This window comes from Gavia stellata, chromosome 7, assembly GCF_030936135.1.
Source record: "Gavia stellata isolate bGavSte3 chromosome 7, bGavSte3.hap2, whole genome shotgun sequence".
NCBI lineage: Eukaryota > Metazoa > Chordata > Aves > Gaviiformes > Gaviidae > Gavia > Gavia stellata.
Window position 1 is genome coordinate 41,391,426 of NC_082600.1, and position 144,179 is coordinate 41,535,604.

Genomic DNA, 144,179 nt, shown 5'->3' on the forward strand with positions numbered 1-144,179 from the left:
AGATCTAAATTTATTCTAGTCGTTGCTACTTACTGGTATACATAGGTATTTTGAAGGAATTCGATCAACTACAGCTGTCATATTTCATACTTTGTTTACTCAAAGATTTATTATTTTGCACCAACTTCTGGCATTTATTGCACTACATAGAGTATTTATTAACCTTTTACTTTCACAAAGGTTTGTGAAACCCGCAGCATCTGTGGGCTCTCCAGTCACGTCTTGTCTTTTTGTTTGGTATTTGTATGGCCTATCACAAAAGCAGCAAATGTAATCATTAACTTGTATAGGGCTAAACAGTTGCTTACAAATCAGGTTTTTTAATTATTACACAAAACTGCCCCTAGCAGTTTATTACAGACTAGCGTTTTTCTTTTTTCCTTCTTAATTTGGGGAGCTGTTTAATACATTTGCTTCTACCATTTTTTTTTTTCTTTTTTGAAAGTTACTTGGCACATTTTGCTTGGCACTAACTTATTTCATTATTTCTCTTGAAGCTGCTTTCCAGTCCATGATGAATGGAGGCAATATTGGAAAACAGATCGTCTCCGTTTCTAAGTAAAAGTTACTGCTTCGGGAAAAATAATTGGATTCTATCTCTAACCGTGAGCAAGTTTTTACTTATACTAATTTCCACTTTTTTAAATAAACCATGAAGTTGTTCTGTATGTACTGAAAGCAGAGATTCTGGGATGCTAAGGCAGAACATATGCTAATAAACTAAATAGAACTGGAAACAGGAATGCAGTAATTTTTACTAGAAATGAGTAATATGTTCTTTGACATGATTTTGGCAGTTGCCAGCTAGCATACTTGGAAATATTTCATGGGTATGGTTTGGAAGTTAGAACGTCCTATGAACCATTTCCAGTAAGCAATTTGTATGCAGCCACCTAGTTTTGGTCATTAAAGAATTTACTAGTGTAGATGTGCACCGTTCCCATCCTAGTTTGTTTCAGTGCCCAGGAACTTCTCTAGGAATTTTTAACTTACTAGTGGTGTAAGTTTACCCTGACAGTCAAATCAATCTGGCTAATCATTTTAGAATGTAACTGTTCTCATTTTTACAGATAATTGCAATGAAAAATTCTATTTCTGGAATTCAAGGTCTCTAATAATAAAGGTATTTCCATGTTGCACCTGGAACAAATTTCCACTGATCTGTCTTGTGCGTTTCTCTGTATTGTATCATTATGTCCCCTGTTTTCAGAGCACTTGAAATCTAATTTATTTACAATTCCATCTGCATGCAACCTGAGGCTTTCATCAGAGATAGATTCAGGTATAGGGTGAACCTCCTGCTTAACTGTTCATTTATTTACTCTTCTCAATCTTTGCATTCCAGACTTAAGTGGTTTTCTTTTTAGAATTCCTGTTCTAAAATCTACTGTATCTTACTTCTATGATAATCTCCCCTATTTCACTAGTTTTTCTGGTGTTTACACCTCTCCAGGGTGGCAGACAGAGGATCTCAAAACATGCTGCCTGATGACAGAAGGTAACTTTGCAGTCAGTTGACCTTCTGTTCCCTCAGTAACTTATCTTGGCTCAGAAGTTTTGGTCTAACAATGCTCTTTTACCATCTCAATGGGGAAACTTGAAAAAATGAGTCACCATTTCCAAGTTTGACTAGCATAACCCCAAGCCATATGAGACTAGTGAGATTAAGTATATGTCTTCAAAAGCAAGAAACAGAAAAGGGAACAGATAATTATCTTAAAGACATTAGAATTCCACTACTATGTACTTTAGAGACATTAATGCGTATTTATTTAGAGAACAGGATTGTTCATGACACATTCTGAGTTACAGGCAATTGGTTTTGGTTTTAATTTGTTTGCCTTTGGGAGAAGTGCTTCCGGCAGATCAGCTGAGCTGTCCAGACAATGGATTATCTAGATCTGGGTGAGTCACTACCTAGGCTCAAACTAAATGGAATCCAAGGACTAGGAAAGAAACACTATGCAAGAAATTTGGCATTATAAATAATTTTGCATTCTGTGGAAAGCAAGACAACGGGTATCAAAATTGCCTAATATGGTTGTGAGCAATATGAAAAACAGTCCTTTGATTTCCTAGTGCTGAAGCTAGCCCTGAAAGAAGGAAGCGTGCGGTGACGGATGCCATGAACTTTGAGGAAGAGAAAGACACCTGCAGTATAGCATTAGATGGTCTAAAATCTTCCAGTATGCATTTTTCCACTACAAAACTATTGACTGGCTCACTTTCAGCTAGATTGTCAATCCAACATCAGCATAACTAACTCAAGCAGCATTAACAACACTGGGATAGAAGCCAAAACTTTTATGCAGTAAAATCAGTATGATCATAGTTGGCAAATGAAGACAGAAAGCAACAGGTGAGTGAAATTCTATCAATTCCTGCATATTGACTGTTTATACATGGTAACTCACTTGTGAAAGCTAAGCAATGCAGGCTTGTAAGACTTGATAATTCATATGTGTATTAAAACGAGAGGCAGGAGGAAATAGACTGATCCTGAGCACTGCCTCTAGACTTGGATTCCTGTCATGTTAGCTGGATTTAATGGGGAGGGAGCTGATGGGAATACAACCTTTCCAAACAGTGGCTCTAATGAATATGCTGATGTGTCCTTTGTCCCCTTTCCTTTCTTCCCTCCCAAGTGCTCCACATGCCTATGCCTGATATGAATGTTCAGACTGAAACAGCATCACCATCACCCTATGCGTTTTTTACACAATTCTCGCAGTATTCTGCATTCAACTTCTGCCAGGCAACAGATTAGCCTTAATGCACTTTAACACACTTGATCTTTCTGAATAAATGTCCTCATCCTTACAGTTCATTCCTAAAGCAAATACCTAAATGCAAAAGAAAACAGCCCACTCCATATACATGACCAACCGTTAACACTAACAGTCCACACCCCTGCAGGGAAGCTGATCTTAACTTGAGGCTCCGTTGCTACTGCTCCTGAAAATTGTTATTGATGCAAAAGTATTTTTACAAATGAGAGTGTTAGTATTGCTGTTGCTGCTGAGTTGAAATAGTATCAGTTTTAATTAGGAACAGAAAGTCCTCCATTGAATTTGGGTTTTTTTTATGTGTCTAATTGTACATAAATGCATATGTCGCTTTTGGGGCATGGTGACACCATGGGGTTTTCCTATTTTCTTCCGCCCTTGAAGACTAACCTCTTCCTACACCCAACTTTCAATGTCCTGTAACTTCCATTTCCCTATACGCGGGGAATCTATCCTCCAATCCATCAATTTTGTTTCAGTTACAACAGCCTGTTTTGAGAAAAATGCCTTCTAATTCCAGCCTGCTTGGAAGGAAGTGTATCACAGGGTAGTACCCAAAGCAAGCTACTTAAATAAATACCTGTGTATTTCAAAAGAGACTTCAACTATGAACTGTGGTGAGTTTGTGTTGTATGAACCTAAGAAAGCAATCATAACAATAACCACTACTGAAAAGATGTTAAAATGTTTTCCTTTCATATGTTGTAGGTGAAGGCCTCAGTTTGACATATTTCTGTTTCCAGAGTTACATTTGCTTATCCCAAGTACAAAAATTTTGTAGTTTTGAACAATGTTTGCTGAAGAGCTACTCCAGAGGGAGCTCATCTCTGGCACTGTGAGTTGACACAACCTCCAGAAATGACAGTCCTCTAGGAAGTTATTTTTCACAACTGAAACAAAATATGATAAAATCATAAAATTCCCAGCACTGTTATTTATACAGCAATTGCTTAGTAATCCACAGAAGTCTTAAGCCTATTAAGAGCTGCTGATGTGAGGCGTGATCCAGAGTGAGATCATGCTGAGATACTGATTCTTTACTGTAATAAAGGCAGCTTGATTGCAGCAGCATTCCCGGAGCTAGGTAAGCTGTGAAGGGCAACATAGGTTCTATCAGCATTAGTCAAATGGCTTTTGGCAAAAAAGAAAAAAAAAAAAGATGGGACAGTCAAAGTAAACCTCATCCTGGTACCCCTGATGTTTAGGATTCTCACAGAAGCATTTTTTAACTTGTGAATCCTGGCTGATGCTACCTCTTAAGAATAAATAAAAGTCAAAGGGAGAAAATGCTTTAAACCAAGTGCCCACAGCTGTAAAAAATATTAATACATCTTTTTTTCACCTTGTCTTAATTTCTTAGTTATTGTAATAGTGTGACTCTTCAGCAGTCATATATTTTGCACTATAGGAGAGGTCTTATTGGACAAAGGGTGACAAATAACAAAAATCCAAGATGCTATGGATGTAGTAGATAGCCACTGGCTACACACAAGCACCAGCATTTGTCCTGTGAAGCTTGACCTTACAAAGATGGTGAGGGATAGTTCATAAGATCTTAAGCAAGGACAAGCATGAATTCAGAGTCGGAGTTGTGTGACCACAGTAAGGTACTAGAATTTCAGCTATACAGTCTTTATAAATAAGCATTTCTTGTTGCAAAGGTTAATAAACAGCATTGGGCAGAGAGACTTTTTTTTATTTTTCTTTGAGCCAATCTTCTGTTTGTATTTTGTAGTTTCTTGCACTCCCATTTCCATCCCTTTTCCCTTTGCACCTTGAACAGTTGCTGTTGGCTGTCCTGTATTTCATTTATTTTCTTTCCTTCTGCTTTCTTACCCTCCATTCCCCCCCACCCTTTTCCTTAATTTTTTTTTAGTTCATCATGTTTCTTGCCCTCCTTTTTGTTGGATTCTTCCTCGATAATCAGAAAAACGCTTTTTTTCATAGGAGCATCCATTAGTGGTTCAGTGCTAGGCCGTGTAGTTCAGTGTCAGGATTTTATGGAAAATGTCAGCAATACCATGAAAAGAGCTGGCCAGCCCAGGCATAAATGTGTCTTACTGGAGTTTATAGTAGCTGTTGTTACAAAAGTGGAGAGAGCGAAGGCAGATGCCTTTCAAATAGCTTCATCTCTTTATTCTGTATTTTAGTGCATTGATCATGGAAGAAGCAGATGCAGGATTACCTAGTCCTGTTGTTGTAACGTTGCTCTCCTGTATTGCTACGCTGCCTTTCTCTTTACTGGGTTCTCTTCACAGTGGGAAATGTTTATAGGATCCATAAATAGACTGCCAGGGGATAAAAGATCATAGGCAGACAGCATATCCTACAATAAGAAAGGGTAACAGCAGCTGGAATAAGCTCCAAACCAAGAAAATATTTTGTGAGACACAACTGGGAAGTCTTTAGGAAAAGCACAGAAAGAAGCAGAAATGCGTCAAAACTTTTTAGCCACAGGAACACAGAATTTTGCAACAGAAAGATACCTTGGGTAGCAAAATTCAGTTTTGCTATAGCACTCTGGGTCGAGTGGTAGTAAGAGGGTGGCTGAATAAGTCAGCAGTTTTGAAAGAAAACTGAAAGTATGAAGTAGCAAAGCAGTGTTTATGCAAGAATAGGGAGGTGCAATTTATGTTCATAGGACTGTCTGAGGGCACAGTGAGAGAAGGCAGTAATGGTTTATGGGGCTATGGGTCTACCCTCCTCTGCTCCACCCTCTTCTTGGACTGGATTCTGTATACCTCTGAGACCCTCAGTCCCTCCTCTGCTGCAAGAAGGAGCCTTCCTCACCCTGTCAGCCCCTACCTGCTTTCTTTTGCCTCCCAGGCTGGGGAACGTGGGAAGGGAAAGTCAAAGGCCAAGGACCAGGCTCTGATGGGGCGAAGTTAGGACAGGAGCCAGCACAGTTGGACTTTCTCCTGATTAAGGGGGCAGCTGGGGGAGGGCAGGATGCCGGCACGCTGGCTACTGGTGCTTTTCCTGCTGGGATGGAGCTGCCTTTCTGTCCCACTCCCTCAGAGCTATACCTACATCTCTCTCTCAGCAATAACAACCCCATTGGAAAGCTGCATGGGCAGCAAGGAGCGTTTCAAACTGGAACAGCCTGTTCTGTGTCCTTGGGCCAGGCAGCCTGAGTGAGCCTTCAGTGCCCTGCAGGCAGCTGTCTCTCTCCTCAGCCTCTGCCTAGGCCAGCTCCAGAAAGGGGTTCTTTCTCTTTGAACTTTTAGAACTGTTTTGGGGTGGGTTTTTTTTGTATTTTTATTTTTTCAGTGTGCTAGGAATAGTGGGAAAAGCACATGGAAAAAGCCTCTCTCCCCCCCATCCTTGCATGTTCCTCTGCACTGAATGCCACAATCTCTTGATTGGGATCACTGGATTGGACATGTCTTCACTGATGACAGTTATAGGAAATTATGCATGGCAATGGTATTCCCCTGGGAACTTCCCTTTGAAAGTTTTGCTCAGCCCTCAGAGCACTGAGGGTAATGCACGCAAAAGAACCTTCTTTTTCCTAGTTCATGATATGCATTTCACAGCATAATTCACCAATGAACACAAGAATTCCTTCATAAGCAAGCAGCATCATGAAAAATTACATGTGCTTTTTCTAAGAGACTTTAAAAAAAGAACAAAGGTTTTTGAAAAACATTCTCAGAATTTTTTTCTTTCCAAATAATAATTTCAAGTGTCCTTTTAGAGTCGTTTCAAATGAAAATTAAGTGTTTTAAAGGAGATCCTCCATGCAGATTAAAAAAAATGCAAACCAACAAACCCTGCAGAGTATTGTAATAGAAGCATTTATACTATGAAAGATTGATTTGTCACAGATCATACTAATGTCTGCCAGCAGTATGTAAAGTATTTCAGCAGTCTGGTGCCATGATCTCCTGTGCTCACTTCATGTAGCTCCTATTTGTCCTCCTAATGAACAGCTTGGAAAGGATACTCTTGACTTCAGAAGACCTCTGTACTCTCATGCTTACCCCAAAACAGCCATGCAGTACTATTTTAAAAAGAAAGAGAACTATATGCCAGAAGTAATGAATACCAAAGCCATTTGCTTCTGTTCAAGTAAAAAAGTAAATAAATTAAATCTTTTCATCCATAAACTGGAAAAACCTGTCACAAACCATGGAAGACTATGAGAAATCTTACGCTGATGCCGATTGATGTAACTGCTAAAATACATTACAGCACAATATTGTGTTATCTTCTCCGTAGAAATGCTGCCTTTCAGTGAGCAGAAGAGCTTAATTTTGAAAGAGGACCAAACCCAGGCAATTCATCAGGACAAGATAGGGCCTGTTACCACTGGAATGTCTCGCTTCAGTCCCTTATGTCGATTTGTGCCTTCTGGGCACCACAGGCCAACAGAGGAGCAAATGCAGTTTTCTTTATAGGGTGGCTTGCAGATTTATCATAATATCTGCCTAGTTGTCAAAGGTTTGTCCAGTTGGCACTAGTTCATTTAAGTGACTGGTGATGTGTTCTGGGAGATGGGCTGTATTTTATGAAAGCAATTTATTTTGTTTGAATTTTAAGGGATTGTGAACATCAACTGCCTTTCAGAGCAGTTACTCTTATTTGAGTCCTTGGAGCCAGGGATAGCACATCTACAAATAAAACATCTTTACTTGCCACACTAAGAATAGCATTGAGAGATTCTTAATAGAATTCCATCCATCTACCAAACGCATCTCATGGAGCCAAAAAGTAAATATTTGACAGACCGTAAGATTTTTAAGTCCACAGACATTTGATTACATTAAGATTTGATTACCTTACAATCAACTGCTACGACCACAACAAAAAAAAAAAAGCCTCACTTCAGAACAGGATCTTGTCACAGGGTATAGATATGAAGGATTTTATTGCCACTTCTTATGCTCCCTGATCACATAAAAGTAACCTAATTGCAAAATGTCAGTTTTATTATTAATTTTTCAGTAGTGTTTCTCACAAGTACATTGTGCCCTGCCTCTTTGATTTTCTAACAGCTTTGCAAAACAAATTTATGTAGCAAGAAATGACATTCTGTATTCTCTTAACAGTGTATTTAACTTACGCAAATGAGAGCTGTTACTCTCTTTTTCCTATTATCAATCATTGAGGAACAGGAATTAAGGAATAGGAAAACTGTCATCTTTTAGAAATAACGAAAAGTCTTAATTGTAATCAGTATTTTCTTCCAATTCGTTTTCCTGTATGCTTTACTACAGTCACTGCTGGTTTTTTTCTAAGGTGCCATAAGTAAGTTACCCCTCCTTTTTCTTGAGGAGCCATAAATAAGTTACTGTAAAATTACCTGAAGTATTTTAAATGTTCCACTCTCAGCACTCTTGTGAAGCAGACCAGTGTTCTCTTTACTACAGATAAAGGCACCTCAAGCACCAGACAGCCTCTTGGCTCTGGATCGTTACAGTCTTCATAAACGCAACTCCTGTCATTTTTAGACTGCGAAAAACTGAAAACAAAGAAGTGAGTTTTCCTAGGTCACTCTTAGGCACATTTGACTGAGGCCCAGAAATACAGCCCTGACCCCCTCACTTACAGACATGATAGGCATCAGACCACATGGTTCCTTTGGGCTCTCCTGTCCTGAGGACACTGTCTCCATCCTTTGCTTTAAAGCTGAACTCTGACTACAGCTGGGAATTCCAGCAACACTGATCATTCACTTTCCTTTCACTGGTCAAGCATGGGAAAATGAGCAACCTCAACAGTGGAAAACGTAACTACTTCCTCCCAGAGAGAGAGCACGTTAATTAGCCAGCACTCCCAGGACAAGACCAATAGGCCATGGCTCAGGTAAACATAAACACAAACACACATATACACACCTAACAGCCTAGGAACTGCTCCTATATAGCATTATGAACTAAAAAAGTGTATAAGCATAGGACTCTTACTGTGAAGGCCACCACAGCACCTTTGCAATAACCATTACTTCATAAAGACACCTGGTCTACTCTTGTAGTTAGTCTTGTAAAAATATATGTAAATCTTGAAATAAAAAGCAAAGTTACACACAAATCCTGGATCTCATTATCAAGATCTATGCTCATTTTCCCCAGCATTATAAAAATCAAGAATTTAATGAACTAAAAATATTTTTCCATTCACAGTAGTAATAAGCAAACATTTCCATTTGTGATCCATGCAGATATATCTATCTTTTCTATCACAAAACCCCCATTATAGAGATTCTTATACAGTTTACTGTATAAGTGAATAATGTATAACTGTATTATATAAGATGTATTATACAGTATATTGTATACGTATAATACAATAAAAGGATGTAATACATATTGTTATACATTTACTATTTAATACAGCTCTGTAGCAATGCAGGTGCAGCTTCAGATCTTACCACCTAATGGTTGGGCTGTATGGAATTCCACCATCACAAAACTATAGGATGTGCCTTGACAGTTTTTAAGTCAAAGAACTTTGAATACTTATATTGTACTTCAGGAGCTCTGACAGTTTTTCATTTCTACTATGTAAGTTCTGAGCTCAGATGATTTCAGTGTCCAGGTTTTATAAATCAGAGTGGAGGTCAGTGCCATCAGCCACGTTCTCATTGGGGAGAGGAAGAAAGCCAAGGTCCCGTAGGTTCGCTGCAGGAAGTAGCAGGAATAGACCTGCCAGGCCAGGAGGAGTGCCATTGCCAGGTGAACAAGCACAGTCACGAGGCATCGGACGTGACGGATGTGGGAACGGAAGCTGTGACCCTGGCATCGCTGCAACAGGCACCAGCACAGATAGGCCATTAATGGCATGTTGAAAAACAACATCTGGAAAGAAGAGCAGAGAAGAATGAGACGATGAGCAAGCGAAGTGTTCTGGGTAACATACATGAGGGCATAGAAAAATAAGAGCACATAAAACTGTCCCATTCTAAAGGCTGAGTACAATTCCCAGAGCTGGAATCTCAGGATGTGCTTCAAGACTCTGCAGCTGATAGAGCTGTGGCTGCCTGTGCCTCGGTCCCAGGCCAAGCATTCCTGCCCAGTGCCTTGCAGTGGGAGGCACTGACATGCATCTGACCTTTCTTGGAGCTGGTTCAGGGAGCTAGAATTGGCAAAATACTAGCACAGTAAAAAAGGAAGGTCTTTATGTCAGTTTAGCCCTCTGACGCAGCCCGCTGTGGTGTCAGACAAGTGTTAGCAGTAGCATAAGGGAGGGACCATAAAGGAGGCAACCCTAGCTTCATCTGGCTTAAATGCCAAGGAACTACACCCTCTCTTTCCGACTAATGGCATCTGGGAAAACCAGAGGGCAGGCAGGTCAGACTGCTGGGAAAACTGGACTCGTGTGTACTTGGAGAGTGACACCTACTGATCTGAAGTGTTCAGGGTGCAAGGGCTGCCCTGGCCATTCAGTTCCTTTTGCTTAATCACTGCAACCTGTGAGTGAGCTGAGGATAAAAAAAAAACTTGAGTAGTAAATTTGTAGAGATGGCCTCTAATCCAGACATCCAGGAAGTCCGAAGCAACATCAAATAGAGGAAAAGAGAAGTTTGAGAAAGTAATGCACAACCTCCTTCCTTTCTGCCCTTTAAATCTGCAGAAAGTTAAGAAAGAGCTGTTGTAGGCAGGCATGGCCACTAATCTTCTCTATCCTTCCAAGACTCCTTTCTTTATAAAACTATTAAAAAAAAAAAACCACAGAAAAAATTCCCAGAAGAAAGCAGTTTGTCAGCCTTAATTTTTATAAATATGTACCTGTAAAATCCCAACCACAAATGTTAGACTGCCCTCTAAGAAGGAGCCACCAACGAACACCCCAAAGGAAAAACAGGCCCCCACCTGGCCATCTATCAGTTCACCTACAAACCATGGTCCTGAAAGAGAGGAAACCAAACATACAGCACCATCAGAAAATACAATACAGACATGGCCCTTTTTCACATGGCCCTTTGTACTCCTGAGCACAAAGTGGTTAATTGGGGAAAACCACTTCTCTATTGCTTGTCTATAGTAATAAGCCTAATGTTTTCCTCTTCAACAAAGAGCAATCTGATGAACGTTCCTGATGTGAAAATATCATGGTACACCAATGAGTTGTGGCATGCAATGACTTTTAAGTTGGTTTCATCTCTGTGACAATTTTCAATGCCACATACAGCATTTTCCTTATGAGAGAAATGAAAAGATAGACCCTTTCAAATGCTGACCTCTTCCCAGAATTACAGTAAGACATATGAAAGACATGGTCATAAACAATTCCAGCTTGGCTCAGCTTAGAAGTAAAAATGGGCAGGCAACACTATGTTGTGCATACTACACTGACTGCAAAGAAAGTAGCTATTTTTGTAACATATTATGAGAGGAGAAATAAGCTAAAATTGTTAGCATCAGAGCCGAGACGTTTCTGTAACATGTCATGTGGAATGTACATGCCATATACTCATTTTACACCAAGGTACAACCAGATCTTACTCAAAGAATAAGTGAAAACCAAATTAAATTTAAAAATACTCCCTTTGCTTTCAGGGTAATTTCATAATTTAAGTGCTTAATTAATTCTAGGGCTTCTAAGTCAGGCTTTTACAAAAAAACCTTTAGTCTCTTTGGACATTAACTTTTCAAGCTCCACATAGATTCTGTAACTTAAGTAGATTATTCCCTGTTCTCCAAGAGGTTATAAGTCTCATTTTTCATCAGGATCTGATGTTTATTTTAAAAATACTGATATATGTCCTCCAGTACTCCAGGTTACTTACCCAGAATGGTGTATAAATTCAGAACGAGAATTGAGTAATAGAAGGTGTTTGTTTTACTGAAGACATGAAGGGAATACGAGGTCAGAGTAAGTAATCCTGGCTTTTCTAAACAGAGACAACATTTAAGAAAAATATACTTGATTCAGGTTGCGACACACACACACACACACACATATACACAAAAATATTGGTCTTTCTGAAACAAATCTGCACATTATTTACTCATTCTGTTAAATAAGAAATATAAAAATAGTATTTGGTATGGCTACAGATCAAATGCAAGGGAATGCATTTCTACTATTACTGTGATAACTGAAAGTAAGGAATCAAGAAATATAACAATCTATGTTAAAAACAGCAGAAGGAGCTGCCATTTTAAATGAGTACACTTACTGTATGTAAATAAAACTGAACGACCATTCTATACCCAGAAAATGAAGTTAGCTAGAATGAAAAACATGGAGAAAGTTCATATTAAATGAAAAGTAAGAGATTCAAAACAGTAACTGTGTAAACCCAAAAAGGCAGGTCAGCATGGACTAGATTAACTGGATTTTCTTTGATTAAATCTACTTGGTGAGATCTGATAGCAACTTGGATAAAATGAAGGCTAGGCATTAAAATGGCAGCATTCTGACAAGTGTGTGATGTTAGCAAAAAAAAGCAATATTCATTTTCTAACTGAAGCAGACAATTCATAGATTGAGATCAAGAGCACCTTCCTATAAAAGCTAGCTTTTAGAGTTTCCCCTATTACGTGGCTGCCCTTCTCACAAAGCGTCAATTCCCAAAGGGCAAGCTTGACCTTTGGAAATCAACAGCTCTAACAATTCTGTTCACTAATTTGTAAAACATTTGTCATGGTCTCCAGGGACCTAGCTGATCACAGAGTGCTAGCTCGTTTCATTTTTAGCTGCTCTGTTCCATAAAGACAACTGAAAAATCTATTCTTTTTCTATGTAAGCAGTTGCTGTAGTTACCTCAGGATGCTACGTGATTATGAGTATAAAGAAAGGGACATACACTGACATGAGAAGGAAGGGAGGTGGCTTCCAGAAAAATCTCATTAGTAAGGTGTGGTTCAAACAATTGTTTAAAGGATAAACACCATGAGCTTAACAGTATTAATTTTCATTTACCAGATTTATCACAAATTATCCAGTTCTGTCAGAATTGGTCTTAATATTATTTTGAGAAAGACCCAAGCCTGCTCACGTTCTGTGCAAAGATTAACAAAAATTATTTTTGTAGAAGGAAACCTGTTTCTCCACTCAGATGACAGAGAATTCTGTGCCAGGTGTAGTGAAACAAGCACACATACAGAACTAATCCAAAATAAAACATTCCTTTCCCTATGCATGGGATTCTTCAGTGAGAAAGTTAAAACGAAACCTTTAGACTTAAATTAATTGAATTTTTGTTTAAACAAAGGTACCTGATCAAGTTTTTAGTTTTTAATTTACTTTATTATGTGATATATTGGAGGGTTTCTGGGTCCCCTTAAAAGGAAAACAGCAGCTTCTGAGAACCGAATCAAACCCCGCAGTACTAGATGCAAAATGCATATGGTGATTAACAGCGCAATTACTTATAATACTGTTAGGATACAGATAAATAGTAAAAAAAGTTTAGGGAAAATTAGATCCTCTAAAAACCACAGACAAATAATGATTCATACCTTTGAGTACTGGCTTTTGGAGGTATCTGAAAATAACAAGCAAGGCGATCTGAATCAGCACAATCAGTCCAAAGAGCACACGAGCCTGAAAAGACAGTTTTAACTCTAAGGCAGCCCTGTAGTAGCTGCCTTTGAGCATGCCTCAGGGACATTGATGGAATGATACAAATATTTCTAACTGAAACACTGATGGTGTCATTGAACTGAAGAGTAAAAAGAAACTTCAGAGTTTCTAAGTTATTGGACTTGCATCTTACTGACTTGAATTCAGTTGCATGGCTGCAAGTGATAGACCTGAATCTTTCGAAAAAGGGGTTTGTAAAACACATGCATAGGAAGTGTATTTACACGTTTTCAATGTAAAACATTTTCTGAGTGTTGTACTGAATAGAACTGCAGCTCAAGACATGGGGGAGAATATCGGTTACTGATTAACAAAACTAATATAATAATTTCAAGCCAATTATGATACTATCTACAGTCATGTGGACTTTCCTGTGTTGTTCTACAAGTGCACCTAAACTATTACAACATGTGTTCTTTGCATGTACTGAGCTGTAACACTTCTGGATATGACCTGGAACTTACTGAAGTCAATGGGAATTTTGCCGTCCTCTTTGCTAGAGCCAGCTATAATGTCAGCAGCTGATGTGAGGCTTTTTCCAGCATTCTTGCCAGTACACATATTACAACAGATCACAGTGAAGTTTTCTTTGATTTAATGTTTCCTTTTTCTACTATCTCCAGTAGCTTCTTTTCCATTTCTTGCCTGCACAAAATGTGTGTATACCTATGCCCAAAAATGGACAATTGTGACCAAATCCAGGAAGTCAACTGTTTGCATGAACCATTGCTGCACATTCATGTTTGAAGTGTGCAACTTGAGAAAGGAAACTTGAAATATTTGTTGAATTCCAATGGAGTCATCTCTGGAAAAAGCAAAGTGCGTTCAAGTCTACAAGGAATTAGGAAAATGCCTCCTGCAGTCTCTGGGGAAACCAACACGGAATGACAGCTGTTCTGCTGAAAGTACTTACAAGAACGTAGTGGTCAGTGAGAAGAATAACAGATGGCCAAAAGCCAAATCTAAGAGAGAGGTTTTCTTCCATAGCAAATATATGACCCCGTGTGCCAATTCTTCCTGAAGCATCCTAGATTGATATAAAATAAGAGAGCAATTAGATACCAGTAGTGCACAAAATATCTAGTTAAAGTTGCTAATTATCATTACAGCTATTCTGGAAAGATCCAATTGACGCATGCAGGACTGGCATTCTGCTGTATTAAATACTTCTACTTACAAAGGATTACTTACTGTCAATTTTGTAGTTTCAAGTAAATTGGTGATTGTAAGATCATAATCTGAAAGTGCTATATATGAAGAAGATCCTGTCAGAGATTCAGCAACTTGTGGAAGATAGTGACTATTTATCGGCTACCACCACCACTTGTTTTCCAAAAGCTCAATTCTAGATAATAGCCCATCTTAAAATATTGTGAAGCTTTATTGTGCTGCTTTTCTAGCGTATTTGCTAGAAACTTATTGATAAACAATAACAGTGCTACATTTATTCAACAGTTTGATATTTCTGCATGTGTAACACTGACACCTTATCTTCCAGTACATAATAAATGGTTTATTTATAGTAAAGGATTCAGTATGTTAGTGTGATTACAATATTTGAGACAATATTTGAACAATCCTAGAAACAATGTACAGCAATTGAGTATTCTTATTTTCTCCAGGTACCTAACTCAAGTTAACGCTTCATCCTCCTCGCTTTCCCTAAACTATTCAGTTACTAGATGTAATAATGATTTATGACTGGAGGGGAAAGGAAATTAATCCTTTAAAAATCCCATTCAGTTATCTGATAACAAGCATGTATTTGCAATCAAAACTATTGCTATGCAGGCCTGTATAACCCTCTTCAAATGTTACTCAGTTCTATGCATGTTTTCATCATAGTTAAAAAAAAATCAAAAATGAACCCACTTATAAAATGCAGCTTTCCCAAGTAAAGCATCACAGAAAAAGGTAACAAGCGAGGAGGTAGAACACTGGCAGTACAGAAAGGCCATTAGAAAAAAAAGCAGTATCGCTTCTGTCCTGTGAAAAATAATGCCTAGCTGAGTTCCACCAAGCAGGACAAAGCTGGTTTTCCCATTACTATTGTGCAAATGTGCAGAACGTTAGAACAGTCTGATCAAGTTCTTCAAAGGCCGCTTGAAGGTACAAAAATAAAATATAGTACCAAGAACAGAAGCACTCACTGAAAAATGTTTTTTTCACCCAGTAACCTAATATCAGTTAAGTCTGATGTGCTGGGAAACAGAAACCGTGTTCACTGTCAGTCTGTAAGAGATCATGAAAAGAACTTCAAACAGATAATCAAAGACAGCATTCCAATCTTCCAGATCCAGTTCCTTTGCCTTCTGAACTAACATGATGCTACTTCCTATTTTCCTTGATCAAGCCCAATTATTTTTTTTCCAAGACAATCTTAAAAGTTAATTGTTGCCTGTTACTCAAAATAATTAATTTTTGACCAATTACTTGCTCTTCTGTCATGTCTTATTACATTTTTCACGAAAAATAAGAATCCTTTTGTCCAGATGCTTTATGAATATTTTAGTGCACAGCAGTCAGTGTTTTTTCATTTAATAAATCCTTTGGGTTTTGTAATCATACAAATATGACAGGAAGTCTCTTACCACATATTTTGTCCCTAGTTATGTGATGCAGAAGGGTGATGGAGCAGACAGGACAACATAAAAATTCAATACAAGGAATGCCAACAGGTACCTTACCTGGACAGTCACATCTATGTGATGAAACCCTTCACTGTAGTTTTGCGGGCTCCACCTCAGTACATAGAGAGGGCCAGACACCTGATGCGCGCTCCCCAAGTGAACTCCATCTATATAGACTTTGACGGAGATAATGACAGAAGGAGAGAAGGCCAGAATTCTAAGGAGTGAATAAACAGCAAAATAAACAGATTTGTTACAGGACTTGCAGATTTGTCATTACTTCCTGAGGAGAAGTCCCTAAAGATTATGCTACCTTGTATTGAAGAGTTCAAAAGACCTGGAAATTAAAACGGTGAGATATCTGTAGGCTAATGGTAACATGGTTGCTCTTTCCTACAGTTAAAAAGAGAAGTTCTGCATGGTATTGTGCAAAAGAATAGGATAGAAAACTGGGCTGTGGAACAGACAAAAAAGTGGCAGAGATCCTCAGGTCCTGGCAGAAATAATCTTAGAACACTTGCTGTCAAAACATTTGCTAACACAAGTGGGATGCATCCTCCTGCACACATACAGACATATAAATAAATACTTGTAGATGTCTTCATTAAAAATTTCTAGTCTCTCTCTCTAAAGTCCTTTGTTGTTTTTTATAACGAAGAAAGATCCCAACTATTAAAATATAGTTAAATATTGTGAAATCAAGAAATTACAGGGTACCTAATATGAGTGGAATAAAGAATTTTGACTAGTGGTTCATGAGCAGAACTGCTGTAGAGGAAGGATTTGGGATTGGTGATGAGAACTACAGGCCATTCTTCAAAGTTAAGATCTGCGAAGCTAAGGAGGTCATGATCAAATGCAAGGATCCGGTACCTATAATGAAAGGAAAAAAATTTTGATACGAACTACTGCATACACAGCTGATTCCCATGCTTCCCAAGTTCCTAAACAGAACTTGTTTGATTTATTTTCCATTTATTCTCTTCTGTAGCTGATCCTATATTAACCAACTCTGCTGTATTAACTGTACAGCTGGTTACCTCTGACCTGGTCCATTTTATTATAAATCACTGAAGCACCACTCAAAATTCCAAATATCAAGAACTATTGAATTTTGCACATGAATCAGATAGATGAACATTATGTTAAAGAAATAAAATATAATGTACATTACTACAGTGTCTGGGTAGGTGCTCTAGTTATGGACAAAGACCCCAGTGTGCTCTCTTCCGGTACGCATACAAGTATCTTTCTTAGGATTACTGCAGAATAAAAGCTAATATACTACTATACATTCCATGTAGCAGCGGACAGCTTTTGATATGCTGCTAAGGTAACATTTCTCAGGTAGACTATTTTTGTCTCTAAAATTCCAACAGCTGGTGCAGAGCATGGGTATTTTGAAGTAGTGATGCTGAATTTTATTACAATTTATTTGTCTACTTTGAATAATAAACACATACTAAATAGACATTTACAGGTCCTCTTTTTAAAAATTTCTAAATATCAAGAATGAATCAAAAGATTACTTAATTTATTAGCACACTGTTGGTATAGGGAAATAAAAATCCCAAACTTACACACAGAGACAGTTTTCAAAAGCATTAATAGTAATAACCAGTCAGGCAGATGTAATGCTTCTTTCAAATTCTCCAAACAGCATAAAAGGGAATCACAATACAACCAGGTAGGCTCCACATAATAATTTGCTCACATAGGGTTTACTTACTTCCTATTATCCATCCAGTCTCCCAGTTCGAGTTCCAGAGTACCGCCACGGTGTTGACTGTGCAAGACTGGCATCAGCCCACCCATTGTATGGAGATGTCCACATAAATAGGCTGTGGCAGAACTAATAAAAGAACATACGAATGGTGATTATTTGGGTGGGGAGGAAATACCGCTGCAGAAAACCTGAAAAGTGACAGACAAGTATGTGAAGAGAGGCAAGAAATGTATTTCAGACGGAAAACATACAGGAAAAAAAGAAAGATCTTACCTCATTAATGTTCGTATTCCTGGGGCTGGGGAGATGATTGTTGAGGTGGGAAAATGGCCAAACCAGATAGTATGATTGCTGTGCAGACTTTCTGTTGCCATCAAAGATAGCTCTTTCATTTGATTCTGAAAGGGGCAGGTGTTTGAAAGACAAACAAACAACCAGACAAAACTGTTTAACATTCAGGCTGTTTGGAAAGAATAGCAAAAGGAAAGCAGAAAGAAACTAATGAAGAATGCAATTTATCCTTTTTTTTTGTACAGAGAATACTTTCGATTGCTTCAGGGACTTGTGCATGAACAAACCGTACTACTAGATGTATCCCTAAAATCCGACGTTGGAAAAAGAAAGTGAAAAGAAGACACTCAACACCTGCCTTGTAACAGAACAGAGGAAAAGTGCACTATAAAGAAAGATTTTGGTAAACTGTATTTCTGTCATTTCTAGTGCTTATTTATATAGCCAAAGATGACACGCTTGAGTTGATTTTACAAATATCTTTACCTTACAATTATCATCCCCACTATCTCTTGAGTTGCTAGATGGCCTTTTATGGGCATGACAGACTATAGAAACTGTGCACCATATGCTTCAGTCATTTAACTGGATGAACTATGATGCTGAATGTTGAAATTATTACTCAGTCATTGCTGTTAAAATTAAGCAAAAGTAACACTTTACACAGCAGGTAAAGTATGTCTCCTTTACTCATTTGACTTCCAATATTAAATCAACCGCTTACTGTCCAGAGAGATTCCCAATACGAGCAAGATCTCAAAGCCTAACAGAGGCAGGAAAACTAAAACCGGAAAAGAACACAAATCTGCTCTTTCGCCATTTTGCAGATCATCTTTCAGGGTAACCCAGAGAACCACCAACATATTCTTTTCCCTCCTGCCTGAAAAGAAACGCTGAAGGGCATGAATAAAGGAAACAGAAATAAAGGTATATTAAAAAAGAATGGATTCAGTATACCGTTTTGGGTTAATGTAACAGGCTTATTAAGTGAAATTATATTTCCTTTGCCTTTATGAATTTGGGCTTTAAGAATATTTTTACCTAAGCTATGCAATCAAATCACTGATACAAATCTAATTTATTTTTCAAATTCCTGGCAGAGTTTTAATTCTTAAAAGTTACAGGTATCTAATTTTTAGGTTTGTGCAAAAATCTGCAAATGATGCTCTCTGGACTCCTGCTGCTGGGTAATTAGCAAGCAAATGCTTGACTTACTGCAGCCAAGACAGGAGCTCTAGGCTCAGCTGCATTTCTTAGCTCCTTGAGAGTTTGTCTGCAAATCTACTGCACCCACTATGGATTACAGTAAATAATGAGAACCATACTTGGCACTCCTACATCACCTTTCATCTAAGTATCACCAAGTGCTTTACAAACACTTAATTAAATGTTGAGCCTCCTTTAGACAAGATTAGAGGGAGAACATTTTACTTTTCATTGAGGCCGTTATCACAGGCAAAATATGACTGACATCTGTTTACCAGAACACAGTAACTCTCTGCCGACACTTCAGATGAGTACCTCAAGAACAACGGCATATCAACAAACTACAGAGAAAAATCAAAGGGAAGCAAAATGAACATTATCTAAGCTGATATGTGATATAAACATTGGGATTAATGTTATTCTTTCAAAACAACACCATGTAATTTTTATGGACTCAGAAGATCAGATCTCACTTTCATAAATGACACATTTCTTTATAGCATTATCTTTCACATTAATCCATTGGTAAGTGCAACTCTCATCTGTAATATTAATGAAAAAAAGCATCTAACAAAGCAAAAAAAGGAGTGAAATTAGAAAGTTTGGGGTTTGGTTTTTTAAACCTTTACAGCACCTAAGGAAATTATCACTCAAGTCTAGCTAAATGCTAACAAACTACTGACAGTATCCTTAAAATGTCTCATTTGACATTTTTGTACTGGATTATTTCTTAAGAGAGAAAACGCAAACTCTGTATGTTAAGTAACATATTAATTTTTCTAAATAAACATCCCACATGCATAATAACTTAAAAATGTAAAGACTCTTTTAGATGAAAACAAATCTTTCAGACAATTCTTCTTTATAAAAACAAACAAACAAACACACCCCCCGAACAAAACACTATATAAGTAAAACAGCCATCAAAATGGAATGCCAAGACTTATAAAATACCATGTTTAAAATCCCGAAGAAATTATAGGGTCTCTTAGGGCCTGGGCTGAGTGTGGCATCCACACAGATGAATGAATAGTTCCCAAAAGAGGTGGTGAGGATGTAATGGAAAGAGCCATCTTTACGCCAGGCAGAGTATTTCCTGCCAAAATAAAATGGAAATACTGCTGTTAGGAAAGCTTGCAGCAATGACAAAAATTACCTGCACAGTATAAATGCAAGATTTTTTGCATTCGATCTAGCTCCATCTTGTTACTGCAGTAAAGTCTCTTCTTAATAATCAATGGCATTGAAAAGTCTGTACTTCAAAGAAGATGCATTACATGGGTCATCTGTTAAGAGAAGCAGCAGGTTAGCACACAAACATTTTAAAAAAATGTTAGCATAAATACGCTTTCCCTGAGCAATGTGGTACTTTTTTTATGGATAAAGGATAGGCCAGCAGCATAAACAATGCAAAACAAATAGGCAAGACGACAGGACAGCATGATCTCACACCACTCTTAATTAAAGGAGATCTGCAAAGGAAAAAACAAAAAACAAAAAAACCCTGTCCTTCATTTATTGTTGGTATCCGAAAGAATTTTTCAAAAGGAATTTTTCCTTGCTTACCTAGAAATAACAGGGACATCAAGTCTTGTCTCCACTATTTTGTTAGAGATCTCTTAAATTACTCTTATGTAGAATGATCAGCTGTTGGCTAATGGAATATGATTTTGAACCAAAGAAATATTGAACCTTTTCAGTTATTTTCCAAAAGATCAAAAACAGAGACACTACACTACACCAAATCTTATAAATAGCAAAGAAGGCAGCATTTCCTCTTGCTTATTACTCTTTTTTGTTTTTTGACGTAGCAAATCTTACCGGTTCTCCTGTCACCTCCGGAATGTCATCAGAATTCTTCATTCAAAGAGTAAAAGGAGAGAGCAAAAAGGGTTGCTGCTTTTTTGCACATTACCTGATGTTAATCTTAAAATACTCTAAGAGAGAACTGTAACCAGGGAAGGACTTAAAAGACATGTCAACTAATTCCACCTTTTTTCTTTGCCCATGGTTTTATGCTAGTATTGGCTACAATAAATACATGTAATAATGAATATACACATTGCTTTCTCTCCTTCCATTGACAACAGATATTTTCAGGTTTTCTAACTTCTAAAATTGAAGTGCTTTTGATACTTTATGCTAAATGGGAATTGTACATACCCTCCACTGGCAAAGACAGATAACATTCCAACTAATGATACCTACTAAATTGCTCAATTAAGAATTAAATTCTGTAACTAAAATGATTATGAGTAGATCTGAGATTAACTAAAACTTACTGGGTTTAATGGGGGGGGAGATTTTTTGTTTTCCTTCAGGTTTTTGGGTTGGTTTTTTGTGTGTGTCTGTGTTTGGGGTTTTTGTTTTTTTAAACTCCCTGCATGATATGTGGAAGCTAAAACATCCCTGAGTTCAGATGATGAGTATAGTTTGAACACAGCCATCCAGAAACCAGTTCATATCACTATTCCTCCACCAATCAGAATAAACAATAAAATTGACGGAAAGGTTGACCTGAACAGAGTAAAAGCCAATAGATTAAAAACAAGTTTCAGATATAAATCAATACTTCCAATGCCATAAAGACCCTTTCACAATGTTTAATTTTTTTGAAGTTAATGTTACCTTTATGAACATCATGAACTTCAATAAGAAAACTGGAAGCTCAGTATCATAATCCTAAGATTTCTGCCTTTAGTTCCACTTAGAGTATACGTAACAGCTGAATCATCCTCTGCTCATGCTGTGGACATAAAATAGGAACCCATGTTTTTGTGTAAAAATATTATTGTATTTCAATACAACTGCTGCCTTCTTTAATTCTAATACATAATGAACACCAGAATGTGGTGTTGAAGAACTGTTTTCCCTAGCCTCTATTTTTATATCTGCAAGCTACAGTGCTCTAAAGTTGCAGCAAACGTTGAGTTATTTGTTCAGGATCACATAAAGGCAAGCAGACAGTGCCTTACTCTCACTCAGACAGAAAAAAAAGAGAGACATTGTCCTTTTCACTGCTCAACTTCGCAGGGGTAGGGGAGAAGAAAAGGCTTCCACAAGACTCCATTTCACTCCACCATCTCCTTTCTCTCTTCTTAGAGTGTGACGCATTTACTAAAAATTTTCTTAATCTTTGTATTTTATTAAAGCATCAGATTAATAGAATTGTCCCTGTAAAGAGAGTTCTGCCTTTAGTGATGCTTAATAGCTTTTAAGGACTCTTAGTGCCTTTCTTCAGTCTTAGATAGAAAGTATGATAAATCTCATTAAAGTTTCTTTATTTTGCTATGATGACAGACTATAATAAAGCAAAAACCATTATGAGAACACATTTGTTTAGCAAGACACTGTTAATTAATAAGCAAAGACTTTTTCACCTGACTCCAAATTTCACTCAGAAATTCTTAGGTTGGCTAAATTGCTTTGAAATTTCACCCTAATCCTTTCCAATCCCTTTTGCTATTAGTGCATCTTCAGTGTGGACTAGAGGCAGGTGATCCATACATCTTTCCAAACAGTAAGCTTGTCCAGGCCAAACAACAATCCAGGGATGATCCGGCAAATTCACTGCTGCTACATCCTCCCATGTGTGTCATTAGGACTTCTGATAGCAGCCTTAAACTAGAGTGGAAGACTGATACTAGATTGTCATGTAGCCATAACTGTGGCAAAAAGATATAGGGATGTGCGCTGCACTAGTGCATCCAAAAGCCTTGTTAGCACCCTACATTCATACCTTCATGGTAAATCCACATGTGAATTCCATGTTCTCCTGCAAATGCAGCTGCTGTAGGATCCTATCCCACAGAATTTATAGGAAAACGTAGCTGCTCCTGCTGGGCCACAGGGAACTGAAGCGAATTGAACTATCAGATGTTTAATCTGTGTTCTTACTGCAAAGTGGATGGCTTAAGAGCCTGAACTGAAGTAGAATTTAGACTTCCAAGTCCTCCTCCAGTTCCAAAGAGTCAAAGCTGAAAGCACCACCAAAATTATGAGACAAGGTTTTGTGTTCAGATGTGAAGGGCAGGAGAAACTGAGAAGTTAAAAATGAGTTACAACCGAGGCTACCTTTACAACGTACAAGCAAAAGAGCCAGCTGAAGAGGGTAAAGGTATCCTCACCTATCTTCACATTTAAATCTCAAGTGTGTTCCTCAAGAACATTTGTCCACCCGTCATCATCATCTGCCTTCTTGCTTCTCTACTTTTAATTTTCTAAAATGACTCAGATGTGAAGAAATGGCTCAGATAAAAGTTAGACCCATATGACATGAAAAGCCCTTCTGGGCATGCAGAAAGAACATTTAAAAAAGTGAAGTTTTCTCTTGCTTTCCTTTTTCATCTATTTTAAGGAGGAAAAGCATTCTTTGGGAACACTGGTTTTACATGACTGTTCTGAGGAAACTGAACACATAATGCACAGAACATTTCCTAGACACAGGCAGATTTACAATATATTCAATTACAAAACACAGAGGGATAAAAGATAAGAAGTCTGAGCAAAGAATTCTCTATTTTCTCAATCTGTTCTGCTCTACTAACTGGCAATGGAAAAGACAGAGGGAATAGCAAATGCGATCCTAGACTATAGGAAAGTCAGTGAAAAAGCATATATGTGATAACTGAAAACAGAATATTGTTTAGTGAGTTTGACTATAACGACATCTGTATGGTAAATAAAAGTACCTGTAATAATTCCGAACGCTATCCAGGTGTGGAATGTTGAATGAATCTGTAAGGGGGAGAAAAAGGAAATGAAGAAACTTTCAGATCAATTATTTCCTAATGTCGAGATAAAGCAGTCTCAGCAGGCACTGAAGAGCTATTTTTTTTAAAATGCGTAATTGACAAGCAGACTGTCTAACTGTGCAGAGAAGACATTATATACTTGATGCAGTTGACCTAGAAGTGGAAACAGCTTTCTCATTTAAGTTTCAATTCAAAGAAAATGTTGTTGTGGGAATGTAAATTGTAATTTAGTGGCTAAAAGCTAACCAAGTGTCTCCATTTTGGCCATAAAGCTTTTCAGCAGCTTTTTTGATTGGATGCATTCTCTATAAGTAAGACCTAACTCATCCAAGGAAACTAAAGTAGCAACAGCATCAGAGAATAGCATGTGTAAAACAGAGAGCAACTTAGGGAACTGGGGTCCACTTCTCCATTAAGGCTGGTAACAGAAGCCTGATAGGGAAATGGGAGTAAAATGTCATATACGGGCTGTATATGACAAAGCATGCACTTTTTTTTCCCCAGTGCTAGGCTTTCTAGTTTTGCCCTTCCTGTAACAGCTGGCTTATAGAGTCTACAAGGTTGTTAACTTGTGTTTGAATGCTTAGAATGTAGTGACAACTATGATGCGTATAAACTTCCATGAGTTCTTCCATTCAAAAGAAACCGAATTTCCTTTAATTGCTGAACATGTGATACTTTTTAACTTAAACCTGTGGGGGGAGATCTGTGAAAAGTAAATTGAAACCATTTCTTCAGTAGGGTAAGGTTACAATTTGCCCTTCCATTAAAAGATGGGTAAATAAACTAATGACCTGCAAACCAACATCTGAAGCTATGTTCTACCACTTGCCAGGCAAAAGCAATAAATTAAGACTCTTACTTCCCTGGTACTAAAACTCCAGTAAGTGCCTATGAACAAAGTGTGCCCTCAGTAGAGCATACACATGGATGGCAAGCCTGTCTACTGACTCATAACCACCACTAACACGCTAGTAAGTACTAACACTTTACCTCTATATTCTAACTTGCCTAAATCAGCTCTTTAATCACAGAAAAGAAAGAGATGTTTCATTTCCTTCTTACCATGATTCCCTTTGATGTCTATCCACTTGGTTTTTTTCATGACCCTTGATCTCTTCAGGATTGACTGGTAAGTTTTCCATTCTACTTCTACCTGCTCAGATCCCAGTTTATCTCTTGTCTTAGCATCTGTCAGATCACCTGAAAGTGTACAAAGGTGAGATATAACTAGAAGCCTACGCAGCTTACAAAATACTGTAACTAGGCAAGCATGTAATCCAAGCCTCGTTGTGTAAGTGGCTGCAGGCCTCCTGTGTGCAATCCGAATGTTTCTGTCATCTGGTCCATAAGGTTACCATAAGGGTAAATGCCTTCTAATGCAGATGTGGCAGCCTTCAAACATCTATCAACCACGTCACTGCACCACTTTTACTAATGCCACGCCAAAGTAAAGAAAACTGTTATGCATTCATTATACCTGAAGATTCTAGTCATAGAAACTTTGTTTAAATTCACACCTTCTGTATCCCCTCAAACTCCAACTAAAGTTTGAACCATTCCCATTTCTGTTCATATAGTAAAGCCTCCCTGCATTGCTAGTTGAAAGATGTATGCTAACTATTTCTCAACTCTTAACTTAAAAAGCAAGCAGCAGGTAAGTAACTCTCTGTAGAAACAGAAGTCCAGGTCTAGCATTAAGATTCTAAAGCCTTGCATATAGCAATGGCTCAAAGTCTTTATTTGCTTACCAAAACTTAATCCATTTCAACAGCAATAGTAAGCTATCAAATGAAATGGCAAGGCTTATTTCACCTGTCTTGGTGTGATATGTTCAAACGGAAACCAGCAATGAAATCTTACATTAGTTCACAGGTGAATTTCATACAAATGAGCAGGGATTGTTCTGAGAGAGGAACTGGCTCTTAATGACTAATCAGAAACATTGCTCACTTCTGTAATTTCAAATACGAAGAATGATGTACAATCACTACCAGGAGGACAAGAAGGAAGGTATCTGCTAGCAAGGACTAAGGTGTAGTGACAAATATTGGGAAAACAATAGCTATATTGCATAATAATGTCTTTGTTACATATAATGCACACTAAACTCACTGTCAGACTCAAGACATCGAACAAAAAGTAATTGAGTTGAGAAGTTACTCTCTTCTGCTTCTAGCAGTCTATCTTCAGCTGCAATTCCATTTCCATTGCTTAAGATACCTTAAGGCTTTAAAGCTCTCTCTTGAGATCCTAGAATTTTGCTTATTTGCTCTTCCTTTGACAGCACATTCACCAGGAAATTCACACTTTTTAATTGCTTACCTGTTGCTAGAACAAGTGCTGGCTGAATTATATCAATTGTTTCAGAACAGAATTTTTCGAAGTCATGAGCTCGTTTGGGATCCCGAAATCTACTGATATGAATATCTGACACCTGCAAAAGAAAAAAATGAAACATTGTCCCAAGCAGAGGGTTATTGCTGCCCAGGTTGTTCTGCAAAGCCAGGTACGTAAGAACGCAACATAAGATCAGTCATAGTGATCCATATCAGTATAAGGGATACAGGGAGAAACAGAAGTGGGTGACTAGGGGAGAACAAAAGCAGAGCAAGCATATGATATTGCATCTCTAAGCCCTAAAATCACATTTACATAATGAAAATTTCCTTAAATCTAAAGGCATACAATAATATGGGGAAATACTTAGCTATCTACAGTAAGTTTTGATGGCTCTAAGTGGCCTGTTGACTTTCAAATTCTGTGAGCTTCTAGTGCAACACAGCGATCTTGGTGCAACAGAGAATACTAAGTAGTTCTGCAAAGCAAGAATAGGTTAAAGTGACGTAGAACTTGAAGCATACTGATAACCAATTTCATACCTGGTGTGACATTTCCAACAGCTGGGTGGAAGGATTTCTAACATTCTACCCACGCATTTTAATGAAGTTAATGAGTATGTTTCGATCCCATTCCATGTGCCTTCATGAAGGCAAAGATTGCCCAAGAAATGATGATACCACTTGTACATAACTGTAAAAGATGCTGTTATTTTCTGAACCAAACAGTCAAAGCCCTCACATCCGAAGAGGCGAACAGGGTAGGATGGGGAGAATAAGAAAAGTAAAATTTTTTTTTTTTTTTTAAAAATACTGTGACTTTTCAGGTCTGTCCAAAATAAATCTTGGTGAATGCTTTCAATTCCACTTTCCATTCCATTTCAGTCAATCAATTAATAGATTATTCTCCTCAGTTTAGACAAATGGTATATGACGCTCAAAAACCAGCAAGCACATGCTCATGGCCATCTGATGATTACCACTGAGAAAGAAAAACATTAACTTTTAAATTCAATTTAATAAACCTGGCTCTTGTAAAACTTTTTCCTTTTTGAAAAATCCAGATAAAATACCTTGGAGACAAAATGCCTTAGCTTCTACTTATTCAGTCATTTGAGTATGTAGAAAACATTACCTGAATACAGTCTTTTAATTCTGCTTAGGAAAATTCCCCATTTGCTTATATGGAACTTTTGCCTAGATCAGAATTGGATGCTAAAAAACTAAACACTTCTAGACATAACCTTAACTTCATTTTTATTGATACATTCAAGCTAGTGTGAATCAAAGAGCACAGTAAAACTACCTCGATACATCAAACCTAATTTAATCATTGACAAGGATTCAATACCTTATTTTTCTTCTCCTCAGCCAGTGGATTTGTAACTCATCTATCTCAGCAATCAAACAGAGAAAATAGAAATGTCTATTGTTGCTGTCTCCAGATTCTGGAGCAAAAAGTCTTACAAGAAACCTTACTCCTGTTCTACTGATAACTAGAGAGAATGTAAATTTTAGCAGACAGTGTTTGGGAAGCCTGATTTTCTACAAAGATGATCTCACTTTTTTCCCCTACTATGATACGAGTTTAGGATTTACAGAAGGCTTTTCTTGTAAGTTCTAAGAGTTACAGTGTCCCGGGACTTCTGAGAGCTGGGACTAAGTTTCCGTCATCACTAAAAGTCATGAAATATGAAGATCTTGGGAGCGGAGCTTCTCCCATTGTTTTTTAATTAACCTCAAAAGATGTCCCAATAAAAGGGAAGTCAGTGGGCAAGGGGAAAAGTTTGCAATGCTCTTATTTAATTTCCCAAAATGTAGGTAAAAGCTCACTTGCTGCATTTCTTCTCTTTCCCCTCCCTCTGACTGATGTGGAAACTTGGCCTCTCTCATTGCATCATATGGAGTAACCTTCATCAAAATGGGTTGGAAAAGACTTAGGGGCGAGGAGAAATCATCATCTGCATTCCTTATCTAGAGAAGATGTGGCTCAGGAAAGGCAGGGATTAACAAGGGAGAATTACAAGGCCTACAGCAACAGTAGAATGCATCCAGCTGACAGAAACAGGAGAAAAATCAACTATAAGCTTGTCAAATACTGAACTAGACTGTCTATTAGGCACTGGGTAAGAAAGGAAGTTCTGCTATAAGACAGGTAAAACAGCCGCTAATACAAGATTATAATACAAAGATTGCAATTTAGTTCAGTTTAAGAAGAGACAGTGCTGTGGATGGGAGGAAAACCAAGGCAGGAACTGCTGGGGGCAGAACAGGTCATCTTGAGCTCTATCCAGTGACCTAGGCTAGACCTATGGAGTCACCAGGGAGCCTGAAGCCTGTTTCCCACAACATCATCAGGCGCAATGCTGGATTTAGTGCTTGATTAATTTCCAAGTTAGGTCAATGATAAAGCAGCTGTTAAAGGGCACATCTGAAAGAGAACATAACCACTTGAAAGTAAAGCCAAGTCCCAAATTAGCTGTGCCATGACCTATCCTTGGGACAACTCCACTTGAAGTAATACAACCAGAGAAAACATGGCAAGAGAAGTATGGAGCTGTGCACGCTGCTTGTCAGCACAGCTCTGCAGCTGCTATATGCTGCTGTAGTTGACTCTCTTCAAGATAGCAACTCAAGATAGAGGCTTTATCTACATTACCTCAAGCATATCTCTCATCTGGAAATCTGTTCTGCAGTAAAGATAAGCCTTAAGTCACTTAAGGAGAAATTACTGGAAAAACTGACTTTGAAAATACATAGCAATTGGAGAGAACAAAAGGACTAATAATACACCGGCTTATGCACTACGAGCACTGCCTGCAGTTAATACATTCAGGCAAAGTGTCCTTGAGTTTGAGAATAAAAGCAAAATAGTAAAAGCAGCCTATTTGTTCGAAGGAACTGTACAGCAACCCCTGTGACATCTCAGCCGTCGATTACCTGCAAATACGTAAACAGCTTGCGGTTAGTTATACACTAAGTGCTTCAGGAATGCTCTGGGAGGAAGAGTCAGAAGAGAGGCCACAGAAGCACCCAGACGTGACAGTTTACTTCCAAGACTATGCCAGCTTAATTTGGATTTGATGTTCAACCTGGAAAGGAAGCTGTGTACATTTAACCTAATGTACATCACTCCTATACTGGCCCAGTACCTTCTATTGCTAAAAATCCGTGTAACTATTTTCTCAGCCACAAAACTTCCCTGAGTTTTGGAAGGGGACAGGCAGAGCCTGCATTTCTCACTGGGATATTAGATAATACTGTATCGGCTACTGACGCAATATATAGGATAGTGTAATAATTGGGTGAGTTTTAATTACCCGCTTCTACCACGCACATCTTATCTTTTGGGCAGTCCAGAGCCCTGTAGCTCAGGCTTGACTGCGAGCCTCCGGGACAGCCAAGGGGGACGTTTACCGGGAGAATGGGCCACAGCTTCTCACCGAGTGCGGGACCACCGCACCTGGGAGCCCCTCGCTCGCCCCTGGCGGCCCGCCGGCGGCAGCGCGGCGCCCCGCCTCCCCGCCCAGCTCGGGGGGCTCGCACAGCGACCTCCGCCGCTAGGGAGCCCCGAGAAGCGGGGGGCGGCCGTGCCTCAGCGCGGCGCCAACCGCCGCCTCTCGCGCCGGGCCGTTGCTCGGCCACGCCCCCTTCCCCTGGCCCCACTCACCTGCACTACCCACAGCAGGTTGGCGGCCTCCGCCCCGGGGGCTGGCTGAAGGGCCCGCCGGCGGCGGCGCTCACCCGCCGGCGGCGGCGCCCCCGAAGGTGCGTACCAATCCAGCAGCAGCGCCACGGCGGCCGCTGTCAGCAGCCCCACAGCCAGCTTCAGCATCCTGCGCCGCGCTACCACCATGCGCCCACCCCGGGCGGCCCCTCCCCCCCGCCGCCGGGCAGCGCCGCTGCCTTCAGCACTTCCGCGTCGCGGCCCACCTCCTCGGCTTGTCGGGCCGCCCCTGCCGCTCGTCTATGGTTGGCTCGGAGGACCGATGCCCGCGGCCGGAGGGAGCGGGCGCGCCCCTCCTTCCGGCGGGTGTGTTCGGCGAGGCTGCGGGGTCCGCCGGAGGCTGCCGGGCCGGGCAGCTGCGAGCGGCTCTCGGCCGCCCCCCAGCCCTGGGTTCTGAGCGTGCCCGCGGCCCCCCTAGCTGCAGGGGGGCCTGGAAACGCCTGGGCTAAACAATCCAGGCCGAAACGTGATCTGAGATGCGCCGAAGGCACGAGTCCTTAAGCCATTTTCGTGATTGGGGCGGGAGTACGTGCCGTGAGGAGGCCTGGGGCCACTTCTTCGGTCAAGAACGGTCGGGACAAAAAAAGACGTAGGAAATGAAAAGAGCAGTGTCTCATCCCGCTTCCTTCCATGTACAGCATGCAAACAGTCACCTTTTTTTTCTTTTCCTGTCAGTATTTATAATTCTACCTGCTCATAAATGCAGGCAAATGACTTTTTTTTTTTTTCTCCTGACATACCTAAAAAGTCTTTTTACAGTCTTTTGAACATGTTTTTTTTCATATACACCATTTTAAACCTTACTATGGCAACTGTACAGTTTCATAATTGGTAAATTATTCTTTGCCATCAACTCCCTGTTTTCCTAACTGCTGCCCACATTAACTGTTTAGGTTTTTTTACCATCTTAAGCATGAGTTTAGCTGAAAAAGCTTCTGTCACTTGACATCACTGTTTTCTTTGATATTTGACGTAGTGTTCTCAAACATCTTTTCAGATAGTTAGAAGTTTCTAATTCAATATTGCTTAAGTTTCCTTATCTTTTCTCATATAATGTCATAGGACAAAGATTTAATTTTTAGCATTGATCAAGAAAAACACTTTTCAGATCAGTTACACTTCATTAATATATTACGCCCTTTTTCAGATGTTCCTGATAATTTAGCTGCTCTTTTGTGGAACTTAACATACATTTGCCTTGGTTTTTTCAGCTGCCTTCCATCTTGCTTGTCTGCTTCCTACTTCCCCCCAAAGAACACCCCAAACAACTGTTTTTAAATCAACAGTTAGCAATCAGTAATCCTGGTAATCTTGGGGACTAATCTCGAAAACTAGGGTTTGCTCAATTTCTTCCTGGAGCTTTACCATTTTATTTTAGCTCCAGCAGGACTGCCGAGCTTCAGCATGTTGTCTCTATTAAAATTTATCTTAATTCCTGATTTGTTATTCTGATTTCCTCTATTACTTTAGTATCCATGGAGATACTGGTCTTTTGTGCCATTTCTGCTTGGGTAGTAGTGCCAACTTGTTTTTTCAGAGGTTCACTGCCACTTATTTTGCTGTCTCCCAGCATACGTGGGTTCCAAATATTTCTTTTTTTTTTTTTGTATTATTTTGTTTAATAAGTCTATACTCTTGCTCAACTAAAGCAGCTGGTTTACATTAGCATAACTTCTTCTAAAAGTCCCACAGTAAAGTGAAACCATACTGATAGTAAGGCTAAAAGATATGGCCATGCGAGACGCCTGTCTCACAGCAGCGGGGACTGCCGGCAGCCCTCCCGCTGCTCAAGCGCATTTGTTGCTGTCTTGGAATCACAGCCTTGCTTCTCTTGCTCGACTGCATCGGAAGCTGGATTATACAATTGCTACTGTTGATGCTAAAACATGAGGAGGACTCCAGTAATCATAGTCTAAACTCAGCTGTGGTGCAAACAACACTGCTGGTTAGTGGACCGCCATGCTATCGAAAAGGGTTGAGTACAGATCTGCAACACATACAGGTAGAACAAGATGAAGCTTTTAATTGATTAAGTGGCTCAATAGCAAAATTCACTTTTTTTTTTTTTTACGTCTTGTGCCTAAACCTGTCTCAGTGACCTTATCTACATGGTAATGTTAAGTGACAGATTTCAAGAAGGTAAGTAAGTCTGCAGTGACTTTTTCAAATGAAGATGAGTGGTAGCTAGTACAGAAGAGCTACAGTCAGATCTTCTGAAGATAAGAGAAAAATTTGAGTACCTGTGGCCAGGTACATTGAGAAAAATCTATTGAATATACCTGAAAAGGTCACCTGCAAACTTCTTCCCATCCATACTGATAACTGAGGAACATGGAAAAGTTGCTTGGAGGCTTGAAGCAGTAAGACTGCAATGGAAGGAAACAGTCTTCTTCGAAACAGAGGCATTAAGACATTTGATAGGTGGTTAGTATGCATGCCTGCAAGGTCCAAAGCTATGGCTCCTTGCCTATTTCCCCAGCCCTATAAAGGAACAAACACAGGGAATTGCACAACCGGACTGGTTTGCAACAATCTGGAAAAGTTCCAGCAGCACTTAGGCCTGGTCTGTCACCTATCAGCCAAGTTACTCAATGCCCTCATCTTCTGCCAGAGTAGCAAACACAGAGTACCCAGAACAGTTATAATTTTCTGTAGCAAGGACGTGTGGAGGAAAAATTTTGACCTTGGAGACAGGCATGTGCCTAAAGCTACTGCTGCCTCCTACACTTGTACTGTACAAAGTTCAGAGAATTTTGCTTTTGCTTTGCCCAAATGGGAGACATATGCCATGTCTGCTCAAGTAGTATGAATCTGCATCAGTCTATATGAAAATTACTTAAGCTATTACCTTGCTATTAATGCAGGGTCCTTAGTGAACACCCACACTGTGCAGTTTAAGTGCCCGCAGAGGAACTTCATCCATGTAACTCTGCAGGCAGGATCAATAGAAGTTTCGCTTGCTGACCGTCCTGACGGATCCTGGGGAAACGCTTTGCCTCGGCCTCCCGTGGGAGGCAGGAGGCGCTGCCGGACGCGTCCGGGCCTCCCCAGCCCTCACAGCGCTGCTGAGCGGGCCTGGCCGGGCGAAGGAGACCGCGCTCGCTTCGCCTCACCGCGCCTCCCGGCCTTCAACTGCCGGACGTCTCCCGCCCTCAGCCCCCTCAGTCATCGGCCTCCTCTGCCCTATCGCCTCTGGGACAGCGCGCACAGGCAGCTCCACAGCCAACCTCCCCGTCACCGCCTCCCAACTCCCAGCTACTCGGCGCCACGGAGCATGCGCGCAGGGCGCGCGGCGCCTGCGTGGTGCAGCCCGGGCCGCCGCGGGGGGCGGGCTGTGGACGCAGGGCGGCGCAGCGTCCGGGGGGCGGCGGCGGCGGCTCCTTCTGGGCGGTGGCGGCGTCGCCGGCCGCGTCCCTCGCTCTCAAAATGGCGGACAGAGCCGACGGAGGGCCTGGAGCGGGAGCGGCGGGAGCTGTGGGCAGCCGGGTCCCCGTGCAGGCCCAGGAGCGAGCCATGGTGAGGCTGCAGCCCGGTGCGGCGGCGCGGTTCCCCCTGCCCCCGCTCGGGGGCAGCCTGTGCCCTGCCCGCGCGGCGACCCCGCTGCTCGGTCGAGCTTTTTCGGCCGCGGGGCGCCCCGCTGCCGGCCGCGGAGACAGCCGGCGTCCGCTGCTCGAGGGGCGGCGCCGCGGAGGCCGCGTTTTCCGCGGTGGTGCTGCTGTGCGGCGCCGTGGAGAGGCGGGACGCGCTATTGTGCGCCCGCTGTTGCCGGCGGGTGGCGACGGCACCTGCTGAGGCGCGACCGCGGGCTGTGGGGCCGGAGCACGGGGCGCGTGGGGAGGAGAGCGGGCGGTCCGCTGGCCCCCTGCGCCGCCGGCGGGGCGGGGGCGCGCACCCAGCTGCTGCCTGGAGCAGCCCCGGTCCCGGCGCCCTGCGCTGGCTGCGGCCTGGCGGCGGCCGCCCCTGCCCCGGCGGGCCAGCCCTGCTCTGGGCCCGGCGCGCCTCTGTCAGGCGGCCCAGAGGGAAGCGGTTTGTCGCCAGCTCCCTGCAGCCTCTTCCACCCCCTGTTCCGTGTCTTCATTTGACCTCTACGTAATTAAACGGGATCAAACTTTAAAAAGCTTCAAAGACTATCCTGCGTCCTTAAAACGCTCTAGCATATACATGCATCTTTTATCCGTTTTCCGACTTTACCTTTCTTAATTAAAGGTGGCTTTACTGTGGAACAAAAGAGGCTGAGTAAGACGTTATTGTTATGCAGAGTGTGAATGAAGCAACAAATAGTGAAGTTTAGAAAGGATGTAGATGGAGACAGTTGTGTGTTTGCTGAACAGAATTATTCTCTTTTTTTCTCTGTGAATTACTTTAATCACCTATGCATTTAATATTTGGATTGGATGACTGTAGTTAGAAATACCTGAGTTGGTGTTTCACTGCATTAGTTGAAGTCAGGTCCCGTCTTTGCTCTCTACTTCTCTGTAGTGGCAGTATCGCTTCCTGTGCTGAGCTGCCCTCAAAGAGAGAGGGCTGAATTTGGGCTGCACTGGCACTGACCTAGTAGTACAACCTGTCTACTAAACTTGAGTTTACTTTCTTTTCTTTCCCAACAGCATCTGCAGTTTGCTTGGCTGACTGATGGGCTGGACTTGGCTTGTCTAATAGTTGGCTAGCAGGCATTGCTGGTGGCCTAATAAAAGCCTGCTTTGCAGGCTGGATCCGGCCCTTTGGTTGTTTGTCCATCTGTATTCTAAACAAATTCCAGTTTGACTCCTGCCTGCTTTGGCGGCTGCTATCTGGAATATATGAGCAGGATTTAGATATTAAAATATTTCAAAGACTTGAATTTATGCTAAATCTTCAAATTTTGATGTATATATACCTTCTCAGTAATATTTGTGAAGCAAAGGGTTTTTTTTCAGAAGTCCCATCTTCTGTCATCAGTTGATACTCATATACAAAAGTATAGATGTAAGTGGGGTAGTGGTGTACAAGAAGAGAAAAGCTTTATTATTAGGATATTTACTTTAAAGGCAGGAAAATAACTTGATTTTGAATTTTAATCTCGGAAAGCAAAACATGATACAGGCGCTCGTGCATTCTAAAGTATTTCAGATCTTGTTTTGTGTCATTCAATGCAATTATATAGTTGAGAAAATGCATACGAGGAGCCTTGCTTCTGTAGCTGTGTTGTAATAAAGTAATATGGAGGGGATATTCATGTGCAGGTTATTTCTTAAGATGCCTCACTGAGATTTCACTAATCTTATTTTGGAGTTGCAGTGACTTCTTCCAGTTTTAAATCTAACCTCTCCTAAACTGAATTAACCTGTTTAGACCAGATGACATGTCCATATAATTTTAGATTAGTTTGTGTTAAGCTAAATTAGTTTAAAATTTCATCTTTAGGTAAAACAGCATATCCTTTTTGTAAATAAGCCCTGAATCGCATATAGTCAAAGCCACTGTTTTTAGAACAGTGCAGTGTATTGGCAGAATAGTGTATACTGTACACTTGTATCAGTATCCAAGAAATGGAGCCCATGAAGTTGAACAGGGAAGTGGAGCATCGCCAAGGTCCTGCTTGCGTCCTTATATATTTAGCACTCTGTTGAAGTGCTTTCATTTTGTTATGGCATTAAGCAATACTGTGGTTTGTCCTTCCTCGTCTGCTTTCATGTTTGCTCATGCTTCTTAGTAATTTTTGTGGCTTTTGTTAGCACAGGAGTGAACTGCGATTGTGAAGGTAGCTGTCACCTTTCCTCAAGTCCACATAAAGTGCATAAATTATAGTTGCTGTAATTCTGCTGTAATACTGTTACAGTGCTGCAAGAGGTATGTGGTGGAGGAGAACGTGGTGGTAAGTGGATGTTCCTGACAGCATACAACTGTTTAAGTGGCTTCTAGATCCTAGAGCAGTAAAGAAGCTAGGGATAAACAGGTTGGTTTTGGTGTGTAAGGGAAAGCATTTGGGAGGTGCTGAGTGAGTGCTAAATACAGATAAATTCATCTGAATTTTATTACACATTCACTGCAGAATCAGGCTACATATACAGTGGATCTTAAAATGAATGATTGTAAAACTGGGTGGTTGTAAGACAAGTTTGAGTACACAGGAATTAATACAAAAAATGAGTGCTTTTTTTTTTGGTGTTGGCGTTGTTGTGTCCCCCCCCCCCCCCCCCCCCCCAAATTAATGAATTAGTTCTTTATAAACATCCACTGTAGTTGCAATTTTTGAAGTGCGGTCTGGTGCTAAGAAATTTGGTAGATATTCTGTTCTTTTGAGGGCAGGAGACCATGGCATGGATGTTAAGGAGCAAACAAGGAAAGAATTAAAGTTGGTAGGCAGTACAATAGAGATATCTACAGCATGGCAGAGAGAGAATTACAGGCCATGATTTCACTTCAGATGTATCCTTGGGCACCCGTTTGCATTCAGGTGCTTACCCCTATGAACTGAAGGTGCACTCGTGATTTTGGAGATGACTGTGATTTAAAACTGACACCTGACCTGCAGTTTCAAAGAGGTTGAACAGCCTGGGTCTGTGCGTTGTTCACCCTGAAGACGACATTCATTTTAGCTGTCAGCAGCCAAAACAGTAGCTGATGGTGCTGGTGGTTACTTTTGCTTCTCTGGTTGTCACTGGTTTGCTCTGGTTCAGCTAAATGGGTAGTCATTGGAGACTACTGGAGTCAAGGTAGATTCTACTGTAGACAGAGTGTTAGTAGTCTGCGCTATTGTTATGAGTCTCATTTCCAGTGGGCAAACACCTGCATCATTAAAGCATCTTTTAACATTAATTGGCACCCTGCTTTGGCTTAGGGCCCAAAGTTTAAATGAATATAAAGATCAAACAGTTCTTTTATGTCTTCAGGTCAGAGTTGATCTTTTGTTAAGACAATGATAAATAGTCTTGAATGTTACCCATGTTGTGCCAATAGAAAATTAACTTTTGAAACCAAACTTGCTTCTTTTAGTGCAACTACTGATATCCAGAGCAGACCAAAGTTTGCTACATGGCTGGTTCCCAGCTATGTTACATAAAGGAGCCATGTGACTGACGTGTCAGAAAAAAGATATTTCGTAACTGAGTTCTAAACAGTAATTTTTTTTTTAAGCTTAGATTCTCTACTAAAACATTGGCTATACTTTGTCAGAGAATGTGAAACACATCATGAACAGCTACATAGTGCCTATGTGACAAAAAAACTAGAGTAAGCTTCCATTTTAACTCCCTGAAGTGTGCCCTTCCTGAGATAGTAGAATTTATGCTCCTTAAAAAATTCGGGTTGATTTAAGGCAGGGAAGAACAAATATGCTAATTAATTTATAGTGCTTATTTTTGAAGCCTCTTCTTTGGGGAATATGTATCTTTTGAGGTTGAAATAGGTTGCCTTGTCTCTTGTTGTTTTTACTAAAAATCATGCCTAGGTGTTCTGTACTGCAGTTGGATCTTATTTTCAGTGCATTAGAAAACTGATAATTTTAAACTAAAATAAACAGAAGGAAAAACTGAACTACAAATGTAAAAGCAGAACCTTAGATGAACATGTTAGTTCAAGAATCTTCTGAAGTTTGCTTTGTAAAGAAATTTCAAGTATTCCGCATACTTATCGAAGAACTTGTGCGTGTTTATCCTTTTAAAATGTCTTTTATGGTTGCTCAATTGGATAGACAATATCAGAATAAAAGTTTTCTGGGATCTGTTCTGCTAATCCCTGTTTAACTAGTAACAGCTGTTCTGTGTGTTGAAGTAAAGGTGCCTTTTGCATTTGGTACTTATGTTGAATGACACCTGCTTGAAATCAGTATGTCCCCAGCATTTTATATATTTACTTTTAAAATCCTGCTTCTGCCAGCTGTTTTGACAGGCAGCTGGTATTGCCATCTCACATTTGACAGATTTGTGTCATGCACAAGCTAAGCTTTTTTTTTACTACTCCTTTAAACTGGAATACTTGACTAGGTACAAGTTTTAGTTTGTGCTACTGGCAGTGTCTATTCCTTCATAATTTGTTATTTAATGTTTATAAATATTAGCATTCCTTCTTTTCACTGGTTACATTGATGTATATATCTAAAAATACAGTCTTGAAATTTATGCGGTCACCTTTGCGCTAGAAGATCAGTGTGTCAATCAGTGCAGTTAAAGTAGAGCGGCTTCTTATGGTATTGCCTAATGCAAACTGTTAGTTTGAAAAGACTTTAAAACTCAAACAGAACTGCTTAGAATGTAAATGAAAAACTCTTATGGAAGTAATGGCTACTAAATTAATAAACCTCTTGCAATGATAAAGAAATTCTGTTGTAGTGGTGAGAAATCTCATTTGATGCTTGATCTATAGGAGAAAAGTGAACTGAGAGAGTTTGTTGACTTTTTTCCTCTTTTTCTTTATATACTTACTTAGCTTTCATTCCTATTTGCAATATTCACAAATGAATGCGTTTGTGAATGACAAAATTGGATATGGATATACTGGATATATCAATGACAGATATTTTTTTCTTTTTATAGCAGTATTTGTAGGGAGATACAATTCTTCATCCTCTGACCTTTTCTGATGTGATGCTTATTTAAAGGGTTTGGAAAAAGCCTACAAACGTGTTTGGTTGGAATTGACTTCTGGGAAGATCTCTGTATGCTTACACATGGGAAGAAATATTAGTAGTCTGATCCCACATGTTTCCATGCAAGATAAGAGATTATTTCCTAATGATTCTTTCTCAAGTGCTATTGTGAGGTACCACTTCTGTAGTCATATTCTTCTCAAGAGCCATTAAAGATTACAGATTACTGTGTCTTGGACAAAATGGTTGCTGTCTCTTGCTTTTTTGACAAGACTGCTTATGCTTGAGAAACATAGCTTTGCAACTGCTCCTGGTGCCCTTTGTCTCCCTTTTTCATCTGGTTTGAGAATTATTGTCATCTTAAAGGAGAATGTTACAAGAACATGTGATTAAAGGAGGAAAAGAGATGAGGCTGGAGAAGGTTAGTGACATGGAGTGTAAAAGAAGAGATAGAAGACAATGTGTGTCTTTGACGCACGCTATTCACTAGTGTCAGCTTCCCATGTGTCACCTTTGCCTGCTGTTTTCAATACCTGGGAATGACCACCAGCATGGTGTGGATGTTGCTGTCTCCACAGGAAAGGTGGTGGTGTGCTGCTGTTATGATTACTCCCTTAGCTCATTCTGGTCATTGTGGCGGTTTTATTTCTAGGCCATGTGTATATCCGAATGGTCCATGTGATGGCGCGGCTGGTTCTTCAGCTAACTTTTAATAAAAATGAGAAAATGGCTGAAAAACCCATCAAAAGAACTTTACTAAGGTTGCTAATACAGATATTAAAAGCTGAGAAATGTTAGAATTCAAATTTGAGGTGAAGCCTTAATTTACTCCAAATGTATGTGGAGGTGATTTTTTTTTTTCCTAAATTCAGTAATTTTCAGTTTGCAGCCCAAAAATATTTTCCAGTGGAATAGTGTCAATTGGAGTGGAGTGTATTTAGTCCTGCTTCCTCTGGGCTTTCCTCAGTTACACTCCGTGGGCCCTGGTGAGTAGGGTGTGAGTGCTGGGGGGCTGTGGAGAGCTGACCGATAGTAGTATTTTAGTTACATGATAATGTTTTTATCTTAATTGCGTTATCTCATGACCTCTGCCTCTTTCAGTACAGTATTTCAAATTTATTCTTAAGTGGAATCAAATTTGAAAAATGACTTTTCTGTAGGGCTTACTTGTAGCAGAAATTGGAAGATTAATAGAGATAGAGAAAGAAATAAGATTTCTCCTGGTGAAGTAATTTGAATCACAGAATGGCTGAGGCTGGAAGGGACCTCTGGAGGTCATCCTGTCCAAACTCCCTGCTCAAGCAGGGTCACCTAGAACAGGTTGCCCAGGAGCACATCCAGGTGGCTTTTGGATATGTCCATGGATGGCAACTCCACAATCTCTCGGGGCAGCCTGTGCCAGTGCTGGGCAGAAAGCTGCAGTGCAAGCCCCATCTCTGCTTGCAGCTGTCTTGCACAGCTCTTGAGCTTTTCTAGACTCCCAGCTCATCCTGTGCATAGGATGGTTAGAACTCAATTGATGACGATACGGTATTTTATTTCCTCTTCACTGGTCAGTATATGGTCAATAAAGAAAAAACTAACAATTTATTAATTTATATGGTTTTTATATCTGTTGCAACTGAGCACTTGATGGGTATGTGCTCAGGTAAAGGAGTGAGCGAGCAGAGGGAAGGTGGGACTATTCAAAGTATTAATCAAAGTATTCAAACCTGAATTTCAGTATGTGTGCATGAGGGGACCAAGCTAGCATTGGACAGTCAATCTTAATTTAGGGATATGCTTTATTTGGTATCTTCTGTATTTTTGATAGTTTTGTGTGTAATTTTATACAGTTGAATATAGCATACAAAACAGATTTTGACACAAGGAATGAATTACTTCTCTTAGGAGACACAGAGGGTATGGGATAGGTCTGACGTTTAACCTGGTGCAGCTTTTAGAAATAAGAAAAAGAATATTCTTGTTTCTCCTGTGAATACAATGGATATTTCCTGGGTGATGTATAGGATGAGGATAGAATTCTTGTGTGTTTACCAGAAGGCAGGCAGCCTGCTTGAGAGAGTTCTCTCTCTTCCCTTCTTCCCTCATTCCCTACTTCCTGTCTTCCCTTCTCTGGACATTTAAATAGAATTAAAAGCTTTGCACAGGAATGCTTGAAATGCTTGTGAGTTAAACTGTGTGAGAACCCATTCTACACTTCTGGCAGATTTTCAGGAAAGCTTAGTCCTGTATTTCTTAAAGCTATGATGTGCTCTGTTCCAACAACGCAGAAGCTAAACTTACATCATCTCTTGGGAACATGATTTACTAAGATAGAAGAGCTACAGGCTGGGATTCTTTTGTGCTTTGAAAAGAGAACGTGCCAAGGGGTCACATCCCATACCTCCCGATTTGAAGAAATAGAGTAATCAGATTAGGAGGGGATCTTGCTAAAGCCATAGTGCAGTATAGGTAAGTTAAAACAAAAACTAAAGTTACAGGAGGAAACGTGTTTAAGGAGGAACATTGAATTATGGATTTTAATTATAATAGGAATAATTTACTTCCACTCGTCTTAAATCAGACATATAAAAAAAACCAGACACATGTGAGCAAGGAATTCAGTTTTCAGTTACCTTTTACAATTTGATAGCTTTATGAGAACCCCCAGCTAAGTGTGATATTTTTCTTTTTTAAGTGTTGTTATGCAAGTATTTGATAAATTTGGATTTAATTTTCAGTTGCTTTTTATAATTTGGTGTCCTTATGCCCTAGGTAAGCATAATTTTTATTTAAAAAATTGTTGCTAGGTAGTTGAAAAATTTGAACAACTTAATTAAAGTAAACAGGCAGTCAGCTAACTTGTTTGTTCTTCTTTTTGTTCCTTAGCACTGTGAAGATGTGAAAATAAATACGCACCTATATATTTGAGTGCATGTTTGTATACGTATACAGAACGCATATGTGTTACATGCATGTGTATGTTAAAGCTTTTATGACTGATATGGTGATCACAGTGGTGCTTACTGCTCAAGTAATAAATCTATTCTTGATCTAGAATTTTTATTAGAATTGGAATTTAAATAAGTGGTTCCCTTCCCTTCATGAATGAATCTTCATTTTCAGATATTTAAGGATGGGTTGAATGCTTTGTGATTCAAGAAATCTGATTAGACTGGTCAACCTGCACTAATAAAATGAGGATATTCGAGGATGATTTGAGGATAAATTTGCTCTCCTGCTTGACCACAATATCCATGGCTTCTCTTTTCCATCTGTGTCTGCCATGCATTTTCTTCCATAACTTTGAGTGCATGGATCACCATGATAAATGAAGTAATGCACTACCTAAGGGAAGACTGGTGGCCAAAATATCAGTAGAAGCCCCAGGCTAAAACTAAACATATTAGAAGTGTAGTGTGTCTTATGAAAGCCATAAAGCAAGTGTTCAGAGTGACTACAACATGGAACAAATCTTTAGCAGATTAGTTTTGCGTAATGGATGTTATTGTTAATCTAGGCTGTTTCAACATGGTATCTCATTTCTATTTGTTCTGTTTAAATTTTCTATGTGGACAGTTTTTGTACTTGTGTGTATTAGGTAGACATACAGTTTTTCAGAAAACAAATATGCAATTTCTACATGATGTTTGTAGATCTGGTTCTTGGAGTACTGGGATTGCAGCACTTTAGACTGCATGTGTTCTAGATTAATTTAGTTTTTCGGAGAAATGTTCTAATCTAGGTAGTAAACTAGGGAGCTGTGGCCTTAGATCTATTATTTAATTCCTTATCTCTGTCAATTTTGGGGGGCAATCCATTGATTCAATTGATGTAGGTTTCATTTTAAGTCAGAAATCAGAATTTTTTGCCTTTCACATAAGGTGTGCATTTTCATCCTTTAAAAAAGTTGAGTAGTCTACTTCTTTGATCCTTCTCTCAATCCGAACTCTGGTGGTTGCTTTGCTCATTCTCTGCTTGCTGGCCCAGAAGAAACTCTCTTTAGAGCTATTTGTGAAGTTACATACATTTTTTTTTTTTCTTGGAAAAATAAATTTTTGGGCATAAATCAAGGTTGTGTATGAAAGGAGGTTGTCTTTAGGAGCCTTGATGGGTAAACTTGCTATCTGATTTGCAACGGGGAAAAACAAAAGGTATTTCTAAATAATGGGAATAATGTGAAAGAAAGAATATTCAGACTTGAAGGACAGAAATAGATCAATTGGAGAGAAATGTTCAGAGAACTAGAGTAGTTGCAAGTAAAATTAGGGACTTAAATTGAGAAAATGAAGAACCTCAAGTGAAAACACAAGTGCTTTTATTAGTTGTCTTATAAATACGAAATTGCATTTTAGTCTGGTTTCCCAAGGACATTAAACTTTTATAACCAGTTGCACTTCTTTCTCCCTTAGTCACTATTCAACCCTGATGACCAGTTTCAATAAGATTTTACTGAAGGGTAACAATTTCAAAGACCGTGAAGTTGCTGCACGTTTTGTGACTATCAGTTGGTTAAGGAATGAATACCAAACTTATTTCCCAGCTAAGGCAGGGAAACAGGCTACTGCTCTTTCCATATGTCAGCAACTGAACAGACATCAAGACTTGTGTATTGGCTGGCCTGTTGGCAAGCATGTCGTTGAAAGTTAATTAGTGCAGGGGTTGCTCTACAGTAGCATAGCTCTTGCCAATTCTTGCCTCAGAGTGTTTTAGTAGAAGACTTCAAGGGAACAGAGGTTACTGTGGTGGGTACCGAAAGGAAAATAGGAGAGAAATTCTTGGGAAACCATGGTTTCTTGGGTTTTATTGCTTGCAGAACTGACTTCTGATGTGGACAAGAATTCTGGATTCACATCAGAAGTGCTTAATCCTATTTTCTTTGTATTTGTTTATTCATTTATGTTTATCCATGGGTGTACTTTTCTTGCAGTGGTGTGATGAAAGATTCAACTTCCAAGCTACGTTTTTACAGTGCTTGGCAAAACATGTGCCAAATATTTACTCAGCTGAAATGGACCCCTTGCTGGAGAAACAAGAAGAAATGGTCCAGGCAGCAATATTATACCCCCTGGAATGTTATTTGTTTGGGGAAGACCCAGATACATTCCTGGAGAAACTGCAACAGAGTGGAACCTCCCAACTCTGTGGGAAGGTGTTCAAAGGAGGGGAGACAACATACTCCTGCAGGTAAGGATGAAGGTATATTATCATGAACGTTCCCATGTGAGATAAAGCAGCAAAGTGGCTTAGTAAAATTAGTCGCACTGCTAACGAGTCATTGCTTGTGTCATGGTAGGTCTTTGCTTAACTGACAGTGGCATTTGCTTCACATTTCCTCACTTTAGAGTGAGGAAAATTGCGTATGAAAAGCTGGCTCTGGCAGAGAAATGGGGAAGGAAATGGAAAGGATACTAAAGGGTACTGAAAGCCATTGGTTAAAAAGATTGGATGATAGGGTATGAGTATGGGGTCTGTACCTGAATTGAGGGAGAACAGGCATAAAATTCTGTGCACTGTACAGTACTCACCCTTTCAAAGTCTGAAACAGAATCCAGCACTTCTGAGCATCATCAGTCCTTTTTTTAGGCGATAGCTGTTTGACCAATTTACCCAAGTTACTTTTTCACCTTCTTTCTCATCCTGGAGTATATGAAAGATGGCAGCCCATTGAGTTGATATAATTTATTTTATTAATTCATATTAATGAAAATAATTAATAGGAATAGTATGAATAATATTAAAAAGCCACAGGTCTTTGTGGTGGATGTAAAGATTGCAACTGTGCTGGCAACTCATTAGTATTAATATGATGCTATTGTCATAGTTTATTGTAGTTTTCAGTTTATTTTAAAAGCCTAGAAAATTTCATCAGAAATACTAAAAGAATATTAAGGATGAAGAATATTATTATGGCTGAAAAATCCAGCCCTTAGAATTTAGGAAATGTCAAAATGAAAGCTCTCTGTAAACTTTATGAATTACACTGAGATTTTAATGAATGGCATACTCTTCAGCTTTTTCTAGGAATAGATTAGTGTAGTGTATGAAAGGAGAATGATCTTTGAAGATGTGTTTGCTAGAAAGTGTATAGTGAATGCAACATTTGATTGTTAGAAGGAAAATGATGGTCAAGGCAGTTTAGTGCTGCTGTGACAGGAATAATTCTGTTCCTATCTCTGCAGAGTTCTTGTATGATAGCAGGCAAAAAGGCAAAGCTGTATTTCTCAGATTTCTTATTTTTTTGAGTTCCTGTCTTGCAAAAATGTGGTATTTATACAAAATACTGTACTTACTACTGCAAGTGAAGGTAAATATACATTTTAGGCTTCTAAAATGCTAAAAATAACATGCTCTGAAATACTAAAATCTAAATGTCTTGAATTGGGCATTCAAATCTAGCAGGCACTTCTGGCTTAATTTTTCTTTCTTTTAACTCACCTTGCAGTAGATTTATGGTAGTAAATGAATGTTAGTGAAGTATTAAATTATTGTAAGGATGATTATCATCTAAAGGTTTGAAAGGAAATATATTTTGTAATCAGAATTACCATACTATTTTAGTTGTTTTGTAAAGGAGGCTTGAACTAGGTGTTGAAAAACGGTTTAAAACAAAAAACTTGTTATGTTGTCGTTAAACATCTGTCATCCACATTTTGCATAGAATGAAATACCATTTAAAGAAAAAAGAGCGACGATGTTTTAGGGGGAAAAAGGCAATATAAAAAAGCGTATGTATGTGGAGTATAGAAAAAATGGCATTAGATTGCCCATGAATGTAATTCTGGATTTTCAGGTATTTGAGTGCGTGACTGAAACTGTTGAAATTACATTTCAAAGTATATGTTCTTTGCTCATTTTGTAAAGACATTCTCTTTAGATTTTAACTTCTAACTGTTCTAAAAGTTAGAAACATTACCTGGCAGAAGTGTAGCAAAAGTTTCTTTAGCAAACTGGCTACAGGTGTTGGGAAACAAGAATAAGGGTTACTTCAGAGTCATCACAGTTTTTAATAGCTGCTTATTCAATCAGAAATATGTTAGCAACAAGTTTTGAAAGTGGAAATCAAGCACGTTTCTGATAGAATCTGATATAACAGGTTCAAGTACATGGTTCAAGCCTAACAAGATTGGCTTTCACGTTCTTTCTGTGATGTGGAGTAGGCAATATTGTTATAATTTGAATCTGTTGTTAATCCTGATACTTTTTTAGAGCAGCATTTTCTATTGTGCATGAAAATTCCACATGTGTGTTTTAGAAAGTTTTCCAGTTGCCATTTTTGTTGCAGAGACTGTGCAGTTGATCCAACTTGTGTACTCTGTATGGACTGCTTCCAGAATAGCATTCACAAGAACCACCGGTACAAGGTAGAAAAATCTTGTATTAAGAGATTGTACTTGTAGCTTTAGAGAAGATTTTTTGAGGCTATAATAAACTGCATATGAGCCATCAGTAATTTTTATTAAAAAAAAATTAATCTGGGATTTAATAATTAATTAATTATCTCTCTCTCATGTTTCTAACTACGTAAAGTCTCTTTGAAGAACAGTAACTTTCTAATTTGAGAACCAAAGCGTAAGGGAATGATTATGAATGCATACATTGTTATTCTTTTTGGCAATATCACAGAAGTGTCAGAGCAAAAAGCTGTGACAGAAAATGACAGTCCTGTCCGAAGTCCCAGTCAGTACTGTTTGGAAATTTAGCATGAGTGTGTATACAAGGGCCGTTACTTCAGCACTTATGTCACTGATGCAGTCTCTACATTTCCACTCTGTGTCCTAAGCATAAACTACTTTGTGCTTAGTGTGGACTACGATAAAGTTAAAACAAATGTTAAGCATTGATTTTTTTTTTTTTTCAATTGAGGAGATTGTTCTAGAACTGGATCATCTCTTTCTGATATCCTTTTGATTCCCTTTGAGCCAAATCTATGTTATCTTTGAGAGATTCCTATGCTTTAATTAAAGAAGGATCTTTTAAATAATTCTTAGCTAATTCATTGCCTAAACTGTCATCTACTGTTTCCTTCCCAGGCCCCCTTTATTGCTTGCCCTCTTCACTGAGAACTCTGTAATTTCAACAGCCTTGGAAGCAGAAATGAAAAACAATATATTAAGTGTAAATTTTAAAGCTGGTCTAATGACCAGAAAGTGGGCTAGATTTTTTTTTTTGCAGCTATTCCTTCTAGTCATCGACTTGACATTCATTGAAGAGATTTGCCTTACCTGTATTATCAATTGATCATAAAACCCCTTTGAAGTTGTTATGTTTCAATGAGAGACAGTTTGGAAGATGGTCCTAGCAATCTCAAAATTAACTGGGACTAAAATACAATATTGTGCCTCTCTGTGTAAGTGTTTGTATACTGATCTGAAAATGTATTGTAAATATTGATTCAAAGACATGCAAAACTACTGGGATAATGCAAATGTAACTTCCATATACACACACACATGCACACACACGGTTTACAGAGAGGTAAGATGAAGGTATGAAGTGAAAATAGACAATAATGATTACAGAGCTATTTGGAATCATAACTGGGCTGAGAAGCTGTCCTTTCACTGTTTTTCAGTAACTTCTTCAGGCAAAACGTCAGCCATGAAAATAGATAGTCAGATGGGAGCAGATTTGCTGCATTGACATTTTAAAGATGCAATCCAAACAATACAGGTTATGCTCTTTATTGATTCATAGAATAATTTAGGTTGGAAGGGACCTAAGGAGGTCACCTAGTCCAACATCCTGCTCGAAGCATGTCTAATTAGATCAGGTTATTTTAAAATGTTTCAAGCAAATAACAAATTTTTGAATGTCTTTTTATTGGGTCACTTAGTGTTTTTATAATTATTTTAGGATTGGGGATTTAGAGTAAGCTAAGGATAATTATTTTTGCCTGAATTTTGTCCAAACTTTTTGCCAAAATGGTCAGAATTTGTACTTTCCTGAAAGTGTAATGCAAAGTTAAAGTTGCAAGAATGTATTTAGATGCTGATTATATCTTATTTTCTTTGGTTAGAAGTGGAGGTACTACTAAATGTCTGTTTAATATACACATATTCTTGTTTAGATTATTTTCAAACTTTACCAAGTAATTTTTGTAAAGAAGGCATTAAGCACCTTTGCTATAATTTTGCTAATAAAACCAGAAATTATTATTTTGCCATTTATGAAGCACTTATTCATCAGTCATAGGCTTTTTCACTTACTTTCTAGTTAAATTTGTTTGACTTGCATACTTTTTTGCCATGGCAACTGTATTCCCTCCTTTATTTTCTGCTGAAAAAGTTTGTTTTTCCCCCTGTTCCTCTCATATGTCTCCTTTTTATCTTAAAAAAGAAAAAAATGTTGTGGTAAATCTGTTGGTTATGCAGTGACTCTTGTATTTTGTAAGTAGGTATTTATATTTGAGTTTGACTTAATGCACATTTCTGTTTTTCTCTTGCTTTTTTTCTCGTTTTGTATGTGCATATTTTGTGACTAAAATACATGTGTTTTACAGATGCATAGCTCCACTGGAGGTGGATTTTGTGACTGTGGCGATACAGAGGCATGGAAGGCTGGACCGCTGTGTACTAAACATGAGCCTGGAGCATCAGGTTCTGCAAAAGAAGTAAGAATATTGCTTAAAGTGAAAGAATAAATACTGTAAATATTGCCTTTTAAAAAAAAGTTCTTGTTCCTCTATGTGAATGTATGTTGTGTAGTTCATGTAGTGGGTCCAATTGACTTGAATCAGGATTTCCTTGGTTAAGGTGTTTGGGGTCAAATGTATACTCTCCAAACAAAAGGCAAAAACAATAGAAGAGTTCCATCTACCTGTCTTGTGCATTTCTGTCTTTGATTCGGTATTCAAATTGCAGTCTCTTGCTCTTTTCTTTGCTATGTGTATTACTCAGTCCCTATTTACAAATAATTGGTTTCCCAGTGGTTAGTAAATGTTTAGATACAGTACTTGATTTTAATAATATTTTCTCTTTTCCACATTATTGCATTACTGAACAATTTTTTTGCTAGTTACTTCTGGTGTGCGATCTGTCACTCTGACTAAAATAAGTCTCTATACTTTAAAACTAACCTCTTATGCTAGGATGTCTCATGCTTATTGGCCTTCATAAAGCAGCATATTAATGAGAAACATGCCATCTTATAAGTAGTTCTCAAAGAGAATGTAGGTGAATCAGTTGCTTCAGGTGAAATTGTTTCTCTGAGTCCTACATTCTGAGATAAGGACAAAAAAAGCTTTAGCATTTGTCATTGCAAATAGACCCCTAATTTCTCCTGTTTTTGTTGCATAAGTACTGTTCTTTATGATCTGGCAAAAAATCAAATGGAAAGGGAATAAAGAGCACCTTTCTAACAGAAAAATGAGACAAAGTTTTCCCTTACTTGTTCATCCTTCAAAAAACCATGCATCTGAATGAATTTCAGAAATAAAAATAGTTGAAGCTCCAAGAAGGGGTCATCTGATTAGTGACAAGCCCCAAGTGGTAATGTTTGCCTGCTTCTACTTCAGTAAAGTCTATTCTGCTGTGCAGTGCTTATCCCTGAGTACTGAGCCGTGTGATATATGTATGGCTGATACCTACCTACATATTACTTATGAAAACTTACGAAATCAAAAGAACCAAATTGTTTCCACAATATTTGAATGCTGCAAAATAGCTACAGTATGGTTAATTTCACTGCTGTCACCATTACTACATACGTGTTTTAATACTTCTTCCAGCATGTTCTAGAGGTGCTTCCAGAATAAGAAACTGTCACAGTTCCTCTTTGGGAAGTATTCATTTTCATCCTTCCATTCTGAATTTTGCAATGCTAGATTCCTGGTACTGTTGATAAAGACAAATGGGAAGGTAGAGAACTTATGTGTCTACCAGCTTCAAAGCCACCTTTGGATACTATGGAAAATGTCTGTTACAGGATGCTCAGTATCAGATTTCTAGCTGATTGCTGAGAAGTCCTTATATGACGAAGAGAATTTAGCAATGGTCTTAAGACAAAATGTTCAGGTCTCAGTTGAGAATTGAGTGTTCTTCCACTTGAAAATTAAGTGTTTCCAGCCGAAGCATCTCCATTGCTCCTAGATAAGTGATATTACTTATGCCTTAGGTGACCAGTTTGTCCAGTTTGTCTTACAGACAGTAGCTAGCATACATTGTGGATTTCACCTGTGGTGGCTCACAAAAAACACACTGATAACTGGATGAATGTGACCTATGAGGCACATGAAGAACTTTAACAAAGAGATTTTAATCAAAATAGATTGTATCGCCCAGCATTAAAATTTAGGTCTCTGTATGAGATCTTCTAACAGTTGTTTCAGCACTTTACTGTTGAGAATAATAGTATTTTTTGGTTCCAACAACTCCGACCAGAGTCCCTAAAATGGTTTATGAAATGTTTACTTCTTGCTGGGGAACCTGTTTCGCTACAAGGTATAGATTTTGATCTTGCAGATCGGTATTCACATCTGTGACAGCATATTCTGCTTTTTACCTCCTTTTCCTTTAGAACAGCTTTTTCATAATAATAAAATAATCCAAAACCAAATGTTAGGAAAAACACCAAAACCTTTATCAAAATTTTACCAAAAAGATGTTTTACTCTTGTTAAAATCATACTGTCCAAATTTTGTGGGCTTTTTCTCAAAACATACTCAAATAAAGCTTGAGAGGAAACTGCATGCATTCAGAGCCCACAGCATTTTATTTCTGTTTGGATGAAGATAAGCTGCTCAAATATTCTTCAGGCCATTTGTACCTAATGGAGATAAGGTTAAAGGATAGATCATATCAATAATGACAGCAGCTAACACAGTATCTCTTGGTTTTAAACTTTATTGAGAACTGTAATCATACCTGTGATGATAAGGAAACGGGGAACCTCCCATGCTTCTTCGAGTAGTATTTCTCTTCCAGTCTCTGGTAAGATCTTTGGTTGGTTTGCAGTGAATTTGTCTGATCATCACTTCTGTTACGGAGTTGTGCAAGTTCAAAGCTATGTTACAACTGCTGTCAAATAAACTGGAACATACTCCTACTATGGGTGCTACCCAAGAGTCGTAAATGATAGAAAACATATAATTAGACAATTATTTGAATTTGAAGAAGTAGAAAGTTACTTAAAATTCTCTGTCAATATATGCAGTTATTATGCAGTCAGTATATGTAGACTTTACTAAAAGGGCAGAAGTACAACCACTACAATAATGAAATGCACCAGTATATTAATATATACTATATGTAACTATTTGATAGCTTCCGTTGCATGACTATCCTCCTTTTTTAATAAAAGACTTGTCCATCAGGGATTTTCTTATGATGAAGAGGCTCATGGATGTTTGGATTACCTCATAGTGTGTTCTCTGTTTTGATAATCAAGGATATTATTAATGTAGGAATTTTCTCAGCATATAGTGCTTATTAGAAATGAGTTGCAAAGCACATTTGGAACAGACATCTTGCATACTTCTTTTCCAGCATGCTTTGTGATAGTTATAGAAGTTTATCACATGCTTGTCAAACAAAAAGCACTCTTTTCTGGATGATCCTGACCAGTATTCGTTTAATTACTCTAAGCGCAGAGGATGTATCATGCTAGGGTGTTTATAAACTTACTCTGATCAGGTGGGAGCAAATAAGAAGAGGGATATGTTTGCAGTATGTTTGTCTGCTATGCAGAACGTAGTAAAAATGTGCTTAGGAATTGGCTGCTATTTTTAAAAGGTACTTTAAGTTTAGAGTTTGATCTACAGAATGACCTCCTTTTAAAAATGAGCCCTTAGTAGAGGACAGGTTTCAATCTACAAGATGAAAGATAAGCATCATAGTTTTTAGCACTTCCAAGATAATACGAGGTGAGCATTAGTAAATTATAATATCCTTAGAAAAAAATCCTAATTAAACCTCAGGGTTTTTTTTTAAAAAGTTTTATAGTGAGAAGATATTTACAAAACTTCTTGGTATGTATGTAATATGGGGCTCAGTAAAGCAATCCTTTGTTTTAGAATCCCCACTCCAGACTTTTAGCAGTCATCTGTTCCCTATTCATTCCAAATTAATGTCTTCACTGTGCCAGAAACAGAAAAACCTTTTTGCCTGAATGTGTCCTTAAAAACGGGTAACTTCAGGAATTCATGTCTGAGATAAAGTAAAAATACTTCCCAGGCACATTTGTTATAAAAAAAAAATATCTGGTTGTTAGTTATTTTTAAACTTTGATATCTGAACACACTTTGTTCATTCTTCCACAATTTTGTTTTTTGAAGCTTTATCTGAAGCTTAAATAATTACACATTTTTTGGGCATAGTTCTGAGGAAATTTTATTTTTACCCTTTCAATCTACAATAGATGTATCTTAATTTCATTTTACTGTGACTTCTATTAATGTGGATAGCATTGGAGGTGGCATTGCATCATTTAACTTTTTACTATTTGTATGAGTGTAATCCCCACTTCTAATAGTATATAAATTCTTTGATGTGGTTTCCTTTGATTTCTTCTACAGACTGAAGGAGAGCAGCATGTCTGACTACAAGGTTGTTGTTTGGAGTATCTCTATGCACAGCTCTGCGTTTTCTTCCAGCTCTGTCATTTTTTGCTTAACGTACGTTAATGCTTAGAAAGCCGAACTCTTAAGAAATATTTGAAAAAAAATTAGTATATTTACAACTCAACTCAATTAGATTATTCTTAGCACTATAGTTTTTTCATTTTGCTCCAAACTTTAAGATGATATCTTTGTCAGTCTGGGAAAAAAATAATTAATTACCCCAGACATTAACATTCTTAATTACCAAGATCTACCATGAGCATATCCAAAATTAAGTATGTACACACAGTGATATTTATAGACCATGATTTCATTGGCAGACATTTTAGATTCTAAGTTTGACTCCAAATTATTCTTCTAATGCTTATCAGGTCAGAAAAAACTGTTGTTGAGAACTTTGGAAGCAATTGGTCATGTTAACACATTTTTATTTCTCTTCCACTGCATTTTTAGCTTTTCCATCATGGACACAGCATGATTTTACTTGTGTGTTGTTTTTTTTCTTTAAGCAGTCTGCTTCATAAATGGATAAATGTGACTATAGTTGATTTAAGAGTTTTTCAAAAATGTGATTTTTTAGCTATATTAAACACATCACTCTTTCTGTTCTTTTGTATTTAACGTATGTCAGATTGTGTATTGCAGAGGTGAGTGCCCTTAGTATTTGGGGATTAAAAGTCACATGTGAAAAGCTTTATTCTTGGAAAGCATCTTCCTTTCTCATCTTTTCTCACTCTGGCAAACATACACATATTCAGGTTTTGTAGGCAGTCTTGGCGACCCTAAAATTATAGGAAACTTTGTGTAAATACTCCAGAAAATATCAGCTTCTGTTTCTGTGTCATATTTGTATGTGTAATTACTGGATTTGGTTGCGTTACCAGTAATAATGTTGTATACTATTTATATAAGCTTATGCTGAAGGGAAGGTGATATGTGGAAAAGGTCATCAGGGCCTTTGGATTAAAGCCGTCTTTTCACACAGTGTTGTTGCAATGTATCTATGTCTTGTACCTGAATAATGATTGCTTCATTCTTAAGTGCAGATTTGGTAGTGATTTTCTTTGCTTATAACCTTAATGTCTCCCCTGCTTAAATGCTTATGGAAAGGATTAATAATATTATATGATGGAGACAATTAACTTAATGAGCTTTATGTGGATGGATGGGAAATATGTCAGAAGATATTTTGAATGATTTCTAGATCTGGGATGGCATCTCTGAAAAGAACAGAGTTAGGTTTCCTTGGATGATTCTGTTCAAGGAGCGTCATAAATGTTTGACAATACCCGCACAGAAGAGCAAGCAATGCAGGGGAAGAAATTTGGTCTGGACTGGACTGCAAACTTTTAATATCTTCAGTTGTACAGAAAGCTCTTAACCAGCTTGTTTAAACTTAAGTTTAAAAAAAAAAAAAAGGAAGTTTCCTAACACATTTGGTGAGGCCTTTTGTAGTCTATTCCTGGATTAAAAACTGGAAGTGTTTAAAAAAAAAAAATAGCTGAAACTGTTGGAATACTACTGAGACCCCTTGGGATGAAATAATTTTGAAGAGGAAAAATTGGGTGAGATTAATTTGCTTGAAAATCATGAAAAGGCTAATTTTCTGAAACAAATATAGTAATAAGGTATTCTACCAACCCTTTTTAATTTTTTAAAATTTCTTTTCCATATTAACTTTATCTCCTGTTTTACAGAATTCTGAATGTCAGTTGAATGAAGAAATTATGGAGCACTCTAGGAGGGTGTTTCCCTCTGTGATAAAATACATTGTAGATATGCTTATATGGGAAGAAGAGAAGGAACTGCCTCTGGAGCTCACAATTAGGTAGGGAATATTTCCAACTTTCTCTTCAAGGCATTAGAAATTTTAATAATAATTTTGCCTGTGGTATTCTTGCGCTCGTGCAAACATATTAGTGCCAAAATCCCTGTAAACAGCACTGTAGCATTCTTGACCTACAGTTATATAGAGAACAGCTTCTGATATTTCATGGGAAAAGTAGAGTGTGACTGTGCTCCATCAGTCACCGAGGGGAGCTGCTCTGGAGCCATCCCGATCTGCAGCAGAGCGGCCGATCTTGGCACACAGAGGGTTTTCCTGAGGCAGGGAAATGCTAGGGCAGTGGAGAGACCCGCCAGGAGTGAACTGCTCTCGGGGGAGGCGCTGACAAGGCCTGGGCATTGCTAGAGCAACCATGACTATGCCCATGCCTGTAAAAACCAGCCTAGGGAGCGGTAGCCACCAGAGTGGGCAAACAAGCGTGGGGCGTCAGCCAGGGCATGGCATGGCAGTTTGCACTGCAGGGCACGCAGGAAGGGCGTAGCCACCCTCCCAGCTCAAGAGGTGAGTTCAGTTGGTGTTCATCACCCTCTCAGAAGGAGCTTAGCTGTGGGTCCACCTGGTGGAACGCCATGTCCTCTGCACTTGCCCAAATGGATGTGGCAACCCAGACAGAGCTCCTACCAAAACATGCAGCCATCCAGGTGTTAGGCTGTGGAGAGTGCCAGAGGCTTTCCCTGGTAACAGATGGCAGTAGTGAGAACAGCTGTGTGAGGTGTAATCAGGTGGATGATCTGCTCAGTCTGATGGCAGAGCTACCAGAGTAAGTAGAAAGGTTAAGGAGCATCAGGGAGTTTGAGAGAGAGACAGACTGGTGGAACCATGCTCTGCCCTCCCTGAGACAGAAACAGCCACCAGAAAAAACCCAAGATCAAGGGGATCCTGTATCCTGCCCCCGCCAGGCTGAAGGCAGTAGCTTAAAGAAAAGGAGTGAATAGAGGCACGTCCATGCTTGGGGCAGCAGTCAGACTCCCTCCTTGCCCACCTTGCCTTCCCACGTGCCTCTGTACAACAGGTATGAGGCTCTGCATGTGAAAGGCCAGTCAGTGGATGGTGTGGATGACAGTCCATCTACACCAGCGGTGTTGCCGAGGTCAGAAAGGCCTACCTGCCGTATCACAACCACCTCCATGAGGAAGAAAAGATGTGTTATAGCAGTAGGCGACTCCCTTCTGTGGGGAACAGATAAACAATATGCTGGACAGATCCTCCTCTTAGGGAAGTCTGCTGCCTTGCTGGGGCCCAGGTTAAGGACATCACTAGGAAACTTCCTAGCCTGGTATGGCCCTCGGACTGTTACCCATTACTGCTCTTCCATGCGGGTAGCGATGAAGCTGCAACGTGTAGTCCAAGGGCAATCAAAAGAGACTTCAGGGCCTTGGGACGGTTGGTAAGGGAATCTGGAGCACAGGTTATTTTTTCCTCTCTCCTACCAGTTGCGGGTAGCGACACTGGAAGAAATAGACAGGCCCAATCTATTAATACATGGCTCCGTGGCTGGTGTCACCACCACAGTTTTGGGTTTTTTGTTAATGGGATGGTCTACACAGCAGACTTGCTGGTGTCAGATGGGATTCACCTTTCTCAAAGGGAGAAGAGGGTCTTTGCTCATGAGCTAATGGAGGTCATTCACAGAGCTTTGAACTAGACTTGAAGGGGGAGGGGGATAATATCAGGCTTGTCTGTGACAAGCTGTGGGATGACATGCCAAGGTTAGAGGGGCAGGATGCTAGCAAGGGCCCTCAGCCTGTTGCTCTGAGACGTGCTGGCTATGCTGCAGCACACTTGAAGTCTTACAGACTTCAGCCAGGGGTTCCTGAGGTAATAGGAGCCAACAGGGAAACACCAGTGAAATACCTCAAAGGAATTAAGGGGTGTTCCTCTAAGAAGGTGACACGGCTGACAGCAGAGCTGAAGTGCCTCTACACCGACGCACGCAGCATGGGCAACAAACGGGAGGAGTTGGAAGCCAGCATGCTGCTAGAAAGCTACAACCTAGTTGCCATTACTGAAACACCATCTGGAGTACTATGTCCAGCTCTGGGTTCTCAGCACAGGGAAGACATGGACCTGTTGGAGTGGGTCCAGAGGAGGGCCACAAAAATGATCAGAGGGGCTGGAACACGTCAGGACAGGCTAAGAGAGTTGGGATTGTTCAGCCTGGAGAAGAGAAGGCTCCAGGGAGACCTTACTGCAGCCTTTCAATACTTAAAGGGGGCTTACAAGAAAGGTGGGGACAAATTTTTTAGTAGGGCCTGTTGTGATAGGACAAGGGGTAACGGTTTTAAACAAAAAGAGGGTAGATGTAGACTGGATAGAAGGATGAATTTTTTTGCAATGAGGGTGATGAAACACTGGCACAGGTTTCCCAGAGAGGTGGTAGGTGCCCCATCCCTGGAAACATTCAAGATCAGGTTGGACGGGGCTCTGAGCAACCTGATCTAGTTGAAGATGCGCCTGCTCATTGCAGGGGGGTTGCACTAAATGACCTTTAAAGGCTCCTTCCAATGCAAACTATTCTATGAAAATGGAAAAAGGCTGTTGTGTGTCATGTTAAAAAGACAAATGGGATCATAAAACAGCAGGGAGAGGAAATAATAATGGAATAATCAAATAACGTAAAATCTCTTTTGTACCTGGTACATGGTTTCTGTGGCTTTTTCTGGTATAGATGGTGAGGGGGAGTGTGTCTTTGACATAAAGAACATGCTTAGTTTTATTCTATAATTTTTTTATATTTGACATTGCTCTCAGGCTATCAACTGAGCTGTTGCTTGTATTGGATAGGACACTATTTACAATTCTATTTTTATTTGTATGATGATACATTGCCTTTTTCCCAGTAGAGAGAAGGTAGACAGCTACTACTGTGTTCTTTTCAATGATGAACATCATTCTTACGATCATGTCAACTATAGCCTGCAAAGGGCACTTGGCTGCGAACTTGATGAAGCCCAGTTGCATACTACTGCCATAGATAAAGAGGTTAGTGCATTCTGGATATGGGAGAAAGTAACTTTTTAATTGTTAAGAAGTGCTACTATAGTCTCTTGATCATAGAATCTTTGTTTCTGGGATGCTGGAGCTTGAGGAGAGAGAGAAAGGCATGTTGCAGAGTAACTTTATCAGCACATTCTTCGCGAAAGTTCTTAAACTGTATTAATTCTTCTTCAGGACCAAAAACACAGTTTCCTGAGAAAGGGAAGAGCTAACTTACCTGAAGTTGCTCCTTTCATGTTTGGCATATTTTCTTTACCTTTTTTTTTTTCTTCTGAGCTTAGATTAATGTGTATTTTTCAGACAAATACTAAGTCAGGCAAATGCATATTCAGTTATATTTAATGAGAAATGTACCTTACATTTTGCAAGAGTTAGGGCTTGTTCTGGCTCATACTTCATTTGAAAAACTTAAAACTTCAAATTAAGCAAATGAAACGAGGAAGAATCCATGAAGGAATGTGGGTGAACCTGAGAATTTTACTACTTCATTTTTTAAACTAATGTCCCATGTAAAGACCTTACACTAGTAATATAATTTTTTTCCCACTGCGAAAAAAAAGCATGATCAGTGTTTGAATTATCTTAATTGCAACGATATCTCTTTTTTTACCTCACAAAAGTACAAAACTTACGTGTTTGCACACAGAGAAACTTTGTCTATACCTGTATATGTATTTGTTGTATATTTGCATATAAAACATCTTACTAATAATAGAAACCTTTTTTAATCTGTAAAAACTGTTTTCTTTTTGTGTTGGTTCAGGTAATGAAAGTTTAGTTGTATTTAGTTAGTAGTGTCAGTCTTGCATAATTACAAGTGTTGTCCTGCAGTTGCAGGTTTTTTAAAATATGTATATACATGCATCCTTTTAGAGTAACTTTTTAAAGGTTTCCATTTGAAGGTTCCTTTTGATTGAAACCTAAATTTTAGATTCGGAGTTCATCAGACTTTCCCTTTTACAAAGCACCTGCTACAGCACAGGACTAGGTTAAATTGTTATGATTAAAACAGTTCCGCAACACACAGCTACTTCCTGTCATCTTGTGTGAAATTCTGCTGTGTGGAGAACTTGTTTTGGAAGCCCATACCTCTGATTTCCTTTGAGTGGAATTTGAGGTCTAAGCTGGATCTGTTCTTAGCTTTATTAAAAGAGCTATCAAACCCACACTTACAACATACCCTGCTATTCCATATACAGAAGTAAGAAATAGTAGGAAAGATTGTAGAAAAGCAATTCAGGATGAGTATACTTTATGCTGGGAGGAAAGTTGATGTGGTTTGTATTTAAAGTATTCTGCAGAAATCCCTCTCATCTGTTTTAATGTGTACATGAATTTTCCTTATCTAATAATATTAAGATACCCAGAGTTTGTGTATCCATTGTTAATTTAATTAAAATAGCTTTTTTCTAAAGATAATTCTGTTAATTCTGATTTGCTTCTAGATGTCTAAAAGCACCATGAGTGATGTTGGTCCCTTGTTTTCTTTTGTGTATAAAAAACATAGCAAGGATCAGGCTTGTGACATTTGGTTTTGTTTTATATTGGTCTCATGCTCAATATTTTCTTTAAACAGGGTCGTAGAGCTGTTAAGGCAGGACATTATGCCTCTTGTCAGGAAGCAAAAGAAGAAATCAAGGTAACTTCGTAAAATATTTTACTCATTGAAAGAACAAACAAATCAACCTCATCATTATTAATACTGAAGACTTATTTTTCTGCTGTAGAGTCTTTAACTTAGTATTTCCATGCTTTTATAACTTGCCTGTGAACTTCTTGAAATTGAATTTACCCCACTGCATTTGATATAGATATCTATCTTCAGAAATAAAAGGTCAAACTGATTTCTTTTTTTGCTTGGGAGAGGTAATGGGTGGTGAAGACAACTATGAAAATTCATGTTATTGTTATGTTATATCTACTAATATTTACCTGACTCTTAGAGGCATTCTGAGAATATTTCTCAACGACCACTTCATGTGGAGGTTCTGCATGCTGATGTTATGGCTCACCAGAAGTTTGCCTTGCGCCTTGGTTCTTGGCTGAACAAACTCATGAGCTATTCAAGTAAGCATAACTGATTTTTGTTATGATAATGCCATGTCAGTAATTGAATGTCTAATTCTCTCAAAAAAAAGTCTTTAGCAGTTTTATATATGATACTCCCTTATTAAAATATTTTCACATTCCTCCTAATTATAAATAAATAATACAGTAGTATGGGTGCTGATATCTATCAGTATGGTTATGAATAGCAGTACTTTTCTGTTCCTTCTTGCTAAAATAAATCTTCCCCTGCTTGAGCTCTGTCTGTTCCTCTAGAAGTTTTATTATCTTCAGTTTCAGCATCACATGCCCTGTTTCAGTGACTTCTTTGCTTAAAAGCTGCTCCCCCCAGTGCTGGTGGGAAGCTGCAGAACATCTCCATCAGTGAAAGCATTCATCTTCTGCTTGAATTAATTCCTGCTTCAGATTTGATAGCTGTGATTAATTAGACAGTGTCAGTAAAATAAACAAACAAAACCCTGATTTAAAAATTTGTCCAGTAGTGGAAAGTCTATCTTAAGCTTTCAAACATTGTTCTTGTGTTTGATGTTCGTGGTTTTAAAGAAGACTTCCGAATCAATTTAAATTAGATTTCTGTTACTGCATTTTGTCACACCCGTATTTTGTCAAACTAAAGCCATTATAAAATTTCTTCTCACCATACAAATATGCATAGATTAACCTCTACTCATTGCTTAGCCTCCTTCTTGATAGGGTAAATCTGTTGGTCTGCTTTAGCCTCTTTTGTAAGCTTGGATAATAAAGTGAATTTCTTATCTTTTTTTCTGAACACTTTACAATCTTTCCCTTGAAATAAATATTTCAGAATTTTACCTTTTTGTATTTCTTTACAATATTGTACAAATTTTAGCTTTCTGTTCTTTTCAACTTTATTTCACTGGTGGTATTTTCTTGCTGGTCCGAGTTCCTCAGACAGTTCTTTTAATCGGTACAAATTTTTGACTGCGTGGTTTATTTCAAGGTTTCTAATGAAAGTTTGATATTTTTATCCACGTTTTTCTTCCTAGATAATTTTTCTTACTATTTTCAATTTTATGAGATTATTTAGAACACCAACTGACAGCTTATTATTCAGCTGTTGACTCTGTGTGAGTATAGACAAATCAGTGTCAGTGCCCCAGCAAATCCCCAAAATTTTAGGTTTTTAAGCATTACCTTTTTAGCTGATGAGATAAGCTAAAACTAAAAAGGAGTCTCCCATGTTGAGTGTAGCATTTTGGGTTAGGAAATTGTTATAAGTTAACTGATACTTTAATATGTTTTACGAGAGTCTTCAGGCACAAAGATTGAAGTCTAGTATTCCTGTCCTTGTTCTTCTGGATTATATATGTAGATGCTTTAAGAGCCTGATGTTCTGTACTCAGCTGAAACTTTTTAGTGGTCTGGTGGTTCCTGTTCTTGTCCTGGTTTTGCTTCAAGTAGTAAAACATGGATCAAGAAGCATTCAGTGCTATTTATTTCCAGGTTGTCAAGAACTTGATTGATGACACTCCACTTTTCCTTTTGAAATTAGTAATGTAAGAGCTCATTTCTGAACGTTAGTAACCCATGGGTGACTCTATGTTGATCTCCGTACTGCTTCAGCAAGTACTGTATTTACTGACAAGTGCAAGAAAATACAAAATAATGTTCTGAAGTTCTACAAACAACTGACTTTCAGGGCCCAAGGCAGGGACCTGTGTAGACTTGCGTAGCCTGTGCACTTCTGTGTTGACATAGCGAACTCTTCTTATGCATCTGCTTTACAAAGCTGTAAATGCTTTTCATTTTAAAATACTCTTCTGCATTACTGGATTTATTAAATAAAGTAGGTAAGAGTAATAAGAAGAAAGAAATTAGTAAGGAGAGAGCATGTGGGAGTGTGTTCACTGAGGGGGGGAAAAAAAATTCATACTTAAGTGCCACTTTTTTTTTAAGAATAGAATTCTGTAATTCTCATTTTTATTTAATTATTGAAGCATTCTTGTACAAATGAATAGTTTTATCCCTATAGGTGACTTTCGCCAGATCTTTTGTCAAATATGTCTCAAAGAAGAAGCTGGATCTGAAAAGCCGTGCTTCATAAGCAAGTTGATGCTATGGGATGCAAAACTTCATAAAGGTTTGAGTATCCATGTTGCTATAAAATTAAGAGGGAAATTTATTTTTCATGTGTGTAACAAATGTGTAAAAGTAAATAAGTGCTATGCAGGTGGATTTACATTTCTTTATAGTTTTTATATTACGGTTTTTATAAGCCTTTATTTTTATGTCTGAGATAATTGATATTTTGGCTATGTATTTACCTCCTAAATTTTTCCTGCTTTATGTATTTTTAAGAATCTTTTCACAAGATCTAGCTTGACTGTGAGTGACTTGATGCTTACCCTGTGTTTTAAATACATACCAATAAATGTTAAAAATAGAAAAAATATGTTAATAACTTTGTTCATGTACTTCGTAACCATTTCAAGGCTTCTAGTGATTTTTAATTACAATTTAATAATCTGTTCCTCTTTTCCACCAAAAGCTGCATCTTAGTACAATAAAGTGACATGCATTGTATTGGCTTTTCACAGGGGCAAGGAAGGTTCTTCATGAGCTTATTTTCAGTAGTTTTTTCATGGAAATGGAATACAAAAAACTTTTTGCTGTGGAATTTGTAAAGGTAAATGGTAATTTGTTTTTATGCTATGAATTTTTACTAGCTTTGTAAAATTTCCCCCAAACCTGAAAAGTTTTTCAATATAAATAATAAATTTTCAACAAGCAGAGCTTCAACAGCTAGCTCAGCCTTTACAGAGTGTATTAACTCCAATGTCATTGCTTTGTTCCTTACAATCAGGTAGGTATGTATGCTCATTTTGAACGCAGTATTGTTAGTATTGTGCCTATCTCTTGAAATGGCAGATGAACTGCAGCTGAAACTGGTCTTTCTCTTTAAAAATTAGATACAATAGTTAAGAAATATACAAAACATAAGACCAAGTGTTTTTTGTTTTAGGGTGAGACTTTTTAATCCTGATAAAGGTGACTGACACTTCATGGTTTACTCTGGACTGAAACAAAGCAAACTAAAGACTTATATTACTCATTGTACCCATCTTTTATAGACAGCTGTTGAATAACTATCCATGCAGTTCACTGCAGAAGGAAGACTTGTCTTATGATAAGTTAATGATTGTATTGATCCTTTTTTCAGATGTTTAATTTCTTTTATTGGGGAAGATTGGTTGAAGGAGAGAAAATATTTTGGTTCCAATACGGCAAAACAGTTAAATTTGTGCTTGTCTTCAGTATTACGGCAGTGGGGCACATATTTAATTGCTTTGGTGCATTGAGGATATTGTGCTGGTTTTGTTCTTTGAACTGCTTCTATTAGAAAAGAAGGACTTTGAGATGTAATTCTTGCAAATCAAGAAGTAAACATTTTTAATTAACACTGGTTTTATTTATTTAATTTCCCCAATATTTTCTTTTCCTAGTATTACAAGGCATTGCAAAAAGAATACATCAGTGATGATCATGACAGAGTTCTCTCTGTGACAGCGCTCTCAGTTCAGATGTTCACCGTACCTACTCTGGTATGTACAGCCTGTCTCTGCTAGAAATGTAAAATAAATTTGAGAATTGTTAGCAGTGCCACCTTTGCAGACTGCTGTACTTGGCAGAGTCTTTATACATTGCTGAGTTGAAAATGAAGGATTTTGAGATTTGTTAAGGCCAATATGAAAGCAGGAGCTTGAGTTTATGTGAAAATTAATTACAGAAGATAGAGGGAATGCAGATAAGTAGAAGTGTTAGTCAGCATTGTTCTCTGCATTAACTTTGCGTGTTCATTTACTGTTCACATTTACCTTATGTAATGGGCAGGGGGGGGCAAAAAAAAAATGGTTAAATGTCTTTTTGTGTGGGTGAAATACGTTAAAGCCTGTGAAGGGGAAAAAGTATACCAGTAGGTTTTAAAGGTTTTATGTTTCTTGCCTGAAATACTAATGTAAAAGTCCTTCTCTACATGACCTTTATAGGAAAAAAAGCATGTCTGTTACATTGAAGCTGTCAGAGCGAACAAACATGCTAGGTTGATAGAAATTGTGTTCATGCATAATAAATACTATTGGAGTTTTTGTAGCTTGGACTCTTTACAAATGCTTCAAATAATTTCTAATCAAAAAGACTGGAATCAAAGGAAAAATTATTTTGACAGTTCTCTTCAACAAAAATAGGAATAAAAATTTCTAATTTTCTTCTTGCAGGCCAGACATCTTATTGAAGAGCAAAACGTAATCACCGTCATTACAGAGACACTCCTAGAAGTGCTTCCAGAGTACCTAGACAAAAATGACAAGTTCAACTTCCAAGGTTACAGTCAGGACAAACTGAACCGGGTATATGCAGTAATATATGACCTCAGGTAAGTGTAAAGCTGAGAAGCTAAAGCAATTCTTAGAGGATTGGCAGTAGAACGAGGTGTTTCAATTCAGGAATCTGATGATAAAACTGCTTTAAAAACAAACCCCAAACCAAACCCCTCTAGAAACACATGAAATTTCAATGTGGTTTTTTTTCAATGGAAACTTAAAATTTTCAAATACCAAAATTAGATTCTATAAAGAAAATTTTTGGTGGTTTTCACTGATATGATTCCATATAACAATTGCATTAGTAAACAAGATATATCTACTGTAAGACAGTATGGAAAATTTGGCTTCTCCATTATCATTCTGGGAAAGCTTTATAATCCTCATCTGCATAGCATTTTCCACTCTTAGAAGTCCCAAATTACTCTAATAAACTGCATAATATAAATACCTTGGAATTAAAAAATCTGTTAATTTCAAATGATGGAGTACAACCAAGCAACTCTGGTGTTTGATGAAAATTTTAAGAGGAGTTGGAGATGGGGAGGGTGGTGTGATGTGATGATGCAGTTGATTATTTTAATACAAAGAACACTTTAAATACAAGCAGAAGAGAAGTCTGAGCAAAAGATGATAATGGTTTTTTTTGGGATAGGTATGTCTTAGTCAGCAAGCCTACAATATGGACAGACCGTCTGAGGGAGCGGTTTTTAGAAGGATTTGTTTCTTTCCTGAGGATTCTAACTTGCATGCAGGTACAATACATTTAAAGAATTTCTTTTTAACATGTTGTTATAAAGATATTACAGCACTTCGTTTGCTCATCTTTTTGTCCGTAGCAATATTGTGGATATAAACATGCAATTAAGATGGTAAGTTCTTCAATCCCTGTCTTGGGTAGGTGAAAAAGTAATGTTTACTTTCTAGAATATTAATGAATTTTAGCTACATGTATCTGAACAACCTTTATTTTACCATTTACTTAAGGGATTTTGTGTTGTTTTTAAGCCTGTGATCACTGATTTAGCTTCAGTATTTTGTGGCATCTCCATTTCAGGGAATGGAGGAGATAAAAAGGCAGATTGGTCAGCACATTGAGGTGGACCCTGACTGGGAAGCAGCTATTGCTATACAGATGCAGCTCAAGAACATTCTTTTGATGTTCCAGGAGTGGTGTGCCTGTGATGTAAGTATATAATTTGTCTGGGATTCTTACATGTGTGCCTTTTGTGAATATTCCTGAGTGCTTTTTAAATAGCAGCTTTTTCAAAAAGCTCACTATTGTTCAATACAGATCTCCACAAAAAATGAGTCTGAAAGAACTAATCTGTGGTGTGACAAAGAGAGAGAAGGGATCTCAGAAGAACATAATCTTCTAGCTGACAAAGCTGCACAGGGTGTCAGGCAAATCATAAAGAGAAAATAATTCTCATAATTCAAGATTTTGAGAATTAGGTTCCTGGTATCACTGTCAAGTGTAAGGTTTTGAAGCACATAGTGTTCATTTTTAATTGCAAAAGTGGACTGCAAAAACTTGTGCCAGTTGGGTAATTGCACTGTAATCAGTCTTAATCAGTGCTGGAGCTCATCCCTGTGCTGGAGGAAGGGAGGAAATTGTACAATTTGTTAACTTAAAGATATTTTGAAGTGGGTTTCTTTTTATTTTTTTTCATTAAGGAGAGAAAGGAAGAACTACAGCAGTTCATGAGCTTCTTAATCCAATTTGGGGTGCAAACTGCGAAATATTAAAATATTGCAGTTAAATAAGCACATAGATTTTAGAGCATTTGACAGAGCAGCTTTTTTGAACAGAAGCATATTCTCAGTTAACTTTAGTGGATGCTCCACTGCTCCAGTCCAGTACTTCTTAACATTAACAAACAGGGTAGTAATTACATTGTTAATTTTTAGTAACTGTTTATGCTGTCCGAAAAAACAAGTGAGGAATTTTAGTGCATATAGATATGATTTTTAAACATAATGCTGTGCATTTATTTTAAATTCTAGGAAGAGCTGTTGCTTAAGGCCTACAGTGAATGTCATAAAGCTGTGATGAGGTGCAGCACAAATGGCCGTTCACGGGAAAAGACAGTGTTTCACTTGTGCGGCCATAGTCTGGAGAGCAGACCTTACAGAGTGTCTGCAGATCCTGTCAGCATACACTTACCGCTGTCTAGGACTCTTGCTGGTAGGTGGTGTGTGTTTTGATTGCTATTTGAGTTAGGTTTATCATCCATCTCTATTTCTTTACTCTAGAAAGCATTTAGATTAAGTGCTTTACAGATCAGTCGCTCTCTGACTTTCTGACATTCTCATGATTAGGCAACACTGTTCCCCAGAAGACCCACTACGGGGAAGTTTTTCCTCAAAAAAACATTTGCCATGGCAGTTGGAGGACATTTTTTAAACAGGAGAGAGATAAAGTCAGGCGGGAAGGGAAAGTTTTATGTTTTAATGAGATCTTCAGTTTTCTCTGAACTATTTGAATTTATATGGTTCTGTTTCTATTTTTACCTGTTTTGCCTAAATGAATGTTCATTGTTACTGTATCTCGATTTTTATTTCCTAGCCACATATATCTTAAGACTGTTAAAATGCTCCTCCTAAAAGACATAAGTTTGCAGCATGCCAGGACAGATTTCCAGTCAGAATACAAAGGACCGCAGCAGTGGGTGATCATCACTTTCTCTAGAATACAAATGAAATCATATGCTGTTATTAAGCTGTTGATTCTTTATCACATCATTTGATACCAAGATGCCATCTGTTAAGCCTTGTAGTCTTGAAATTCAGTTATTACTGACATACGATTTAAAAGTGAAATTAAAATTTTGCTAATACTATTTAGCATCTCAATTTAAATGGTTTTAATGAATTCATTAAATGAAGAGATTTATTCATAGACTAATGGATTGTAAGACTGGTAAGAACCATTGTGATAATGTAATAGACCTTCTGTCTTAAAAAAAGTAAGTAACAAGTCTTCCCTAAATAAATTTCGACTTTTTTCTGTAATTCTGAGTTGTAGATGATTTAGCTAACATTTAGAATTGGTTGAAGGAGAAACTTTACTGTTTTTTATTTATTTTCTAATTTTTTTCCTGTTGGTTTTGTAGGTCTTCATGTACGATTAAGCAAGACTGGAACCATCTCAAGATTGCACGAGTTTGTTTCTCCTGTAAGATTTTATTTTTTTTTTTCCCCAATTGCTGCTTGTGACTTATTCTCTGGGAAGGAAAAAGCCTAAAAGTACATCCTGTAACTTTCATGGCACACACACAAGTTATTTTGCAGCTGTCAATGTGTCTTTGTTCATTAGGACTTACAGTTATAAAATCACGACAGACTTATTCTTGCTTGATTATTTTTTCCTTTTTTTTTTCTTTTTTGAAATTCTAGGAAGAATTTAAAGTGGAGCTGCTAGTAGAATATCCTTTGCGATGTCTTGTCTTGGTTGCTCAGGTTGCTGCAGAGATGTGGAGAAGGAATGGACTCTCCCTGATAAGCCAGGTACTCCCTACAATATTCAGTAGTGAGTTGGTCCTAATGGTGTATGCAAGTGTTTCTCAGTAATGCTCCTGGTGGTGGTTTCATCCAGTGCAGAAAGAGGTCATGGGGATCACTCCACTAAATAGGAAGGTTTCTAGGTGGGAATTTAGATGACTTGGTTTTATTTCCAGCTTCATCAGTGGCTTGCCTCCCCGTATTAAACAAGTGTTTTCATCTCTGTTATGACTGTTTCTGACTCTCTGAAATGGTATTGAAGTTATTGACATCTACTGTAAACTACTTTCAGATCTGATAAAGAAATAACCGCATAAGTACTGTTAGTACTGTTGCTTAAACATAAAGCGTTAGAAGAATCTCTTAGTATATGGTAATTGTTATATGCAAAAGTTAAACTGTTGTAATCTCTTGTAATCTCATACTGAACTTTTGAGTGCCACGTAACTGGATGTTAGAAACATTTTTTAATACTTGCAGGCTTTTCTGTTGCAAGGGTAAAGGTAAAAGGAAGAGTTTACCTTTAAGTACTTGTATTTTGCCTGCTTTGGCTTCACTTATTTTTTCCTTGATGGCAGAAATTCTCTGTGTTTACCTTTCGCAGGACCCTTTGGTGAAATAAAAGTAAATATTGGTAGAATATTGTAGAATTATCTCAGAGAATTGGGGTAGGAGAAGGAGGATGTTTTGACTCTAATCAGTAGCAGCAACTGGAATTATGTTGTCTTGGAAAGGGGTATGAAGAAGTACGGCATAGACTTTCTCTGGATAGGTGAAAAAACATTTTTCACTTCCATCAAAGTACACATTTATTTTGAAAGAAACATGGGACTTTCGGTTACTCAATAAAGGTGCTGTACAGTTTAAAAAAGCCTCAGACTGGTGCACATTTGATAGTGCATTACTTTACTTCTCTACTTAAATTTTGTTTTCCTGTTTCTCAGGTATTCTATTATCAAGATGTTAAATGCAGAGAAGAGATGTATGATAAAGACATCATCATGCTCCAGGTATAATGTTCTGAATCATTGCTTCCTTGACTCATAAAATTTTCCTGGAATTTATTTTAATTTTAATTAAATTTGTATGATTTAAAATTTTTTTCTTGGTAAAAGTATTTTTCATAATTAGCGAAGAACTGTAATAGTAACTGATGTTCATATTAGTTTGGGTGTTTTGATAGATAGGTGCATCTCTTATGGATCCAAACCAGTTCCTCCTGCTGATACTGCAGAGATACGAGCTTGCTGATGCTTTCAAAAAGATCAAACCCACCAAAGATCAGGTAAAGTGGCAAGTATTTCTGCGGATTAATTTGTTCGCATTGAGTTTATGGAACATTAATAAGAAAAACTAGCTGCTGTTGATAGCTGCATTTTTATAACCACACTAGAACTCAACACAGGACCTAGTGGTTAGATAAATAATTTTGTATTCGGAGTTTGTAGAGGCTTACTCAAAATTAACAAACAGGTTTTGCCCTCTTTTGACCTTTATTTCATAGAACATCTACCAAAATCCACATAAATTACTTCTCTATAAAATTTCTATATCTTAAGCCATATTGTGTGTTCTTATTTTGGCTGGAAGTTTCTTGGATTGTTGTGCTACTTCTTGAGGCTTGAACTTGCATGTAACCCTTCATTTGGGATACATTTTTAGCTGTTGTTTCTTTTCCTGCATGTGAATCTTGCACTTCAATTGCAGAATAATATCTTCTCTACAACACAGGCATTTTTTTCCAGCTTGTTAGAATGGAGGTTTCTTCTTACAGTACAGTGCTTCAGTGAAATAGTGCATCTGAGCTGAGCTCAGTGTCATTTGACAGATTTTCCTGCTTGTTTTTTTTTAAAACTGGTTTCTCCAATTCCTGTAGGATTTGATCAAACAATATAACGTGTTAATAGAAGAAATGCTACAAATTCTCATCTATGTTGTGGGTAAGTTTCATTTCTCTCTATTGTTGTAGTAATGGATTATTGCAGTTTGACAAAACAGGCCTGATGACTTCCTTGGACATAGATGGTATGGCAAGGATTCTGGAGAATGTCTATTTGAAATAATGGTATTTGTCAGCTGGAAGGAATAGGGGTTGCATAGTGAAGAAAGCTGTCAGGTAACTTCATAATTAACTACTAAAGTAGAATATGAAGAGAAACTCCATCTCAGCCCATTTTGTTAGGAAGCTAGGCTAAAAAACATTTTTCCTCTCAGACACTTGTGACAGTTTTCTGGCGAATGTAAACTTATACTATGAAATATCCCAGCAATAGCATTACCTCTGTGCAAAATTCAGAATTGCTTTATAACTGTCATATTTGCCATTCTTCTCCTTTTGATTCACTCTGGTAGGGGAAAGATATGTGCCTGGAGTGAGTAATGTGACAAAAGAAGATGTTATCATGAGAGAAATCATCCATCTGTTATGTATTGAACCAATGGCTCACAGTGCCATTACCAAGTCCTTGCCTGAAAATGTGAGTCCTGGTTTATTTACTTTTTTTCCTTGATTTACTTGTTTTATGTCTTTTTCTTCTTTAGCTTCCGTATCTTTATATGGAAGCATTTTATTTCTGATACAAAGCTCAAATGTTGGTGTCAGAATTACAAAATAGCATGACAAAGGGGCTTGCGCACCTTACTGATGTAAAGGTAAATGTCATGAATTCAAGTATGGTCTAATCTGAAAAGGCTTGTATGAGGATTGTGTTTTTTGATGAAAAGGTGGAATGTTTTGGAGTATTCAGCTGTAGTTCTCCTAGATTTGAAAAGAAAAGGTTTTTTGAAAATTATTTCCTCTTTCTGCCCTGTAGGACCATGCAGCTGGTCCATTCTGCCCTGTGTACCATCAATAAATTAGATCCTGTAATTTTGATTACTTAACCCTGTGCAGACCAGGAAGTCAAGTATTGTACAAGTCTATTCAAAAGCACAGATTTCCCTGCCATTCTATTTCAACTGTTGAAAATACAAGCAAAGGAAAGGGATGTGGATTAGATTTTATAGCCTGTGCAAGTTTTCAGGGCTGGCAATCGATGCAAAAAACTTCAGTTTCATTGTAAATTAAATAGCCTGGAATATTATCAGAATCCAATAAAGGGTGATCCACGTTCACTGTTTTAAGAGACTAAAACTCTGTTTTTCCTTCCATTGGGATTGGGTAAGGCACTGCTCTGTTTCTGGAAATTGGCTCTGTTTATAAATAAAACTTTACATGGTTAAATGGAAGTATTTTCTGTCTTTTGGTACTTCCTTGTAACTTGTCAGTTATGAATATCTGCTTTCTGAATAACAGTGGGCAAAATACATTAATTTATGAATTAGGGAATTGATCTAAATCTGTATGTCTATTTTTGTTACATCTAGCATAATACTGAAGATATTTGAATCATTATATATTTATCCCAAACTTATTTTTTTACCAGGAGAACAATGAAACTGGCTTGGAGAATGTAATTGATAAAGTGGCTACATTTAAGTAAGTTCTTAATATTGTTTTATAAGTAGCTTGAACATGAAATAAGATCTCTTAGATTATATGGGTTAAACAAGCTGCCCTGCACGGTCTCTGTTCATCTAATATTTTACTGTCTTGAAATACACACGCTTTCAAATATGCATAGGAGAGAAGAGTGTAGGGAATATCTGAAGCTGCTGCTTCTCTCCTTTTGCCCCCCTCTTTCTTCAAGTTTAGTTTGAGGAGTCTCAGGAGTTTAGTAATCTCAGGTCCTAGCAGAAAAACCTTCAAAAGTTCATTTTATTTCAGAGACGGCTGGGAACCTTAACAACTCATTGTACCTGTTGACAATCACTACCTAATCGTTGGTTTAGATGTTATGTAGTTGCTAACTTGCTGTAACTTTCAGATGGGAGTTAATGTTTTAAACATTATATATATATATGCAAATACAGAACAATCAGTTGTAGCAGTTGAGAAAAACTAGTTCAAATGTCTGCTATTTTTGTCACAAAAATGTCTTGTAAATTTAATTATTATAGTATACCTTATTTTAAATTTCATGTGGCTTGCTTGTTTATGTTTAATCAAGGGCAACCATAGGTGTACCTAGGAATTTTGCTTTGGGAATTATATGGAAGGTTCAAAAAATCTCACTGACTGGAAAGTAGCTGTTTGTATTACTTGTTTTGTACTTTGGTTAAAGAAAGTAATGAATTTTGTACAATAACATCCAATGTCAAAAATTCTAAGCCATAAAGTTAAAAAGAATTTACCTGTCAGAAACTATATGGTGTGCTGGAGATGGTATAGACTAGAAATATTTTCCTGCTGGGTAGGACTTACAGTAGTAAACAGTCTTGAAAATTAAAGACTAGTGACTGTACTCACTCTATGCTCTTTATTAGTTAATGAAGCCACCATCACTATTCCACTTCTTATTAGCATTTCCCTAGAAAATAAGTTGTGTTACTGGTTTGTTTACATTCAAAGATGTGCTGAACATACATTATTAATCTGTATGTCATGAAATATTTCTCTGTAAGGAAACCGGGTGTGTCTGGCCATGGAGTTTATGAGCTAAAAGATGAATGCTTGAAGGAGTTCAATATGTTTTTTTATCACTATACTAAGACCCAGCACAGCAAGGTAAGTGATGTAAGATTCACTCTCAAAGGTTAAAAAACAGTACATAGTTATCAATGTGTAAAGAATTTTGCTGAATCAAAGGAATTAATGGAATCTAAAGAAACTGATTCAGTGAAGAGTATATGCAGGTAATGTCAAAACTAAAAACTAATGAAGTTAAAATTGTTAATAGAAACTGACGTGGTATGGTTTGCATTAGTATTTTCCCTATGGTGACTTCTGTATTATCTCTATTAACTGTTTATGCCAAGAACAAAATATGGTAAGAATTATCTTTGAACTGGAAAACCCCAAACTTCACTTTTATAACTCTTATTGATGAAGCAAGTATGTCCAATTATTTATCTCTAGACAAATTGAAATGCGAAAGGCAATACTGTTAAACAGATTTCGGACAAGATTCTAGTTACACAACCAACTAATGACTATGTATCTTGTCACATTTCTAGTTTAGGGCTTATTGTTGTTTCATTGAGTACTTGTGTAGAGATACTGATATAACAACACTACTTTTTCTGTAGGCTGAACATACACAAAAGAAAAGAAGAAAACAAGAAAACAGAGATGAAGGTAAAAATTTGAAACTGATGACTCAACAAATGTGATAAATCAGTAGTGTATGTAGTTGTGCATATGAAGAGCTTTGTGAGATGTCTTGTGACTTAATCGTGGATAGTTGAGTTAATATTAAATTTGTTGTGATTTGTAGCAAATGTAATTAATTAGCACCTGACATTTCTCTTTTTTCCTTTTTTAACACAAAGATAGGAGTTCAGTAGTTTTTAGTTTAATTTCCATGTAGACAAATAAACATGGCATAGTACCCATTGACAAAATGGACAACTTAATTACTCCACCATAAAAACTCTAGGAGGCAAAATTTATTTTTTGTGAGTAGTTTCTCTAGCACAATGTTGAGACATAAGAGTGCCATGTAGAGAAGGTTGCTGCAGGAACTAGTGCTCATATCTGTTCTATAAGTAGTTTGAGACTTAAGTTTTATAAATAAAAATTTTCTTTTTTAGGAGCTGCAAATACATATAACAATAAAACCCCATGTTTCTATTGTAACACAAATGTTATTTCCCTTTTGAGTTTGCTTTTACCCATTCAAGTCATGAGCATTAATTGAGTTGATTTGAGGAAGACTTTGTAAGATGAACGAATAAGTACAATGAACAGTTGAATAAAATAAACTATCACCTGCTTTTGTGAGTTGCAACTGATATAATTACTTTTCTCTTCCCAGATTGCCCTTCCAGTTGAATACCTTAATCTTTAAGTCCTAGTCTAAAGCATATTTAGATTTTGATGTACAATCAGGGGCACTACAGCATTTCATACCTAAGATGGTTAAAATTAATTCTGAGTACATTTTATTTGCTTTGAGTTCCTTTCAGTTGAAAAGCTGTGGAACTGAAAAAAAAATTGGCATTGTCATCTAGGAGGGACACAGTTAAATCGGAAGTCACATTCTCCTTGAAAAAATGTAATTTTCTTCAGTTGTAAGTAACTCAGAAGATTATGACAGCTGGAAAATAATGAGGAAAAAATATCTTTGGATTACTTTTGGTTTCTTCCTCCACTGTTTAGTTATATAGTTGACAGATTTTTCAGTAGTACCTTCTTAATTTTTTTCCCCTGTTCACTTTAGCAATTTAAAATGTTAGCAGAGATGTTTGTTTTGTAGAACTTTTTGAAAATGCAAATATTTAGATGTAATTGTCAGAAACTCATGTTCATGTAATCAGACAATACAGTTCCAAAATACAAAGATAACTGTTTGTGTTCATGTGTATTCCCCTGAGGCTACCCACTTCGTTGCAAATACTTCACGCATATGCTTTTATGTGGCTGTGTTGTCTTTGTCAGTAACTTTTTATAATTCATTCAGTCTAAATTGTCAAAAGATTGATGGTTTCAGAGACACTACATTTATAGAAGTAGGCATCCAGGTACCAAAAGAAGACTTAAGTCAATGCTTCCAAGCAGGGAAAGGCTGCAGCATTAATTGAGCTGCTGTTAGTAGATGTCAAGATTCCAGGTGGCTTCTGGGTGAGACACAGCATCACACAGTTTCAGTATTAGTTCAGGAAATGTACATAGCTAGAAATGATCAGAATGCCCCAGTAGCAGGAAGAATTTAAAGCTCCAGCCATATTAGGCAGGGGACACTAACGTGAGACACCACACTCTGGAAGATCTACTTCTCACTCTTGTTTAACTACTTGAAACTTTTTATTTGATGCAAAATACAAACACTATATGTTTATTAGTGATACATAAATGATAAGGCAGTGCAAAGTATTAAAGATTTGCATTTACAGATACAACTAAGTACTTGTGATTGATTGTTTGGCTTAGTTAGCATGTGTTTTATATAAGAACTTACTAAAAGTACTTAGTTTTGTTGAAGGTAAAAGCTGATTTAGGCATACAATTGTGTTTGAGTGTGGCTTTGTTAATTTAAAGGTCCAGTTGTTCTTTCACTGGAATGGGTATGTTTGTGCTCTCTTTTTGCCTGCAATCTTTGAGATGCCAGTTTGTTAATATATTTGCACATCTCCATTTTTCTAGCATTGCCACCACCACCTCCTCCAGACTTCAGTCCTGCATTCAGCAAAGTGGTGAGGATTCTGAACTGTGATGTTATGATGCACATACTGCGGACCATTCTTCAGAGGGCAGTAGAACTGGAAACCCACTTGTGGACTGAAGCTATGATCCAAATGGTACAGTTAGCTTTGGTTTTCTTCCTATGATCATTCCTGTGTTGACCGTGTTAACTGCTTAATAAGACCAAAATGGGTAAAGATTAACTTTAACTTTGAATGATAATAATTTACTTTTTGTCCCCAGACCCATTTTTATAAATCTTAGTGACAAAGAAAATATTTCTAATTGTTTATCTCCACTGTAATATAGAAACAAGAAACACAATAGTATTAAATTGGGAATATTCCTCAGTTTTCTATTTTGCTTTCCCCCATGTGTTGCCTCATCACCTGAAGCTGTTTCAATATGTAATTCTTACCTCATCTTTTTCTTGAAACTTCATGTGCAAATAAGTAACCCTTTGATCATCTTAAAGAAATCGAGTTGCTTTATCTTGTAAGGTGCAAAGTTTCCAAATATGTAAATGTCTTTGGGGCCTCAGTCATGAAATAATATAGTTTTGTAAGTATTTAAACACTTCATGTTACCACAGTCACTTTGTCAGTAATTCGGGTTTTTTAAAGCATATTGTTGAAGGTTGGGTTTTTTAAAAAAATATTTGTAGGATTAGGACCTGAATTTACAGACTGGCTGAATTAATCAGTTTTGGTAATGAGAGAGTGCATAGATTATTTAATTGCCTTGCCTTACCTGCTAAGCTTTGGATTATGGAATTAACCAAATATTCATAGATTTGTATCAGCAAAATAACAAGATTCATATGTTACTAATACAAAGTGTGTGCAGGTTTATTAATTTTAGTGCAAGTCATCTGCAGGAGAATTATATTGTGCATTGTTATTTCACTTTCCATGTATGATCTCTGCACTTTTTCTCATTTCTGTGTTTTATCATGGATATAATTGGCATATAGTACAGAACTATATTAAACATCCTTATTTTATATGCATTTTCCAGACCTCTAACAGTGAATGAGATTTACTATTTTTCTTTTTTTTAGGTGCTTCATCTCCTTTCCTTAGGGTTACTAGAAGAGAAGCAGCAGTTACAGAAGTCTCCAGAAGAAGAAGTAACCTTTGATTTTTATCACAAAGCAACACGTATGTTTCATTTTCTTTAAAAGGGCAGAGAAATTAGGCTAACTTGATTTTGTAAGGAGAAAAATAAACTAGAAAAGAAGGTATTCAGTGATTTTAGTCAGCTAGGATTTACTTTTTGCTATAGAATTAAAACCTGCTAAATTTTTTCTTTTTTTAATAATCAAGAAAGCACGTTTGGACTAGCTTCCTTTGTTCCTAATTGCCAGATATGTTGAAGAGGAGATGTGCTGCTCTTCCTGGGAAAGAAATAGAAGAGTAATGCTAGTGTTAGGTAACTGACAATGGTTCTTCTTTTGCAAGAACATTACTGAAATGGAAACTAAGAACTTGTTGAAAAATGACAGTGGATTTAAGTGAACTGTCTCCATCTTTTGTACTCCTGAGCTGTACAGTTATTGATTTACCTGCAAGTTAGTCTCTTACTATGGTAGTGATAATAGCAGCAAAACTTAATGGCTATGAAGTGTGCTTTTTCTTTTCATTTACTTTTTCAAATCCCTACAGAGCACTTTCTAATCTTACATTCAAGACTAGTGAGTGGGAATTGGAATCCACATTTTCTAAAAAATCTTCCATCTTATCTAGAGCTTCACTGTATAAGAATAAATTTTAAAAAATCCATTATCAAACTAAATGTAGTTGTCACTTGAGAGATGAAACAGAGAGAAGAGTTGTGAAGTAAAATTATAGAATCATAGAATTGTTTAGGTTGGAAAAGACCTTTTAAGATCATTGAGTCCAACCATTAACCTAACACTGCCAAGTCCACCACTAAACCATGTCCCTAAGCTCCACATCTACACGTCTTTTTAATACCTTCTACAGAAATAAATAAATATATAAAGCTGCTGAACTGCCTTTATTTAGTTTTTCAAAAATGTTGTGTAAAGAGGTGTCATTGAATTTAAAAAACATTGCCCTTCACGTTTTTTAAAATTTTTTTCTTACTGTTGAGCAAGAAGTATAATCATCACACTGAATGTATTTCTGTTTAAGATGCTTCATGCCAAATATAGGAATACACAAAAAGTAATTACAGTTGAGATGTTGGAGAATGTATTTGTCTCAATTCTAAAAATGTGTAAATTAATTTCAAATGGAAAGTGCTGCAAAAGAAATATAATTGGAGAGAATGGTCTCAATTTCAAAGCATACTTGTGTTAGAGAATGGCTTAAAATGTTATGAACTGTTACCAAGGTGTGAGGAAGCAAATAATTACTGCATTTTCAATAGTTTTTGTGATAGAAATAAACTTGTGCACACTGAGCTGTTACCAAACTTAGGTAAGCTGTAAGAGCTTTAATGCTGCTCCTTGAAGTGTTTTTGTCTGTACTGCTGCTCTTGGAAGTAGCAAAAATTATTGATCTACAAGGGGGAAAGATTATACTACATTTAACTGGAATAAACAGATGAAATTAAAACAGAAATGTAACTACACAGGTTGTGTTCATGTATGTGTGTTACATAATTAGCAATATTTTAAGGCATGTCCATGGTTGTAAATACATTACAATGTTGAGGTTTTTTTCCCTAAAGACCCATGCATTTCTGTTTTTCTCTGCTTTGTGAAGGAATGGGAAGCTCGGCCTTGAATGCTGTGAACGTGTTAATGCTTCTGGAAAAATTAAAGAGAGTTCCTCAGTTAGAGTCACAGAAGGACACAGTGAATTGGATACTGCAGGTACACAAGGGGGAGATAAGTATGATCTGATTTTAGTAACTTAGAAAGCTTTTATGAAAGCTGTTATGATTCCTACACGTAACCCAGTGTTTACAGCTGCAATGATTTCCTGAGAAGCTTAATTTGTTGGAACACTTTTTCCTCACAGACAAGATGGTTTCTTGAATACTGTGTTAACACTTACAAGTCATTGTACTTGCTATTGCTACCTTCAAGTATTGGGTCAATTTTTGCTTAGATAACTCATTCCAGTAATGACATTTTTATCCAGAAACTTTATTCCTCCTATTTCTGTTGCAAAATAACAGCAAGCGATAAGTAAAAGTTTATTAATTGGGAAAGCATTTTAGAGGCTGCTTGTGTTAAGACTTGAGTCATACAGGTCTGAATAATGGCCACATTGTTTGTTTGACCTGTGGAATTTTTCCATCCAAATCCCTGCCATTACCCAGTAAGAGATAGGGAAAAAATTCCAGAGCTGTGATACCTCCTCTAACGTAGGAGGCTGCTGCTTCTGCTTAGCAGGAGTACTACAGTCCTGTTCCATTTTCGGCTTCTTGTTTTAGGGGGCTAACATAGAAGACAGTGCTCTTGAAAAAGAGGGCAAGAATCCATAGCAGGGTTCCAAAACTATTCTCAGCTGCTGAAATTAGACTATTCTGGTACATTAGGGAGGCGGGTTGGAAAGATTTTTTTTGAGAAGTTATTAATCTAAAATGCCAAGGGCAAAAGTAAAAATGTACTTCAAAAGGTGTATTTAACTTTTTTAATGATACTTACAGTAAATGTAGATTATTGACTATTATCAAAACTTCAAGATGCTTATTGGAGTAAAGATAGCTGGAGAAAGTAGCAAATTAACATTGAAGGCTCAGTTTTTAAATAATTGGGTGTATGCTGGAAAGCTTTCTGTTCTAGATGTATAGGTTTTTGCATGATTTTAGTCACTTATTTCCATGGGATGATCCACATCTCACCTACTTCAAATAAGCTAGCAGTCTCTGTCCATTCTTCTGATGTACAGATGCTTTAGCTGCTTACCAGTATTAGTGCTAGAAGACTGGAAAATTTGGAAGAATTTTGCTTTCCTTCATACTGAGCCGTGCTCATCAGGTTTAGGATACAGATACAGCAGTGTTACAGGAGTGCACGTATTGTTTCAGTTAGATGTTTTTATTATTTAGGAGTATAGCAGTTAGTTTCATCCATTTGAAAATCTGAAAATAATGTGAAACTAAACATCAAGAGCTTTAATCCTGTTTATATTGTAATAAGAGCCAAGTTGCATTTTATTTTTAACATCTAAGTCTCTATTCCTAGATGTTTGACACAGTGAAAAGATTGAGAGAAAAATCTAGTTTGACAACAGTAGCAGTTACATCAGGCTCAGAAGCTACAAAAGGTGATGAGGTAATAATAAAAAAAATGTTCAGTGGGAGCCTTGTATTTATAATGTTTTGAATGGCTGTTTTCAAAAAGGTGCCTACATTTATTGTTACCTAAAGTGATAATTTTTAAAATACTAATTTCTGATATATTGTCTACAAATAGGATTTAGGTTCCAAGATTAATATTTTTAATAAATGAAATTTATGCTAAGCATGTTTCATGGAATTATCAGCAGCTAATGTGGTTTTGGTTGCACTTCCAAGTTAAGTGAAACAACCCAGGGGGGTGAAGAAGTGATTTGTGTTCATTTCTCTATTTCTTTCATGATTTGACCACCTTTTCCATTATGTTATCATTGTGCAATAATTAGAAATACAAATCCACTTAAAATGATGTCTTGTAACTTACGTGACCTACCAAGAGGTTAATCCGCTTCGCCTTGATTGTATAAAGACATCAGGCTTAGATGATTATTCTACCTGTGTATCAGTCTCTACCCCCTTCCCTAAAAATAACTTTTGAATCCAGTGGTCCAATGACACAAAGAAATGGAGATTTTGAAGATTGCTGCAGTCCCATGAGGTGTTTGGTTTTTTTATATTGGCAGTTGAATAGAATACAAGAATCCAGTTACCTTTATATGGTGTGCAAAGACACGCCAGTTTGCTCTTACACATTCTGTTTGGCAACAGCTTGCTGCCAAACAATCTCTTGGCTAGTCATTGCATGCATAGCTCTAAACTTATCACAGCATAAAATGCTGTGTTTCTTTTTTGAGAAAGGTGTCATATGATACCTGGTAAGGTAACAAAATACAAAAGTCAGTAAGAAATGAGACTCTTGCTGTTCCACTACTTGTGGAGCAATTTGTTGTTGCTTCATTTCCTCGAAAAGTAATGATGTCATGAATGGAAACAGTGTGTATAATGTTGGATTTGTGCCTTAAGTACAAGAATAAGAGGAATTAGGTTCTATATGTTTTAATTAAGTCTACCTGTGTTTTTTTAATTCCCCATTTCCAAAGCATATACTTTGTTTATAGTTTTTGAAAACATGATAGCTAAGGAAATACTGGAAGAACAGTATTCCAGTCCACAATAAAGAAGAGTGGGGGGAAAATACAATCCTCAGATGCATAAAATGCTGCCGCAAAAACGTAGGAACAATCTGTTTGCTGTGTCATCCATAGATAGTTTAGGATAAAATTGTCTTAAATTCCTGTAAGGGAGATACTGAATACTCAGTAGGGGTTTTGCTTATGGGGAGAATAACAAAACACTGGAGCAGGCTTGTGATGTTCACCTCACTAAAGTTTTTCGTAAGATCAGACAAGCACCTAATTAAAATGGATCAGGTATTATTGATCCTGTCTTTGGGCAAGGGATTGTACTAGTGACCTTTTGTGGACCCTCAAAATCTCTTTCTTCTGACTAGGTTAATGAACCTAGTCAATATTTAAGATTTTTAGTTTTACATTTTTCAAATAGCAGTTAACTTTTTTTTTAAAGTGTTGTCAGCTAAGGAATTTGATGTCAATGGTTAGAATGCATATAGTTGGGGAAAGATTCTTCTAATTTTTTAATGTTCTCTGTGATTTCTTTATTCCCTTTTATTGTAAGACACAGAGCACTCAGGATAAAGAGAAAGCTGAGCGGAAGAGAAAGGCAGAAGCAGCTAGGTTGCACCGTCAGAAGATAATGGCCCAGATGTCTGCACTGCAGAGGAATTTCATTGAAACCCATAAGCTCCTGTATGAAAACACACTGGAGGCACAGGGGAAAGAGGATGCTCTTATGGAGGAAGAAGGGTAAGGAAAAACAGTCCTCCAGAGTTCTGGTGGGAAGAGTTCAATCCCTGCTGCATAAATCCATTATGCTACATAAAAACTTTGAAAGTACGTTCAAGGGACAGATTGTGTCATCCCAGTCAGCAAACTTGTGTCTCTATTTACTTGTAAGTCATCTTCTGTTACAGAATTATATGTAAATTAGCATGTGTATACTAATGTAAGAACAGTCAACTCACTTTGTAGAGCCATGTAAGATAAACGATAAGAAAATTAATTATTTCTTCAAATGGTGGATACTTACATTGCTTAACATTTGGGAAAATGTCATTAGAAAGCTGCTGAGTTGACAACACTGTAATTTTCGAGGTGACTGTCTACCTTATGTGAAAATTTAAGTATTTAATTTGGAAAGAATCTGAAAGCCAATATGCCTTCAGGCTAATTTGCAATGAAGAAAGTACAATTCTTGTAGCTCCAGTCACTGATATTTCTGTTGATTATTTTTTAAAATCTAATTTTATACTGAAGATGTTTGGTTTATATTGGTTACAGTTTTGTTGGTGTGGGTTGCTCCTGTTCTAGAGATGCTTCAACGATAAGTATACCTAATGCAGCTCACAATTTTGGTCTAATTGGGGCTGCACAAAACTAGTCAGAAAAATAGAGATACTTGCTGGGGAAAAAAGTACAGATCACTTCTCTGTGCTTTGATCTTTAGTAAATCGTGTTTTCTAAATCATTGTTGAACTCTGGAATAAGGAATATTTAAAAATGTATAGAAGCTTATTGTGTCACAAAGTATTGAATTAAGGTAGTGGCATTCATTTTCAGTATGTTTTCTTCAAGAATGGGAAACAATTTTAATGTGTCTGTAAGATTAAAATGTATTTAATCCAATCTACATTTAATACAGCTTACTGAATTTCCTGCTGTCTGAATCAATTTCATTGTGTTACTCTATGTTAGCTGGCTTCCACTTTCTATTTTTAAAGAATACTGCATTTTAGTGAGGATTGAGGTGTTTCTTCATTGTTTGGTCATCATTTGGTTTTGTAAAGCACTCTGGTATAAAAGCAGAAATGTTAGCAGTGTGTGACATTTTTAGATGCCTGGAAGAATACGTTTCTTTGTAAAAAGCCATCTGATTATTTTATGTCTGTGTCACTTATGGTCTTACAGCATGTCTTCGGCAATTGATTACTCCAAAATTGCTTTGGGTCCCAAACGAGGTCCATCTGTTGCTGAGAAAGAAGTTCTGACCTGTATTCTTTGTCAGGAGGAGCAGGAAGTAAAGTTGGAAAGTGCTGCCATGGTATTATCTGCCTGTGTCCAGAAATCAACTGCCTTGACTCAGAATAGGAGCAGAATTCTTGAACTCTCAGGGGGTATGTGATTTTTCTTTTAAACTACAAGCAGTTCTGTACCTAGAGCTCATACTCTTTGAACCTAATTAAACTCTGTATTCAGTCAGATTGCTAAGTGGCTTACTTAATAAAAAGAAAGTGAAAATGTTTAAATTGTTCTAAAACCCATGCATTAAAACTTAAATGAGAAGTGTACAAATATTTTGATTTGCCCCTGGGAAATCAGAAAATCCTTTAATCTCACAAGAAGTTTTTATGAAAATTAGATTTGGTAGGAGTGGTCACTCTGGAAAAAATCCAAGACTGTTAACAGTTCCTGTTTATTCAAGTACAGCAGCAAACTTTCCCAGTATGGAGGAAATACATGAACATTATCAGAGGCCAATATGACATCCTCAGGAGGGTTTGGTTTTTCGTGTTTGGGGTTTTGGTTTTTTTATGTCCAGGAAATAACAACAACAGCAACATGAAAATAGAAAAGTGTAAGCAAGCAGCATATGATACAATCTGATGAATGAAAAATGAATACAAGAGAATCATACAAACACAAGAGTCAGAGTTGCATTAGTACCATATTGGTACCAGGAAACACAGACCAACCAGAATTTTTTTGTAAGTAACAGTTGATTAAACATGAGAAAGATATTTTGGTCAGTTACTTAAGGGAAAGAACGAAAGTAAATAGAAGGAAAAGGGAAAACTTAAGTACTCACTGACTACTTTTTCTCTCTTTTTGAAAAAGAAAATAGTAATTCAAGATCAGATGCTTGATGACTGTTAATTTTAACAAGAGAGAAATACAGTCCAGAATAGAATAAGAAAAGTTGAAACGGTATCTAGTAACTTTAGTGTATTCACCTTGACAATTATTCAAGTAATAATGACAGTACTATCAGAACCATTGTGTTCAGTATAATCTTTAATTATTTTTAAAATGCTTAGAAAGTAGTTGAGATCTCAGAAGGTTAAGAAGGGCAAACAAGTATTTATCTAAAAAAAAAAAAACACCAAAAAACCAGAAGTGAAATGGGAAAGTACTAAAATTTTGAGTATTCTATCCATCCTGGATGTCCAGAAGTATGTTGGATGATAGTAGTGATTATTAGTTTATAAGACAATATAAAAAATACAGACAGACAATAAAGCAGTAAGAAATGTCAAAAATGGATTTGTCAGGAATAGAACTTGGTAAGCCACCCTAATTCTTTGACTAGGATAACAGGTTTTGTGGGTAAGGAGAAGGTAAGCTGATTTATTGTCATGTTTATTAGAGTTTTTGGCTCTGTCCTACTTGATACCCAGCCTAGGCAAATGTTGTTTAGGTGAAATCAACCCGAGGTGGATATACATCTCATCATAAAACTACTAGTTTGATTCAAGCACGCTATAATATTAAATAATAATTGAAAGTTAAAAGTGATAATTTTTCCCCTGTAAATTGAATTTTTTTTAACACAGATAAAAATTTAAATAGCTGTTATCTATTAAATATTTGTTAATAAATATACATTCTCTATGTATCTGCCCATGTCGTCTTATAAAGCTGAGTCAATCATTTTTTCAAACCCTGCTTATTCAAGCTAGCTAATATATAAGGAATAAAGATGAAGTGTTGCAAGATAATAAAATTGGAGGTGTGTAAGTGCTCTCAAGATGTCTTCTAGTTTGTTGCCTTTGCATGGCAAGGATGTTACAACTTGTAGTTTAAATTTCTACTTATTCTCAAATATGTTTTTTTTCTATTTTATAACAGGGTGTTGTTGATTCGTGGTCAGCTCGTAAAACAAAATGAACCCTATGTGCTATGTTTTTAATGACGCTACTGTCTAGCAAATAGCTTTAAATTCTGTGTTTGTGCAGTTCATTGTTCCTTAGAAGTACACTCTTGAATGTTATCAAATAGAATTTGAAAGGAAAGGCAAGTTCAGCATTGTTTCTTATTTCTCCAGGGCATTACCCTATCCTCTATCACGCTTGCAAACCTTTACCAAGTTGTTTCACTTAATAAGATGTCTTGTGTTTCCTCCTCTGGGTCATTAACAAATACTGAGTAGTCCTAGACCCAGGACAGACCCCTACAGAATCGTGTTTGATCCGTTTTTCTTTTTAACAGCAAACTACTGATAATGGCAATTTTGAGCCAGCTGTATAGAATTTTAATCTAGGCCATGTACTTAATTGCATCCTTTTTTTTTTCCTCTCTTGTGTGATACTCTGAAGTACAGATTAAATTCTATGCTCTTGTAGTCAGATATACTTGTAAGCTTTCTGCAGTGACATGTTGGGCTATCGAAATAATTGAAAAAAGAAGGGAATTAAGTTCCTAAAGCCACTTCTGGATGTTATTTATAGCACTTACTGTTTACTGCATGGTCCTCTGCAGCTCATCAGTTAGAAGTAGGCCTGTAAGAGCTTTTGTCTTTGAAGATCTAAATAAGTGGAAAAATGCTTTTTCCCACAGCGGAAGTGCAGCTGATGGCAAATTAGTGTTATACCAAGGTTCACTTTCTTATTTCAGTCTCCATTTGATTTAGTGCAATTTGGGTGCTAGGTTTTTGTGGGATTTTTTTTTTCCTTTTTCATTCTGTCAAATTCAGGTGTATCTGTTCAAAATTGTAAACAGTCCACCAGCTGAGGTTTGGAGGACTGCTGGTGTTCAGTATTATTTAGATATCTTTAAGGGGAAAATGGAATCTCATTTTGAGTGCATATGCAGCACAAAGACAGCATTACATTCTGACAATGTTTTTGCTTTTAAGAATTATGCAAGATAGACTTGACTTTGTATTCAGCAGTGCTGTTTGTGTGAGTGGTTTGAAAATATACGAGATTAGTTGGAGAAATGCCTAATCTTTCTTGTCCTTAGTAGTTTCATTTTGTTTCATTTAAAAATACAATAACAAATACATTAAAAACTTCAGTGACAGTGAATCCAACCACAGAGCTATTCCAGTGCTGAAGAACCCTTTTTTTTCTTTGTTAACCCATTTACTATTGCTTTTGGATTTTGTTGTCTTTTTCTTCATAATAAGTGGAAAGCCTTCAGTAGTTTAAGTGGGCTCTGTCTTGTGATTACTTTGGAGTATTGGTCTGGAAAAGCTAGCTAAATGCGATTTTAATGTGACTGTGCGAACTGTGGGAAAACAAAATCCGAAGGCTTGTGTTCTGTGTGTACTGCTGTTCATTTCTGTTCATAGTGACGGGAGGTTACATGACTGTTCTTTCAATAATTTCTTTCTGCTGTGGCTCTCTAGATATGCTAGATCCTCTCTTCATGCACCCTGACTTACCTTGTGGGACCCACACAGGAAGCTGTGGTCACGTGATGCATGCAGCCTGCTGGCAGAAGTAAGGATGTCTTTGCAGCCTTTTAATGTTTTTGTGTTGGTTTTTTATTAATCTATTTTCCAAAACGTCTAAGTGCACACTGAAAACACAGTACAGTAAGTAGATAGTGAATTAAGGAGTCAAAACTATTTGTACTCATCTAAAAATGAAATACAGGGTAAGAGAAGTTTTGACCTGATGAAGAAAATCATCATAATAAAAAGTTTTATTGCCTTCTGTGACCCAAAGAAGACTCTCTAAGGAGTTACTAATTTATGCAAATAAAACCAATGGGGTAAAATTGGTCAAGAATAAGAAACCATACCAGTAGGTTTATTTTTAGCAATCCAGTGCGAACCAGTGGGAATCTTTCAGGTGAGCGTTCTATAGCAATAGTACTTTGACTCTGAAAGTCTGTCACCAGGTCAGTACTGCAAGGATGAAGCTGACTTATTCCAGTGAGTCTTTAGATGAGAATCTGGCATTTAGAATAGAATATGAATGGTTACATCTACCAATATTTCTTTGCCATCCCCCACCCCTCCCCTATCGGTGAACAAACTCTTAATAAAAAGTAAGAGGGAAGAATTGATACAGTGCTTAAAAACTTTACAAGACTTTTGTTACTTAGGGGAACCCACGATTTAGACCAAGACCTGAAATATTAAAAAACTAAGTTACTTAGCTTGCAGAATACAGTCATCCTGGTTGCAGCTCATTTGTAGGATTACAGAAAGCAAATGCTCTCTGCGTTTGACTCCACATGGGTCTGGCAAGTCTAAACAAGATAAATAGTGTGAAATAATAATAGAAATAATCCCACTGAAGTATTATTGACAGATAAAGGGAGTTGGGTCATGTAGTTGCAAGCTACTTAATATTGTTGTATAATACAAAGAATCTCTTGAGGTTTGTTATTTGTACTTGTGCCATTTTACTTTAAAAAAATCTGACTAAACTTCTAGTGCTTATTGTTTACTTTGTATATGTATTTTTTTAATAATAAAACATCAATACAGAATAAACAGGTGCACACACTTAAAATGATCCAGAAGTATGTTCCTTGAGTATAATACATCTGCTCTTGGCAGATCCATCTACGTCTGCGTAGATCTAAGTAGTGCAACATTGGCGATCAGTTCCCCTTGGTCTTTTTAAGAAAAGATGACTTGCTGTATGGGTAAATGGGATTAAAATGGACAACAGGCTCTTCTCATACGGGATGGCACAGAAGGTTTGAGTATAGTCTTCTATTTATTACATAACAGACATTCTAACTTACTAATATTCCTCCAAACGATGCCTACCACTCCTTTCTAGAGTATCTATGCAGCCTGAAAATACTGCAAAATACTCTCTAAAACAGTAAGAGTTCAAATGAGTGGAATATCTTTGTAGTTGCCATGTATGAGGAAGAGGAGTTGCTTGCGAAAACATAGGTGTTTGAATGTGGGAAAATAAATGTATGTTTTTGCTGATTGTAATGGAATACTTTCCTAAATATTCTGTAATCATTAGAACTTCTGCAGGTGCCCCTGCATGCACACTTTCTCTTATTACATAAATGGAATTTTATTTTTCCCCTTAAGATGTATGATTTAAAGCCAAAAAACACCAAAACTAGTTATTAATTTAGTGTGGAAGTTAGATAATTTCCTGTCTTAAGATCCTATGTACCCAGTCGGAACATTAGTACTGAATTTAGTTGCTTGTATCCAGGCAAGAAGATTTGAATGTTGGATCTTTTTGTTCCTAATAATACCACTGAGACATTAATGAAATTTTGAAGGCTTACTGCATCCACTGAGGGGGCAAAATTATAATGAAACTTGTAAAAAGATCGTAGTTATTTCCTGGTTTCCTTTTGAATTTAAAATAGCTCAAGTGTGATACTGTAATAGAAATTATCTTCCCGTCCTGTTAAAAGAAGGCTACAGTTTCATTGTCTAGTTGTGAGGCTCAGTCATTGCCATGAACAGCTGATTATTCATTCATGAAATGTTCCCGCTTGTTTTTCCTAAAAATCGAGTGAAAATATGTACAATGCCTGTTTCAAACTTAATGTAATGAGCTGTGTATGAGAGATATTAGATACAGTGTTTCATTGTGTTCAAGACATTGTGAGAGAAGAGTAGAAAATTTAAGGACTGCTTGTTTATAAAAATGTTAATGAAATTTAAAAGGATCTTAAAAGTAAGGAAAAGTTGCTGTCACTTTTGCATGAGTGGTACACCATACATTTTTGCATGAGTTCATCTATGTGCTCAAAGGTTTTACTTTATTTTCATATCCAAGCATGTGAAAGTGTTATAAATCAAAGGAAGAGACTTGTTTGTTGTCTTGGATAGGTATTTGTTAGATAATAACACTTTTAATTACTTGAACGTTTGTTTTCATGTCACATTTGAGCCATTCCATTTTCTAGTAATTTCCTTTTCAATGTTGTAGGTACTTTGAAGCCATGCAGCTGAACTTTCGACAACGTCTGCATGTTGAACAGATATTTGACTTGGAGAATGGAGAGTATCTTTGTCCACTTTGCAAATCTCTGTGCAATACTGTGATTCCTATTGTTCCATTGCAGGCTCAAAAAATAAACAGGTGAATTAGCAGATTACATAGCCTTTAATTAAAAAAAAAAAAGTAAAAAATTACCTTGGGGCTGGTTGGCTTTTCAAATTTTTGGAGGGAAAACTTGGGCTGACCTTCCTAATCTGTGTAAAAGACTGCATATGTCCTTATTGGTGATTCAGCCAAATATACTGCTTTTGGCAGTCAATTTTGTTTTTTAAAAGCATTTTTGGATTGTCTATTTTTTGGAGCTGATATCAAATGAGAAAGTACCTAGATCTAGTATTTAGCCTAACACTTAATTTTGTACTGTTTGCTCAAAATTTACAAAGCCAGTAAAACTGTGCTAATACTGAATTAATGTGTTTTGATCTAAATGTGTCCTTTGTTTTTTAAGATAAGGTGATTCTTTGAGTGTTAAAGTAAAACCTGCTTTCTATTTCTGTTTTCAGTGAGGATGCAGAGGCAGTAGCTCAAATTCTGTCCCTGGCTAGGTGGCTGGAGATTATCATAGTCAGGATATCGGGCTACAGTGTGAAAAATGCTAAAGGTTTGTTATCTTAATTTTGAAGCTGTTCTGTGCGGTATCTACTATGCCAGTACATGTTTTAACTAATACCAACAGAAAACTTCAAATGAAGAATACAATTTGCTATCAGTCAAGACCGCATCGAATAAAGCTGGGGATAAAGTCATGGCCCTTTCTGAGCTGATGTCTTGATTTCACAGTGCCCTCACCAGTTTTCTGGTTTTTGTTAAATTCTTTCCATCTTCCCTGTAGAAGAAAATTATGTACACTTGGAGAGGATAGCCACCAACTAACACTCAGTTAACTAAACTTTTGTATTGACTGTGATGTAGTAAAAAAATTAAAAATAAATTAAAAGGGCCAAGATAAAAACATGTATGAGGGTTTAGAAAACAGAAGGTACAGAGAATCAACATATTCCTTGAACTGTTATAGTGCAGGAAAGTTCTTTTTCCTCACCAGCAAAGCAGTACTTTTAATCTTTGTATTTCTGGTTAATGGAAGAAAGTGTTACTTAAGGAGGAGGGTTAGAAGGCAGTCTCGCTGGTGAGGTGTGTTTATAATTATTTTCAAACCAGTTTAAAATAAAAAGAAGTCTCACTTCTGTTAGACTGCTGTAAAAACTGTAACAACTTATTTGTTTTTTAATGTGGATCTAATTTTTTTTTTTCTGGAAGGAGAGAAACAGAATCTTCCAGCTTTCGTCAACAAGGGAGTGGGGAACTCTGCTTTGGAATTCCATTCCATCCTTAGTTTTGGAGTTCAGTCCTCGTAAGTGTTACTGGAAGTGCACTCTGCATTATGTTAATTCTCCCTAAAATAACCTAGGTATACTTCAGGATTTGTATTGGAGGAAAGGCATACGATCTGCTTGGTCTGAATATGGGCTTACTTATACTTTTCCTTAAGCATTCACTGAATATTAGATCTATACAGAGCTAGAGGGACCTCTTGGTCAAATCCAGCCTGGTAGTTCTTATGTTCTTGGTACAAAGCTAGGAGTCTGGAGTCTTCTAATCCACAATTCCAGTGATTTGGGTCACTTCCTGTGTCTCTAGGCAAGTTATTTAATGTCTGTCTGCCTTAATTTTCCTGCTATATGTCTGTTTCAGGGACAGATTTCATTTGGTTTTGGGTGCAATAATGTAATACAGATTATTCAGAGGAATAGGGCTGTGTTGTCTCTTTCTATAGCAGTGGGCAAAAGTGCTCTCCCACTAAAACAGAATGAATGGACAGATACTATTCAAGTGTACTCAGCTGTCTGTCTTCTTTTTAGATCACACTACAAGAACACTACTTCTGACATCATAGTTACGCAAAGAACTTATGCATGTCTGCTATTTGTAAAAATGTTGTCAGAAAGTTGAATCAAATTATTTCTTGATAACTGATTGCCATGGGAATGATTCTGTGGTTTGCACTTAAACAATGTGGTGTTCAAGTATGAGCCTGACTAAACCCCAGACTTTGTGGTACAATTGTTTTGGCTATAAAGATTTGGAGAATTAAGATGAATGTTATATATTTCTGTTGCAAAGTTCTGTGTATGACTTTGAAAAAACACAAGCCATTAAAACTGTACGTGTTTATGTTTAGCCACTTTTCTGCATATAACTCCTTTTACATAAGCTAACCCAATGTCGGTTGAAGGGGGCTTAAATGCTAAAAAATGTGTTATAAAACACATTTGAAATGTCTGTCTTTCCATTTTTAGTGCCTTATGAGTTGGGGTATATTTTCATTCCAGCACTTATAATTACACTTGCTTACTCGCATTTTGTTTTTTCATTGTATTTTACTTTTATTTAAATGATTTCATTTTTTGAATGCAAATTTTAATACAGTATACAGAAATACACTCCTCTCTGCCTGGCAGCTCTTAATCTCTCAATTTGTAGAGCCTGTTATGTCAAGGTACTTGTTTACTACTGCAAACTAGTTGTGTTTTTTTTTTCCTCCTCGGTACAAAGGGCCTTTGTATTCAGAAATTGTTTCATAAATAACTTAGACTTTGTTAGTGATTGATTGACTGATAAGTAATAAGCACTATTAATAATTCAGACTGAAATTATTTTGGCTTGCTTTTGCAGAGCCAAATACTCAAGCAGTATCAAGGAGATGCTTATTCTCTTTGCCACCACCATTTATAGAGTTGGGCTAAAAGTTGCTCCAAATGAAGCTGACTACCGGATTCCTATGATGACCTGGAGCACATGTGCTTTTACCATCCAGTGTATAGGTAAAGCAAAATTTGGGTTTATTCCTTCTCATGACTTGAAAATCTTAGTTGTTTGATTTCATAGTTTTACACAATCTGATTGTATAAATAATAATAGTTCTACCTAAATAAGAGCAATATGTAACAGTATAACAACGTCTATTAAATGCAATTGCATATATAATAAGAGAATGATAATCTATAATCCAATACAAATAATAGGATGGTTTTTTTAGATGGTAGTTTATAAAAAGTATGGAATGCCAACATTGATGAATTCAGTCTGAGAGAGCAGGGAGTGATCATGTTCCACGTTACTAATTGTAACATTAAGCATGTTCAATGAATATCTTCAGGTTGCCATTGACCTGCAGGCATCTCCTACAGAGCTAAATATCTAACAGCTTACTCCCTCTCTCATTATTTCTTTTTTTCTCTATTCTCAAAGAATTCTCATGGAATTTGTAGAAGAAATGTGGTCTTTTGTATTCTGAAATTGCTAAGCAGATACCTGGTAGGAAAAAAACCCAACAAACAAACCAAACATTCTCTGGCATTAATCTCTTTTTGAAGGCAAAGTAATTACCATAAAAATGATTGCATTTTTCGAGATAATGTACCTGTTTAGCAGTCAGTCTCATTTAATTTCTCTACTAGATACACAAACTTCTTTGTGTAATAAATATGAAGCTGTATATAATTCTGTAGTGGCTTCCAGGCAGGGAAAGAGGCAAGAGATAAATCTGAAATTCATGCTGAAGGAATTGAGAATGTAATTGTACATCCCCATAAACATGATTTGCCAAGTAAGTCGTTTTTTCTTGATGAAGCTGTTGAGGTACAAGTGTAGTCTACCTTAAATCTATAGTAGACTTGACCCAACTGGAGTATCAAGAGTTCAAAAGGTTTTAAGGAGGATTGGGAATATTATGATAAGGCAGGACAAGTCATGAAAACTTGATTGAATCTTTCTAGTGTTGGATTTTATCAGAGTTTTCAAATGGGTCAGGAGAAGACTAGAAGCCACCCAGCTCTATTAACGTTAATGCACTTAATGCCGTGCAGATTGTTTTCATTTGTTATCTGAAAAAAGGCCTTGGTGGCTGCAGGGATGAGTTTGCCAGCAAGTGTATAAATGCAATAACTGTTACCTCAGATGTGATATTGAAGGCATATGTCAGAAATAGAAAATTCAGATGCTTTACCAGGCCAGGATCATAAAACTAGAGACCACTGTGACAGTCTGACCTGTCCTAGGCCACACCAATTCCGTGGATTCATTTTTGTGTAAAAATAGAGCAGGCTTCCATGAAATTGTAAAGCAAAACTACCTACGTAGCTTCTAGTATGCTGGTTTTGAATCTACTCATGGGGTGCATTATTAAAGCCATGTAACAGCCATGTAGCCAAGCTGCCTAGACAAGGAACCTTAGCTACCTGTATTAGTTGGAGTCTTTAGAGGAGGTTCAAAGCATCGTTGACCCAAGGGATGTGAATTACTTTTATTGCTTAAAGCCAGACACTTAAAAATACAAATCTGATTTCATCTCATGTTTCCTCAGCAACTCCAATTGTTGTGTGTTAAACTGATGTATGGAAGTGCTAAGTTAAAACACTTTCATTATTTGTTAGAGGTGGTTAAGAAAACCCACAACTAAAACCCTCCCAGCCAAAAAACTCCCAATGAAAACAACAGCAAAAAAATTCCAAGATCATCTCTGAAAAGTGACTGAAGCACAAAAACATTTGAATTGATACCTTTTTAGTCAATTGAATTAATCTTGTTTCTTATTTTTATTGGCTTATTTTCTCTTTATTATCCCTTCAGAACCAAGGCACTCAGGGAGGAAAGCTGAATTGTATTCCAGCTTGGGAATTTTGTTTTCAAAATATTTTTGTTAAACTACAGTCAAATGCAGTAGTGCAAATCCGAGGGCAAGATGGTTGTATAGCATCCCTGTAAACATACCTTGATGTTCTTGAGCATTGTATAAGGGCAGCTGGAAATACAGCTAAATCCGTAGAATGTCTTACCATTCGTGTGAAACAGTGTTCCTTTAAATCCCTAGTTAGCAAGATCTGAAAACCAAATGTTTTTAAAAAGCTTGTTACAACCATTTGTCTGAGAAACATTCAGTACCATTTAGGACAGACTTTTTTTTTTCCCCCCAAGAGAATTCTCTTATCAGAATAAAGTTGAGCTTGAAAAAGAAGTACATATACTAAGAATAAATTATTCTTGGACTAAGTTTATTCTAACAGAAATGTTATGTTAGTTCCTGTAGAACAAAGCAACTTAATTTTTTCTGTTTTAATTTTAAGAAAACCTCTTGGAAACGGAGGGCAAGCCTTTATTTGGATCTCTACAAAATAGACAGGTATGGGCAAGTAAGATGTGCAATACATTTTAAACAAAAAAGTTTATATACAGTACACATGTATAAAAAACTTACTGTTGAAACTGCTAACATCAAGATCATTCTCTTTTGAGGGATAGCTCTCAAAATGTTTAGATTGATAAAGAGCATTTTAGAAGAATAGTGTTTCTACTTATACATGGAAGTTCTTATTAAATTCAATTCTCAATGTGTTTTCTGTTTGTAGAAGTAGATATGTTTTTACAGCCTAATTTCAGTATTATATCTTTCCTTCTTTCCTGTCCAACCGTTTTCTCTTGCGCTCTAGCACAGTGGCCTTAAAGCATTAGTGCAGTTTGCAGCTGCTCAGAGAACAACATCACCACAGGTCCTGATTCAGAAACATCTGATTCGTCTTCTAGGAGGTATTGTATTCCTTTTCTTTACTACCTTTCATGTTGCAGAAGTTTCTACTGCAAAATGGCACACACATTAATACAGCATAGAAGCAAAGGTTAGACTACTGACAACAGTGCTAACTTCAATTTCTCTAATGCTGCCTGAAATCATGCAGTATTGCTTGAACTTAAGTAATCAATAAATCTGTTAACCTAGCCCTGTATCACTGAAGTCCCCAAGTCCTTTATCCCAGATTACCTATTCCTGGAGATGCTCAAATCTGGAATATTCAAAATTACTCAAATTCTGTGATAAACAGGTAGATAAAGCCACAAAACAGGTATTGCTCTCTCTTAATTGTAAGACTTCATCTTTTTAGTACTTTCAAAAGGCTGCTTGCAGCCTAGTTTAAGATACTTTGGTCTCAGGGAGAGCTAATTTGAGACACATAGCTATCCTCCACGTTTCTTATTGATTAGGTTAGCGTGGTGGCCTTTGTGAATCCCACTCTTTGACTTGCCTCCTATTTGATAGGATTCTTACGTGTAGTATAGGCTTTTGTATTGGGCTAGGTTGTGAAGCATCTAGTGTTGCAGTGCCTAAGTACATTTGTGGACTTCACACTTAACACTGTGCTTTATTAGAGCTGGAGAAATAAATCAAAGATTTTTATCTCAGAATTTTGAAGAGATAGTCATTAACATTGTGAGCTGGTTGGGCATGTGGAAATAGCTAAACAGATGCGCAATTAAGTGGTAAGCAGTTTAATTAAATAGGTACTTCCTTAGTTCAGATACTTGGACATTTTTTTGATGAAAACACAGAAATGATAGAGGCTCTAAAATAAGATTCTGATATTGCAGTTCAATCCAAAAGAAGAAAATACATATCAAATGCATAATTGATATCTTTATTTTGTAGTTCTTCTACCAAACTTTAAAGTGGACGACACTCCATCCCTCTTAGAAGTAGATATGTTCCACATTTTGGTAAGCAGGTTCATTTTATTCTTCATATTAATACTTTTCTGGGGGCATGGATTTTTGTGTACCTTACCCTGTGGATAGTCCTGCATTATCTGTTCACTCGCATGAGCCAAGTGATGATACATGCACTGCATACAAGCAAATGGTTACATACGGCTGCTATAGGTGAGTGTTTACTTTTAGTTCTGCTGTTCTTCTAGCTTTCAAGTCTTTGCTGTCTCACTTTTATTAAATTTCATGCTTGCAATCTCAATCATTTTATCACTTCCATTGCTATCGAAGCTCCAAAAAAAACCTGCGAAATGCACCCACTCAGCTTGTTTCCCTCACTCTCCCTTTGTCTCAATAGGCCTCTCATACCTTCCGATTGCTTCACATTCATTCTTGTTACCTTCTTTACTCTTCTTAGCCTCTTCTTTCTGTTCTTAATACAAATCTGTATTATAGTTTCTTCTACTGTTAAAAAAACCCCAACAAAACCAAACAAACAAAAAGCAAAGCCACCAAAATAAAACCTGTTTTGCCCTGGTTGCCTTTCTAACTAATGCTTGGTCTTGCTTCTCGCTTTCTTTCGGTGTGCTTTGCCTTGTGTCAAAACCCAGAAATTAAGCTTTGTAGGAATTGGACAAGCTTTCACAGAATCACAGAATGATAGGGGTTGGAAGGGACCTCTGGAGATCATCTAGTCCAACACCCGCGCCAGGGCGGGTTCATCTAAAGCAGATTGCACAGGAATGCGTCCAGGCACACTTTCTCGGTGTATTTCTAAGCTGGCAATTACAATGGAACTATATCTGAGTTTCCTACATGCTAGAGGGGCACAAATGGTTAATATTTTCCAATGAGTTTTTGTCACAGTTTGTGAATTAAAACTAGCAACATAATTGAACATACTTAAATTGACTACAGAAATGAAATATAAATGTATAATGAGACTATAATTTCTATTACCTATGTAACTCTTACCAAATTTCTGTTACTTTATTATTTGCTCCTTCCCTTTCACTGTAGGTGGGAGTTGTGTTATCCTTTCCATCTTTATACTGGGAGGATGCTGTAGACTTGCAACCTTCATCAATTAGTTCAGCCTATAACCATCTCTACCTCTTCCATCTGACAACACTGGCACACATAACACAAATCGTCGTCTCTTCAGCAACAGGTAGAGGTGTATTTTGGTTTGGATTATTCTGGTGTTTTTGCACAATTTCATAAAAATAATGGATGGACACCATTAGTGTCTTCCAGGTATATACTTCCTCATAATAAATGACACTTAATGCTAGGTAGTAATAACTGTTTTCTGGTAGAAAATAAATAGCGCTCCATCATTTTCAGAACATTTTATTATATCACTTTTGTGTGCTTAGCCTGAGAAAACAAAATCGTTATTGATATATCAGTACTTGCTCAAGTCAGTCATTCCAGAGTGGTAACTTTCCCCTCTTCACTCCTTGTAGGAGAAGCAAAGCTCTGCCCAGCAGCAGCACTCTGAGCTGTACAGTGAGTTAGTATGGATTTGGGAAGTAAACTTTTCTTTACCCTTCAACCTAGTAAATATCCAGAGCCAAAATACAGAATCCTGTTAACTGATAGGAGAGAATTTAACTTTTCTCTGTATTTCATCCTACTGTTAAAAACTGTCAGTAACCTACAGGCTTCCTGGCTACTACTTTCCTTTTTCTTCAGCATGATGGGAATTAAAAAAACATTATATATATTCCTGTAGCTTAGTCTGTGTAGGACAGTAACCTCAAAAGTTCGAGGGAAGGAAGCAGTTTTTATGTGAGGATGAGCAATGAGGTAGTAATCCTGATCTTTCTTTATAGCATGCAGTTTTAGGAGAACATTTGTTAGGTTAAAAACAGAAAATAATAAACAAAATAAAGTAGAAATATTTCTGTAATGCAGTTTAAAGAAAAAAGAAGAGCTTAGTAGATGTAAAGAGAAGTGTGTCACAAATGAAGTGCATTTACAGTGGGATTCATCTTTCTGCATGCAGAAACCCGTACTGCTCAATCATCTGACAACAGTGAGGAGGCACAGTCTGCACAGTCTTTCTGTAGAGAGGTTTGCCAGTACACCAGTGGGTAAGTAGCAGTTCAGTTATAGCATTGCATTTTCCTAGAAAGATGGCAGTCCACAGGGATTGACCTGAACAACACAGAAAACAGGAAAAAAATTATCCATTTTGTATGGGGAGTTAGCACAATGCCTTGTGCTTTCTTCCTATACTCCTGAACACTGGAAAAAAAGGAAACTGGTGAAAAGAAACACTTTTAGCTAAAATAGGTACTTTTTGTGGACAACAGAGTAAATTTGTAGTCTAAGGATGAAAAACTACCTATATCCATTCTGGAGAGAAATACAGCCACTAACTATAGCAGTTATTTTTTCTTTGCCGTGATTAGTTTTTTTTAGATCTCTGTTATAGATGGAAGCCAGAAAGAAGGAAATGGTTCTGCTATAAAAGGGGGAGAAGTGTAAAGCTAAAGACAGTTGCTTATTTGTTTGAGCATTAGCGCCCATCTTTTCAGACTTTTTTGGTAGGTATAGCTAGAGACTGTTTAGTACTTCAGTATCTGTGTGTGAAATAAACTAGAAAATATGGATGCACCCTCTACAAATTCTGCTTTGATTTATCTTCACCCAGGCTAGTTGCAAAGGTATGTTTCTCAAGTATTGACAATGCTACCCACTTGTCTAAAAGTTTTAAGTCTAAATTTCTAAATATTTAAAATTTGACATTTAAATAGTAGGAGTAGTTTTTCTGAGGCATGAGCTTAGAATCATAGGTGCTGTGCATTTTGGAAAATCAGGTCACTGTACTGAGATGCCTAGGTACAGAACTAAATGCCAAAGTTTAGGCAACCCTTTTAGTGTGTTAATTCCTGTGTATGCATTGTCATCTTCTAACTCTGCCCTATCTGTGCTTAAACAACACAATCTGCATAATAATTTTGTAATGGTCTATGATGATATAATACAGCTTCACAGGTTGTTCCTCAGCAGGTCCTGGTCAACATTAGTGTGAACATACTGTTCCCATAAATGTGAATTTAACTAAGTTTAAATTTTTTAGGAAACAGGGACGCTGTAAGTAAGTTAAATTTACTATGAAATTTAGACTAAATGCTCATATCGCACAAACTACAAGAATAATTACGGAGATTAATATCACTCTGGTATTTTTTTTGTCAAAAATGGGATTAGTATAGCTCTATTTTAAACAGTCTGAGTGTTAGTGTTGTGACTTCCATAATAAAATATGAGATACTAATATTTTGATTCTGTTGGTTTTGTTGTTCCTGAAGAGTATTTGTGTTTGGTTGTTTGGTTTTTTCTCATTTTTGAATTGCATTCAAAACACCAACTGAATGAAAAACACTCACCATTTCAAAAGAATTGCTGGCTTTCAGTAATAAAACCACCACCAGTGTAAGAATCAATTGCTCTGTGTGATGCTGTATTGCACAGTTTAAATTGGTTTATCTTGACTTACCTAGAGATGGATTGCTATGTATTGGCTATTTATTTTTTATAATTCTGAAAAATACAAGTTGAGATAATTTGACGGCTTAATGTAAGTGTTCTACATAAACTCAGTGCTCATTCCTGAGGCAAAGGGGAAGTCAGAAGTTAAGTGCTGGTGGCTGTGTTTCACAGAATTTGGGGTACATCAGTGTTGCTTCTACATGGCTGCTATTCTACCACTGCTAGCCAAAATGTGAAAGTGCTAGAAGGATTTGCACTGTCAACTACTGCAGCTGTTTCTCATTTGTGTATTACAGTTGCTTTAGTCAGGATATTCCAGGCTGGCTTGTGTGGGATTGTGTTAAAAAAGGCATCATGCCTTACCTTCGTTGTGCTGCTTTATTTTTTCATTATTTGCTGGGAGTTTCTCCACCTGAGGAACTACTACAAGGTAAATGAGAAAGCAAATGTATTTATATATTGACTTGGTTTTACTGTTTTCTTGGAATAATGGTATTTTTAAATGTTCACAATAACATAACAAGTTAAAGTAAGACTTGGGAAGAAAAGCAAATACTAATTTGTATAGGAAGGGGCAGGCATGAGAAGCTGAGTTGTCTCGGCCTTCTTTGCATGGAAGAGAGTTACTTCTGAGTATGTGCAAATAATGTGAATGATCAGTGATGTATTGATAGTAAGTATTTGTGGATACAAAGATTCTGTGATTTAAGGATAATTGCAGGGGCTTAGATTACGTCACCTGAATAATGGCCTGGATTATATTTATTTAAAAAAACCCACACCTTTTTATGCAGTTGCTAATACTGGTAAATGCTAAAGACACAGATTCAGCAAAATAGAGCCAAGCAGAAATAAAGCACATGATAAAACTTAAACCTCTTCCTTAAAGGATCCTAATGCTTTACAGATACTAAACCTAAAAATAAATATTTTGTCTTCTGTCAAAACGCAGTGAAACAGAGAACCAGCAACTATTTGGAAAGGAGGACCAAAATTGCTATGAACAACTGAGACAAAATATAGCATATTAAATTGACTTATATAACCTGTGAACTAAGTTTCAATTTGATTAGGATAGAAGAGTCAAAATCTCTGCACTTTGGGATATGCTATTGTCCTTACCATTAGTCTGGAACTTTTGATTCTATAGGGAGGAGTCTTCTTGGTGAATCAGCCATGCCATTTTCTGTAGCAGAGTCAATAAATGACCACCCAGCAAACTATTAAATTAGCCCAACTTTATGTAATGTGTTAGCACTGACTTGATTGTAGCAAAACTTAACATCATTGCAGGCCAAAAGGACAGTAAAAAGCTAAAATGTGTTAAGTACAGAAATCTGCTGCACTAACATGTTTAACATTATGCAGTGAAATGGAATTTAAGCAAGGAATTATGTTATTACAGTGACTTATGCATGACTTAAAAATGATTTAATATATTCATATTTGTTTAAACCTAAAGCAGATCCTCAGCTAATGCAAATTATTATAGCTCTGATTAAGTCAGTGGAATTACATCCAGCTGTACTAGCTAGGAGCTATGCTGAAGCTGTAAGATAGATATTATTCAATGGAAAAGGGATCAGGAGATTTCTAGTTTTGAGTGAATTATTCAGCAGTGCTGAAACACTTCAACAGTTGCTCATGTTTTCTTTTTCTGTTGCAGTTTCTGAAGAAGGGCAATTCAAGGCACTTTGTAGTTACCTCTCCCTACCTACCAATTTGTTCCTGCTCTTCCAGGAATATTGGGACACAGTAAATCCACTGCTTCAAAGGTACTAATTGGGACTGGGCAGGCCACGTTTTTCTGTTGTGATGGCCCTATGGGAATTCTGGCTCAAACTTGTTAATAAATGATTGAGCTCAAATTCATACTAGAGTTCTCAACATTTGTTTGATATGCACAGGTATACTGACTCTCTTCAAGCACTTAAAACATTCTGCGGTAATTCAAACATTAAGCAATTATAGTTTAAGGGACTAGTGCTTGCAGACCTACATGAAATCATTCATGCGGAAAGAAGCATGGTATGCCATTAGTCTTCATTGGCCTAATGACTACAGCAAAAGTGCTGATTACATGAGCTATAAAATGAGAATATGGAAAATTATGTAGCTGGCAGGGTGAGGCTTTGTACTATTTCTCCGGATTTCCAAAGTAGACTGATGAATGTCGAAGTTAGCTTAATGGTGAAAAGGTACAATTTGAGTATTATGTACATTGCAATCTAGCAGTAAAGAAATAATTGGTAAAATTCTCTGTTCAAAAACACAAGTTAAAATAAACAGACACACCCCCCACCCCTCCCCCAACTCTGAGAATAATCCTGCTATATTGTGTCGGAGAATGTCTCCATGTATTTAGTGCGATCGTTTGAGTGCTTGGTTGCATTAATTATTGTTCTTGGCAGAATTCTGTAGTTCACACTAGCTTTTTGTTAGTTTTTTTTTTTAACCTCTGTTCTGTTTTGTTATCTCAGTTCTTTCAATTTAGGGACACTTTGAGCTGTTGACTGCAACTTGCAGTCCATATAGCTGACCTAAACAATTCTCTACATACAATTTTACTATAATTAATTGCATTTGTAGTATATATAACTACTTATAAATTAATAGCATTTTCACAAGTAAATTATTTAATAAGTTTGTCTTACATGTTCCTACATGTTTGCTCAAAGACATAACAGTGCTTATAAGAGAACACGGAGGATAGGTGCTTGTGAACATTAGAAAGCAATCAGTAGAGGCGGGGCTAACAAATCCATTGTAGTGTTCCCAGTCAAAACCAGAGGTTTCAAGAAGGAGGCTGTGTATTTAATGTAATAGTAACAGTTGTCAAATCATCATGCAAGTTCCCGTATCTTTTTTGAGAGTCTTATTTCAGAAGACTAAATTTGATGATTGTAGAGAAATGTGTTAAATGAAGCTTACTAGATTGACCATCTGCTACAGTTCTCTCTCCATTCTCCTTTCTGTAGAAATAACTGAAAAGGTATCTTAAAAGTCCCAGTTTCTCTGTTTAGTGACTTGCCAATATCTACCATTGTTTTGGTAGACACATTTGGCCATTCTAAGCAAGTAAATGCAATAAAGCTTTGTAAAATAATCATTGGGTGATGGTTATTAAAAAAAGGCAATAAATATTTTCTTATGCTGTGGCTTTCAGCAGATATATTCCAAAAGGGGCTGTGTATTGTAGCCCACTTGAAGAACTTGAATATGTCTGAAGACCGCTTGCATTTTTTTAACTCTGTGTTAACTCTGTGTTTTCATGTACATGTTGATAATTTGAAGCGTTCTTGTTTTTCATATAGGTTTTTGTCTTGTATACAAACTTGAATTCTTTTCCTGAAGCAAAACTGTAAAGAATAGCTGTTCCTCCTTGCGAAGTTTTAGCTAGAACTATCAACGTTTTATCTGTGCTCTGTGTTTGCTTATTCCTTACTAGTTTAGTTTAGTGATCCTAAATGTATATTACTATCAAACACTGTCATCTGCAAATGTTTGTTTGAAATAGGTGGTGTGCTGACCCAGTGGTGTTAAGTTGTTTGAAGGGGAAAAGCATTGCAATAAGGTAAGTTTGTTTTTGTTGTTGTTTTTTCTTCTGATTTTGACTTAAAACTGTTGAGAATGAAGTGCTTGTTGTGGGCAAGTTAGAGTGCTTGTATTTTCTTCCTCCTGGTCTACTACCAAAAGTAGTAGCTGTCTGTTATTCCTGACTGTGTATTATTCCTCATGCAGTGACTCTTCATTGAGGATGTACAACATTGTTAGACAAGTTGTCTAGCTTACTCTAGAGAAAAACAAAAGCTAACTGAACTATGAAATGTCTTCATACATGTAGGTTACATATGAAATTTAATTTCATCACCTTTGCTGGAATATAGAAATGCTGAAGCTCCTGTGTGGAGCCTCTCACTTGGGCTTCTAGCACTGGAAGAACTGCTCTAGAACTGCAGAAGTTTACAGAAGGGACTGAAAGCTTAGCAGGAGTTTATAGCTATCCATTCTGTTCTTTACTGCAATCTTTATTATTCTCATAATAGTTCTTTTTCACTTACCCAGGTATCCTAGGAAAAGAAATAGTTTAATAGAACTTCCCGAAGACTATAGCTGCCTTCTGAACCAAGCCTCTCAGTTTAGGTAAGATATGACATATTTAGATGTTTTCCTAGGTGTTTTGTCACTTTTGTCACTTTTATATTCTTGCGGTTACTGTAACTGGTGTTAAAACTATGTAAAAAAATTATTTTGCAGAAGTGAAGGCACTGTTATGGTTATACTGGCCAATACTAGCACATGTTCATTTTAAATCTGAAACACAACAGCTTACTGAATGAAGTCACTTGTGTTTGATAGGATAGCGTATAAAATTATTCTAGCTTAATCTGATGGTCATTTTTCACCAGTGCAGTGTGCATTGGTTTTGGCCATAAGCCTGAAAATTATTTTTGCACTGGACACAACAAGCCCAAAAGTTTGGCACTGTTTTATGCCAGGAAGAATGAATCAAAGGATAATTCAGGTTAGAAGGGACTTCAGCAGATCATCTAGTCCAACCTCCTCCTCAAAGCAGACATCTTGCAGATAAAATATTTCAAGCAATGTAAAAACATAGCCAAAGGAGGCAATATGTGAAATACGATTATGACATAGTATGTCTTAGGTCTTTGTGGATTGGGGTTTTTGTTGTTTTTTAAGGAACATTATCCATAGCTAACATATCTTTTGAAGTTTTAATTTCCGCAGTAACGTTCTGATTACGCTTCTTCTAGATGCCCACGGTCTTCTGATGATGAACAAAAACATCCAGTATTGTGTTTATTCTGTGGGGCTATGTTGTGTTCCCAGAATACTTGCTGTCAGAAGCTGGTGAATGGGGAGGAGTTGGGAGCCTGTACTTCTCATGCTCTTCAATGTGGAGCTGGAGTCTGTATGTTTCTCAAGTAAGTAGCTAGCCAGAATTTAATGTATTAAAGAGTAAAGGGAAATATTTGAAGGTCAAAGTTTACAACATAGTCAAAGCACTTGATTCTTTTTGTCTGAGGTGAAGAAACATTGCTTTGACCTAAAATATAGCTCACCAAAAAGTTAGAACCTGCTGGGAGTTGTCTTGTATTTTAAATGTAGCTATTTTTTTCCTTAAGAATCAGGGAATGCAAAGTTGTCCTCATTGAAGGTAAAACCAGGGGCTGCTTATATCCTGCTCCCTACTTGGATGAATATGGAGAAACAGATCCAGGTCTGAAGTAAGTAAATGTTTGACTTTCTACATTTCCATTTTGGTATCTCTTTCTTTCTTATACCCATTAGATGACAAGTTCTTCCTGCTAGCATGTACAACACTGTAGTATGTATCTTGGCCTGTTGAACTTGTTTAACTTCAGATTCCTCATGGCAGTTTCCAATCATGAATCGGTCATTCATAATGGAAAAATACACTTTTCTGTAAAACTGTAAAACTTTTTTTTCTCAAGAATACTTTGTATGCTTTTCATCAGAAATGTGCAATGACTGCCATTGCTGAAATGCCATCTTGGAAATGGCAGTCATTGCTTGTTGCAGGTAGAATTTTTTCATTTCCAGTAGACGTGTTGGAATTGGTGTTCATATAAGTATTTAACACTTTCTGGCTATCGTTAAGAGTGTTAATGCTAAGACTATTAATGGAACAGTTTGCCAGTTACTATTCTGATATCCTTATTGGGTATTCTCCTTTTTTCTTGTATGAAGAAGAGGCAATCCCCTGCACTTGTGTCGGGAGCGTTACCGGAAGCTCCATCTGCTATGGCAGCAACACTGCATCATAGAGGAGATTGCCAGGAGCCAAGAAACGAATCAGATCTTCTTTGGATTCAACTGGCAACTGCTCTGAGTCTCCTCTGATTTTTAGTGAAAATTCTTACCTTTGGCAGTGCTTTGGAAAAGGAAAGGAGGGTTGGCAGTAAATAATCTACTCTCAAGTGGATTCTGTAGTTCAGACACAATTGATGGATTCTCTAGGATGGATGCATTACTGATACATTGAAACAGAATCTCATGTCATACGTTTTGCTCTTTTTTTTCCCCGTTCAGGTCCAGAAATATTTCCACTTCTTTGATAAGTTGTAATTGTTTCACGCCTTTTGACAAGGACAGCTTCCCAAACGCTGTGCTTCAGGGCACATACTGCATTTCTGTCTCTTCCATGCCTTGAGAATATATCTAAATGGTGTCACTATGGAAAAGCCTCCTTTACTTTCTTCCTAGGTTCTTTTCCCAAGCTTGGTGAAGCTTTTAAATAGGTCAAGATGTGTGGCATAATATTGGAGTGGAAGTGGTGCCAGGCCTTTAGTCATATGTAGCAACAGGTACAGCAAATATTAAGTTGTACAGAAAAAGCCTGCATTCAGCTATATTCTGGGATTTAATGAAGAATTTTCATTAATGAACTCTTTAAAGGAGAAGTGTGGGTTAGAAAATGCATGGGGGAATTACCATCTTGCTTGTTGCATCAGAAAATAAAGTCCATGCTTTTTGCATTGCCAGAACTGCACTTTATCTAATGAATTTGTTCTCTATTAATGTTGTATATCCTGAGAGGTCTAGGGCTACACCATTTGGCTAGGTTGTGGTTAGTTTTACTACTTTTACAGTTTGTCTTCTGAGATTTTCCCCGAGAACCAAACGTGAAAATACTGCTAGGTAGTTGTAGTGTAGCTCTGCAAGTTATACAAGAGCCAGAGACTTCAGTAAAGTAGATGACCTTCAAAGCTATCACTGGACTAAAATCAAGGCCCAAAAGCAGCAAGTTTTAGAACCAGAAATAAGTTAGTTTGCCCATATTTGAGGAATTTTCCACTCTTCATCCTCTGTCACTATTGTTTGGAGCCCTGCCTGCATAAATGAAATTATGTGTTTTGGGAGGCATGTTCAGTGGTTCAGTGCCAGTTAGAGCAAAAAAGGGAAAAAAAAAAAAGGTGGCTAAGTCTGTCTCTGTGCCCTTCAGTAGTTAATAGCACATTGTGATTGAACTCTCTCTCAATGTTACGTGATTGTGCTTCAGTTCTAAATGTTTTGTGTTCTGTTTTCTGAATTTCAACCGTATGAGAGAATTTGTAATGTGATGGGTAAAAATACTTTCCCAAGAAATCCCATTTCTGTGTGAAAGTTTGAAGTCGTCAGTACTCTAAATTTCCCTGCCCCTTTGCTATTTGGATTCTTTTGTGCCATTTTAATAAGGCTTGCAAGGGGAGGTTTTCAAATTAATGTCTGAGTGTGTTTTTGTGTGATTTCTTTTTGATTATTTTTTTGCTAGTGAATGTATGAGAGATAGTAGAATCACAAATAATGATTTAGATTTAAATATCATTGTCCTCCTAGTTTTTTAAAGTTTTTAGAGTACATATGAGTGCACTGAACAGCACCATAACTCATCTAAAAATGGAATACCAATGAACTCAAACATTGTTCTGATTTCAAATATTTTTTTTGTCTTTTGCTATAATCCTTTCCTGGTGATATAAATAGTTGGCTTTGGTATATTTTTCAGGTATTCTGTTTCTTGCAATTAAGACCACTCTCTTATTTTGAGTCTTTCAGATTTTAAACTTGAATATGAAACTCCTTAAAGACAAACATTAATTCTGTTAGTCTTCTCTAAAATGTATTTGAAATGAATACTGAATTTAGAAGAACAGTTCTCATGAAAACTTGCATGCACTGGTGGTTTCTAAGGTCATCAAAACACTTCTTACTGACAAAAATATTGGATTACAACTAGCAGATGTATGCCTCATTGATACCAAAACTGTATTCACTTACTGTTGCCCTCTGATATTTACCTATTCATTTATCAAAAACTTTCAGTTACCTTGCACTTCACTGATACAAAAATTCCGTTATCAAATATGCAGTGACATCACCTTGATTTCTGTCTGAACTCTAGTATATAAGGACAGGAGCTGTTCTGAGCAGGTGAGCTCATGTTTAAAGCTCTAGAAATCTCTTTATAGCTGAAGAAGTGGGAGAGGAAAGTTGCATCTTTCTGTACGTTTGCACATACTAATTTAGCAAATGGGCTCCCATATCATTCACTGACTAGTGTGGTCATCTTTCATTTCATAAATTACTATGCAGTTTTGTTCACTCTGAGTATAATCTGTATTTAGTGATCGCAAGATGCTTATGCCACTGATTTCTGTTCCATCCAAGCTGACGGAAGAAGTTATTTGATAATGCACATATTGGTATCTTTAATTGCAAAAATGTAAATTTGAAACTTGTATAATGTTCTTGTGCTTTTGAAATAAAATATCTTGTATATGTATATTTAAAAAAAAGGAAATAAAGTAACTTCTCATAGATTATTCAGTTTTTATTTGGAGGTGCTTTGACACTTCACAGTTCGTTTTACACGAGCATTATAGCAGCGTCTGTCAGTATGGGAAAGGGGAAGAGTTAGTAAATGGTTGGTAAACAGTACCAGTTATCCCTGTAGTCGGTGTCATCACTGTACCAGTTAGTAATGGTGGCACACTTTTTCTTATTTAAAGAAAAATTCCGCTTGAAACTTGTCCTAGTATTTTACAGATGCAAATTCCTGCAGTGTCTACGTCACTTTTGTAAAAGAAGTCTTAAGTACAGTATTTTAATGTCCTTAAACTGATAAGTTGAGTGATTCTGGTTTTGTAGCTTCACAAAGAAGAACTGGCTGTACTGTCTGTCAGTTACTTAACCTCTAGGAAGGGAAAGTTCGTGGTGTTGGTCTAATGTGCCATGTGATATGGGGGGGCGGGGGAAGTGTTTTATTAGACCTAAGCAAACAGCCAAGGAATCTTTTACATAGAAACAGCCAGTACTTCTTACCTCTTCTTGTGTTACAAGCTGCTGGCTGTCATCACTTTCTTGCTGCTCTCTTGCAGCTTCAGGCACATTAAGCTCACGGGGTTTGGGTGTTAATAGTGTTGCTCTCTATGCTTATTCATAGTAAAGCAAATGTTTTTTAAGAACCAATTCCTGAAAAGGTAGATAGATCAAAGTCTACTAGCAAAAATGTTCTGAAGAACATGAGAACAAGCAGCCCATTCACTGGGGGGGGAAGCCACAGCACTATTTCTTGCCTAGTAAGAGTCTCAAGGTGCAATGTACAGATATAGAGGAGGATTTTGGCTATTGTATTTGCTTTATGGTTGAAATCCACTTTATTTTCTAGACCATATCCTTGAATAACTTCTGTTGTAAATTAGTCAGATTTATGATACAACATCTAAGTTGCTTAGATTCTTTTAACCTATTACCTGACAAGATCTTCACAGATACTTTCTTCAGAAATTAAAGTGGTTTCTTTTCTGTGGCACAATCTCTTTTATTTGTTTTTATCTGTTTTGCAGGTAGGCTAAATCTGGGTTTTGATGCAGAAAACAAATGGACAATAATGAAAATCCACTTCTATACAAGTCTCTCAAACCCAGTTATTTCTAATCCTAGCTACGTTTCTCTAAACTTATATTCAGTATGGTTGAAAACTTAGATGAAAGAGAAGCTGTGTAAAGGAAATGTGCGTTGAAGGAGAGCAAGCTGAAATTCAAAGGGATTGTATACATTATTTCATGCAATGGTGAGTAAGAGGAGACCAGGTATAAAGTTAAACATGAAACATTGAAACTGGACCTGAGTTTTCTTTTTATTTCTGTGTGACCATTATTCATGAGATCAGTGCCAAGGAAAAAAGTATAGTTTGTCCTGTTTAATTACAGGTTGTCAAGCAGCTTAGAATCCATCAGACTTAATTTTAGGAGGTTTGTAGGGTTCATGCTTGAGTGAATGAGCCTCCACGAAATGTTGTGAAGCAGGTAGTGGGGACTGTGGATTTGATGATCGTTTCAAGTCCTTGCTATATTTGTGAAGATCTGTGGTTAGTCTTTTTCAGCAGACTGCGGAACCTGATGTCTCCTTCCTCTTAACAGTGCCTGAAATGTAGTACTAGCCTCTTCGGGTACAAGTCTAGTGCTTGGAGAGAGGTCATTCTAATGCATCAGAGTTTCTGCTTGAAGGTTATTCTGAACATGCCATGGTAGCCTGAGGAATAATCCACTTTAGATGACAAAAAGCCTCCCATCTTCTTTCATCCCATTTTTCTTTGTGAATAATGCTGACTTCTAGTAAAAGTGGCAAAACCAGTGTATCTCAATCTGATGATATTGCAGATGATCTAGGAATATTTATTTTCCCAATTCAGGCTTATACAGAACTTCATTGAGCAATCATACTCCAGGCAGTCTGCTTCTGCTAACTGACATACCAGGATGGTCTCCTCATCAACAAGGGCTCCACCTGTGTTCCATGAGCTTTGCACCTTTATGGTTCTTTGCATGTGGTACTTTGTAGTTTAGCAGAGCCTAAACTGTTCCCATCATGGGAAACTGATACAAAGCACATGTGCATCAAATGATTTGTAAGATTTTAAGTATCATGAATCTTGTGTTGTAGAAACTGTACGATAATATGCAATTTAAAAAAAATAATAATCTCTTTCCAGAAGAGAGGTTTCCAGCTTCTCAGGAAATGTGCTGTGTTCATTTTTTTAAATACAAATGAAACTCTAAATGTGCTGTATTTGTATGTTTCTTATTACTTTATGATCAATGTAGAACAAGTGTTTTCAGTGGTAATCAGAAAACTTCCTTTAAAGGAAGATCATCATAATTGCAATTTCTACAGGAACTGTCATAGCACCTTCACTGGAAATAGAACATTAAAAAGTTTCATTTTTTTTTAAATTAAGAACTTCATAAAGAAGATAGTTTTATGCATAGGTGAGTTCCTTACTCTGGAAGTTGCTGTTGCACAAATGTATTGTTATTAATTCTGACTGGATTAAGCATTAATAACAAATAGGATAAGATGTGTCCCCCAAATCGTATTTATTTCTGTATCTGAGCAGATGCTCCGGCTTAAAGGCTTGGCTTGCTAATGCCATCTTTGTCTTTATAAATTACGGAGAATTAAAGACTAAGTCTGTGCTGCTGCTTGAGTTTGTTTTCTTGATCCAGTGGCTGTAATGTTAAATACTCCAGGAAACCCAAACTATTGTGACAGGTACTGTAACACAAGCTCCCTCTCTATGTAGGGTGCACTTCCACTGTCTGAGGAAACGAATCCATACAAAGCAAAGAAGAAAGCATTTATTTAAAAAAGTAAATTTTATCCTTATTACTGTGAAATGAGCTGTCATTTTTTTGTAATATCTCTATATTGATGGGGACTGTGAATGCCTGTACAGGATAGAAATGAACAATCTAACAATGACTTGGTAATTACTGGTAATAGCCAAGACTGTTCCCTGTGAAATGTATGCTGATACTCAGTGAATTTCGCAAGTGGTCGCATAGCTAGCCACTGCTGCAGTTCTTGGCAGTTGGTTGAGAGACAAAGGTTAACTTGCCAAATATTAACTAGTCTTCTATGGTAAAATGTGTTCTCTTCATACAAAAGGAAGTGAGCCTTGTGGGGACCAGAGAAGATGTGTGGCCAGACAGTTATACCTTTGCTCTTCATGCTAATGTGTTACAGCAACTACTGCATGAAATTTCTGTGTCTTTACAGAGATGCTCAGGCTGGATGATCATTTCAGGTCACTCTTCCTTCCAGATCTATTTTTCAGAGCAGATTCTTGACAAATCCATCCTACAGGGACCTCCACTAGAGACTTAACAAAAAAGTAAGATCACAGTTCTTACAATTCTGCAAGCTAAATAGATGACCTAAAGAGATGTTTAAATTATGCAAGATGTCAGGTTTCATCTGCTTTCTACAGTTAAATGCATTTTGCCACTAGGAAATATTTCCTAAAATACAGCGTAAAATTTCCTTTTTTTAAAAAAATGTATGCTCTTATTTCCTGTTTTATATCCATTTTTATCAAGCTGAACCATTCCTCACTTCTTTAAAGTTTTATAAAAAAGTATTTTGCATATTCTTTCTTAGTCCTCTTGATTAATTTTTTTCCTAATGAAACAAATCTGCTTATAGAAATAATGTCTGTTTTTCTCTGAGTAATTTCTAGTTATCTTACACCTTCTGGTTACTGGGCAATCTAGAAGTGTTTTTCCAAATGTAAATGGACTAAAATTGGGCTGAGGATGGGATTGCTATTGACTGACACATGTGGCATTTTGCATACTCATCTGAAAAAAAAACTTGCATATAAAATATCATATTCTATTCCAAAGTCTGATTAATTTGCTGTACATGACTGTCTTTCTCCTTGATATCTCGAGGTACTACAACTTTCTGTGTTCATTCTCTTCCAGTATGTATCAGCTAATTTTAGTGCTGCTGGTATGGCTCAGGACACTGTTGTGCTCAGTGTTCTGCAACACCACCACCACAGACTGTGATGCAGAAATAATATTTTTGGCTTTCAGAAATAGTTGAAGGAATTATGCACCAGTTAAGTTTAATTCCCCACTGGACAAAGTGATTGAAATGAAGAATAGAGTAGACACATAGGTAAATGCAGTGCAAAGAGAAGAAAGAACATCTCAGCTTACAACTCTAATTCTTTGAAGCAGTTAATGAATATGGTGAGGGTGTTGAGCCAATCACAAACTTCGCATGGTGTCCTCTAGCTAACTCACAAAATTAGAAACAGCGGTCATGAGATAAAAAGGAAGATCCAGTTCAGCAACAATGTAAAAGAATAAATGGTGTATTTTCACAATGGAAGAAGCTTAACAACTGGGATCCACAGAAATCTGCATGGTTTTTTCAGCATTTTCAGAAGTGATCTGAAAAAAGGAATTAAAAAATGGCAAATTCTGCCAATGATACAAAGATATTGTGTAAAAAAGCTTATTTTGAAGGTTTTCAGGAGAGTCTTTTATGAAACTTAGTGGTTGGATAATAACAGAAGATGCGGTTTCGGTAAATGGAAATTAAGGTAGCTATGCAAAACCTAACATCTTGCAATAGAATAGACTAGACTATTTCAGTTGGAAGGGACCTACAGCGGTCACCTAGTCCAACTGCCTGATCAATTCAGGGCTGACCAAGTTAAAGCATGTTATTAAGGGCATTGCCCAAATGCCTCTTAAACACTGACAGGCTTGGGGCATCGACCACCTCTTGAGGAAGCCTGTTCCAGTGTTTGACCACCCTCTCGGTAAAGAAATGATTCCTAATGTCCAGTCTAAACCTCCCCTGGTGCAGCTTTGAACCATTCTCATGCGTCCTATCACTGGATCCCAGGGAGAAGAGCTCAGCACCTCCCTCTCCACTTCCCCTCCTCAGGAAGCTGTAGGGAGCAGTGAGGTCACCCCTCACTCCAAACCTTTTCTCCAAACTAGCTAAGCCCAAAGTCCTTAGCCGCTCCTCATAGGACATTCCTTCCAGCCCTGTCACCAGCTTTGTTGCCCTCCTCTGGATGCATTCGAGGACCTTCACATCCTTCTTAAATTGTGGGGCCCAGAACTGCACACAGCGCTCAAGGTGAGGCCGCACCAACGCTGAATACAGTGGGAAAATCACCCCTCTTGACCGGCTGGCCATGCTGTGTTTGATGCAGCCCAGGGTGTGGTTTGCCCTCTTGGCTGCCAGGGCACGCTGCTGACTCCTCTTGAGCCTGCTGTTGACCAACACCCCCAGATATATTAATATGGAAGATTTTCTTAGTATTTTTATGGATAGTTCTGTGAAAATGTTATATCAATGGTAGGAATTCTTAGGAAAAGCAAGGGACAGAAGACCTATTTAATTTATGATGTCTTCAGCTTTACACAGTGATGTTCATTTAAAAATAATAAATGGAGAAGAGTGATGAAAATTATCAGAAGTATCAAACAACTTCTGTAAAAGAAAAGGTTAAATAGCAACTTCTTCAACTTGGAAAGATAGGACCAAGATCGATTATAATAGAGGATTGTAAAATGGGGAGTGACATGGAGGGAATAAATAAGGAATGACCATCAGCTACATCTTACAGCAAGAATTAGAGGAGACCTGATTAAGATGTCAGGGAGTCAACAAGCAAAAGAGAAGCAGTTTTCCAAACAATGCAGAATTGAATTGTGAGAAATTAAAACTTGAAGCTCATTGTCATAAGTGTTTTGGATATCAAAAACATGAATGGGTTTAAAAAAAAAACCATGCAAATTCATAGAAAAAAGTGTCCACTGAGATTTATTAAAACACAGTGATACAAATACACTCTTTGTCATACCACGTCCCAAACTGCTGTTTCGTGGAAGTTAGGAGGTTTCGTCAGGGAAAGAACTATTTTCTAATGGTCTTACCTCTTACGTGCCTTTTACAAAACATCTGCTACAGGCTACTATTGCAGACAGACCCCATCTGTCCATTTTTATTTTTAACTACTTAAGTATAGGCCTAAAATTCTAATCAGTGAAGCAATTGCATTTGAAATTACGATCATGCATATAGCCTGCTTGAATTACAGTAGAGATTTTTACATCACATACTTTATTTACATTGTATTCTTACAGTATAATTCTTGCTTATTTTAGTGTTATAGAAAACAACACTGTTTAGACAGGTAAAGGAATTACTGTTACTTTTGCACAATTTCAAAAGCAGGCATAGTTCTGCTTTGAATATCCCAGTGATGTAACTTCTTTTATTTGATGATACACAAAGAACGCACGAGCTGTCCAAAGCTATATTCAAATGATTCACAACAGTAACAAGTAAAATACTTGGTCTTTTATCCTCTATTCTGTATTGGTATGTTTTTCCTGCTTCCTATTAATGATGAATTACAGTCATAGGGCATCCTCTAACTACAAGTGTCCTGGGTGTAAAAGGTTTTCACTCCACGCATTTACAAAGTTCCTGAGCACTGTACTAGGAATGTGATGGGAGATCTGTCAGTCTATCATTGCCTTCATTGGTTCCATATCATTCCAGTCCCTGGATCTATGTAAGTACTTTTGAAATTAAGAGCCTTTAAACATCTAGGATCATCAGTATTTGTTTTATGGGAAGTATTTGCTTGTTTTTAAACTTGTGCTGTCACATGCTACTTGGAATTTTAAATATCCTGGCATGAGCTGTAAATTAGTTTTCTTGAGCAGAGAACTCCTTTCAGCAGTACCCATTGACTTTCAGGGAGGTATGGCAGCTGTCTTTCTCTAAACTATGGAGGGGGAAAAATGAAGAGATACTTCAGACTATTTTTGGGGGGAAAAAAAAAGTGCAATACATCATGCTAACTTTCATTGCCTTCAACTCAAAAGCATCTACTAGCTAGATGAAATTAGAAGGGCTGTTATATGTATAATTGGGCTAAAATTTCCCCTATCCTAACTTGGACTTACAGAATTTTTTATTTCACAGTTTTTGTCTTTTTTTTTTTTTTTAAAGAATCTTTTTGTCTGGTGTAGTAATTTCTTTTGGTATTTCCCTGCTGCTGGGATTTCTATAGATGTAATGATAGACTTTGTTGATACATAGTAGACCAATCTGTATGTTAGTAGGTGTAGTCCCATCCTATCTGGAACATTTGCTCGTGCATAACGATTATTCTGACGCATTCAGACCATGACAGACGTATGTAAGCAAGGGAGAGAAGGCGGGGAAAATTCCAAAAGTTTGTTTTGTTCCATATTGAAAATCGTGGATTTCACAAGAATGAGTAAAAATACATCCAGCTGAAGAATTGTCAGTATTTTTGGAGCTGTCACCAGTCTGGGGTTTGTTTAACTGTCTTACTAGTTTTCCTACCTTTTTTCCCCACCAGTGAAAAATCTGGTAACTGTAAGACTGTAATATGTCAAAGCTACACTTGTGATGTCATTTCTTGGAAGACTTGCCTAGCTAGCTGCTGGGATAGATTTTGTTGCAACATTGGTTTTGCCACAGTTTGTGTTTTGAACATCAATGTTGGGGTCGTTCATGCCTGAGACAGTGGAGATCTGATTGGCTTTGCCGAGGTTCTTAATGATATTGATGTTGTATTTGGCAGTTTCCACAAAGCTGTTTTCTAGTAACCAGCCATCTGATTCACCTTCCAAATCTCCTTGCAGAAGGACATTCTTCATTGCTGTTTGTAGGTACCGGGCACCAATAAGTACAGAGAGCTATAAGAAACAGTTAATTGTTAAACAGAGTTTAAATTACAGCCTCAGTCCTACCACTAAGTCAGCTTTTACAGGCATTTACAGGCCTAATAGTTAATATTGAGTAAAGCAGACAAATTCTTGATCCCAGCAATATATCTAACCACTCTCCCAATTAATTACATTTTTTAGAAAGAAAAATACCAGGGAGAGATTGATTGATTCCGTTCTTTAGGTAGCATTCCCACTTGTGTGTTATTAGCACATAAATACCTAGAATTACTTGGGAACGCTGCAGCCTCAGAGACTACAACTAATTGATGTAGAATGGATGATCAATTAATGGAACCATCAGTCACTGGGGAAAAAAAAAGATGAAACTGTAGTCTTTTAATTTCTGTGGATTTTTTCCACTGACCTTGATGAAATCGGTATTTCCTCCAAGGAGTTTAATCATCCATATGTAAGCCATATGTGTTCTACATGCCAATGCGTTAAAATTAAGAAGAATGACCTATAGTAGAGGCTCAAGTATAAGTTTAGGAAAAAGCCCCACTTTCATAGTTCTGTTGGAATTGAGATCAGCGTGCCCAGCTTGTCAACATTTAAGGGAGCACAGAGAGCCAGCTCACAGCTTTTTCATGTGCTGCCAAAGGCCTGTTGTTTCTGGCACTAACACCCCATCTAGCACTGCTTGAGGACTGTTGTGAACTATTTTAATTACAGTGCTAATATTTATGTAATAGAGCAATAATCAGAAGACTAAAATCTTACTAAAAAGGGAAGAAACCCGTATTTTGGCCTGTGCCATTGGGGGGTCCTTTACCTGCAGATGACAACGTCCAGACAACTTTCTTTACAGACATCAGCAGAAGACTGCATCTTTGCAGGTGTATGTGCTTGTCTGTGATATGCTTATTTTGATTGCATGATAAGCAGTCGAATCTACATCTAAAAAGGTATGCGATGTTTACAAGTACTATATGGTGAAGCTATGTAATGTAAAAAGGAGGCTTTGACATATTAATACTTATGCTCAATTTTTACTGTAAATAAAATTAATGTATTCAGCCAAAGGCCTGCTCCCACTTTGTATATTCTTTCTTAAAACTGACTAAAAACAATCATTAGACCTTCTCACCTAATTCCCTTGCAGTTGTGTCACTGCATGTATCATCATGTATCTGATCCCATAAATGCTTCAGGAAAGGGAATATGCCATAGTCTACTGAAAAAGCTCTGTAAAAACACAGAATTATATATCTCATTTCTAATAGTTCTCATCGTCAATGAGATTTGCTTCTGCTGTGGGGACTTTGAGGAAATTGTCTATACTAAAGAAAGCCCTGCCATATTCTTGAAGTGCTTGTGGACTTTATATTAGATGCGGAGGCACTTGTATGTTACTCCGTAGTTGTTTCCCATCCTAGAGAGCAGGAAGTCTCTGATTAATCTGACACAGACCATTTCTATGAAACTTACCTCAAACAACCAAATAAGCAATGCTGCAATACCAATGGATCTCATAATAGCTGTGTAGTAATCCAGCAGGGCCTCTCGGCACCCCTTCACCCAGATATTGAGCTCCTCTGTCAGAAAATCGTAGTTGTAGTGAGCACTGTTGTTTGTCAGCTGGTACTGGATACAGGGCCGTGGGGAGCTTGGGTTGCAGCAGCTGAAGGGTACTCCATCCACCAAGAACTTGCCATCAACATTGCTCTTTAGACGGCTGCAACAGGACAGAAGGTTTGGGCATGACAAATCTGGTATCAGCAGCAGACGGTGTCTGTGATTTTTATAAAAGGATATAATGCAAGTCTGCTGCGATGTAGGCCTCTCCAATGGACAACTAGAAAATGGGAATATATTTCCAACTGGAAAAGTTGCTTACTGCAGGAAAACAAAATTTTTCATTTGCTGTATTTCTTAAGTGTAGTATCAGCACAGTATCTCATGCGGTTCTTGGTACTGTGCATGCAAGATGTGGATTCAATGTTCACGGAGACACTGCCTTTTTAGGTATCTTTGTGCTGAAAATTGTAAAGACAATTTCTGAACTTGTTTATCTTGGTGGAACTCTAATGGAAGTTATGGCCCTAGAAATCCTGTGTTTCACTACTTCTGGATTGATTTTCAACACAAGCATTCCTTAAGAGAGTACCTAATACAAGAACAACGTAGCAGGCCACAGGAACTGCTGGAAATTGTCTGCTGGCATTTTGGCATTGTACCCATGTACAATAGTTGGTTTGGCACATGTTTTGAGACTAATTCACAAGGGAGTTTCTACTTCTTATAACTATACTTGTTGTAACTTTTGAAACTGTTTGTATTTATTGCTAAAAATTTCCTTTCCATCCCCTATAAGACCAGAAGAAAGATAAGTGGGAAAAGAAGAAAGATAAAGAAACAGGAGGGAGGAAAAAAAAAAAAAATCATAGGATGGAAAGAGGACACAGTCTCAGATTAATCAAGAGTTTCTGGAACAGCTGAATGAATCCTTGACATCCATTTTCCTTGTATTACCTGCTCTTTAGCTAGTCTGTCTTTGTGAGGACTTCTACTTCCAAGCAGACTCTTCAGAGAAATAGATTTTCCAGAAATTGGAGAGTATGTAAGAAGTTGAGAGATGCTCTCACACTTTGGGAAAGCAGCCTCTAAGCGTGTATCTATTTTCATGCTTATTACAAAAGGCTTATTTCTTGAGGCAGCCCCACAGGTGAGAACCATGGCCTGTTTTAATGAATCCCATGCCCTTTAGCCTTTGTTAGGGAGCCAGAATACATGAAAGACAGCTTTCACTTAGATATCCAGTTTTCACCATTTTCTAATAGTAGAATTTTTAATATTTTCCAAAAATGTATCCTCATTTATTAATGTTCACAAATCATATTTTCCTGTTCCACTACAGATGATCTAAAAGGGAAGGAAGTCATCACAAGAAGCTCATCAGGTGAACAGAAGCAGCAGAAACTCTGCAGTCCAGTGTTCTTCCGGCATTTTGGGACTGAATGTATCCTTCAAAGGAAACATAAGCTGCTAGGAAGCTCAATATTTGTGGCTGTGCTGGGATGGCAGAATAATTGCCCTCATTTTATTGCTGTGGGCCTGCTAAATACAACCGCCTTCCTTTTTTTCCTTTTTTTTCTTTTTTTTTTTTTTTTTGGTGGTGGTGTGTTTTGTTTTGTTTAACATTGTCAAAAATACCTTCTTCAAAGATCTTTCCAAGTAAGTCAGGAAGTTCATCTGCCATTTCCCACCTAGGAGTGGGTTAGGCATGAATTCCTCTCCTTTTTAAAGTCTCACTCTTCACTTTGTGGCCATCATACTCCTGGTAACGGCAACAGAACAAAACCAATGCAGAAGAACCCAAATAATCCACTGAAACCAGACCTAAGTGTGCAAACAGTGTCACGGGCATAGGCCAAGTCACTCACTGGGAGGGAAACAAGGAAGGGAGCCAGAGAGGTACAAAATGGAAAGCTGGAATGCGGGAGAAGAAAAGAAACCTCACAGAGGGAGGAGAGGAAGGCCAGCACATTGTGAAAGGGAAGATTTTACCTGGGCCAGCAAAATGCCCTGTATATTTCAATGACATGACCATCATATGTAGATATAGTACAGCGTCTAAAATGGTTAAAATACAATTTCTTAAACTAGGTCTTAAGCTTTTTCTTTTGATCCCAAGCATCAATTTTATTATTTTTCTTCTTCCTGCCACATGTTATAAAGAGGAATCTTCTTTCTACTGCCAACAATAGCAGTTCCCAGACTTCGGTTATGTCCCTCTGCCATTGTGTTTCCTCTACTAGTGCTAAATTAAAGAATAAAGTATATTGGTACTGTTAGAAGGGAAAACCTCAGTAACAGAGCTGAGAAAATGAGACATTCACTGCTATTTGTTGCTGCAATTCAAAGTTGTTGTGATATTGTAAAGCAACACTTGCTTTTGAAACTATAAAAAGATGATTTTTACCCAACCAAAGCAATGATAGGATTGTACTGCTGTAACCTGCCTCATCCTCCTACCATTCCCATTGATTCTCTCCATTTCTTGTCACATTGTGGTGTTGGCAATGGAGATATAGAAGAGAGAGGAGGGAAGAGGATTATGAAGGAAGGTGAAAAGTTTTGCAAAGGTTACATGTGAGTTGATAGTATGTCAGTTCTCAACTGCTTTGCCTCTTAATCTACTAAGTACTAATTGACATTCAGTACAAGATGAAACCAAGAAAAATATTTGGTTCCTTAACCATCTTTTCTGAACGTTACCAGCTGGACTTTCACAGAATCACAGAATCGTTGAGGTTAGAAAAGACCTGTAAGACCATCAAGTCCAACCATCAACCCAACACCACCATGCCCACTAAACCATGTCCCGCAGTGCCGTGTCTACAGATTTTTTGAACACTTCCAGTGATGGTGACTCGACCACCTCCCTGGGCAGCCTGTTCTTGTTTCTAATGATTTCATATCAAATGTTTCACTACCAGATTTCTGGAAATCATAGTATAATTTGGTTATACAGCACCAACTTGTATTCTAGCAATCAAGATGGAATTATCCAACTTATATATAGTAAAAGAAATTCAGCAGTGTAATTACTTCCCTCACATGTGTCACTGGCATCTTCTGTCTACATGGGGCAAAAATTAACTGACAGTGTATTTTCAAAATAATGGCAGAGCATAGGTGGCCCTGCAGAACAAAGTGGAGTTTAGCTAAAAGACCCTGGGTAAAACATTACTGTTTCTGCAGGTGTCACAGAAATAAAAGACAGTATATTTTAGTTTTGTCCTCTCACTAAGATACTACTCTTAAGTTCCTGTGGACCATCTTTGTTGTCATGTCACTCTTCAGTGTCAAACCAAGGTTTAAAACACGTCTGCAGGTCCGTCTGCTTTGTGTCACCGTTGCTTTCCAACTTCAGTCTCGAGAACATTTGTTCTAAAGCTTGCTTTATTTCCACAGCCAACTGCCTTACTCATGCTGATGCTCTCTTGTCTTTATTCTCCTGTGTCCTGCCCTCTGGTATATTTACAGCTCTGTGTGTATGCTTTGCTATAATGGCAGTTTCAAGTTGCAAATTCTGTGAAAATAAGATCTTTGGCCTCCTATCATCTGGCTTTATTGTCACTGATTTTTGAGTTCAACAAAACAGAACACTTGACAAATGCCAGGCAGGCTTCTTGTGTTTGTCTTTCCCAGGAATATATAACGACTTTGCTCTCATCAGTGAAGACTTTTTTTCAGCTTTAGAAGAATTATTACATATTGGATTGTCAACTTTAAAAAAAAAAAATTGTTACCTTTTCTATTGTCTGTAAGAATTACCAGACTCTTCTTCTTGAGCATATAACTTCACCATTGCTACATCATGTGAAGCACTACCACCACCACCAAAGAAATTTCATAGGTTTTTCTCATCCTTTTTTATGCAGTGTACGTAATGTTGGCAGGTTCTCAGATGTGAACATACAGATTTGAACCTGGATTTACAAAGCCTAATATCTTGACGGAGAAAGATCTTTCAGTGTTTAGGATTGGCTGTGCAATGTATTGATAGTACAATCCTTTTTTGTTCCATTATCAGCTCACTATAATTGAAATTTTGCGGTAGTTAATTCACACAAAAAAGGAAAGATACATCTTTGCTTTGCTTAGCATCCCTAAAAAGTTAGCAAAAGAGAACTTTGATTGTGTATGTAGTTAGCGTATTTTGTAACATGGTCATTCTGCAGTTTTTTGATTGAGACAAAGGTCCAGCAGAAATTAGTGTCTACTTGGCCTTGTGAGGTGTATGCTAGAACCCCAGAATGATTAAATATAAACAGAAGGATGCTTTTTGGCTTGAGTACTTCAGTATTGTTGTTTTTAGAGGGAGCGTATAGTCTAGACAAAGTGTTATTCCCACTTACTACATTAGTTAAACTATGAGAGTAATTGTGAACATGCCTGTGACCAAAGAAATATCATTTCTTCTTGAGTTAGACCCAGTACCAGAGTTATTTAGAATGATCTTTGAGACTAGCCTTCTAGCCACAAGATGCTGTTTTAATAAGGAGGAAAAACACTGCCAGATTTTTTGGCTGATGGCAGAGAACAAGCAGTTTGGGCATATTCTTTAATGTCAGTGCCTCTCAAGATCTTTTGACTCTACTGCTACTTACTTTCTGTTCAATACAAATTCTTCTTGAAAGAGGCTTTTTCCTAGAATTTTTAGTTATGACTAGTAAATACTTACTCCAGAACTTCCTTGGAAGCCATATTCAGATAACGAGCAGATACCCACTGAATTTCAAACCAGTCTCTAAAGCCATTGTTTCCACAGCACTGGAATCCAATTTGTAACATATCCACTGTTTTCTTTAAGAAACATCGTCCGGGTATGTCCGTGTCCTTATAGAACTTAATAGCATCCCTCAGTCCCAAATAGAGAGACTCTTCCAGCTCGTTCCTCATGGTATAGCACATGAGAGCACCCACCAGGATGCAGAAGGTAAAACAGAAGGTACATACGATGTATGGGAGCATAACTAGTTTCCATCGAGAGAACTTGTTGGCATCTGAGCAGTCATAGCAGATTTTGCCACCCAGAAAGTTGATGATGCATGCTATGACTCCTACAGAGATCAGCATGTTGGGGACAGAGTTAACATCCCCTTTTGCCATCACTTCATTGCGCTTCTTGATCTCTATTTTCAGAAAGAGGCCAAGACTGAAGAGAATGATCCCGCTCACTACTGAAACCCAGTTGAGAATCCATAAGATCTGAGCCAATTTGTCCCTCTTAGTTTTGGTGAATTTTACTTTGAGGACAGCCATAGTCAGATCAGCATTAGGAAAAGAAGCGTAGGTCAAGGAAAGCTCGTAAGCTGATTAGGAGCATGTATCCAAGGCATGCAGTAGACATCTGAAGAAGAGAGAGAGAGATTACTGTCTGTTTGACTGGGTATTTATAGAGACTACAGAAAACTTCTTGTACAGCCTCACGCACTCTGAGACCTGCTAAGGGAGTGCCCCAGTGAAATTTGTTCCTTAAATTTCATGTGATATGAATTGCTTAAGAAAATAATTCTAAGGACTGACTAGAGGAATTAAAAATAAGTGAGCAGAAGAACCAATGAACTCTGGATTCCTTTGGATTTTTGTTTTGAGAGCAATTTTCTGTGCAGATTTTCTGATGTCTAGAAGTGAGCTGATGTCTTGTCTTTACCTCGAGGAGACTCATGGTGCCCTTCCCTTCTACTCATTGCCCATATGTTCTTGATGATTCTAGGAATTTATAATTGTTAGATTACTGTGTCATGCTCAGATTTGCATGCAGAAGTGGCTAAGTAGGACAAACAAGCACATATATACAGCATAATCACATAAGCCTTTTTTCCATATGGAAAAAACTAAAATAGCACCAGAGACACAGTATCCTATAGGTGTTGTTAGGCATTTCATTGATTATGTGCAGTAAAACATGATTTCGCTAGCAAAAAGCAGCCTTATTCCTGCACTTATACTATTAAGATATGATCACTCTGGCAAAAAATGAGGGGGGAACTGACTGTGGTTTTCCACACACAAAAAATGTTCAACAAATTGTTAAGCTATCAATGACTGTGTTGTTTTTCTAGAAAATATTATCAACATTTTATTGGATGTTAAGTGCTGTGTCCTGAATATGCTTCTGGTGAACAAACTGTCCTCCACAGCATTTTTCCACTTGGTCTGGCATAAAAGCACTACCATTTTTATGTGAAGTAACATACCACCCTACAAAAAAAATCAGAACATCTTCACACCTTAAAAAAAAAAAAAATGAGCAATTTAAGATGCTCTATTTCTTTCTCTACCTCATTGCCCTTCCTTCCTTTCTGAAAGTTCTTACTAAAAACCAGTTTTTGGAATAGCATGATGTATTAAATGAGGTCTATTTAATCCTTAGGGAATCACTGTTACTGTCTTAACTTCTGCTTCTGCAGCTAAAGTTGTTTGTCCTTTCCCTTTGTCCCAAGAACTGTGACAATCATGCCTTACTCCAACCCTCCTACTACCTGTAGACTGGTTTTCTTTCCAAGCCCCCCATAGTCCAGTCAGAATCCTAAACTTCATTCCTGGCTCCACTTTCTGCAATAACCTTGACTTCTTCACCACCCATTGGAACTGCTTCCATTCTTCCATCTGAAGAAGACTCTGCAGCCCCAAGAGACACCACAGTATTTTTTTGAAGGGGATCTCTTTGCAAAATGACAGGAAACTACTCATGTGTTTAGTAATTTCTGTGTTGTATATTTTTTAGCTTGTTTTTGAGACACCTGCTCTTATGTTATTAACAGTCCTTTAATAACTTTCCCAATGTGATCTACAGACTCTTATTTCTCTCCAAAGATCACAACGTTGGACCTAAAATATATTTGGAGAGACTTCCCCCCCCCCCCCCCCCCCCCCCCCCCCCCCCCCCCAGTTTCAAATCTGGTATTTCAGTGTTTCACAGCTGAAGGAGGACTTCGGTTTTTCAAGGTCTGTCTTCTTTTCCCCAGCTATTAGTGGATCTAAGGAAAGATACCATCTTTCCCAGCACTTTTAACCTTGCTTCTCTGTAACACTACTACTAACTTCTCATTTGCACCTCTCCAGTTATATCACAATCACAGGCAGAAAGCAGCTAATACCATCCGAGATCTGAAACCTGTTAGAGCTGGAAACAATGTGTTTTCTGTGTACATGATGTGGATGTAGAACTATGCTGCAGTGCCTCGGGATCAAACCATGAACTTTTACCCTTCTTCAGTGCTTCCGATGCTTTGTGATTGTCTTTCCTCAACACGTGCAAGATATATGGAGCTCTGTTTTCTTTCCTCCCCAGAAAACCTGCTCTCAGCATGGTCTTGTACTAATTCAGTAACTTACATTAGAGGGATTTTGTACTATACAGCTATGTATTTATATGATTATACAGTCACCTAATTCTACTACTACAATGGCATTTATAAACAGGAAAACATAATCCTGTAAATTTGGGGAAATAGAGAAGTATAAGCAGCTTTAGCTTAAAAACAATTATACATGAATAGTGGGCTCTACTACTTAACTTCATCTGAATAGAACTGGTATCAGCTAAAACAGCATGAAAATTACCTGCAGACAAGCTGTACAGAAGTAGGGCTACAGCTACTCACTAAAGGATCCACAGCTGCAATGAAGCTTAACATTGGGTATGTAGATCGTTGTAGACTACAGTTTAAAAAGGTAATGGTATCCCAGTGTCTTCATCTGTATATGTCGGAAGGAATCAAGCGAGAAATTGGTTGTTCCATTCATGTTAGGATATGGTTTAGATACCTTCATGCACTTGAATAGTAAAACATTTTAATGCCTGTGAGATCTAATTCATTTGTGTTGCATTTATTTTCTCCTGCATTTAGAGAGGAAACTAATTCCCCTCAAAACTATTGATCTCTGTGTATCTTTTATACAATACACAGAATAGTGTGCAAAATGCCCAGTATTTTTCCTTACCAGTCTTCCTTCCAAAGGTGTTGAGGCCTGCAGCTTTCTCACTTTAAAAACAGGGTCCTAATTTTAATGATTGTTAAGGCTGATTATCATTATGGTTGAATATTGATTGTGATCATATTGTGATAATCATATTGATTATCATGTTGAAATACTGATTATTGATAGACACCTCTGTGCAAACAAGTCCAGAGAACAGTAATTTTAAAAATGACACTTTCTTCACGCCATTCTTCTATGATACCCTTCAGACCTCATTTAGAAGGATCATGCTCTGCTGGCACAGAATTAAGCCTCCATATGAATTCAGCTGACAGCCTGTCTACTAAGCCCGGAGACAGTATCTTTGATTGCTTCACCAGTTAAGCAGTTCATGACTTTAACTAAAATAGCTGTAGCTGGCTGCTGCAAATAGGTTTATTTGTCCCCAATACTCAGGTCTCAGAGCTCACAAGAGTAAGAATCTGTTGTGAAATTTTCTAGCTGCCAATAACCAGTTTACATTCAGTGGCCAGTGTATATGAATGCATCGCTTGCTGTTCATTTCTATGAAATATGTGTTATGTATTTGCAAAATGCCTCTAAATTGTTAGGCATACGTATAGTTACAGTGTCACTGAGAACACTCTACTTGCCAAACATCTTTTGCTTTAACATTTGGACAAAAGTTGTAAACAGTTCTACCTTTGCTTAAAATTCATCTACTGAAGAGGCATTGTTGATTTGGAAGATGTAAGTTTAAGACTTTCTGTCATATTCTAGCCATAAAGAAATTTGAAGCTGAATTCCTTAAGCAGGGATACATTCAATCTTGTGTAGCTATTCTGATATAGCTACCCCCCCCCCCCCCCCCGCCATTTTCAGATGCCTAAAGTTAAAAAGATGAAAAATTCTTGTACAAGAGCAACTCTCCTAGTAAGTTCTTGCTTCCAGTAATTCTCATAGGGTATTTCCAGCTTCCTTGGTGCAATTCTAGTATTGTTGTAAGACCAGATTTCACAGAATATTCACATTCATCTTAACAGAGGTACCCATGCCACAGTCCTCCAGCGGTGTAAGATCTGCTATATTATACGAGCCATTCCGCCAGAGGAAAGGGGGGGATCGACTGGTTGGTTTAGTGCAGTGACCACTTGATGACTGACCCTGGCTGTCACTGATATACCTGGGATTGCACAAAGGATCTTTGGGACAACTGTGCTTCTCATTAAACTTTGAGTGCATCAAGTCTAGCACAGAAGAACAACTTACCTACTCTGTTCCTGACAAATTAGTCTATGGGAAACACTCAGCAGAAGGTCTAGCGTTTCCCACTTCTACATGGATATTTCTCTTGGGATTATTTGTCCCTATGGTAACAGTTTACTGAATTTATTTTAGGTAATGAGAAGATCCTCTTCCCATCATAATGAATTTTGCAAATACACCATAACATTATTATTTCCCTAACTGTTAAGTCAAATATTGAATGTATTTATTAGCGTAAGATGTATTGCAACATGCATACTGCCCCATAGTAACATTTTATGAGCACCATGAACAAATTTCTTCCAGCTGGAAGAACTGAAGTGCAGTTATGAGCTAAAAGTGTCATTGTTTTACTCTGCAATATGTATCTTTTCTTCTCCAAGTTACATTTGCTAGTGGGCTACTGTAAAACCACAAATGCTCCTAGTAGTTCAGTGGAACTAACACCTCTATTGAAGTTCTTAGATATCTCACCATTGCACATGAGCCACTCCAGAGTTATGAGGCATATACACAGACATTTTTTCCCCCAGCTATGGGAGAGGACACTGGATTTTATTCTGTAAAGGGAGAAATATTTCTTTCAACAGAAGCAGCCCAATAAATGTGCAAATCTCTTCCATATTATCAATACTGTTCTCAATCTTTCCTCATCTAACTCATTTCAGACACAGCTTTCTTCAGCATATGGCAGCTTCTTGCTTTCAAGATGCCGCTTACCTGTTCCTTTGTTACCAAATCACCCTAAGTACATAAAACAAGACATAGCACAGCTATTTATTTGTTTATAAAATTTACTTATTAGATGCAAATTATCCACAGAAATTTGGCTTGCAATTCTGTCATAAACAAACCATATCTTATCTCACCAATTTCACTATTTTAGCTAAACACACATTCCTATCTGTGACTTACTGTAAAAGAAACCACTAACCTCCTTCAGAGGACTGAACAAGGTCTCAAAGCTGGTAAATTGCTGAGTACAGGGTAGAAAATAGCTGGATCAGGCATCCTGAAGAAGAGTGAAGTACTGATTTCCTGATGTCTGTGTAGTTCTTCTATCTTTGCACTGCCTTACCAATGGAGATGGAGAAAGAGTTCAACTCTTCTGCCTGTGCTAATCTCTTTCATCTTTAATCGTAGCTAAGAGATTTATTTCAAGGTTCTTATGCCACCAGGTTAAATCCTGCAAAACAGGCCAATTAACCGAGTGTGAACTGAGATCTCACTGACAACATGGATTTATAGTAACTTCTTTTACCTTTTTACCCCCCCAGAGGTTTTGGCTAGTAAACAACAGAGACTGTTCTTCAGTACCTGCTAATGTCTTCATTAGCTCCTGATTCGTTTTTAACAATAAATATGGGTCCAAGAGAGAGAAGAATGAGTATAATGAAACTTTGTGCTTCTGTGGGAAAGGAAAATCTATCTTAGGCAATTATCATTTACATTCAGTATTACGTGCCTTACCCATCATTCCATATGTTGTTGCTTTGGATGGAATAGTCTGTCCTCTCTCTGTATATTGACTGTGACTGTGTCCAAGAAAGGAATTCAAGTAACCAAGAGCAATTGGATCACCCTGTACGACTCTCAGTAGATTCTGGTTTGGGAAGCTTTTCAGATTCAAGGACAAACTAGTAGGAACCTCAGTCCTAGGCTCTTAAAAGCTTTATCCCAAGCCAGAAGCAAAAGCATCTTGTCCTCTGGCATTTCTGAGCCCGGCATGAGCGATTTGCGGGATGGACATGGCTGGGTTGAACTGGCAAGAGTAGCGACAAGCTGAGTCTGCAGCAATGCTTGATCAAGTTAGTGGGGACGGTAGTACCAGAACTGAATCACTAAGCAGGACCAGGTTTGGTCTATTGGATCCATAATACGTCAGCACAGCAGAGAGTTCAGTGAGCACACATGAACGCAAGGGACCCCGCACCAGGGATTGTAATGCATATGAATATTCTCAGAAGCATAAACTGTCCTTGCCCAGCTAATGATGAGCAATAAATCGATACCATGATATTACTGTGATTCTAACTGTGTATTCTGGGAATATGCCTGCTCACCTCATTTATGGTCTCATGTTTTCATAAAGATAGACATCCCTCTGCATGCATCAGTATTATCACACTTATTATCGGGGAAAGGTGAAAGATCAGTTATCAGTGCAACTCAGTCTATCAAAGCCTTGACTAAAGCAGACACTGGAATATCTAACTACAATATTCTAAGAAGAAAAAACAATTAAGACTTGTTCACTTGCCAGAAGTCATTTCATACATTACTGCGTGGAAGGCTCGTAGTAATTGGAACCTCATGGCTCGTACATGGAGGCTCGTAATTGCCAGTGTCACTCTGTGCCTCCACAGGGTGAAAAATCCCAAGGACATGTCCCAACAGGATAAAGTCATACAGTGAAAGTCGTACAGTGAAATTCTCTCCCTTTTCAGTTTTTCTGATGCAATCAAACTCATAACTAATGTTTGTGCTGAAATCTCCACCCAACAATGCATCGTCTAGTACTGTGTGGCAAACTTACACAGAACCGCTTCCCTGATGTGTGGGGGGTCCCTGGAGCCATACAGGCTCCTTGTGCCTTTTGCTGGCAACTCGAGTTCAGAAACATATAGTTTACCATAGCTTCACCTTTTTAAAGAAAATATCTGAAGTAGGGCTTCCAGCTTTCTATCTTGCTTATGTGCTGATGTACAGCACATCCAGGAAACTTCAGATCAAGAGCATATGTGATACGTCTGGGACCTGTTGGACCTACTGCACATGGACCACACAAATGCTTGCATATGATCAAATACACCCCAACTGCATTGAATTAGCCCTATGCACATGAATCATTCATGCTTTGGACTTGCTGTACCCGTGCAGACTACAAGGAATACGTTAGATCTGTTCAAATGTGTACATTTGTGTACAGATCAACTCTACAGAGCATATTCAACAGGTATAATATATTCCTTGTGGATAGCACAAGTACACAGATGTACATATTTGCCTGGGATTTATGAGCTATCGCTCCTGCTGGGATGTAATACATTAGAAATCCTAGACAAATGTCTGAAGTCCTTTTCTATGCTCAGAAAAAGTTCACGTGTGAAAACGCCCCACATCTGTGGACCTCCAGACATGGACTATACTCCTAATAGTGAGTATTAGAAAATGTTATTGCCTCAGATATTAGTAGCAAAATGCACCTTCGCTGTTGTTGCTTTGCAATATAAACCTAGTACTTGCATGCATGAAAGAAAGCAAGCAGAAGATGGCAGTGGTGCTGTATATAGTTGTTTTTCTACAATGCAAAGTAAGATGCTTGCTTTCATTTGTGTTCGAGAGATCAGAGGTCACTCACAGCTAGTGGAAGCTCATGAATGCATCATTGTAAAAAACATAAATTTGATCTTAATGCAATTAGAGGTCAATGCTACCTGTGGGGGGTTTTTCCATCTTATACTGGGAAATGGTTTCAGCTTCAAAGTTAATATTAAAAGTTGAATTATTCAGTGATTAGTTGTGTTTTATGGCAATCTATAACTAACCATGATGCATTTTCTTACAGACCTGCTGGGAAGCCTGGACACGAAGACCATGGTGATAGAGCAGCATTTTGAAACTCGTCAGGAGTAGCTGTACATGTGGGTCTGCCATCGATCACTCAGTGGTGTAGAACAAAAACACACACTTTCCTGCTAACAGTGGAGATTGCTGTGCTGTGGCTTTGGCTCTAAAAGAGGTGAATTTAATAAATGTTTGGCCAATTACTTATCTGTTTAGTACCACTCCTATATAAGTCCACAAGCAAAGACAGACGTGTTATGAATTAGCCTAATTAAATAGCTAGTTCGGATGATGCATGCTGCAAAATTTAATTTTACATCTAGTTTCCAAAAATTAATGTTTTATTTTTATATTTGGATGGCTTTCCATTTCATCTTGTATTTAATGGAAATGATAACTAATGATCAGAGATTTTGGAGTAATGGACTAAAACTGGAGGCACTCACCAAGTCTGACACAAGCAGGTTACTATATGACCTTTCTTTAACATGTCAGTGCTTCAGAGGGAGAGTCCATATTCAGGAGAGATTCTTACTGATACCCATGTTATTGGGGAGAAGGTATGAAAAAAGGGAATTCAGACCATCTGCTTTTGTGAAGTTGTGAACCACATGGTAGATACTGAGAGGCGTAAGTTATTAGGCAAATAGAAGCAATTGGTTCTTTGCAGAATATTCATCTCTCAATTACAATTTTGAACTTTTAGGAAGGAAGTACAGTGGTATCTAGGTGATTATGGTTGTTTTAATTAGATGAAGATACCTAAGTTAAATCATGACATTTGAAAATCTTATGGAATTGCAGAGTTGGCAGAGGGAATGTCAAAACTCAAAGGCAAGAGGTAATGGGGATAGACAGTAATTTAAAAGAACCCTGTTTGTACATTAGAACACCACAAAGCTTATTGCAAACTAAGTCAATTACATGTTTTTACAGCTACAGCTATACACTGTACTACAGTTGTACCAGAAGACCCGCTGTAGTATGTTCCATGCAAAATAAAAATACTGTAACTGTAGCTCATTTAATTGCCTGAAGAACGTCACAGATTAAATGAATCAGAAAAAGGAGAATTATAATTTTCATTTTTCAGATGTTTAAAGGTTGTAACAATATGGATGCTGGAGCCAAAGGAAATTATAGCAGACTTGCATGAACTGCACTGCACATGTACTGCTAGTCTTCAGGGCTCCTGTATATTCCGGGAAACACCATGCAGGTCCCTATCAAGCAGGCTCCGATTTCAATCCATAGGAGCTGTACTGTCCATAACCTCTGAGTCATCCACGCCTGACTCATGGTGAGTCATTACAAATGGAAAACTAAGGCACAGAAATAGTGTATTCACCTTAAAATCAAACCAGTGGTCTATGGTAAAGCTGGAAAGTGAAACTGTATTTTAAATTGGCTGGTAACCTGAAACTTCCATCTTGGACATAACTTTTTTCTGAAGACTAGAATCCATTTTTACAATCTTATTCATAATTAGACCATGCAGCAATCTTGCTTTTCACCTTCGTACCTTATTCACTATGGATCATATCATCACAAGCCAGTCATCAGGAAGCTTTTTGCAGAATGGAATTATACACATATTATGAGGGCTCCCAACAAAATTCCCCTTACATAATGAGGTAAAATTTCCTTTTTCTATTCCGTATCTCATAGCATCAATACTTTGGTGCACTATACTGCCAATTCACCCTTCTTCCCCTAGCAAAGTAGTCAGACATACACTCTCACATTTCTCCTCGAAGAGACCTACAGACCTCCTATACTAATCAGGAAGTCTCCCTGTTCTCACCATATTATAAACGTGATGTTGATGCTGTTTTTCACTCTCTAGACACCATTTGAACTGAACAATATTACTCAGGACATCTTGTAGGGAATCTGAGATTCTTTTAGAAAGAAAAGAGAAGAAGAGACAGTTACCAAAAAAAAAAAAAAGATACAAAGTTTCTGAAGCTGTCGAATAGACAAAAAACAGCACCTAGACACAGCTCTCAGAGCTCTTCTGAAAAAGATCCAAGATCCCTCTGTCCCTTCAGCGGTGACTTCACATTTATTGACACTCTGTGTCTAGAAATCATGATCTGTGAAGAAAGACTGAAGGAATTCGGTTTTCTTCATGTAGAGAAGACTGATGGTGAGAGGTGAAAATAGTGTTCAAGTAATTTTAAGGTAGTTGCACAGGGGAAGGGAATAAATTCCTTTGGTGATAGGAGGAGAAATAATGGGTGAAATCTTTCTTTTAGTGAGAATAGTGAAACAGCCCATGACAAAGCTTGATTTCTATCAACAGAGTACTTTTAGAAGAGGTTGACAAATACTGTCCAGGAATGTTGTAGGGACAGTTGGTCCTTCCTTGGAAAAAGGGCTGAACTAGATGTCTCAGGGTCTCTGATTTTTCATTTGCTATGAACTGGATACCTGTTTGAACACATACAAAACTTTGTAAGTGCTATCTCATCTTTGGTCGATACTTCTTCTACTCATTGACTTTTGCCTGAAATGTGAGCTTATAAAACGTGTTTACTTTTCTACTCTTCAGTAAGAACACTGTTTCCACCTCCATTTATATACTAATTTTTAGTTACAATTTTCCACAAATTCTAGGATTTGGTGGATGTTCATTTACTGGCTAAGCAAACCTATGAATTTTCCATCTCTTGGGAATGAATACTTACGAAGTTTGTGCATCTTGCTGTCTATCCCCTCCTTTTATTTTTTCTTTCTTTTTCTCTCTTCTCTTTTCTGATAATAATTTGATTTCTGACTCTCAAAAAAATATTCTGGAGCTTTGCCTCCTACTTCTGTGGTCAGCTAAGCAGAAACATTATTCAGAACTTCTGACTCATACAGAAATATGTAAATAATCCCAACACCCTGATATCTAGGCAAAGAAGTTCCAGTGAAAGTATTTGAAACCAAGGAGTCTGTACTTCACAGGATGAATCATTTACTCCCATACACATTTATTTGAAGAAAATAACAGCAGAGTTCAGAAGGTCTTACAATTGTTACTCATGTCACCCATCTCTATCAGCAGACATATGCATACATTTGTGCATAGGTGTGGGTTTTAATTTTTAAAGATTCCTTGAAGAAACATTAGATCATTCCTTTCAGACAAAAAACACTGATGAAAATTCTCACATCTTCCTTATCCCACAAGGAAGAAGATTTCCAGGAAAGCAAACTTATTTTTCCACGATTATCCATTATGAAGCCTAAGAAAGCAGAAGCTGAAGCACTAGAAAGTTGTGTTCCATCTATAGACAATCCTGGAGGTTCTGATCTAGTTCTTCAATCAAGAAAGATAGATATTGCGAGTTTATATGTGGGTATATTCTCATTCTCTGCTCTTTTTAAAATAAAAAGATCATAGAAGGTAGAGCTGTGTCCAGTTGTGTCCAGAAATAGTTTGCTGTCACTCTGGTCTTTACAGGCTTGTTTCTATAATTTTAAATTCAGACCAGTTCTATTTATTGCCTCATTAGGTGATTTAACACTTATTATTAAATATTGAATCTATATTAGACATGTAAGAACATATTTACAGGACTGGGAATTATTTTTCATACAGTCAAACTTACCAGCAAATTGTATGCATATGCCATGCACATACCAGCACAACTAAATTTTTCTTTTTTTCTTTTTGTTCACAGCTTTCCACAGGAACTACTCGGTTATAATAAAGTTTGGTCAGGTAAGTCTTTGGAATTTGGAGTAACCTCTGACAGTAATCCTCCTGCTCTCCAACTTCAGAGTTCTGGTCTGCAGTACTTTTCTTTTGTCTCCTTGCAGTCTACAGCCAAGTTAGACATTTAGGATTGAACAAAGATAAGACAGTCTGGTTTACTGATTTACTTTGCACCACCTGAGATATTTAAAAATCTTCAGAACAAATGCAGATGTGTCCATTTGCAGTGATTTACAGCTGTTGACTAACTTTGCTAAGTAACTTCATTTTCCCTCTATTTTCGAAGTAACAGGGTAAAGTTTCTTCTGATGCAATCATTCTGACTTCAGAAAAGTTAAACCAGCAGACAATTGTTTCTAGGACTTGTTCTCCATCCCCAGGTGGAATTCACCTCTTGGCAAGATCTGAACTTTTGTTGATGCAAATAATGATTTTCCCCTTTCTGTGATTTTAATAATTTATTTATAAAAGTAACATTTTTGGTATAATTTGTGATAATAATGTTAACTTAATTTCAGTGTAACTGTTTCTCAGGAATAATGAAAGTGATGTAATAGTTCTAAGAAGAAATATTTAGGTATACTGTTTACATGCACAGACAAGTAAAATGTATATATGAGAATTCACCTTCCAGAGAATATTCATAGTAGGAATAGACTCGGAGATCTGCAACAGATTGGAGTTAGAAGCTCCTATTCTCTCTCCTTTTCTTTCTACATAAGTACTAGTAAGCTAACATGACTTGGTTAATTCACAGCCACATCAAAATTAAATGTTTATCTGTGCTGGGCTACCACACTTGAATACACTTGCAAGAGCTTTCTGGTGCTATTGGAGGCCTGAGGATGCTCATTATCATTCCCTGCAGATTCAGAGGTGGCGCTTCACTCACCTATGTTGGATATATCGATTCAAAGGCTGCATGATACAAAAAATAGTTATATCAGAACATATGAAATACCCTACAGGGTCAGACCAGTTATCCACCTGGCCCTCTAGTCTGTCTCTAACAGTAGCAAGAGTAGATACTATTTAGAGGCACTTTTTACAGTTAATCCCCCTTTTACTCCCCCTGCATCCAAAACTGTTGGTAATGGGATGTTATGGAATACCAGATAATTACCACACAAAGCCAGATCAGCAACAAAATACAAGTGGTTAAAAGATAAGAACAAGGTTATAGTTACACTGCAAAAAGAGGCACATTTTTACATTGAGATAGCCAATTAGAACTAACACTGTAAAACCTGAATAAAGGGCATAGGACAGTTTTTGGCTCAGGGTAACTTTTTCCAGGCCAAATCAACACTGCATCTAAGTTTAACTACCTGTAGTATCACAAAAAAGCTAGAGTAGCTTGATTCCATATTTACATAAAGATAGAGATTTCAGTGTGTTGGTGTGTTTTGGTTTTGTTTGGGTTTTTTTTGTGGTGAAGATATTCTGCAAATTTGCACTGACAGAGGAAACGGTGGTATCTGTTATATTTACCATCATCTTTGAACCAAAAATAGTAGAACAGAAAGCCTTGAAGAACCTCTTGGTATATTTCTGGAGCAGTGAATTAAAAAAGATTAGATCTTTTCTGTAAAGATCTCCTGCACTTAAGTGGAAACAGATTTTCCTTTTGAGAAGACTCAGTTTTAGTTTATTTTTTTCCCTTGCTTGACTTTTATTTGAACCATTCAGGTTTTGTCTACTTATGACGAGTCCATGGTAAATTGAAAACTAACAGATCACTATAACTTTAAAACTAACTGATGATGAAGGGAAAGGCTATGTGGTCTTTCAAAGCTTGCAGTGTGCACGCTGACTTACAGTATGCTACAAAGACATGTACTTATGATGTGATTTCCATGATATTGTGCATGACAATGTGGTTATATTAGATAATGAATTAATTTGTGAAGTTACAAAGTGATGAGAGAAACTATGCCCCTTGGATTAGCAATGATAAACAGGTAAACAGACAAACCAGATAAACAAGTTGGTTAAGGCCTTTCCATTCTCTTTAATTGAATCAGAAGATTCTCCTGAAGAACTATACACCTCAGGCAATACGTCAATTATTTGGGGAACAATAAAGTACTCTTCACGGGTGGATTCATATTCATGAGCTCCCCATTACACCTAGCACACAGCAAGTTTTGTTGGCATTACTTAAAATAAGAGGTGGTTGGGGCATTCATCTACCCTGAATTATAATTTGGGAGGAAGACTACTGTCTACTTTAGAGAGAACGTGAAAAAACTATTCATTTAGTGCGTAAGAAGAGTAGGAATAAGCAGCAGGCCTATCCTAGAATAACTGTCCCCTTTGCAATGCCTTTAAGACAGGTTTGGAAGAATATGTAGCTCCAGTAGAATATTTTCCATCTGAAAAATTGTAAATGTCTATCAAAGGTAAGCAAAACTCATAACTCAATTTTGCAATTGAGGAAAAGATCTACTATTGGGGCAAAAAAAAAAAGAAAAAAGCAACCCTCCTAACCTATTTCAATCTAGGTTGGTTCATTTCTATTCACAAAATGAACATTTCTTCATAATATCAGCTTTTTTATTAACTGCTTCAATTGTTAGTTAAGATACATTATACACACACAAGACATTCTCTATATGTAGAGGAATATATGCTTATCCCCAGTGCTTATCCACACCACAATGACTGGTGGCCCACTGCTTGAGGTAGTACACTTTGTGAACAAAGAAGCATCTGGCTGAAGCTGACACTGAGCAAGTCACAACTGTTAGGGTTCACTGTTAGGTTAGGTTCACAGCTCCCACTGCTGGGCAACTCGTTTGTAAACTACAAGCGCCAAGATCTTCCTACTCATAAAGCAGCAGTTTTCTAACCTTACTCTATCATCTCCTTGTGATGAATGAAGAAAGGGCTTAAATTATTCACACACCATCATCATCTTATCTGCCTGACAGTAGGGAAATAAAACCTTTTTTTTTTTTTTTTTTTTAAGGAAACTTCACATGAAGGGAAGACTGCAGTGTGTTTACTCACTTCACACAAGCTGCTGCGAGCACAGCAAATCTGTCCTTCCCCTTTCCCACAGAACAGGTCTCTCCTAGCTGCCGGTCTGCCAGATAGATCCAGCCTCTGGGCTGACACCATGGCCTACAAAGGCGTCCTGTCGGCTGTTGTGCGATGGCACGCCGGCTCCACGAAGCTGGAGAGTCTTGCCTGCAATAAGGAGTCACCTGTGAGAGCTGAAGCCTTCTCTTCGAAGGGCGTACTGGCCTATATGCGGGATCCATCAGCCACTTCCTAGTGCCACAGAGCGGAGCCCGCGGGCGACAGCCCAGCGGTGGCATTAGGGCAGCGTTTGCCCCCGCAGGGGACAGAAGACCCTGAGGCGAGGCGAGGGCCGGCCTGCCCCGCCCGCTCACCCTCCTCCCCCGCCCCAGCCTCTCTTTCCTCAGCCCTCTCGCCCCGCCGCAGCACGGCGAGGGCAGGGCAGCGGCCTGGGCCCAGGCAGGCCCCGGGCACTCCCCCAGGTGCGGGGAGCTTCCCCGCCGAGGCCCGGGGATGGCTGAGCCCGGGCGGAGGCCGGTACCGCAGCGAGGACGCAGCTCCCCCCGAGACCAGAGCGGGCGCTGCAGCGGGGAGCGGCCCTGCGGCGGCGAGCGCCGTGGGCCAGCCTCAATCCCCGTCACGGGCGCTGCTCGCCGCCCCCTCAGAACCTCGGCGGGAAACGGCTCGGGGCGGCCCTGGCCGGCCGGCCCGCCGCCACCGCGGCAGGGGACTACAGTGCCCAGCACACACCTCGGCTGCGCGGGGGCGGCCGTGGCTGGTAGCGGGGCTCACCGGCTCTCAACCAACCCCGCACACAGCGCCGCTGCCAGGTGCGCCCGCCTCCTCTATCCTAATTGATCTCAGTGACAACCAATCGCCCGGGAGGAATCTCCACGGCTGCCCAATCACCGCTCCGGAAAAAGGGAAGCGGGCGGCGCCCTGGAGGACAGCGGGCTCGGTGGCGCCGCGGCTGAGGAAGGGCGAGAGCGGGGGAGGCGGCGCGGGCGAGCGCTGCCGGGCTCCGGCCGGGACTGCCGCAGGGATGGCGGCGGCGGCCGCGAGGGGGTTAACCCCTTTGGCGAGGGCCGCGGGCCCCTCCGTAACCCCCTGAGCGTCCCTCCGCGCTGCGCGCAGCCGTTATCCCTCCCCGCGGGCGGGCCGGCGCCGTCCCGGCACTGCAGTCGCCATAGAGACCGCGCCGCACGCCATGGGGCGGAGGCTGGGCCGGAGGCTGGGCCGGGGGGCGCCGCTCTAGCCCCCGCCCCGCGCCGCGCAGACCACCCCCCGCGGCGGCCGGGGGCGCCGGGCTCCGCAGGGACTCGCCGTGCCGCGCGCCGCCCCGAGGAGCCGCCTCAGCCGCCGCCTCGGCCCCGCTCCAGGTGAGGAGACGCGGCGCTGCGCGGCGGCCGTCGCCGCCACCCCTGCGCGCCCGCTGGCGCGGACCCCGGCAGCCGGGCGGAGGTGTCCCCGGGGGACGCTCCGGCCGCCTCAGCGCGGCGCGGCCCTCGGGCTCCGGCGGCCGAGCCCCCGCCGCCGGCCGGGCCGCAGCGGTTGCTGCGTGGGAGCCGCGTCGCGGTTTCTGTCCCCGCGGGAGAGGGAGTTTGCCGGGCGCGGGAGCTGCGGGGGGCCACGGCCCACCCCGAGAGGGGCTTATTGCAGCGGGGGGTGCGCAGGCACGACGGAGCCATCCTTTCTGTGGAGTTAAGGTCAGCGGGTCCGGCGGGCTCCAGCGGCAGTCATCGCCGCCCCGGCCTCTACGGAGAACTCAAATTTATAGGCACGAGATTTTTTGTGTCCCTCCCACTTGCTGCAAGAAGGCAAACGGTACAGATATTTGCGTGTTCTGATGGCGAAGCATCCCTGTTTTAAAATAGCTGCATCTATATTTCCAGTTCTTAATTGTGGCATGCCTGTAGCGGATGCATATGTGGGCAAGGCTGGATGGGGAATCAGTCTGTCTGTCTGGCGCTTTAAGTGCCGGAGCCATTAACAGCAGTTGCATCAATATATGAATACAGATATGCCTGGCTAGGCCGCAGACGCACTCACTATGGTGATAGTAGTAAACATAAACTGCATATGGAAGAAATTTAAAAAGCATTATTATACTTACTTTTAGCTTTTAAAAAAAAAAAAGGAAATGGGGAAATGCCTTGTTCCTAAGTCTACAGATGATCTCTGGAGCTGCAACTGCATCCTTGTACTTCTGTTGTCCCTCTAGAGCAAAAGCAATGAGAGGACAAAGATCGGTACAAGATTTCTAACCTCTGGCGTGAGCCAGAGCAGTTGGGAACAACTGCTAGTGTGAATATTTGCAAATAATAATAATATTAATGTATTATCTTTGGGGGAGGGGGGAGATGGACACAAAGGAAAGACCCCGGACTATAGCAGAAGAACCTTCTACCGTATTTATAATTAAGCTGGAAAGGACTATAGAAAATGAGTTGTAAAATAGGTTGTAATGGCTTTCTTAGTTAGACTGTGCAGAGCCAGTTGAATTTCAGCTTAAATGTTCAGAATTAGTAAGCTATATTGACAGGAAGGTTGAGAGCCCTAAAATAAAACATACTCTGTTTATTTTAAAATTGTGTTAGCCTTAAAGTGAGTGATTAGTTTCCATGTTGTGGTTCTGGAAAAAAAACAATAGAATTTTTACATATTCTGCATAGTTAATGGCATGCCTCTGTTGAACACATGCTATACTTGTAGGTATGTTAGTTCATTTTAGCTGTTTTATCTGAGAAAACAAAAGATTAGAGCTTATTTTGCTGCTCTTGTTTGATTTTTTTGAAATTTTTTTGGGTCTTAATGAACTCATGGTACAAAGATATCCAACATTTTTATTCTGTGTTAAATTGCACAGAATACTTTATTGATGATGATTCCTTTGTTTTACAGTGCAAATTACATGTTAAGAAAGTTTTAATACTTTCTTAGCTTGTTAAACCAGAAGTATGCTTATTAACATTTGTTTGGCTTGTCAAAAAAAATTATATATAGGGAAGTTTGACTACAGTAGTATGTATATTCATTAGTCAAAAGTTATTCTGAAAATAGTGCATCAAGATATCATAGTTTAAAAAATGTGAAGATGGAAACAATTATCTCTGACAAATAGTTTATTCTTCTCTAATGTATTTCTGATGTACCATTATGCTCTTGAAGTTCAGCACCTTTTTAAACTTCCTATTTTGGAAATGATGGGGTTAGAATGAGAAGAGCAAATTGAGCAACTGGAATATCGTGATGTTGGTTAGGCTTAATGTAGTCACTGTACTGCTGCTGTGTGCTGCAGGCTCTGTTACCTCTAACATGACAAATTCCAGAGAGGATTTTCCGACGTGACTGATGAAATCAAGAAAGATTTTTGATTATGATGAAAGAGAGAGATGAGTGGAGTTTTTCTGGTTTGAAACCGATTTCTAAACGATCAGCTTCTACCAATTCTAGATATATGTGTACAGAAGGTTAAACATTTGCTTAGTGTGTGAAGTTGCCCTATATGGTGTATTAATATAGTACTGTGTTTTCTGTGTTAGCTAGGACTTGTTTATCTAGTGAGAATGAATTGATACTCTACAAGAGGAGACTGACAGTTTCTGTGTATTCCTATGTGTTGCGTTGTCTCTTTCTCCCACTCTGGGAAAGCACTACACAAAGCCTTTGTGTTTGGCTAGAGGGGAGGAGAAACAGCTGCCTTCTCAGTACAAGACACCAGGATTCGTAGTGGTCTCACAGGGATGCGTAGTTGTATATGGACCAGCCAGTCTCCTTCCTCATTGTATTAAAGCACTCTCTCCTCATGGCAGAGAAACCTGAGCTTTGTTTGACTGCTGTCACAGAGCAGTGTGTTGCACCATGGATCTAGCAGATCAGCCTGATGGGCCAATTGTTGAAGGATAGATGGGCAAGAATTAAAACATGCAAAATTGGCTAAATGCAAGGTGAACATTAAGGAATCCAAGAACTACGGATCAAGTTGTGTTTAAAAATTACTGGATTTCTTGTCCATGACTGGGGTGAAAGAAACTTGTTCAAATGGTTGATCTTTTTTTTGCTTTTCTTTTGTTTAACAGTTTAATATCTAGGCTACTTAAATGGGAATTAAACTTTAAGAAGAGGAAATAAAAATTATTTCAGTTGGATGAGAGAGTACAACTAAAAGGAGCAGTTTCATTTTTTTGCTTTCCATGCACTAAGAGTGCTTTAATGATTGTACTGTATTGTGTGTCACACAGTGGTAGAATAAAAGTTAACTTCCCTCTCTTTTTTGGAAACATTGAATACTATACAACGTGGCTTTTGGTAACTGTATTTTGTATGTTCTTTCAAAATTACTTCTTTGAAAATATCATCCAATCTTTTACTTACCCTTTTCAACTTTATTATATTTATTAAAATTTTAGAGTTGGATTCTTTTTTTTTTTTTCCCCATTCAGTGCTAGATGTTAAGTAGTGTGCTCTTGAGGGAATCTGGTAACTGATTTTTTTTTTTTTTTTTAAGCTGCTTAGGAAATGGAGGTGCCATTCTTGGCAGTTTAAATTTATAGTCTTTTTTTTTTCTGTATTAATGTATAGGTCACTAATCTTGAAACCTAAGCAGTGGAAAATTCAAACAATACAATCTGACCTTTTGACACTTCATCTCTTGATCTGGTTGGGTATCTTTTTCCCATTTTTGAGATGTTGTGCAAGTCATAACTTTCAATAACTTATTCTTCGAACTTCTTTTTCAATTAATGGAAGCAAGTCTGAAAACCTTGAGGAATTTTTTGGGGAGAAAGGAAAGATTGAATTAGGAGGGAGGAAAAGGAGGGCAAACTGGGAAACTGAAGTCTTTAGCATTTTTAACAAAACTGTTATTTTGTTAATAATTAAAAAATGTGTCCATTGTTATGTTCAGGCATGCTTTTCTGTGGTTCTTGTACTGCATGGTTGAGAACAATTCTGTGATGAAAAGCATCACTCAAATACTATTTCATACTGTTGCTTTGTCTCTGAAGAGAGTAATCAATTATTGAGAATTAGGTTATTTGCACTGATGGGGAACTCCATCCGGTAATTCCTCCTTTCGGAGAAATATGTGTATGTTGCTTAGCCTTGCATTTGAGTGCAGGAGAAGCTTCTGTGTAGCTGGAAGAGGTGAAGGCTGGCTGGGTTTTCATGGATGAAGTTAACCAGCTCACTGATGGTATTGATGAGGAAAGTAATTTTTTCCAACACAAAGCTGTCTGGTGTATAAAGAAAGGGTAAAATAGGCTGAATGTGCTTTGAGAGCTTGTAAAAGATGTGAAGGCTTTTTAATATGAGGCCATTTTTTATATCTGGACATTGCGAAGGGATTTGTTACTTGTTGCAGGGACAGGTTACTATCTGGAGCTAACATGGGGAAAAACTGAAATAATCAAGGTTGGTGTCCTCCTGCTCTGTTCAAATGGGAATAATTTTATTACGTTTTTGACGCACTTCTCTCACAACTGCAGTTACACAAAAATTGTATCCTGTGTTAATGGACTTGTTCGGAAAGATCTTGCCTTTTGGAGTTTGCATCTTTTCAGTACTTGGGAATTGTCTCCAGCCAGCACCTGCTTATTGATTCTGAAAGAGGGGGTTCGTTCTGCTCTATCACTTCCCAGATAATTCTCAGATAATGTTTGTTGTTTCTGTCATGCAGTCTCTCAGGGTATTAACGTTTTGTGAGTGTTTTAGCGACACTTACTTGATATAATGTTCTTCAGCAATGTAGTAAGAATGAGATTGTTCTGGTGTGTGGTGCATCAGCAGGATGTGTCTTGTTGCAGCTATTAAGTTTACTGCTATAGTAATGCTTCAAATGCCACTCTTGGCGAGCAGTACGGCTTCTGTGCAAATTAAGTATGTCTGTTTAGCTTCACAGTGTTAAAGCATTTAAAAAAAAAAAAGGGGGGATGATCTAGAAATAGAGCATGCTTCTTTTCAGCATCGAACTGGTGACTTTTTAGAATGTATTTGTATTGTTATTTTGTTTTAAATAATGTTGAGTTATTTACTGTCATGAAATAATTAATTATTTTCCTGTCTTCCCATTTGTCAGCATCCGGAGTTAAATAGCTCCAGAATGGGCATTGTCAACTGACTGAAATTGTATTAGACAAGGAATGACTGTGCTACTCCTTGAGTTTCATTGAATGCCCTGCCTTCATATGTGGCACTTAGATTTTCCATTTCCAATAGTCTATAAAATCAAAGTATAGTTCCCGAAGTTGAGTCAGCCTAGAACAAATTGGCATGTCGTACTCTGAGAGCTGAAGGAGGGGAAATGTTACAGGATCACGATTCTTTTTCTGCATGAAGTTTATCTGCTGTTTTGTCAAGCTCTAGAGATTATTGTGATAATCATGATGATTTGGGTGAAATTAATAGTGTTACAGGTTTGAGCAAGATGGTGTTTCCAGTGGGGAAACCTGTCGAACAATTTGTCTGGATGGAGAAAAATCATGAAAGAATCACAATACAGATCAGTATGAAGACAGTATTTATTGGTCTTGAGGGAGAAATGTGCTAGCTAACCCAGTCAGTTCTTGTCTTGACTAGGCAAGAACTAAGAAATTGATGCTGAAGCTGAGAAGCAAGCTGTGAGCCTCCCACAGTAAAGCAGATGCATGCAGGAAAGAAGCTCCATTATTGACTGTCTGGTGCTGGTTGTCATTTATTTATAGATATACATACATATAATCATATTTTTCACCTGTTAGCTCCTGAAATTGCATGTTATTGTTGAACCAGTCTAACAGCTGGCTGCTGTTTATAAGCGGAAGACGATGTCCTCTGTCTGTGCCTTTTCTAGTGCCCATTGATCTCTGAGCTGTGCTGATTCAACTCGCTAACATGACAGAAAATGATTGTAAAAAGGGAGTTGTTTATATTGCTCTTTTGCTGAGATAGGTTTATAACTCTTGCTAGGTCATGCTGTTATGTGCAGCTTCACCCTGAATGTCCAGATCCTTTCTATTACTGTAGCCTGGGTGCTCAGCTGATAGGTCTTTCTACCTATTGCCAGCTTGGGAAGGAAGCAAGAGAAAGAGGAACATTTTATCTGAGAGGCTGCTTTGAGGTGATGTTGCGCTCCCTTCTCTGTTGATTAGAAGGAAATTTGGGCTAGATGCTGGATTCAGGCTCGACAGTTCTCCCTGTTGTCCGTATTGTTCTTATGTATTTCATTAGTTTCGAGCCTAGGATACCTCAGTCGTGTGGCTGCGCTTCTGTACGTATCTCCAAAGACTGGACTCACCTTTCCTTGATGAGTCAATTTTCCCTTGACCTTCCTCTGCAGTCAGGGAGCAACTGTGGCTGGCTTGTTGGAATTGGTTGGCAATACATCAATTCTATTGTGAGGATCTGCATCGACATGTAATGGCTCCCTGAAATATTTTTTTTTCCTGGAGTAAAGGTTTGGACAGAATTGATTTATGGTCTGAATCAGGACCAGGGCCTGCCATACGAGTAGCCCTGCAGTAGATACTGCTTGTATTTCGTGTTGACATATTATAATGTGCTCTTATATTCCTTGCTCCAAAAGAGGTAAAAGCTGGAATCTTGGTCTTAAGAGTAGTAATAACTATATTCTTATTTATTACCTGTATTATTACTATTCTAGTTCTTAGTATTAAAAAAAGAGGTATACAGATTTCACCCATATCATTGTATGTTGCCTGTTTCTCAGTAGAAATCTCATAACCCTGCTTGCCATATGATTGCATATCCACCATGTTCTCTCACAAAGTAGAAATTAATTTTTGTTTAAAACATTTCAAAATGAAGAAGTATCTCACCACAGTTTAGAATTGAATATCCTTGAAGCAAATTTAGTGACTGTTGGTGTATTAAAAAAAAAAAAAAAAACAAACAAAAAACCCTTGTAATTTGTGTTGATAGAAATGTATTTCTTATAAGTAAATTCAAGAACCTGTTATTATTTTAGGGTTGTTATACTTTTGCCATTATGGTGTCATGTCTTACTGTTTCCATATCTACAAGATTAAATCTGCACTCAGTCAATCTGAAGTAAAACTTCTTTTGGTTTTATTTTTATAGATGAAGTGTTTAAACATTTAAGATAAACAAATATGGCAGGTTATGTTTCTTAAAACATGTGATTCCAGTATGTAATACTTTTTATTATTTAAGTAAGGATGAAATGAAAGGCTGTAGTGGTTTTTGGGGAACTTTGCTGTTGCGTTCTTAGGAATAGTTTTGGATTTGTTTGGCAGATAGTTAAAATCTGAGCATGCACAGTTAGGTCTTCTGATGTGTAAGAAATTCATATAACTTTTGAGAGTCTCTTGACCCCCATGTTTATAGTAATTAAACTTACTGATTCTTAGGCCTCATCATTCTGCCATGCTTTGTGTTTTCAGCTGATCCCTAGACTGTTGAAAAGTACTTTTGTGGACTTAGGGCAGTGTCAGCATACTAAATTTGCCTGGGATAATTATATTTTCATAATGAAATATATTTGTATAGTTAATTTTCAAAGATAAAAGCCTCATCGCTTATCTCAGCCTGACCACTTTAAGACCAAGGGAACTGTTGTGGTTATTGGGTTATTGGCTAACTTCACCAGCTTCCCTAGGACTTCTCTGAATTATGTGTGCTAACAGTAGTTGAATAAGAGCATATAACGTAGAAAACCATTCTGTTGTCTTTTAAGAATTGCCAGTAATGAGGAATCCACTGAAATAATTAATGAAGTATTCTAATAGTAGAATATCTTTGTTGACTAAAATTAAAGACCTTGGAGATCTTTTTATGCTTGTAAGTAATCTAAAGGTTCAGCCTTTTACTTGTATGATTTTGTATGTCAGAATGAAGATGTCTTGTAATTTCTTAGACTAAAGCAATTTTTATTAGATAATCTGAAGGAAGTGAGCTTCATAATTTTGACACCCAATACATAATCTCCAGTATTTTAATAACTTGGTTTTCTGCATCTTTTTGTTTTTAAAAAAAACAAACCAAACTTTTCTTGAAATGTGAACACCAGAACTGGATGTAATATTCCAGCAGCAATCCTACAATAAGCAGATAGAGAGGTGTTACAATCTCCCTTAGTATTTATTTGCCTACTCATCCGTAGTTGTCGTAGCCTTAATGCTGCAGCAGATGAATTTATCAAAAGTGACTGATTATCTGTATTGTCTTAGATGATGTTTCCATTTGTTCTTTGCTCCTTGATGTATAATGTCGTCTTTTATCTGAGTTGGAACATGTGTAGTTTGATTGCGGTCCATTGAACAATTGATGCAGTTTGTTCTGTACCACTTCCTCATCTCAGTATCAACTACAAACTTTATCATTTTGTTTTCTAGCAAAAAATGTTTCCGTGTAAAGTTAGGAATTTATTCTTAAGGGACTAATTAGAGAAATATTAGTTCAGTTAACTTACAGTTATATTTTGGGACCTATTATTTAATGTGTGATCTATTGATTTTCTGCCATTTTAGTTTCTTAAAAACAGACTGTGCTGTGTGGTACAAACTGTCTTACAGAAGTATAAGTGCCATAATAACTATTATCTTTATAGGCCAAACTTGTAATGTTGTTGTAAAAAGTTAGTTTGACAAGAAGGGGAACTTAGTTGAATGGCAGTAATTATGTTGTCTTCCTTTAATTTCTTAATTCTCAAGTCCTCTATTTTGCCTGGAATTGGTATCAAGTGGATGGCCCACAGTTCCCAAAGTAATT

General features: G+C 37.8%; 4 protein-coding genes across 9 annotated transcripts in view; 2 read left to right on the plus strand and 2 right to left on the minus strand.

The window, feature by feature from the left end:
* PTGR2 (prostaglandin reductase 2) overlaps window positions 1-1,132 on the plus strand; it is a 16,163-nt gene extending 15,031 nt beyond the window's left edge. For both annotated transcript variants that reach the window (XM_059819437.1, XM_059819438.1), the window contains exon 10: window positions 498-1,132. In XM_059819437.1, the coding sequence (XP_059675420.1) occupies window positions 498-562 (65 nt within the window). In that variant the 3' untranslated portion in view covers window positions 563-1,132. The remainder of the gene's footprint in view (window positions 1-497) is intronic.
* A 6,505-nt stretch (window positions 1,133-7,637) lies between these two features.
* TMEM62 (transmembrane protein 62) lies at window positions 7,638-26,378 on the minus strand. 5 transcript variants are annotated; one of them, XM_009812713.2, is made up of 13 exons: window positions 26,252-26,378; window positions 24,992-25,129; window positions 23,864-23,909; window positions 20,127-20,268; window positions 17,949-18,073; window positions 17,679-17,801; window positions 16,667-16,822; window positions 16,007-16,166; window positions 14,233-14,346; window positions 13,196-13,280; window positions 11,518-11,622; window positions 10,517-10,635; window positions 7,638-9,586 (listed from the first exon to the last, which is right to left on the minus strand). In XM_009812713.2, the coding sequence occupies exons 2-13, from the start codon at window positions 25,029-25,031 to the stop codon at window positions 9,260-9,262; spliced, it is 1,542 nt and encodes a 513-aa protein (XP_009811015.2). In that variant the 5' UTR covers window positions 25,032-25,129; window positions 26,252-26,378; the 3' UTR covers window positions 7,638-9,259. The 5 variants fall into 5 exon arrangements, with proteins under 5 accessions (XP_009811015.2, XP_059675991.1, XP_059675988.1 ...); XM_059820008.1 differs by lacking the exon at window positions 11,518-11,622 and having other exon boundaries at window positions 26,252-26,357; XM_059820005.1 differs by lacking the exons at window positions 23,864-23,909; window positions 26,252-26,378 and having other exon boundaries at window positions 24,992-25,116.
* Window positions 26,379-33,484: 7,106 nt separating this feature from the next.
* Window positions 33,485-105,683, plus strand: UBR1 (ubiquitin protein ligase E3 component n-recognin 1). The gene is made up of 47 exons (XM_059819963.1): window positions 33,485-33,508; window positions 43,471-43,727; window positions 45,826-45,904; window positions 48,043-48,153; window positions 53,796-53,926; window positions 56,785-56,926; window positions 58,518-58,580; window positions 58,885-59,008; window positions 61,002-61,109; window positions 61,567-61,655; window positions 62,473-62,571; window positions 63,244-63,401; window positions 64,004-64,103; window positions 64,406-64,534; window positions 65,356-65,536; window positions 66,465-66,526; window positions 66,748-66,858; window positions 67,797-67,862; window positions 68,036-68,137; window positions 68,729-68,792; window positions 69,205-69,329; window positions 70,278-70,330; window positions 71,356-71,458; window positions 71,980-72,028; window positions 74,036-74,190; window positions 75,135-75,234; window positions 76,807-76,916; window positions 78,237-78,326; window positions 79,925-80,112; window positions 81,274-81,479; window positions 84,713-84,806; window positions 87,234-87,386; window positions 87,809-87,906; window positions 88,563-88,656; window positions 89,979-90,127; window positions 92,429-92,484; window positions 92,792-92,888; window positions 93,784-93,851; window positions 94,860-95,010; window positions 95,851-95,938; window positions 97,640-97,773; window positions 99,010-99,118; window positions 100,861-100,917; window positions 101,409-101,486; window positions 102,119-102,289; window positions 102,491-102,592; window positions 103,077-105,683. The coding sequence occupies exons 1-47, from the start codon at window positions 33,506-33,508 to the stop codon at window positions 103,216-103,218; spliced, it is 5,199 nt and encodes a 1,732-aa protein (XP_059675946.1). The 5' UTR covers window positions 33,485-33,505; the 3' UTR covers window positions 103,219-105,683.
* Window positions 105,684-113,152: 7,469 nt separating this feature from the next.
* On the minus strand, window positions 113,153-120,223 carry LOC104256425 (photoreceptor outer segment membrane glycoprotein 2). The gene is made up of 3 exons (XM_009810864.2): window positions 119,643-120,223; window positions 114,881-115,127; window positions 113,153-113,419 (listed from the first exon to the last, which is right to left on the minus strand). The coding sequence occupies exons 1-3, from the start codon at window positions 120,221-120,223 to the stop codon at window positions 113,153-113,155; spliced, it is 1,095 nt and encodes a 364-aa protein (XP_009809166.1).
* Between the last annotated feature and the right edge of the window lie 23,956 nt (window positions 120,224-144,179).

Bases quoted from the DNA above. Each gene is read 5' to 3' on its own strand.
- TMEM62 (XM_009812713.2), bottom strand. From the start codon at position 25,031: ATGAAAAAAACCAAGTGGATAGACATCAAAGGGAATCATG. The intron at 16,167-16,666 runs GTACCCTGTAAT...TTCACTCCTTAG, and splicing joins CTTTATTCCACTCATATTAG to AATTCTGGCCTTCTCTCCTT. The intron at 14,347-16,006 runs GTAAGGTACCTG...ATATCAATCTAG, and splicing joins ACATAGATGTGACTGTCCAG to GATGCTTCAGGAAGAATTGG.
- UBR1 (XM_059819963.1), top strand. The intron at 61,656-62,472 runs GTAAATGGTAAT...TTCTTTTCCTAG, and splicing joins TTGCTGTGGAATTTGTAAAG to TATTACAAGGCATTGCAAAA. The intron at 63,402-64,003 runs GTAAGTGTAAAG...TTTTTGGGATAG, and splicing joins GCAGTAATATATGACCTCAG to GTATGTCTTAGTCAGCAAGC.
- LOC104256425 (XM_009810864.2), bottom strand. From the start codon at position 120,223: ATGGCTGTCCTCAAAGTAAAATTCACCAAAACTAAGAGGGACAAATTG. The intron at 115,128-119,642 runs GTAAGTATTTAC...GTCCTGTTGCAG, and splicing joins GCTTCCAAGGAAGTTCTGGA to CCGTCTAAAGAGCAATGTTG. The intron at 113,420-114,880 runs GTAAGTTTCATA...TGTTTCTTATAG, and splicing joins TGCTTATTTGGTTGTTTGAG to CTCTCTGTACTTATTGGTGC.